Raw genomic sequence first — 141642 nt, forward strand, 5'->3', positions numbered from 1 at the left:
CCTGAGCGGTCTCACTGTGGGAAGCACACGGAGGGGCAGAGGATGCTGAATGCTCCGAGGTCAGACCCAGGAAGGTGGAAGCCGTGTGAGCTGTTTGCCCTGCGGACAGGCTGCTCACCGGAAGGCGACTGCCCCAGAGTCCTGACTGGCTTCATAGGGAGCAGTTCCAGAGCATCGCCCGGGCACTCCGTGACAACTGGTGGCAGCGGTGGGATCTACTGCACCCCGTGGATGGCGCTTCCTGCAGTAAGTGACTGGGGAGCAGTAAAACAAAGGGGGATTGATGGGGACTAGGCGTGCTGAAGATTCAGAGAGAGACGGTTTCAGGGGGCGGTTAACCCCTAGGATTGTGTGACCAGAGAAAAGGACTTTTGCAGTAACAGGGTCCCCCGGGGGACTGCAGCGAGCGGTCCCAGGGGCGGAGGAGTCTGCAGCTCGACCCTGGCAAAGAGGTGGTGACCTCGAGAAGGGCTGGCACACTAGGGGTTCTCCCTGGAAACCGTGGGGAGCTGCGAGCACACAGGCCTGTGAGTCCACAACAACTTGGGAAGAGTGGAGTGATGGCCTGTCACCGTCTTCTTAAGAAGGACATTGTAACCCTGTGCAAAAAGAGAGGGTTGAGCATTGGAAAGTTCACCAAAGCACAGTTAATCGTGCAGCTGGAGGAGGATGACCGCTCTAAGGGACAGATTCCTGACCCCAAATGGGGCTATAGCAGGATCTGGGAGCAGCTGGAGTAGTAGGCAGGCATCGCCAAGACTCCTGTCCCCGACCAGACGGGGGTCTTCACGATCGGGTTCCCCATCCGGGGATCGGAGATGGACGGGATTGGAGCTGAGTCCGAGAGAGCAAGAGGACTGTGAGAGACAGCGAGAGCCCGAGAAAGAGCTGCAGAAGCAGCAGCAGCATGAACTGGCGGTGGGGGAGCGGAGAGGCCTAGGCCTCCCAGGGGTGAGTGGGGATAGACCCCGGGGGGCCAGTTCCGCAGGGAACCTCGAGACTAAATTGCTGCCCCTGGTTAAGGAGGGGGGGGATGTGGATGCCCACCTCACTGCCTTTGAGCAGGCTGGAGATTTGAACCAGGGGGACCCTGCGGAAAAGCCCCGGTGTCTAGCTCCCTTGCTGGGTCCCAAGGCCATAGACTCTGTCGGCCAGATGGGTGGGGAGGTGGACAGGCTCCCACTCCTGACCCCAACCTATATGTCTGTGTGGAGTTTCCTGGGGCCAGGCCCCTCGGACCCCCAGTGGGAGCGGAAGGTGATGGTCAATGGGGAGACATTCCTGGGGTGGCGAGATCCTGGGACAGAGAGAACTGTTGTCAGGCCCTGGGTGGTGCAGCCTCAGAGGTTGAGGGGCTGTGTGAGCTGGGTGAGGGTCCCAGGGACGAAGCCCCTCGCCCTGCCTATGGCCCAGATCCCTGTGCAGACCCAGGAGGGGTGGGGCTGGCTGGTCTTTGGGGTGCTCCAGGACACCAGCTGCGAGACCCTGTTGTGGGGCAACTGTGTCTCTTTGGGACAGGATCCAGGCCCTGCTCCTGTAACGGCCAAGGGTTTGAATTTGAATCCAGGGAACCAATCGGTGGAGAGGGAAACGGTCAGTGAAAATGCAGATGACCTGGCTCGCAGCAGGGAGGAGCCGCTAGGCTCAGGCTACCTGCCTGCCTGTAAGCAGACCCCTGGGGCTGGGTGGGACAGAGAGATGCTCCCTACGCCCTTGCACTCCGGAGAGGGGGCTCACGCTGGCTCTGATGCAGTGAGGAAAGCAGCGAGCTCGCTGCCTACCCCCACTGGCACAGCAAGGGCAGCACTGAGCACAGGGGGAGCTGAGACCCCAGCTGAGTGGGGGGAGACACAGGCAGGGGAGGGGATCTGTGGGGAGTGGCAAGGTGCTTGGTAAGGAAAGTTTGGATGAGCCTAGGCAGCCTTGTGATCTGATGGCTTTGTCCAGTCAGCAGGGTGGGAAGGCGAGGAGAGTGGAAGATGAGTGTCCCTGGACCTTACCTGTTAGCTGGGTGGAGAATTGGGACAGTGAAGGAAACGTGCCTGTGCCTGTCAGAGGTATTGACTTGCCTGTGGAGGGAGCTACCCTGATCTCCAAGCAGGTGTCTGTGACCAGCCTTGTGTGCTGGGACAAGGGGAATGAGATCCCAAGCTGTGTGTCTGGTAAAGGAGAAAGTGTGTCCGGCTCTTCTTGGTCTGTGGAGCAGACAGAAGGGGCTTTGCAGCCTGTGATGGTTGAGCGTTGTGCAGTTGTCTCAGAGCTGGTTCTGGATTCAGCTAAAGCCCAGGAAGGGAATGGTCCTAAGTTTGTGTCTGCTCAGGAGAATGGCCCTGTAACTCGGTCGCATCCAGTTAGTGTCTATGTAAAATCCCAGAGACCAGACAATTCTGGTGCTTGTATTTTGCCTGTTGCTCGTGTGTGGTTGGGAAAGGGTGTCGCAACTCTGTCTAATCAGGGTGAGATCCTAGCCAGGGCACAAGGAGAGCGTGAAGGTGATGTGATTGTGTTACCTATGGAGGGTGTGGAAACCTGTAGCAAGAAGGAAAAGATTCCTGAACTTGTGTGTGGCAAAGGGAAGGAGAAGGCTTCTGACCATTTATCTAGGAAGTCTGTCAGTTTGCCTGAAAGGGGATTGTGTAGGAATCCACCGGACGGGCCATAGGTAATTCTGGATGTAAGGGAGACCCAGAAAGAGTCTGTTGTTGCTCAGGAACGTGTTCCTCTAGAGCAAGCCCTAGGTAAAGAGGGTAAGAGCAGAATTTCTGGGAGGGGTGAATTGTTGCATAGAAAAGCCCTAGGGAAAGGAATCCTCATGGAGTCTTTGCAAGCAGTTTACTGCAACTGAAGGGTGTGAAAGTGATTTAATCAAGAAAGTTTCAGTTCCTAACAGCCAGAAATTTTCTGTTGTGAATGGATCCACTGACTGTCCTGTTGAAAGACCCAGTGTGGATAGCTTTGAGAAGGTCTCAGATGGAGTGAAAGCTGTTAAGAAACTTAAACAGTCCTATAACCAAGTGGCTGTGTTTGGCCAGCTTGTTGGGGAGAAGACCCAATCCAAGTTTGACCCCCTGGGGTTTTGGGGTGGCCAAAGGGCGGGCCGCAGAAACCTTCCCACATGCGGCCTGCGAGTGCTATCGACCACCCCCGACCTAAGGGAGGGCGTGAAACTGGAAGGGCCTGGTGTAACTCCTACCAAGGAATGGCAGAGACGCTGGGGCATCCATGGGAACGTTGGTGGCTTCGAACTTCCCCAGGTCACCGCCTAAAGTGACCCCGCTCAGTTCGATCTCGAAGGGGGGAGAGATGTGACGAAGTGGGACTGTTCTTAATGGTTCCTCCGAATATTGTGGGGGTGCCTCAATTTCCCTTATGCAGTTCTTAAGTATCTAGGTGGTGGGGTAAGGGTGTATGATCACTGCAGAGCCCTAGAGGGCAGGTGTGTGCAGGGGTCTGGACACAGAGAATGGCCGACACCCTGTTTCCTGGCAACTGATGGCCTGGACCTTTCCCCCCTGCAAGGTGAGAGCTAAAGGGTTGGAGAACAAAGGAATCAGGTGACCTCCTGGCCTGGGAAAGGAACAAAGCCCAGAGGAGGAGGGGCTGGAGGGAGTTTCAGTTTGGAGGCTGGCTAGGACATGGAGTGAAGTGCAGACGTGGTTGTCTGGCTCACTGCCCTCCAAAATGGACCCAGCTGAGGGGTCCTGTTCTCTGCACCTGCAAGCTCTGTTTTAGACCATGTTCCTGTCGTCTAATAAACCTCTGTTTTACTGGCTGGCTGAGAGTCCCGTCTGACTGCGGAGTTGGGGTGCAGGACCCTCTGGCTTCCCCAGGAGCCCCGCCTGAGCGGTCTCACTGTGGGAAGCACACGGAGGGGCAGAGGATGCTGAATGCTCCGAGGTCAGACCCAGGAAGGTGGAAGCCGTGTGAGCTGTTTGCCCTGCGGACAGGCTGCTCACCGGAAGGCGACTGCCCCAGAGTCCTGACTGGCTTCATAGGGAGCAGTTCCAGAGCATCGCCCGGGCACTCCGTGACAGGGACTATGAGTGACCACAGGTGGATAATGGGACCCCAGACCAGTTCTCTCAGACTGAACCCAGCTGGAGGACAAGTCTCTCTCTGCCTCTGTTCTTCTCCACTCCACTGTGCAGCCACCAATGGGATTGGAAGGACACAGACACTGCAACCAGAATGAGAAAAGTCTCTCTCTCTCTCTCTCTCTCTCTCTCTTCCAGGCCTGACCATACATGACGCGGAAGATCTCTGGTGCTATGACTGGCACCAGGACAGAAGGCTCTTGGGCTACAAGAATACAGCCAGAGTTGGGGAGGTAAGGACACTGTGCCAGGGCATGAGACAGCTCAGGGAGTGTGGCTGGCTGGGTTCCCTGCAGCGGATGCCTCCTGGAGACAGGAAAAGAGCCCACTCCTTATTTCCAGCTCAGAGTTCCTCATCCAGCAACCAGTGGGACAGGCTGGTGCGAAAGGTCCCACATTGGAACCTCGCTAGTTGCCGTGATTTGAGTGTCTTACATGGCTGCATTGCTACGTGGCATAAGGAGGATCCCCGGGTGGGTGAGTTAATATAGGATTATAGCTCTGGGTGTCTCTGTACTCCTTGACCTCCTGGCTGATTGCCAAGTTTCTGAGAGGAGAGCCCTGAGTCAGTCAGTCACGATTGCTTGATCAGACCCTTGTTTAATTCCCTGCACCCTGTAGAAGCAGAGAAAGGAGGTGGGCTTTGCCCAATTCCATTGCCGGTCAGGAAGCAGAACGCCCCAACCTGGGAACTGGGTAGGGGACATAGGGAGCTCCAGAGCCAATATGGAACACATGCGCCCCCCTCATGTCTCCAGACCCGGCCAGGGAATGGCAGAGTATCTGGACCTCAGCCACTGTTCCAAAGAAGCACATTGTCACTGAGCCAAGTTGCGGCTACTTGCGGCACAAGTAGAAAATCAAGGAAACCCCCCCCACCCCCGTCTCACAACTGTGGTGAGAATATCCAAACCTTCGAACACACTGTAACACAGTGCCCCCAGCCTGGAGTCAAAGGTGAAATGGGTGATTTCCACAACATCACAGAGGAGGCCTTGGAGTGGCTCCTGGATCGAGAAGGGCATCTACAGAACGCTCCTCCACAGACGTCCCGTGAAAGAGATTGTGTGAGCTTGTCCCACCTCCCACAAGCTGAATTGCTGCAGCGGAAGAAAAGTCTCCGAGGAGCGTCTGGGATGGGGACTGGGCCATGAGTCTCCTTGTCCTTGTCAGGCTGCAGGTTGGATTCCCCTTGAAGAAACCAAGGAGCTGCAGAGGCCATAGCCAGCAACTAGAGAAATCACTTAGCTGGGGGAAGAGACCTTTGGTCTGTCATCTCCAACCCCCTCACCCCCCACAACACACGCACACTCCTCTAGCCGCTGAGGTGCAGGAGATCTCTCTGCTGGAAGCAACACAGGGTCCCCTGTGGTCTCTGTGCCCTGCACAGCAGAGTGGGCCTGCTCACACACATTAGAGATCCATTTCCAGCCCATCCTGGCCCCTGCCATAAATTGCCCTCCTGAAAGAGCCACTGGAGGCTTTGGTCCCTAAGCATCTGCGACCTTTTAATAAAGGGGCTTCCCTGAGCCCTGGGAGCCTGAAAGCCTCCTGGGGAATGAAGTGCCTTGGCCACAGCAGCTCTCTTCCCCGCCCTTTGGGGCACTAGAGGCCATTGTACCGCCGGGACTTGGAGCCTGGCTGTGGGCAATCTGCTCGAGCCTCGTGTCCTCTTGGTTTTAGGTCTTTGGAAAATTCTTCTCCATCGGGCAGAAAAGATCCTTCCTGCAGACAGCAGTGCTGGCCATCCACGACCCCCTACTGCGTGTCAGCCAGGCTGGGCTGGTGCTCGTCTACTCCCTCCTGGGGGAAGCCCAGCAACTGATGGGGGTCACGGTAAGCAGCTGCAATCGACTCAGGAGCTTGGGGTGGGGGCTGGGGCCTCATTCCCATCCAATCGCCATTCGCTGGCCTGGTGGCAAGGAGCCTAGTGGGGACTTCTGGACTTCATGGACTTCTCTTCTTAGGATGTGGTGCTCTGCTATCACTCCTGGGAAGGACAGAAGAGTCCCTTAAGTGCCCTCTGGGAACCTTTCCTGCCCCACAGAGCTGCACCCATTTCCCCATAGCCTAGTGTCCATGTCACCCGAGCCACCATCGAGAGTTACTCCCTTCCCTGGCATCCTGGGAGGCCAAGGACTGACTGGTGATGGCGACTGAGCAGGAAGGGCTGAGGCACATGGGCGTGGGAAGCTGGTCTTGCTGCTGGTAGGGCTGGACCTGCTCCCGAGAGATTGGGAGGATTCAGTCAGCCGGGGCTGCTGACCTGCCCCGTTCCCCAGGCCTGCCATCCTGTGTCTTCAGCTTTTGTCACTGGGGTGACTTGGGGAAAGGTCTCAAGCTCTCCCCATCCCACTTAACTGCTGCCAGAATCCCTCCTGCCCCCCGCTACCCTGCTAGAGCCCCCTCCCTGCCCTACCTGGGTGGGAATGGAGGTAGGGGTGGAGGAGAGAGTTCTACGAACTTGAGCGGTGTCCCCAGGTGGGTTGGAGGTGGAACAGCTGTCAGGGGCACGGATGGGGAGGTGGCAGAAGTTCAGCCAACAAGGAGGGGGGTTGGCACTGGAGGTCACTAGAGAGGACAACAAGCCTCCATCCTGGGGGTCGGGAGGGTGAATCCACCACTCAGACATGAGCAGCTGCTGGGTGGAAATGATGGTGCTGGTTCCAGGTGCCCTTAATCCTCCCTGATCCCTGGGGAGTGTCTCCGTCTCTGACATGTTCTCATTCCCCTGCAGCACGAGGATGTCACAGCCAAGGTCATGTGCCAGCTTCACATCATCAGGCACTTGCACCAGATGCCCGAGGCGCTGCAAGGGCTGTGGCTCGTCTGATGCTCTGAAAAGTTCCCCTCCCTGTTCAGCAAGTCCCGCTCCCTGCTGCAGGTACTGCTCTGTCTCACTGTAAATGGGGGGCTAGTGGAAGAGGAAATGGAGGCCCCTGGCACTCACAGAAATTCTCTCCCCTCTCTGTAGAGCCAGGTCCTTCCCTCGGCCCCCCAAATTCTTTCATCTGGGGCAGGAGCCCTTTCCCTCACACCCATACCCCTCCCCTCTTTCCTTGATCTCACCCCCATCCCATCCTCCGTGCTCCCAGGTAGAGATCTTCCTGCCCCATATGGCGCAGAAGGACCTTTGTGTCAGAGCTACAGACTGTCTGCCCAACTGAATATCAGGAAGCTCCACATTTGAGGAGGTGAGGATGGGACAGAGGCTCAGGGCTAGCTTCATCTCCTGCCCTTTATTCTTCCTTTGGCCCTTCTCTGGGCTCTCAGAGTCTGACATGAAGAGGAGCCTCCTCCCCCCATGTCTTCTAGGCCCTGGGGTGTGTGATAGCCTCCCAGATAGGTGCAGTCAGAAGCTGAACCACCTCAGGGAGCAGTGGGGGCAGGTCCCTGGTCCGAGGAAACCAAGCAGTGGTAGTTCTCAAAGAGGCTGAGAGGGAAGACCCCGCTCCCTCATGGAGATAAGAACCATTGACTTCTTTGGGCATATGGGTTTCTTGGGGGAGAAATGGGATCTCTGCTGCATAGCCTGGGTGGGAGCTTCCCCCATCCCTGGGACAGAGACATCTCCATCAATGTGCCACCCTTGTTCTTTTCCTAGCAAGAGACTCCCCAGAGAACGCCTCCTCAAACCTGTTCTCCTGGGAGCGTTTCTGGGAGGAGGCTCCCATCCCTCAGTCTCCAACTCCATCATGCAGTCTCTTTCACCTAACATCTCCGCTCTCCAGCTCCACTTCCCGCAGCAGGACAAACGGACCTTCAGCTCCTAGAGAACAGACTCTGACCTCCTTCTGATCAGCAATGGGGTTTCACCATCCCCTCAGCAAACCTGTCAGCTGGGCTGGACCGGATTTGAAGGAGGAGGGTATCTAAGAGGGTGGCTTGGCATATGGCTGCCTAGCCTGGGGCTAGGCCAAATTGATGACCAAGTGAGCCCCACCTGAGAGGAAACAAGGGGAAACAGCAGCAAAAGTACAGAAGCAGAGCGAGCTGTTCAGTCAACGGCCTTGGGCCAAAACCTGGAGTCCAGGGTAGGACTGGATTCTCTCATGGTCCCTAAGGAAGGGGACATAGAAGACCCTAGAAACCCAAGAAGGGCAGGGCGAGCCGAAATCAGGCTGAGAGAGAACTCCCCACGAGAGTGTAAGGCCTTGTTTCTGTTCAAGACATTTTTGGACTTTGGAAGGAGCACGACCCAGGAAGGAGTGGAGTAAAGGCCAGTCACCTGGTTGGAGGGCTGAGTTCCCAGCCAACAAACTGCAAGAGTGAGTATCAGCGGGGTTGCTAGCCCAGCTAGAAAGCGGTGACCCGAGGCCTGGACAGCATCTAGCGGTGAGTGAACTCTGGTACACACCTGCTTCCATTCTGGAAACAGCCTGGTATTGGAGAATGGGTGGGGAGAGCAGGGAGGTGGGAGGGGTTCCTGAGGCTGGGGTGGGGAGGAAGCTGTGGGGCTGGGAGCGGAAGGACATGGCCCAGCTTGTGGGAGGGATCCTGCTGGCTGTGTCTGGAGCCCTGTGTAGCCTCTTCTGTGGGAAGTTCCCATGGGTCAGTGGGGCCTGAAGCTCTCCTGCTCCTTTGGTCTCTTTGGGCTTCACAGGAGATGTCTGGTGAACTGCCCTTGGACTCTGGGCCCAGCACCGCTCAGAAATTATTCGCTACCTTCAGAGAGACAGGGCACAGCTCAGCCTGTTGGGTAGGCTGGAGACTCACACTTCACTCAAACACACAACCCTGAGGTGCTTTGGGAAGCACAGTAACAAAGAAGAGCTTTAAGTGAAACTAAGTAAGAGAAAGAGACAAATTTCAAACAGACAAACAAAACACAACACACTTTGTAGTGACTTAAACTGAATCTTAACAAGTCACAATCTTTGCCTTAGCAGTTTCCAGACTAACATCTCAGCTTTCCTAATAGACCTTCTTTGATGTCCCTGTAGGGTAGAAAACTTCTCTGTCGAATCCTCTGATTTGATTGCTTCGTCTTCTGGTTTCAGACCCTCTGTTCTCCTTCTGGGCTGCCTGGACCCTGACTGTAACATCTCTCTGGCCCAGCCTCTTTACACAGACGTGTGCTGCAGCCAGGCCAGCGCAGGGAGCAGTGGGGACAGATGATCTCATCCTGTCAGACCAAGAAACAAGGGTCCCATTGAGGCTTAGATGGAAGATCCCAGGCATCTCCTGGAGGTAAGAACCATCCACTCTTCCGGGCACTTGGGGCTGTTGCAAGAAAGAGGGGACTCCTGTTCCATAGCCTATTTGTCATCGTGACTGTGTTTTTTTATTCTCAGAGGATGCGGCCGGGACCCTGGAGACTGTTTTGTGCAGGAGGTTTGAGCGGGGAGAGATCACTCACTGTCATGACCCATGGGTCATTAACCCGGGTCTGCAGGGTTCCTGGGAGCAGCCACCCTCCAGCACGCCACCTGGAAGCCTACGAAAAACTGCTTACCTAGGACTGACGAAGTCCAGACCCAGTTTGAGGCTCCTATTGGCAGAGTCCCAGAGCAGCTAATCGGCCCCCAGGACATCCTTAAACCAGCAGCAGGAACAAGAAGCTGTCTGAACACCCGAGCTGCTCCCCGGCTCTGGACCGTGTGTTGCTGTTCCTGCTCCCACTCCCCAGGCTTGATTTCCTGGCATGCGGACTCGGGGTGACTCATCTGACTTGAGGTGCTGAACACAATTTGGTCTTTTGCTTCTGCTCTTCCAGTGTCCTGACCCAGCTCACTCTCGACTCCTGTCTCGTGAGTGTGGACTCTGCCTCTGACCACTAGGTCTGGCTGCCCATGACCCGGCCATGACACTGACTTTTCTGCATTTCCTCCAATGCCCTTTTCTGCTCTCCAGCTCTGCTCTCCCAGCAAGACACACCGATCCCTTGGCTCCCAGAGTCCTGCTTGCCTGCTAGTCAAGGGCTCAGGGGGAGAGCTTGTCTTGCCCCCTCCCCCACCACAGCTGCTTTTCCTCGGGGACTCTCCCTAGCGCAGAAGAGAATCCGTCCTGGCAGCAATTCAGGAAGTCACAGAAGGGACGGTCTGCTCAGCTCCCTCTGCAATGCCACTGCCCGATACCATTACGAGTGGGTGCCCAGTGACTGCGCCGGCAGCTCCTTGAGAGACTGCTGGGGGCAGGGTAGTCGTGTTTCCCGGTGACCGCGGGAAGCCATGCAAAGAGTGCGGCATTGAGGAGACTCTCCTGCTGTCCCAAAGGGTTTCTGTTCTCCTGCACGGTCAGACCGTGGGGCCAGCTGGCAGAATGGGGAAGAGCTGGTTGGTGATGAGTCGGAGGATTCACCATAGAGGTGGCAGCAGCTGCAGATCCTGGAGTCCCTGCGGTCGGGTTACCATGCGTCCGGATTTTCCCGGACATGTCCGGATTTTCCCGGCCATGTCCGGATTTTTGGGTTTTAAATCGCCCTCCGGGAGGAATTTGTAAAACTCTCCAAAGGGCCAGGATTTCCCTCCCAATGCAGCACTCTGGGGCTGGTGGGGGGGGAGCTGCGCGCTCTGCGGGGGAATGCGACACTGTGTCTGGCTCCGCACCCCAGACACACTGCTCTGAGCAGCAGGGTATGGGGGGCTGGAGAAGGGGCATGTGGTCCCAAGGGGCAGTCAGGGGACAGGGAGCAGGAGGGGTTGGATGGGTCAGGGGTTCTGGGGGGAGCCTGTCAGGGGGTGGGCATATGGAGAGGTGTCGGGGGAGACAAGGGACAGGGAGCAGGGGGGGTTGGATGGGGCAGAGGTTTGGGGGCAATGTCAGGGGCAGGGAGCAGGGGGGGTTAGATGGGTTGGGGGTTCTGTGAGGGCAGTCAGAGGAAAGGGAGTGGTTGGATAGGTGTGGGAGACCCGGGGGTCTGTCAGGGGGCGGGGGTGCGGATAGGGGGCGGGGCAGTCAGGGGACAGGTAGGGGGGAAGTTCTAGGGGGGCAGTTAGGTTGGGGGGGTCTAAGGAGACAGGGAGAAGGAAGGCTTAGATAGAGAGCAGGGTCCTGGGAGCGGGTGATCAGGGGACAAGGAGCAGCGGGGGTCGGATGGGTTGGCAGTTCTGGGGGCGGGGGGCAGTCAGGGGGCAGGAAGTGGGAGGGAGTAGATAGGGGGCAGGGCTACAACTCCTCCCCCCCCCCCCAGGAGCGTCCTCTTTTTTGAAAGTTCAAATATGGTAACCCTACCCTATGGGCCCAGCCTCCATTCCTGAGAGTTCAGGCGAACCTCCCCCTGTTCTCAGGGAGTCTTTGGCTTTCGCGGCTGGGCCTGCCTGCCGAGACAGAGGACTCAGTGTTTCCATCAGGCTGCTCAGTTGCAAATGCAGCCACCCAAAGACGTGAAGAATGGAAGCGAAAGAGCAAAGCTGGACCCTCCGCTGAGCTCCTGCAATCAAGTGAGCTCAGCCTGGGAGAGACGAGGGAAAGCTCCAAGGTGGCTGCAGGGAGCCAGGGGAGGAGAAATAAATAGTTCATGATGAATCCTACGGGCTTTGTCTTGTGTGGTGAAGGGTTTAAAATGGGTCTAGTTACTATCACATTCAACTTTACAATCGCTGTGTCTGATTGAAGGGCAGGTCTGGAAAGGTCAGAGGTCACTCTAGGAGCTTCAAGTCTCAGATTCTGTCCCTATTGCCTCCTTTGACCAGCTGATCTCATCCCAACACCTCCCTCAGGTGGTCGCAGTGGTGAGCTCTTTCCCTCTTTTTCTGGAGTAGCCGCCAGCATGGGGACAGGATACATGTGGCCAAGGAAATGGAGAGGCATGGGGGTCACTTGCAGAGGCATGCAGAGAACTTGCAGAGTTGCCTGTTAATACAGCTCCTATGGGGGAGCATGGTAGGGTACCGTGCACTCAGGGGCACCATTTCAAATTTTGGTGGTGACGGGGAGGATAATTTCACCATGATTCAAAGGGCTACTTCGGCACCTGAAAACTCTAGTGTTTTGGCAGATAACTTAGCAAAGAGCTGACAGGAACACTTGCCAGACTGCTTTCCGGGGAAGACAGCTATAAGAATGGATCCAGGGAATGGTTCTGTATCTCTGAGCTGTTTGGACACTTTCAGGGAACATTCCAGATGCAAGACAGAGATCCCCAAAGTTATCCTGGGTAACCCTGAGAGACTTCTGGAAAACTAGCAGATCCCACATCTCTGCTGTCACTTTGCACTGACAAACTTGGACTGTCCGAACCTGTTCATGTATTTTACCTGCTTTAACCTCTCAATAACTTTCATATATAAAAGAAAGAAAACGAAATAAATGACGTAGTTACACCGATATAGGGTCGTAATGTAAACCCAGCCTCAGAGTTGTCCCATTGAAATGGAATTATTCATAGCAGTCATTAAGGTGAAACATGCACGTAAGTGTTTCCAGGGCCGAGATTAAGGCCACAGCTTATGAGAGGTGCAGACGCAAGAAGAGAAGAGCTGTGCAAAAACTGAAATACCACTTGGAACTTGGCCCAAACAATGCAGCATGACAAATAAACTCATCTTGTTATACAGTAATAGAGCTGGTTCCAAATGGTTTTACACTCACAATGCAACCTTTGAACTGAAAATGCCACTTTGGATTACATTGATCATTTGAAAAAAGTTCCCTTTTAAAAAAAAACATTTTGGATTTCTCTGCCCACTTGAGAGAGAACGTGGAGTTTTTCCCACCAAAACTAAACAAAAATTTGATCATTAAAAACATTTGCAAATAAGTTTGAAGAATATGGGGGAGGGGGGGAAGTGGTTTCTTCTTCAATTTTCATGACCCTCCCCACGCCCGCTATTTTTGACCAGTTCTAATTTTGAATAAATGTCTGTCTGTCCATGAATGATTAATTAGTCTGCTACTGAAACATTTACAAACAACGGCTCTCATCAGGAGCCCTGAGGTCACATGACGCAGAGAAACACCCAGGCCTGCGGGGTTCACATTCTCAGAGACATAAACCGCCCCAGGACAGGAATGTCACACACAGCACAGCGGGACTGGCCCGGGTTGGTGAGGTGCATGTTTTGCTGTTGCTGGCAAATTGTGCTTTTTTGAGGTGTGTGGGGGGGGAGTTATATTTGAAAGGAGTTCTTCATCCTCTCCCACTCTCAGCCAGGGGTGCCGGAACAGGGGGGACCAGGGCCCACCACTTTTTACTGGCCATAACTGTGAGCGACTGGATGAAGAGGGAGAGAAGGGAGCGGGTGCGGGGGGGCGGGGTTTGGGGACAAGGGGGGGCATGAAGTGGGGGCTCAGGGAGAAAGGCGGCAAGAGGGGGGGCCTCGGAAAGGGGCGGTTTGAGGGGGCCAGGGGTCAAGGAGAAGGGATGGCACAGGGGCTAGGCCACAGTTTGGGTGCCAGCAGCCCCCCCCCCCACTTGTAGGAAGCTTTTGCCCATCCTGCCGTCGTCTCAAATAAATTTGTTACAATAAGAAAACTTTGAGCAACAAGGAGACTCAGAGACCCACAATAGAACCGCTAAAATCCTCACCCACCCCTGGAGCTGGGCAAACAGAATTTTCTGGTCACTGGCAATTCCAAAAAAAAAGATGGAAAAAAACTGGTTTCAGGTTGAACAAAACATTTTTCCAAATTTTTGATGAACCAAAAAGCTTTAAAAAAAAAAAAAAAAAAAAGACCCAGGAACATTTCAAGGGTTGTAACATTTTGAATTTTTAAAATAAAACTGAAGGACATTTTTAAACAAAAAATTGTTTCAAAGTGAAAAATCAAAATGGTTTGTTTGGAAAGTGTCTAAACGAAATGCTTCGACTTTTTAACAACTGAGGGGAGGGGCTGGACGTGAACAATTCAGCAGAATGGATATGAATTCGCAAACTGCTGAATCTAAAATAGGTTTAGATGAAAAGTTTCGCCCAGTCTAGTCCCCACCATTGAGGGGCATCGTAGGAGGGATCAGCTCTTCTAGCTAGTTCCCCAGCCCAAGTCTGTCTCCATTTAATGGGTCCCTCCCCCCACTCCGGTTTAGGGTTGCCAATTTTAATTGGACGTATTCCTGAAGATTTTATCACATGACATAATCTTTAATTAAAAATTAATCTTTAATTCCTGCAGACTCCCGGTCATCCTGGAGGATTGGCAATGCTACTCCAGTTTCCTGGGCCACACCCGTGTCCCCACCTAATGGATCCCTTCCTCTGGGTTCCTGGGTGCAGTGTCTGTCCTCCATGAGCAGGTCTCCTTCACCATTCTCCAGGGCTGGGTCTCGATTCCTGTTTCTAATTCCCTGGGCCCAGTCCCCATCCCTGTCACATACTGCGGTGAGCTCATATTCCTGTGAATCCTGCAGACTTCCAGGCTGCTGGGACGGATGAGTCAGCAGCTTCCTGAAGACGAGTCGAGAGTAGGCAAACACTTTCCCTCTACCTTTTCAAAACCCACATAGGTATAGTGAGACCAGGACCCCCACCACCCCCACCACTCTATGCACCATGAGATGATTCCAGGACGCTGGCTCTGAAACAAAAGAGAGAAAGACCCCATGACTAAGGGACTCAATTAAATTATCCCACTGCTTCCATGAGGATCCCAGAAGATGAAGACGTTCCTGGGATACAGGAAGAGCTGAGTTGGGTCCTGTGCACATGGGCAACACTCAGAGCAGCGGGAATGAGATCTCCAGGCTCATTATCCCCATCGGCCAACCTGACGGAGGGAGAAAGGTGAGCCCGGCAAAGCAGCCCCTGTTCCAGAGTCTGGGAACTGGGATTTTTAAGATGCTCCAGGATGGGGTCCCTCAGGTCTTAAGGTTAGAGGGGAAGGTTATGATCATCTACTCCAGTGTCTCCTGAAGCGTGGGGAAGGGCTAGCCATGGTGGGAAAGGTGGGGTTTGAAGACGAGTACATGAAAATGGGGGGGTGGGGTCGCTAACACATTGCTGACGGGTGAGGGGTACGATTGGTTTCTTTGCCTTGAGGAGGGGGCTCAGCTTTTAAAAGTTTTGGGAACAATAATTTAGCTCCCCCACCAGCATCACCCCAGAAGAGCTCTGATGGGATGGCAATGATGCACCCAGAGCCTTCTGCTGGGGTGGGTGCCCACAGGGTGGCAGATTTCAGGGTTAACACCCCACTGAGATGCCTGTTTACCCAGTTCAGGTAAATTGGCGTCACATTAGCTATCCTCTAGTCATTGGGTACAGAAGCGGATTTAAATGATAGGTTACAGACTACAGTTAGTAGTCCTGCAATTTCACATTTGAGTTCCTGGTCCTGGTGACTTGTTACTGTTTAGTTTCTCAATTTGTTCCAAAACCTACTCTAATGACACCTCCATCTGGGACAGTTCCTCAGATTTGTCACCTAAAAAGGACAGCTGAGGTTTGGGAATCTCCCTCACACGCTCAGCCATAAAGACTGCTGCAAAGAATTCATTTAGTTTCTCTGCAATGGCATAGTGCCAGCTGCGGTGTGGACAGACCCCAAACAGGCCTGCTAACAGATGGGCTCATGATGCAATCACAAAGACAGACTGCTGCCGACATCAGGGCATCCTTGCTGGAATATGTGAAAATATATGACTGGGATCAAACAACAGGTCATCAACTGACTTGTTTTCTAAGCCTCCTCTGGGCACATTTTCCAGCTTCCCATCAATCGCAAAGGGCTTTTTTAAAAATGCCATTCAGCTGTAAGTACCTAAGACTGGTCACACTGGGTCAGATCAATGGCCCATCTAGCCCAGTGTCCTTTCCTCCGATACTGGCCAGCGATAGGTGCTTCCCATCAATCGCAAAGGGCTTTTTTAAAAACACCATTCAGCTGTAAGTACATAAGACTGGCCACATGGGTCAGACCAATGGTCCATCTAGCCCAGTGTCCTGTCCTCCGATACTGGCCAGCGGTAGGTGCTTCCGAGGGAATGAACAGAACAGGGTCAGTATCGAGTGATCCATCCCATTCACTCCCAGCTTCTGGCAGTCAGATGTCTATGGACACTCAGAGCATGGGGTTGCATCCCTGACCATCCTGGCTGATAGGAACTGGTCGAGCTATCCTCTGTGAACTTGTCTACTTCTTGTTTGAACAGAGTTATACTCTTGGCCTTCACAACATCCCCTGGCAACAAGCTCCACAGGTTGACTGTGTTGTGTGAAGCAATACTTCCTTTTGTTTGTGTCAGACCTGCTGCCTATTCATTTAATTGTGTGACCGCTAGGTCTTGCGTTACGTGAAGGCATAAATAACATTTCCCTCTTCACTTTCTTGACCCCACTCATGATTTTATAGACCTCCTATATCCCCCCCTTAGTCGTCTCCCCTCATATGGAAGCTGTTCCATATCTCTAATCATATGGAGATAGTTGAAAACCCCCATTATTATTGGGTTTTCTGCTTTTGTAGCCTCTCTAATCTCGGTGAATTTCACAGTCACCATCCTGGTCAGTAGTATATTCCTGCTGCTAGATTCTTATTCTTCAAGTGTGGAATTCCTATTCTTAGAGATGCTAGGATACAGTTGGGTTCGTTTAAGATTTTTACTGTTCTTTACTCTATGCTTTCCTGGACACGTGGTGCCCCTCCCCCGCCAGCGTGACCTAATCTGCCGTTCTTTCAGTGCTGATGGTCCAGGGTCAAACCCTGCTAACGGCTCAACTGGGGTTTGGTTATTTGATCCCACCCAGATCCCACTGAAATCCCTCTTGGGATGTCGTCTGGGCCATCTCTACTGTACCCCACTTCTCATGGCAGCCCCAGGCACTCAGCATTTGTGACTATCAGATGTGCATCTTTAACGCAGATGGCCCCACTAAAGCCAGACAGATCTGAAAGCTTTGGCCAGTCTCCCAGCAGACAACACTTGCTTCCACCCATCACTAATACACAGAGTACATAGCACTGACTGGTGCGTCGGCCTGAACTCGCTATCTCAGACGCCAGGGACCCAAAGCCCTGGGAATTCACAGAGGACTTACAGGTTGTTGAATTTGGTGCCATTGGCCCATTTCCAGAGCTGCCCAGGGTCCCTCTGGAGGCCAATCCAGTAGTCAAATCTGCCTTTATAGCACAGCACGAAAGCCTCAAAACAGCAGAGGGAGAGGTGGGTTCAGAGCACAGGCTCTGTGCACCAGAGAATCACAGGGATACACTGAAGGGCTCTGTTTTCAGGGAAGGGCTGGGGATTTTCGCCTCCCTCTTGCCCAGCTCTTTGTAATTCAGTATTAACTTTCCTATCCCAAACCTCGCCTCGCCTTACAGAACAGCTGAGCTCCCCTCCCCATCACAGGGGAAGGGGAAGGAAAGAGCCCAGCTGATCTCAATAAGGGATGCTGGGAAGGGCCAGGGATGGGAGAAGAGCCACCAACTCCTCAGCCAGAAGGGGCCAGGGCTAAGAGGAGCCCCCCATCCTCATCTGGCTACCCAAGAGCACTGGCTCTTCAAGTCAATCTGGGATCTCAGTACCCCTTTGGCCCCATGCCACCCAGAAGACACTCAAGCCAGCCTAGCCTGAGAGAGGGGCGGTCTCCTTTTGAGAGGGCTGACAGCGAGTGATCCCCGCAGTCAGACACGGACACTAGAGGTGCCCCGAGCCAGCCAGCCAGGCCTGGCATTCAGCAACTGGAAGCTCATTTACTCAGAGCTGCTCCTCGAGCCCAGGTTCTCCTGCAGCAGCTGCTGAGCCAAGACCAGAACGTTGCAATTCGAGCATCTCTCACCATTTCCTGCTCACTGTTGATCTCAGCCAGGGAGGCGCTGAGCGCAGAGCAGTAGGTCAGGCTGTAGGTCCAGTTCCTTTCGGCCTCAGAGAAATAGTAGCATTTCCCTTGGTATGCGATACAGCAACGGGCCCCGGTTCAGCTGACGGAAGCTTAGGTCTCCACACTGAGAATGAGACAGCGACACATGGTGTGAGCGAGACCCGCCACCCGCCAACGAGGAGAACAGGGGGAGATCAGCCCCTGCGCCCCAGGCTTCTGAGATCCCTCGAACCAGGGTGGGTACTGAAAGGCTGTGAGGGAGCCAGGAGGACGCTGGGAATCCAACCCCAGAGGGGGGTTATCTGACTCTGCTCTCCCTCTCTTGGGTTCACATTCAACAGGAATGCAGCTGACAAGCAGCTCATGCCATGAAGCCCAGGACAGAGAGCTGGGCCCAAGCTCAGTGTTACAACACGGGGTGGGCAGAGAGCCACATAGGGAGGGGACAGTTACCAGGGGGCCAGCAGGGGGGCAATAATTAATGGGTAGGAGATTAACTTCAACATGATTTGCCAGGTCTAGTACCCCAAGGAGTTCTGCTAGCCTGGACTGCTGCCCCCTCCCCCTGCTCTGCGCTTTGCTTCCCTGGAGAGGCAGGTTGAGATGAAGACGGGAACAAATTCCCTTTCCTTCAGGAGACCGAACGCCCGCTGCCCGGCCTGTCCAGCGCAGCCAGCCAGGTTCACGGTCACCACAAACAGCTGCCATCTGCGCTCGCACACGCTGTCTGTGCAGGCGGGGACGTCAACAGCGAGACGAGACCCTGCCCTGCCGAGGTCACCAATGGGTGGGTTTCACACTGCGTTAAGGGAGGTGTCGGTACTGCGTTCCACGGCTCCTTTCAGTGACACGCCAGCAGCTGCCCAGCACTGGGCACCACCCGGGGATGCAGGAAGGCCAGGCTGGCACCTCAGGGCGACACGCTGCAGGCAGAGGGCCCAGCTCATTGCTGCCCTGCACCGTCAATCACCCCCACTCTGCATGGCTATCAGTGACCATGCCTGGGGCCCGGCAACAGTGACTTGGACCCAAAGTGCTCAGAGATGGGCCGGGGGGAGCTAATTTCAGTCCCGACACAGAGAGTGCCCAGGTGCAGGGGTCTGGGAGGGAGCAGGAGGAGGGTCTTGGAGGAACATCCCCCAGGAATCCTCTGTCTCAGGGGCAGAAGCCAGACAGGCCAGGAGGAGAGACTGACTGTGGTGGCTCCAGGGGGAATGGGATGTGCAGAGAGGGGGAAGGGAAGGGTGAGAACTCACCTGCCAGGACAATGATGAGAACTAAGAACATGGTTGCGAGGGCGACTGCGAGCACAATTGTACATTTCTTGTAGTTATATTTCCTGCAGTTAGGACAAGGATCTGAAACAGAAAGACCCGTCAGGCAGGGCCGCGAGGACACGTCTCCCCCACGGCACCAGGGCTGGAGCTGCCTTAGAACAGTGGTTCTCACCCACCGGTTCGTGTACCCTTGGGGGTAAGCAGAGGTCTTCCACGGGGCACATCAACTCATCGAGAGATTTGCCTCATGTTACGACAGGCAACATAAAAAGCACTAAGTCAGTACAAGCTAAAATTTCATACAGACAATGACTCGTTTATACTGCTCGATAGACTATACATGGAAAGGTACAGCGTTGATAGTCCAATTGATCTATTTCATAATTAAATACGCAACAATGAGAGAGTCAGCAATTTTTCCGGAATAGTGGCTGTGACACTTTTGTATTTTTATGTCCGATTTTGGAAGCAAGTAGTTTTTTTAAGTGAGATGAAACTTAGCAGAGTGCAAGACAAATCAGCCTCCTGACAGGGCGACAGTCGTCTGGAAAGGCTGAGAACCACTGAACTCAAACATGCACCGTTCTGTCGATTGCTCCTTCCATCAGATGCTCTGGGAGAGGAGCCCGGAGGGTCAGGCAGGCTGGGGCTGGCAGAACAGCCCCTCCTTCCCCTCAGCCCAGTGCCCTCCCCTGGGCACTCCCAGCCAGGCTGCCAGGAGGCCTGGTGAGCTCAGGGGCACAGAGATAAGGACCCGCATGTCCTGGTGGCAGTTGCTCCAACTGCCCCCCCACCATCCCCACCCCCATTCTGCCCCCTGCCGAGCGCTGGCTGGGCCCACACTGCCGAGTGCCCCTGTCCCCACACACTGGGGTCTCACACTGGCCATACACAGCAGAAGGGGGGAGAACGAACCAGGCCGAGATGGGCCAGGGCTGTCACAGGGGGTCTGACACACCCAGCCCAGGAGGGCCCTGAACAGCCCCACGGCCACCGCTGTGTCTGCCAGACAGCAGCTGTGAGCCAGGGATCAGTGCCCTGAGAGCCCCTGGGGGTGATCCAGTCCCTGCTGCCCACAGACGGGGGGTTGCTGGGCACTCGCTGCTGCCACTGAGAGCCTGGCCCCATGTGGGGCAGCCTCAGTGTCTCTCTCCAGCCTGTTCCCAGGCAGCGACACCCCATTACCTGGCTCCCCTCCAGTCTCCAGGTGTCCATTGCACTCAACAGGCCACTCCTGCAGCGGCTCTTCGCTCCCAGCAGGTCCAGCTGCTGGCCCCCCCATTGTCTCTCTCAGCCACACTCAGGCCGCACACTCTGCTGGAGACGCTGGGCTGGGGTCAGCTCCTCTCTGTGACTGGGTCCGATTCAGCAGCAGCGAAGCAGAGCTGGGGCCGGGGTCCTGGCCCTGGCTCCCCGCACATCCTGCTCCGGACTCTCCGGCCGATCTGAAAGTCGAGACGGACCCAGCAGGACAGGTCAGTGTGGGGGGAGGGGCACGATTTGTGGTTTCTCGTTCCCTGCCCAACAGCCCAACCCCCAGCCAGAGGCGGTGCCAGGATGATTGAACCCCCTTAAACGCCATCGGCCCCTCCATCCCCCAGGGCTTCAGAGACCTGATCTGCTAGGGACCCCACCCGCCGCGCACCACCCCCGCGTGACAGGCACCCAGCTGGGGTTGACAGGAGGAAAAAGCCCTCCCTCCCCACACATACCTCCTGCAATCGAGAGCAAGTCGAGAATCCTAGCAGGAGTGGGGAGTTGGTGGGCAGGGGGAGAGAACCAGGATGGATTGAGTAAAATCAAGGCAATTAAATCACCAAGTCCAACGCCTCAATTGAAATGATCAATTTTAATCAACTTATCAATTTACACTTCAGTAATTTTCTAAGGCCAAGTGCCCACCCAGTGGGCGACAGAACCATTAAAACTTCATGTTCAAAACTTCCCCCACAGGGGGGTGGGGAGGGGCGGGGAAATTGTGGGAGTGGCCCTTTCCTTCCCCCTTTTTCATTGGGAACGCAGGCAGGGGCAGGATGCCTGTGGGAAGCCCAGCCTGGGGCCTCCCAACATTGCGGGGGACAGGGGGCAACAGTGCGCTGATGCCCCGCCCCCCCCCCAGCTTGGGGCCATGGGAGGGGAAGGACCCAGGTAGCTCCATGCTGCACACAGGTGCCCCATCCCCAGCGAGCAGAGCAGAGGGGTGGGGAGAGCCACCAGACACCTAAGACAGGCCCTGCCCCCAGAGGAGAAGAAAGGGGGAAAAAGAGAGCCCCCCCAGTCCAGAGAGGAGAAAAAGGGAGGGGAGGCACCCCCCCCCTGCAGCCCGGAGAGTAGAGGAAGAGAGGACAGACGGCCCCCCCAGCCCAGAGAGGGAGAAAGGGGGGGGACAGAGGCGGGGGGGGTGAGACATGAGAGAGGACCCCCCCCACACTCAGAGAGAGGGAGGGGAAAGGGGGGAGTGGGGGAATAGAGAGCCCCCCCAGTCCGGAGAGGGGGAATGGAGACGATGCCCAGCCCACGAGTCGGGGTAAGGATGGAGGAGGGTTCGGGGGGGTTCCAGCCCCTGCCCCCCCCGTCCGGCGCTCCCCCCACGAGCCCAGCAGGGGTTGCACGTGTCTCACCGGCTCAGCAGCGACTGTCCGCGCCTGGAGCCTCCCCGTCCTCTGCGAGGCTCCACCCCTGCTCTCCGGGGCCCTTTAAAGCCTCGCGCAGACTCCACCCCCGCCCCGCCCATCCTGGCGCTTGTGGCCAATGGAGAGAGAGAGAGAGAGAGGGGCGGCCGGAGATGAGTTTGTCCCGCAACCCTGCAACCCGCCCAGCAGGGGGAGTTTAAACCTCGGTCACATTTTACTGGAATTCATTAGCCAGCTGCCGGCTTCCACTGAGAATTCCCTCCCCTCCCCCTCCCCCTCCCCCTCTCCGGGCTGGGGGGGGGAGGCCTCTGTCCCCTGCCCCTCCCCCTCTCCGGGCTGGCGGGGGGGAGGCCTCCATCCCCTCCCCCTCCCCCTCTCCGGGCTGGTGGGGGGGAGGCCTCCATCCCCTCTGCCTCCCGCTCCCTCTCCCTCTCTCCGGGCTGGGGGGGGAGGCCTCCATCCCCTCTCCCTCCCCTCCCCCTCTCCGGGCTGGGGGCGGGAGGCCTCCGTCCCCTCTCCCTCTCCCTGTCCCTTCCCCTTCCTGGCTGATGGGGGGAGGCCTCCGTCCCCTCTCCCTCTCTCTCCCCTCCCCCCTCCAGGCTGGGGGGTGGGGTCTCCGTCCCCTCTCCCTCCCTCTTCCCCTCTCCAGGCTCGGGGGGTGTCCTGGAGTCCCTGGGCGATGCTCTGGAGCTGCTCCCCATGAAGCCAGGCAGGACTCTGGGGCAGTCTCCTCTCTGGGAGCAGCCTGTCTGCAGGACACCCAGCTCACCCGGCTCCACCTTCCTGGGTCGGAGCATTCAGCATCCTCTGCCCCTCCGTGCGCTTCCCCCAGCGAGTCCGCTCAGGCGGGGTCTTGGGGAAGCCAGAGGGTCCTGCCCCCCAACTCCACAGTCAGATGGGACTCAGCCAGCCAGTAAAACAGAAGGTTTATTAGATGCAGGAACATGGTCTAACACAGAGCTTTCAGGTGCAGAGAACAGGACCCCTCAGCTGGGTCCATTTTGGGGGGCAGTGAGCCAGAGAACCCCGTCTGCACTTCACTCCATGTCCCCAGCCAGCCCCAAACTGACTCCCCCTCCAGCCCCTCCTCCTCTGGGCTTTGTCCCTTTCCCGGGCCAGGAGGTCACCCGATTCCTTTGTTCTTCAACCCTTTAGCTCTCATCTTGCAGGGGGGAAGGGCTCAGGCCATCAGTGGCCAGGAAACAGGGTGTTGGCCATTGTCTGCGTCCAGACCCCTGCCCACACCTGCCCTCTAGGGCTCTGCAAAGATCATACACCCTTCTCCCACCCTCTAGATACTTAAGAACTGCTTAGGGGAAACTGAGGCACCCCCACACTCTTCAGAGGAAACATTAAGAACAGTCCCACTTCGTCACATCTCTCCCCCCTTCGAGATCGAACTGAGCGGGGTCACTTTAGCTGGTGACCTGGGGAACTTCGAAGCCACCAATGTTCCCATGGATGCCCCAGCATCTCTCCCGTTCCTTGGTGGGATTTACCCCAGAGCCTTCCAGTTTCAGGCCCTCCCTTAGGTCGGGGGTGGTCGATAGCACTCGCAGGCCACATGTGGGAAGGTTTATGCGGCCTGTGCCCTTTGGCCACCCCAAAACCCCCGGGGGTCAAACTGGAATCGGGTCTTCTCCCAGCGCTCCAGTCTGGAGGCCTGCAATTCGGGCTCTCTTGGTTAAGAGCCCCCCTCTTGACCTGGGCCACATACCGTTCACTGACACAACTCGCATGGAGACATTCCTTTCTCAACAACCTTGTCTCCCCAACAAGCTGGCCAAACACAGCCACTTGGTTAGAGGACTGTTTAACTTTCTTAACAGCTTTCACTCCATCTGAGACCTTCTCAAAGCTCTCCACCCTGGATCTTTCAACAGGAAAGTCAGTGGCTTCATTCACAACAGAACATTTCTGGCTGTTAGGAACGGAGACTTTCTTGCTTAAATCACTTTCACACCCTTCAGTGGCAGTAAACTCCTTGCAAAGACTCCATGAGGATTCCTTTCCCTAGGGCTTGTCTCTGCGACAATTCACCCCTCACAGAAATTCTGCCTTTACCCTCTCCACCGAGGGCTTGCTCTAGAGGAACACTTTCCTGAGCAACAACAGACTCTTTCTGGGTCTCACTTACGTCCAGAATCACCTCTGGCCCATCAGGCGGATTCCTACCCAATCCCCTTTCAGGCAAACTGACAGGCTTCCTAGATAAAAGGTCAGAAGCATTCTCCTTCCCTTTGCCACACACTAGGAACAGGCAAAACACAAGCAGCAGACTTGTCTGGGCTCTGGGATTTTACAGAGACACTGACTGGATGCGACCTAGTTACAGGGCCATTCTCCCGAGCAGATCCAAACTTAGGACCCTTCCCTTCCTGGGCTTTAGCTGAATCCAGAACCAGCTCTGAGACGACTGCATGACCCTCAACCATCACAGGCTGAAAGGCCCCTTCTGTCTGCTCCACAGACAAAGAAGAGCCGGACACACTTTCTCCTTTCCCAGACCCACAGCTTGGGATCTCTTTCCCCTTGTCCCAGCACACAAGGCTGGTCACAGACAACTGCTTGGAGATCAGGGTAGCTCTCTCCCTAGGCAAGTCAATACCCCTGACAGACACAGGCATGTTTCCTTCACTGTCACAATTCTCCACCCAGCTAACAGGTAAGGTCCAGGGACACTCATCTTCCACTCTCCTCGTCTTCCCACCCTGATGACTAGACAAAGCCATCAGCTCACAAGGCTGCCTAGGCTCATCCAGACTTTCCTTACCAAGCACCTTGCCACTCCCAACAGATGCCCTGCCCTGCCTGTGTCTCCCCTCACTCAGCTGGGGTCTCAGCTTCCACTGTGCTCAGCACTGCCCTTACTGTCCCAGTGGGGATAGGCAGCAAGCTCGCTGCTTTCCTCACTGCATCAGAGCCAGTGTGAGCCCCCTCTCCGGTGTGCAAGGGGGTGGGGAGCATCTCTCTGTCCCACCCAGCCCCAGGGGGCTGGTTACAGGCAGGCAGGTAGCCTGAGCCTAGCAGCTCCTCCCTGCTGCCAGCCAGGTCATCTGCATTTTCACTGACCATTTCCCTCTCCGCCGATTGGTTCCCTGCATTCAAATTCAAACCCTTGGCAGTTACAGGAACAGGGCCTGGATCCTGTCCCAAAGAGACACAGTCACCCCATAACAGGGTCTCACAGCTGATATCCTGGAGAACGCCAACGGCCAGCCAGCCCGACCCCTCCTGGGTCTGCACAGGGATCTGGGCCATAGGCAGGGTGAGGGGCTTCATCCCTGGGACCCTCACCCAGCCCCTCAGCATCTGAGGCTGCACTACCCAGGGCCTGACAACAGTTCTCTCTGTCCCAGGACCTCGCCGTCCCAGGAATGTCTCCCCATTGACCGTCACCTTCCGCTCCCACTGGAGGTCTGAGGGGCCTGGCCCCAGGAAACTTCACAGAGACATATAGGTTGGGGTCAGGAGTGGGAGCCTGTCCACCTCCCCACCCATCTGGCTGACGGAGTCTACGGCCTTGGGACCCAGCAAGGGAGCTAGACACTGGGGCTTTTCCGCAGGGTCCCCCTGGTTCAAATCGCCAGCCTGCTCAAAGGCAGTGAGGTGGGCATCCACATCCCCCCCTCCTTAACCAGGGGCAGCAATTTAGTCTTGAGGCTCCCTGTGGAGCTGGCACCCCAGGGTCTATCCCCACTCACCCCTGGGAGGCCTAGGCCTCTCCGCTCCCCCACCGCCAGTTCATGCTGCTGCTGCTTCTGCAGCTCTTTCTCGGGCTCTCGCTGTCTCTCACGGTCCTCTTGCTCTCTCAGACTCAGCTCCAATCCCATCCTTCTCCGATCCCCTGATGGGGAACCCGATCGTGAAGAGCCTCGTCTGGTCGGGGACAGGAGTCTTGGCGATGCCTAGCTACCTCTCCAGCTGCTCCCAGATACTGCTTTAGCTCCATTTGGGGTCAGGAATCTGTCCCTTAGAGCGGTCATCCTCCTCCAGCTGCACGATTAACTGTGCTTTGGTGAACTTTCCAATGCTCAACCCCCTCTTTCTGCACAGGGTTACAATGTCCTTCTTAAGGAGACGGTGACAGGCCATCACTCCGCTCTTCCCAAGTTGTTGCGGACTCACAGGCCTGTGTGCTCTCAGCTCCCCACGGTTTCCAGGGAGAACCCCTGATGTGCCAGCCCTTCTCGAGGTCACCACCTCTTTGCCAGGGTCGAGCTGCAGACTCCTCCGCCCCTTGGACCGCTCGCTGCAATTCCCAGGGGAACCCTGTTACTGCAAAAGTCCTTCTCTCTCCCAGGGCCAAGCCACAGGCTCCTCCGCCACTGAGACTGCTCACCACAGTCCCCAGGGGGACCCCATTACTGCACAGACCTTCTCGCTGGTCACACACTCCCAGGGGTTAACCGCCCCCTGAAACCGCTCCTCTCTGAGCCTTCAGCACACCTGGTCCTCGTCAATCCCCCTTTGTGTTACTGCTCCTCAGTCACTTAGTGCAGGAAGTGCCATCCATGGGGTGCAGTACATCCCACTGCTGCCACCAGTTCTCACGGAGTCCCTGGGCGACGCTCTGGAACTGCTCCCTATGAAGCCAGTCAGGACTCTGGGGAAGTCTCCTTTCTGTGAGCAGACTGTCTGCAGGACACACAGCTCACACAGCTTCCACCTTCCTGGGACTGACCTCGGAGCATTTAGCATCCTCTCTGCCCCTCCCGGCGCTTCCCACAGCGAGTCCACCCAGGCGGGGTCCTGGGGAAGCCAAAAGGTCCTGCCCCCCAACTCCGCAGTCAGACATGACTCTCAGCCAACCAGTAAAACAGAGGTTTATTAGATGACAGGAACATGGTCTAAAACAGAGCTTGTAGGTGCAGAGAACGGGACCCCTCAGCTGGGTCCATTTTGGGGGGCAGTGAACCAGACAACCACGGCTGCCCTTCACTCCACTCCCCAGCAGCCCCAAACTGGAACTCCCTCCAGCCCCTCCTCCTCTGTCCCTTTCCCGGGCCAGGAGGTCACCTGATTCCTTTGTTCTCCCACCCTTTAGCTCTCATCTTGCAGGGGGGAAGGGCCCGGGCCATTAGTTGCCAGGAAACAGGGTGTCGGCCATTCTCTCTGTCCAGACCCCTGCACACACCTGCCCTCTAGGGCTCTGCACTGATCATACACCCTTATCCCACCACCTAGATACTTAAGAACTGCCCAGGGGAAACTGAGGCACCCCCACACTATTCAGAGGAAACATTAAGAACAGTCCCACTTCGTCACAGTTGCCTCACTCTGAATGTCACTGATCCCCCAGTTTAGAATGCGTCTCCCTGGCCGCTTCTCCTGCTAATTTGAACCTCAGGGAACACATCAAAGCTCTCTCCTGTCCCCCACAGCTGCTGGGTTTGGGCCACTGCCAGGGCCCTCTACACCGGGGTTAACATCTGGATCCTGGCCAAGCTGGTTCTAGCCCATGTGGCCAACCCCCAGTGACCAAAAATCACAAGTCAGAGCCCCCCAAAACCATCAGATTGGCTTAAACAAGATGAGATTTTGAAAACAACTTTGGGTTCTGTTCTTGATCTCCTGGTGGTGGAGCCTTTAGGGGTCACCTTTTCAAGCTTTTCTCCCCATCCAGGAGGGCTAGAACAAGAAAAACTTCTGACAAAAATGGCCAACCCCGCCAAAATCTTCTACCAGAATCAGAAAAAATTAGTCCAGAATGATTGAAAACAGAACAATTTTTGGTTTTTGAATTTTCCAGGAAGACAGTGAATGTTTTTTTATTAAAGCCGACACTTTCCAGAAAAAGTTGCCTTTAATCAAACACCCAATTTTTCCTAAAAAAAAAAAAAAAAAAGTCAATGGAACCATTTCAGTCCACTCGTTACAGCTGCTCTGAAATCCCCCATCTCACCCACCCCAGTTCCCACAACCTCCCCCCCCCGCCCAACTCCAGCCCCTGCACCCATTGCACACACAGCTGTGCCCCCTGCCTGGCCATAGGGCCCCTTCCCTGTCCCCCCCAAGAGCAGCTGCAGCAGATCCCAATCAGGGGATCCACACAGGGACCAGCCAGCTGCACCTGCTGCCACTCAGCCCTGCATGGTCTGTGTTTAGCCTCTCCCCGTCCCGGGCAGAGAAGTGCGGTACCTGGGGCTGTGTCAGGCCCATCCCTGCCATGAAGATGCCCTGTGGGCTGCGGTGCCCCGGCAGAGGGAGAAGCTGCTGGATCCACCTGGGCTCCAGGCAAGCGCTGGGTTGGGATCAGGCCCCTCTGGGGTGGCTGGGCAGCTGGTTTGCAGGGCTGGTCACCTCCTGGCCCCATGCAGATTGTCTGAACGTGGCAAGCTTCTCTCTAAGGGGAGCTCGGACAGTTCCTCCCAGACCTGTCAGTCAAGACATTGCCTTCTTTGTTTAGAACCAGTTGTGGGGTCCCCGTAACAGGATTCCCCCCTTATATCCCCTCACCAGGCCCTGGAGGGACCAGATAGAGGGATCTCACTTCAGTCCTTGGCCCTGGCCTGGTGAAATCCCTCAGGCACGTGGTGACATTCACTCGTGTTCATCCAGTCCCCACTTACAGGATTGTGACCAGTGGTGTCTCTCCCAAGCACCCCTGTCCCCATGCCACCCCAATGGGCTCCGGAGCTGTTGCCCCTCCATTCCCCACCCAGTTCTCTGGCTTCATACCCTCGCCCATGCTCCTGGTGTCACGCCCCACAATCTGATTGGCTGAGAATTCATTCCCAGTGCTTCCAGCCCAGGGTCCTTGTCCCTCCCTTCCCCCTACCCAGCCTGGGACAGGGGCAGCAGCTACCCCTGCAGCCCCACCAGCCGGAGCAAAAAGGAGAACAGGAGACGCAAAAGCGTGTGCGTCTCCTTTTAGGGTTGTGCCTCCAGCCCAAGAACCAAATGGATTATCCAGTGGTTCTCAAACTTTTGTCCTGGTGACCCCTTCCACACAGCAAGCCTCTGAGTGCAACTCCCCCACCCCCGTTATCAATTAAAAACCACTTTAATATATTTAACACTGTTATAATGGTTGGAGATGAAGCAGGGTTTGGGGGTGGAGGCTGACAGCTCATGACCCCCACATAATAACCTCACGACCCCCAGTTTGAGGACCCCGGACTACACTGAGCATGCACAGACAGAGAGCCAGAGGGTTGAAAGGCCGCTGGGATGGACAAGACTTGTGGGGCTCTGAGAGACTGTCCCCCCCGCCACCCCGCAGCAGTGTGAATTCAGCTCCAACCAGGGGCAGGAATCTGAAATCAGTTAAACAGCAGAGACTTCATGCAGGCAGAGGTCCGGCTTGCCGGGCAGGGACAGCTCCTTCCCTTCCAGAACGTGGGCATCAGCAAAACTCAAGCACCAGAAACCTGGGAATTAGAGGCGAGGGACAGAGGGCCCCCCGCCGCCCCAGCGCGGAGAGGGGGAGGGAGTCCCTTAGGGGGAGCGGCCAACGAGTCGGGTTCAGGCGGGGGGGGAGGGTTCAGGGGGGTTCCAGCCCCTGCCCCCCCGTGTCCCGGCGTTCCCCCCATGAGCCCAGCGCGGGTTGCACATTTCTCACCGGCTCAGCAGCGACCGTCCGCGCCCGGAGCCTGCCCAGCCTCAGCGGCCTCCGCCCGGCTGCGCTTTAAACCTCGCGGTGACTCCGCCCCACGACCCGCCCATTTTTGGCGCTCTTGGCCAATGGAGAGAGAGAGAGAGGAGCCTTATTAGCATAAATGCAAGGAGGCTCGTTGGTTGACATTTGGACATGATGTCAAGTGAACTGTGGTTAGCTTGGCACCTTTGGAAACCGCAGGCTGCAAAGACTCTTATCCAACTGGTGTTACATATGGTGTTTCCCAGAATCAGCCCGACCAATGGCACAAAAAACAAAAGCTTGAGACGAACCTCTGTCCCCTCCCCCTCCCCCTCCCCGGGCTGGGGGGGGGCCTCCATCCCCCCTCCCTCTCCCTCCTCCTCCCCCTCCCCGGGCTGGGGGGGGCCTCCGTCCCCCCTCCCTCTCCCTCTCCCTCTGCCTCCCCGGGCTGGGGGGGCCTCCTTCCCCCGTCCTCTCCCTCCCCCTCCTCCTCCCTGGGCTGGGGGGCCCTCCATCCCCTCTCCCTCTCCCTCCCCCTCCCCCTCTCCGGGCTTGGGTGGAGGCTCCGTCCCCCCTCCCTCTCCCTCCCCTTCCCCGGGCTGGGGGGGGGCCTCTGTCCCCCCTCCCTCTCCCTCCCCCTCCCCGGGCTGGGGGGGGGCCTCTGTCCCCTCTCCCTCTCCCTCCCCCTCCCCGGGCTGGGGGGAGCCTCCATCCCCCCTCCCCCTCCCCAGCTGGGGTCCTCCGTCCCCTCTCCCTCCCCCTTCCCCTCTCCGGTCTGGGGCGGGGGCTCCGTCCCCCCTCCCTCCCCCTCCCCGGGCTTGGGGGGGCCTCCGTCCCCTCTACCTCCCCCTCCCCCTCCCTGGGCTCAGGGGGGTCCTCCGTCCCCCCTTCCTCTCCCTCCCCCTCCCCGAGCTCGCGGGGGGGCCTCCGTCCCCTCTCCCTCCCCCTCCCCGGCTCCGGCCTGGGGTGGGGGCTCCGTTCCCTCTCCCTTCCCCTCCCCCTCCCCGGGCTTGGGGGGGCCTCCGTCCCCTCCCCCTCCCCCTCCCCGTCTCCAGGCTGGGGTGGGGGCTCCGTTCCCTCTCCCTTCCCCTCCCCCCCTCCGGGCTGGGGGGGGCCTCTGTTCCCTCTCCCTCCCCCTCCCCCTCCCTCTCCCCCTCTCTAGGCTGGGGGGGGCACCGTCTGTCACGGAGTGTGGGGGAGTCCAGGCCCTGCACCCCTCTTCCTGGGATTCACTGAGACTCTCAGCCAGCCAGTAAAACAGAAGGTTTATTGTACAACAGGAACACAGTCCAAAACAGAGCTTGTGGGGACACCCAGGACCCCTCAGTCAAGTCCTTCTGGGGGAGCAGAGTCCTGGGGTTCCCTGCGTTCCTCCACCCAGCCCCAACCTGAAACTAAACCCCCCCAGCAGGCTCCCTTCCGCAGCCTGTCTTCACATTCCTGGGCAGAGGTGTCACCTCCCCCTCCCCCTCCTGGCTCAGGTGACAGGCTCTCAGGTCTCCCACCCCCAGGGCACATTCCCAGGTCAACACTCTCCTCTCCCTGCTGCCTCACATTCTCACAGTAACACCCATTGTTTCATGTTCTCTGTGTATATAAAATCTCCCCACTGTATTTTCCACTGCATGCATCTGATGAATTGAGCTGTAGCTCACGAAAGCTTACGCTCAAATAAATTTGTTTGTCTCTAAGGTGCCACAAGTCCTCCTTTTCTTTTTGCGGATACAGACTAACACGGCTGCTATTCTGAAACCTGTCATTAATTTCATTTGGTGACCCTTAGTTCTTGTGTTATGAGATGGAGTAAATAACACTTCCTGATTTACTTTCTCCACACGTGTCATGATTTTATACACCTCTATCTTATCCCCCATTAGTTGTCTCTTTTCCAAGCTGAAAAGTCCCAGTCTTATTAATCTCTCCTCACATGGAAGCTGTTCCATACCCCTAATAATTTTTGTTGCCCTTTTCTGAACCTTTTCCAGTTCCAATATATCTTTTTGGAGATGGGGCGACCACATCTGCACGCAGTATTCAAGATGTGGGCGTACCATGGATTTCTATAGAGGCTGTGGTCTCAACACCCCAGTAACCTAACCAGTGTCAAGTTGGTTTTAGGTTTCCCAGCACAGGAGAGGTTTTGAGGGGCGATTTGAAAGAGGGCAATGCGAAGGCTTTGCAAATGTTGACGGGGAGCTCCTGCTAGGGGTGATAGCGAATGAGAGAGGCCAGGTAGGGTGTGGATTGTGAAGACAAGGTTATACATCGATCTACGGCACTTCGGTCCCCCGCACCCCATCACTGTAGTACGGGAGCATCTCACAATCTTTGGATGGATTTATCTTCCCAATGTCCCTGTGTATCTAACCTGAATTCTCCCCTTAGGAAAAACTCCACCTGATCCGGCTGGAGAACAGCCAGACGTTCCACCTCCAAACTGCACCATAGAACATCTGTACCCTCTCATGTTCACCCCACCCATGTCCTCGCCCTCGCGTCCTGCTTCAACAGCGGGTGGCAGGGCCTGCTGCCCCCTGAGAGCGTGAGGAACCCCGGGGGGGCCAGTACCGCTGTCCGGCCCCACGGCCAGCCGAGGATACTAGTTGGTGGCTCCTCCCTGGAGCCATAAGCAGGGGTGTGTACCTGGCACAGCTCCCCAGCTCCCCCGGTGCCTCTCCCTTTTGTGGAGACAGAGACCCAGGCACACGGCATTTTTGTTGCAGCCCCTCTTCCGGCTCCTCCAGAACCTCTCTGCATTTCTCCCTGTACCTCCTGAGCTGTACACATGCCCCGACCACCCCACAAAGCCATAAGATCCCCTCCTCAACCACCTCCTGGTGCTGGCCCGAAGGCCATCTGTCACTCCAGGAGCAGAAAGCTGGATGGGGTTTGCCCCGCGACTGTGGGGCCTATTTCTGGTCCCTTGTCTGCTCCTGTCTCCGGGCAGAGTTCCTCTGGGCAGTGCCCACTGACTCCTGGACGCCTTGGAGGAGCAGTGGGGGCTGTCGGGGGTTCTCTGCTCAGCGTCCCCCTCCGGATCCCTGATTTTCCACCTGAGACCAGTCTCCTGTTCCTGTTTTCTCCTTTGTTGTCCCCCACCATCAACTGGAGCCTGGACTTACTGGTTCCTCCCCCTTTGTCAAGGGACAGGGCCTTTAGTTTTGGGCAGGCCCAGCCCGGCCTGTACTAATACTTCCCATAGCACAAGAACCCACAGGGAGTGACTCACCCTGGCATCGGCTCCCTTTACCCTGCCCAGGAGAGCGAGGGGCAGCTCTTCTGTGCTGCCTTTTCTTGGCCCCCCTAAAAGGGGACGGACCCCATAGGGAAGGAGTTGAATTCCCCAGAGGTTTCATACTTTGATTCCCCCGGGGTGGCCATAGTTTTGTACCACCAGGCAGAAGCAAACCCCCATCGTTTGCTCCTCTCCCCCCTCCCTCATGGACTTGGAGTTGCCCCCTCCCCAAAATCTGAAATGGCGCCCCTGGATCCTCCCCACCACACCGAGCCTCTCCCTCACGGCCTTGAACATGCCCCTCCCCATTAGCCTCTCCCTCCTCCCCCCTCCATTCGGCCTTTCTGTTCATCATGCAGACCACCAGTTTCCCGCCTTTTCAGGCTGGCGATCCCCCCTGCACAATAAAAAATGCCCCAACCCCCTGAGGTTTCCTGTCCAAGTCAGAGTAAACCTTGTGTCAGTGCAAACGACGCCAGGAGCCTGCACCCCGGCTACAGCGACGACATCGGATCTCGCCAACGCCCCAGGGTTTGGCCACCCCAGTTTCACCCTGGAAATTGTCTTTTCTTCGCCTAAGATTGTAATAAAATTTGCAACACCTCACGCCCACACCCCCTCCCTCCCCTCTAGACTCCACCCATGCGGGGGGGGAGGGGGGGCAGGTGTCCTGTCAAAAAACTGCTCCCTGACAGAATTTGCTGCTTAGATTGTCCTGAGCATGCTCGGTAACATCTGCTGAAGCCGCAGTCCTCAGCCTGCCCTTACTTGGAATCAGATTCTGCTGCCTGCTTTTTACAGGGGCTACAAGGGGGCAAAGGGCAGCGGGGCTCGATCCGGTTTTATAGTGGGGGGTGCTGAAAGCCAGCTCATGCAACTGTGTGTTCAACAGCAATGTGGAAAGGTGCAATTCCCGTTCCCACCGCATGGGTGGAGCACAGCTCCGGGATTCGAAATAATGCCAGCTTCCTTCTCACAGCCCCAGCTTTCACAGAGAAAGCTGGGGGCAGGGATTTCCCTACACCCCCCCCCCCCCCCAGTTTTGTGAACTAATTACCTGCAGCGTTGCCACTTTAGTGATTGTTTGGAAATTTGAATTGAAATTGAAACATTAATACCCACTTTAAAAACATATAGAGTGTATGATAAAATATGTGTATCTGAAAAAATATAATAGATTTGGAAAGTATGAACATAGACTAGCTTCCTTATACAGCTGTTGTTTTTGGTGGCAATTTCAGCGCATTCATTTCAGTGATGTTGGCCAGCGTAGTAATTTCAAATGATGATTTGTAAGCAAAGTCTAAATGAGCTCTCCCTGAGAGCTAGTGATGAGCTGGGGACTGGGGGGAAAGGCTTCAGGACCAGATTGTATTTACATTCACACCTAATCTACCTCGGTATCCAGCAAACAGAGCTGTGTTGCCCAAGTGATAGATTTTGGCTGGGGCTGGGTTACAAATCACTTGACTGGGGGGGGGGGGGGGGCGGGGGGATGAAAGGTTGTTGTTCTTATTGCATGAGTAAAGGGCAGCAGAACTGTACTTAGCCTGCGCTGACTGAGGGCATCAAGAGAGAGGGTGGGGACCTGTCCCTCTCCACTGTTTAAAGACAGAGCTGATTAGGCTCCATAGAGAGTCTTTTGTTCTGTTCAGTGACCCCTGCAGCTGAAATGTCTGAGAATCCGGTCTAAGTGCTCAGACCTGCTGTGGGAAGACACGGCCCAGCCTGCACTAGCAGCGAGGTTCCCCCACTGAGAGCTGGGTGGAACCGCGAGAGACCAGCTCGCAGAGGTCACAGTGGCAGGTGGCAGCAGAAGGTGACAGCACAGGGCTATCAGGGCAGAGCAACAGAGTGAACGGTGGCCTGACAAACAACAGCAGCCAGAGCACTGGACTATGTTTTAGTGACTTTTCTCCAGAAGCTAGATTTGTGACTGGGAAACTTACATAAATATATGTTCCCTAGTAGGCCAAGATTTTTAAAATGCGTTATTTGCCAACGTCATTATCTCACATCATCGCTATCTCAAGAGGTCATTATCTTGGGGAGTTTCTGTACTAAACTTTTTTTTTTATTATAATTATTTTTTATGTAAGAATGGCTATATTGGGTCAGATCAGTGGTCCATCTATCCCAGTGTCCTGTCTTCTGACAATGACTATTCCAGGTGCTTCAGAGGGAATGAACAGAACAGGGAATCATTGATTGATCCGTCCCCTGTCATCCACTCCCAGCTTCTGGCGAACAAAGGCTAGGGACACTCAGATCATGATGTTGCATCGCTGCCCATCCTGGCTAATAGCCATTGATGGACCTATCCTCCATGAACTGATCAAATTCTTTTTTGAACCCTGTTATAATTTTGGCCTTCACAAGATCCCTGGCAAAAAAGTGACAGTGCGTTGTGTGATGAAATACTTCCTTTTGTTTGTTTTAAACGTACTGCCCGTTAATGTCATTGGGTGACCCTGGGTCTTGTGTTCAATGAAGGGGTAATAACACTTCTTTATTCATTTTCTCCACACCAATCCAGATTTTATAAGACTCTATCGTATCCATGCTTAGTCGTCTCTTTTCCAAGCTGAAAAGGCCCAGTCTTCTCTCCTCATATGGAATCTGTTCCATATCCCTAATCATTTTTGTTCCCCTTCTCTGTACCTTTTCCAATTCCAATATTTCTTTTTTTAGATGGGGTGACCAGAACTACATGCAGTATTTGAGATGTGGGCATGTCATGGATTTATATAGTAGAAGTGGAGGAGCTTGGTTTGCCGGACGGATCAGCTACGCCAATACTGACAACCGACATGAAAAGGCTGCCTCTGGACTGCGTCGACATGCAGAAAGCCTTCTAAGCCAGTCACTGTCAAAGCCAATTTTAGAAGAACTTAAGGAGGCTGTTAAGAATGCTGGAGACACAACTCAGTTTATGTGAACCAACATGGCTGTGGCATCATACTTCCTATTTAAGCACGAGATACCACATACTACAAACTAGAGGCCTATGTTAAGCGCATTGTCACTTGTTAATCTTGAAGTTGGACACTGGTTCTGAACAAGACTGGCAAATGCTCACTCTCTTTCTGCAAAAAGCTCAGCTGACTCTCTAGAAGCATGCGGTGCAACAGGAAAAGACTCAGGAGTTGAAAAAGTGAAGAATTCTCTCACCATATTCAAAATATGTGCATACATGGCCGGCGAATGCACCAATGCAAATAGGCATCAAGTATTAAGTCATTGCGTATGTTATCTTGATGTCTCTGGTAGGCCAGTAGATGCATTCTAGATGTTCAGGTTATAGAAGACACATCAGCTGCATCTGTGACATTTTAGAAGAGTTAAATGCTTGTCAATTGAACCCCAAAGAGATGGCTGCTTGTGCATTTGATGGAGCTACAAACTTCTCTGCAAGACATAGTGGAGTACAAGCTCTGCTCAGAGAAAAGTGTCACCCTCATCTCTCCTATACACACTGTAGAGGCCATCTACGCCAACTAGCGCTAGTACAAGCTGCAGAATCTCCAAGACATTAAAAAGCCACAAATTTCATGGCTTTTTTATACTCTTTTTTCAGCAAGAGTCCAAAAGGATTGAACATTTTGGAAACAAATAGAAGATACCCTGGGATTGAAGTTCAAATGAGTCCATCCTGGGAAAACCTGCTGGCTTTCTCATGAGTGATTCTTGGCAGTTGTCTTAAAATTACTGCAACCGTTATGACTGGCTTTGGAAAGTATCCACCAAGAGAGGACAGATCTAAGTAGTGAGGCTGGGGGACTACTTTTGTTACTGAGGGTATGTCTACACTATGAAATTAGGTCGCTTTTATAGAAGTCGATTTTTCAGAACCAACTTTATTTCGTCGATTGTGTGTCCCCCCCACTAAGCGCATTACATCGGGGAGTGCGTCCACAGAACAGTGGTGAGCATCAATTCTCGGAGCGGTGCACTGTGGGTAGCTATCCCACAGTCCCCGGAGTCTCCACTGCCCATTGGAATTCTGGGTTAAGCTCCCAATGCCTGATGGGGCAAAAACATTGTCACGGGTGGTTTTGGGTACATATCGTCAGTGTCCCCTCCCTTCCTCCCTCCCTCCCTCCATGAAAGCAACGGCAGACAATCGTTTCGTGCCTTTTTTCCTGGATGACCCGTGCAGACGCCACAGTACTGCAAGCGTGGAGCCCGTTCAGCTCACCGCTGCAGTTGTGAGCATTGTAAACACCTCACGCATTATCCTCCAGTATGTGCAGAACCTGCAAAAGCAGGCGAGGAGGCGACGGCAGCGCGGTGACGAGAGCGATGAGGACATGGACACGCACTTCTCTCAAAGCACGGACCCTGGCAATTTGGACATCATGGTGGCAATGGGACAGGTTCATTCCGTGGAATGCCGATTCTGGGATGATTCCCAGTGGCTGCGAAACTCTCTCATGCGTAAGGGCACTTTCATGGAACTTTGTGATTTGCTTTCCCCTGCCCTGAAGCACAAGAATACCGAGATGAGAGCAGCCCTCACAGTTGAGAAGCGAGTGGCGATAGCCCTCTGGAAGCTTGCAACGCCTGACTGCTACCTGTCAGTTGGGAATTAATTTGGATTGGGCAAATCAACTTTGGGGGCTGCTGGATCCAAGTAGCCAACGCAATCACTGAGCTGCTGCTATCAAGGGTAGTGACTCTGGGAAATGTGCAGGTCATAGTGGATGGTTTTGCTGCAATGGGGTTCCCCAACTGTGGTGGGGCGGGAGGACTGCATGAGCTCGGAAAACATGTCATCACGAGTGCGGATTTTTTGCCTTCTAATCTGGGATAGCCTCTGGGATGGAGATGATAGGGGGAGCGTAGAAACAGTTGCACCTGTGGGAGGAAAAAGAGGGAGAGCAGAATTAAAAAAGATACATTTTAGAGAACAAAGGGGAGACTCTTTCAGAGTGAATCAAGCGATTCAAACCACACAGCACATGTTCTTTCCATACAAGGTCGCGTTTTGCCTTTTATATTGAGTACCTGCTGGTTTGGTGTGAGACATCACACGCAGCTGGGCACCAGAATTTGGCTTGCAGGTAGCCATGGTAATCCCAAGGGGCACACGGAGTTCGGCTTCTTCCGCCTTCCTAACATGTGGGAATGCTTTCGAACTGCGGTGCCCTCCTGTCCCACACCAAGCAATGCCTGGTGGGTTGGCCATTTAAAAGGAGAGGCTGCAGTTTTCAGGTGGATGTGCACCACAACACACGCCCCCCCCAACCCAATTCTCTGGGATGATCGCTTCACCCCTCGCCCCACCACGTGGCTATCATCAGCCACACGCAAACAGCTCAGCAAGAACGGGCACCTCTGAATGTCCCCTTAAACAAATTCCCCTATTTCAACCAGGTGACCATGAATGATATCGCTCTCCTGAGGCTAACACAGAGAGATAAACGACGAATGTTGCTTGAATGCGCCCAAAACCCAGAAGCATTCGCTGCCATGCTCTGTGCTGCAATGATTCCAGACGACTTGCTACTGGCTTGGCGTGGTAAAGTGTCCTACCATGGAGGACGGAATAAGGCTGCCCCACCCAGAAAGCTTCTGCAAAGGCTTTCAAAGTAGCTCCAGCAGAGCTTCATTGAGATGTCCCTGGAGGATTCCCGCTCCATCCCCAGACACATGAACAGACTTTTCCAGTAGCTGTACTGGCCGTGAATCCATCCCAAGTCTTCAGGGCAAATGAATCACTAAACACACTTGCTTTTAAACCCTTACTGTATTTACAAAGGTACGCTCACCAGAAGTGCCTTCTCTGGCTTCATGGGTCAGGAGCCCGCCTTGGGAGGTTGTGGAGGGTATTGGCTCCAGAGTGATGAAGAGTTCCTGGCAGCCGGGGTGAACGGATTCACCACTTGCTTGCTGTGCACTCTCCTCCTCCTCCTCTCTTCCTCCTCCACAAAATCCTCCTCCCTGTTCTGTGAGACTCCCCCCTTGCAGGTATCCACAGACAGAGGTGGGGTAGTGGTAGGGTCCCCCCGTAGAAGTGCATGTAGCTCATCATAGTAGCGGCATGTCTGGGGCTCTGACCAGGAGCATCCGTTTGCCTCCTTTGTTTTTTGGCAGGCTTGCCTGAGCGCCTTAATTTTCACGTGGCACTGCTGTGCCTCCCTGGAGTAGCCTCTGTCCATCATGCCCCGGGAGATTTTCGCATGCATGTTGGTGATCCGTTTTTTTAAACTGAGTTCTGCCTGCACAGATTCTTCTCCCCATACAGCGATCAGATCCAGTACCTCCCGTTTGGTCCATGCTGGAGCTGTTTTTTGATTCTGGGACTGCATGGTCACCTGTGCTGATGAGCTCTGCATGGTCTGCTGTGCTGATGAACTCTGCATGGTCACCTGGGCTGATGAGCTCGCCATGCTGGCCAAACAGGAAATAAAATTCAGAAGTTCCCAGGGCTTTTCCTGTCTACCTGGCTAGTGCATCTGAGTTGAAAGTGCTGTCCAGAGCGGTCACAATGGAGCATTCTGGGATAGCTCCCAGAGGCCGATACCATCCAATTGCATCTACACTACCCCAAATTCGAACCAGTGAGGTCAATTTTACTGCTACTCCCTTCGCCGGGGAGGAGTACAGAAATTGATTTTAAGAGCCCTTTAAGTCAACAAAACGGGGTTGGTTGTGTGGACGGATTGAGTTTTAATGCTACCTAACACGGCTAAATTCGACCTAATTGCGTACGGTAGAGGAGGCCTAAGTTCAGAGAAGACTCTCGCCATTCTCTCTCTTGTAAGTCTACTGTTGAAACCACTTGGGTCATTAAACAATGTCATCCAGGCATCTGCTACAACAGGAGTAGATCTCTGATCCAAGGATAGCTTCTAGTGCTGGACAATCAATCAGAGAGATCCATTGAAAATCTGGAAGCAAAGACTTCAGTCCAGAAGTTGACTAATGAAGGTACTTATATTGACTCCATAAGTGAAGAGGACAAGAAGTGTTTGTTAAGCCAGGTGAAAAAGTACAGACTTGATTCTTACAAATCTGCAGTGGAGATTTCTGGATTCTACTCAACCTCCACGTAGCTTTTACAGATGCCTGTCTTATAAAAGATTGACAGTTGAGTGGAGTGAGGCACTCCCAGCAATGGGGCTGCCGTGTGCTCAGGACAGAAGAGAGAATTTTGAACACAGAGTGGAATATCATACCATGAACGAACGAAGATTTAACTTCAACTTCTTCATCATCACTAGTGGTTCGACCCGATCTTTGTGCTCTGTTTCCTAGGATGAAAGAAGCAGGAATTCATCTCTTGCTAATCTCAGTCACAACAGCTACAGCTGAGTGTTCTTTTTTCTCATTGAATAGAATTTTGTGTTCTGAAAGAAGTCACCTTCTGCCCGATCATGTCGCATATAATGAAGGACTGGAAGGAACGGACACACCAGAAGACACCAAAGAGTACCAAATTACCACAAGAAACTAAGACGGATGTAGATGTAGGCTTGAATAGCCAACTTTAATTTTTGTGATGATTTTAAAACATGAGTTAAATCTAATACAATAGTCATAAAACATTTTTCAGTTTTTATAATGGTGCCATACAGCCCACCTTTGCCCTCACTGTGTCAGCCCTCATCGGCCCTCATGCCCCACCCCCCCCAGAATATTCCAACACCCCCCATAATTTCAGTTCCTGGGAAAAAACACTGGCAAGTCCCTTTTTACCTGTGTGTTCCCAGGGCTGAGCGGATCTCACTGTCTGTGTTCTGCGGAGAGATGAGGCCCTGTCTCTGGTTCTGTGCTGGGGGAGACCTGGACAGTCTGGCTCAGCAGGAGGGAATTAAGGGGTGCCCTTGCTGCCAGAACACTAGGCTCAGTGGTATGTCAGCGTGTCAAGTGACCGTCCCCAGGGGGTCCCGAACAGAAAACCTCTTACACAGTCTGAACTGTTTATATTTTTAATGATTATTTCTGACGTTTGCCTTGAGTCTGGCACTGATAGCAAGGTTTTCAATGAGGACAGTTGATGTATCTTGGCTCTCTGCTCCGGTGGTTTTTGTTGGTTTTCTTCAGTCGTTTGGACAAGAGATTTGCATATTCTGCTGCTTCCTCCTCTTCCTTCTGAGTGAGTTGCTTTTCGAGAGCAAGAAGTCTGAGTGTCTCGGGCAGCCCTTGGGGAATTAGCAATGTTTGGTTCTTAGGAGCCTTGATCCAGAGTTTCTTGCCTTCCTTTCGCAGGGGTTTGCTCAGTATATATTGACCGACATCATCTGTTTTGGAATGGTAGAACAGCTGGCGGATTCTGCCAGCCCTCTTGGGACCAAGTCGAGGAGGCCCCAGGAATCCCCCACATCTGAATCTCCTCCTCCTCCTCCCATCCCCCCATCTCCTCGACCTCCATCTCCTCCTCCTCCCTTCCCCCCATCTCCTCCACATCGCTGCTGTTGGGGTCCTCCTGGAGCTGGGGCTTCGCTGGGGCACTGGCCCCTTGACCCCCAGCAGCACCTCCCTTAGCACCGCAGCAGGTGCAATCCAAAGGCAGAGCACGGCCAGGGGAGAAGGCAGAGCGCACAGAGACTTGTGCTGCTCGCACAGGCAGGAGCAAGGAGGCGAAAACCTCCCCCCAGTGACGCTGGGCCTGGCTCTGCTGCCATGAGGATGCCCCGTGGGCTGCGTTGCCTGGGCAAGGGGAGAAGCTGATGGCTCCATCTGCCGCCGGAGTGCCAAAGCAGCCCGAGCCTAGACCAACAGAGCCCGGCTCGCACAGGATCGGGGGCTCTTGAAGCGGGCTAAAAGCGAGTCCCGCCAGGAGCCCGGCTTTGGCTGAAGCCCGCTGGGCTGCTCTCGCAGCTGGCTCTGTCGGGTCAACGATCCCAGGGCGATCGGTGGGGTCCGTAACGTCGCCTCCAGCTCCCTAGGAGCCGCTCCCACGATCAAATCAGCCCCACTCGCTAAGAGCAATTTAAAATCAGCTTTTCCATTATACTTCAGTCACTTTCTAGGGGAAAGTGCGCGCTCCCTGGTTGACAGAACCCTTCAAACATCTTCACGTCCTACTAAAGCATTTACGACAAGCCGGGCCCGGCTCCCTAGCAGCGCCGAGCACCGCCCGCAGTCGCGGCCCTAGCCTCGTGGGCCGCTCCACCACTGTGACGAGGGGCTCAGTGCCAGCACGGGCCGCGGCCCCTTCTGCTAGGGAGGGACTAACTCCACCAGGAGCCAGGCCAGGCCAGAAGGTGAATGATGCCAGGCAGCTCTGCATCCCTAGGGGAGCGACAGGGTCCCATAATAACAATAGAGGTCAGGAGCCTAAATACCTTGTTGATCTGGGCCTGGGAGAGAGGAGACCAGGAGGAGCTTAGAGAGTGGAGTGTGTGAGGCTGATGAGAGATGGGGACAGGTGTGACACTTGTACCGGGACCCGGAGCTCAAAACGTTTGTAACTGGGGTGGAATGGAAGGGGTGGAGTTCCAGCAAACATGATGCACCCCAGATTTCTATAGACAGGCATGTAGAGTGCATGTGTGTCAGCAGAAGGCGAGGGGGTGGGAGGGATAGGTCAGTGGTTTGAGCATTGGCCTGCTAAACCCAGAGTTGTGAGTTCAATCCTTGAGGGGGCCATTTACAGATCTGGGGCAAAAACTGGGGATTGGTCCTGCTTTGAGCAGGGGGTTGGACTAGATGAGGTCCCTTCCAACCTTGATATTCTATGTGACCTGATTTCATATTCTTGCAACTGCATCCATGTTTTCTTTAACTGTGGCCTCATAGCAGGTAGGAATTTCCTCCCTACTGGGAGCGAGTGTAAGTTGGATCTTGCTGGGTAAAGCCAGTTTTTGGCCCCACCCTCCCACACTCCTGCTGCCTAAAGGAAGAACCAGTCTTGCTGCTCCCAGAGCATGAACAAATTCTGAAAAGTGCTCCCAAGGCAAGTTCCTTCCTGACCCTCGTTAGGTTGGATCGTGCCCTGAAGCATGAGGGTTTACAGTCCTTCCCAAATTTTTTAGTGATTACTAAAACAACCTTTAGTATCTAACTCTGGATACTCACCTCATCCAAATAAAATTATTCTGGGAATCTTGCCAAGTCCTTGGCCTCAACAACATCCTGGGGCAATGAGTTCTGCAGGCTAATTATGTATTATGTAGCAGAGCATTTCCTTTTATAGCATCATCTGCTTTTCATCTAATCCTTTATTCTACACTGATTTTTAAAACCCTGATCCACGGTTTGTTCCTTTCCTGCACAGCTGTGTTCATGGCACACGCTTATGGACCCAGCTACCTTCTTCCTCCAGTCTCACCCACCTCAAAGGGAATGATTCCTACCATCAATCCTGCATGGGGCTAACAGTGCCACTCTCGCATAAGGGGAAGGGACTGGCTTTGTATTCTGGGTTTGTACAGCACCTAGCACAACCCTGGTCCAGGCATGGGGCTCCTAAGAGCTGAAGTAATACAAAATCATAATAATAAATAATAATAATAATAAATAAGGGGTGTCAACGTTCCTCCCCCACTCTGAACTCTAGGGTACAGATGTGGGGACCTGCATGAAAACCTCCTAAGCTTACTTTTACCAGCTTAGGTTAAAACTTCCCCAAGGTACAAATTAATTTTATCCTTTGTCCTTGGAATATCCACTGCCACCACCAAACTCTAACTGGGTTTACTGGGAAACATAGTTTGGACACGTCTTTCCCCCCAAAATCCTCCCAACCCTTGCACCCCACTTCCTGGGAAAGGTTTGGTAAAAATCCTCACTAATTTGCATAGGTGACCACAGACCCAAACCCTTGGATCTGAGAACAATGAAAAAGCATTCAGTTTTCTTACAAGAAGACTTTTAATAGAAATACAAGTAAATAGAAGTAAAGGAATCACCTCTGTAAAATCAGGATGGTAGATACCTTACAGGGTAATTAGATTCAAAACATAGAGAATCCCTCTAGGCAAAACCTTAAGTTACAAAAAAGACACACAGACAGGAACAGTCATTCTATTCAGCACAGTTCTTTTCTCAGCCATTTAAAGAAATCATAATCTAACACGTACCTAGCTAGATTACTTACTAAAAGTTCTAAGACTCCATTCCTGGTCTATCCCCGGCAAAAGCAGCATACCAACAGACACAGACCCTTTGTTTCTCTCTCTCCTCCCAGCTTTTGAAAGTATCTTGTCTCCTCATTGGTCATTTTGGTCAGGTGCCAGCGAGGTTACCTTTAGCTTCTTAACCCTTTACAGGTGAGAGGATTTTTCCTCTGGCCAGGAGGGATTTTAAAGGGGTTTACCCTTCCCTTTATATTTATGACAAGGGGGCAGAAAAGTCTGATCGGATTCTCCCCTAAGCAGCTGGGAAATATCAGGCTTATTAATGTGCTAAAGAGACTGTGATGGCTACATTAAACAAATTTAAAAAAAAAAAACTTTCAGAGTGAACCTCTGTGTATTAAAAGGGAGGTGAATGACTTGGAAAAGTGCTGTGATTTTCACTCAGTGGCATGCAGTGGGCATGTGGTGCTGTGCCACAAGAACTGCATGCCCCAGGCTGTTAGACACTAACTCCAGACACTGCTAGAACATGATTCACCGTTTATTTAAAAGGGGGGACTTGTTTCTCGTGGGAGGAGATGGGTTAAACAAGAGAGAGACTCAAAATCAGTGTCTGAAATTTAACCCTTTCCGGGCCTTGAAGGAGACGCAGTTGGGTCACTTATAAATGACTGTGAGTGTTATGGTGGCACCTAGAGCTCAGCTCTTGAGGTCAGGGCTGCATTGTACTGAGCGCTGCACAGAGACACAGCGAGAGACAGTCCCATCCCCCGCTCGAGATCAGGGGCCCCTTATGCCAGGCTGGGGAGCAGGTCCCCTTGCCTTCAAACCCCTCTGCAAATGAGTAGGCAGCATGTGGAGCTGATTGATCTTTTTTGTTTTTTGTTTCAATTCAGTTCCTCCTGTGGGCGGGGGGAGGGAAATGGACAATTCATGAAATGGAGTCAGACTGATCTTTGAAAACAGCGTGAGAAAACTCAAACCCTGTAACTGCCATTTCTGGGTGGGATCTGGGGTCCCTCTGACCTCAGGGCCAGGGGGCACAGGAGGAGGAGGAGGGAAGGGTGGCGTGGCATTGATAGCCATGTAAACAGAGTATTAGGGAAGGTTTCTGGCTGTAAGAACCATAGCACAAAATGTCCACTGGAAACCAAAGGACAGCACTTTGCTCATCACAGAGAGCAGGGTTCCTCTTGAAAGCCTCCTATCTCCACACCCAGAGAATGGGCTGCATGCAGAGCAGACTCAGGAAAGGGGGTGGGGAGAACACGGGGGTGGGGGGGAGGAGAGAGATTGAAATTGAGGTGAGGAAAGGAAGGAGGGAGGACTGAGAAAAGGGGGAACAGGAGAAATACAGGAAGGGGACGGGGGAGAGAAAGAATTGGGATAGAAGCAGGAACTGGAGAAGGAAAGAGAGAGGAGAGGAGGGAGAAGAAGAAAAACCCGAAAGAATCAGGGAGAGAAAATAGGGAGCAGCCCCCAGCGACTGCGATAAAAAACCCCAGAGCTGGGAATGAACTCCGCATTCACGGCCCCTGGAATCAATGTGCACCTCTGAGAGGTGAAACACTGATGGGGGGTTGGGGGGTCAGATTGCACCCTTCAGCCTGGCCCCCCTCCATGCACCATGTAACCTAAACCAGCTCCCCACATCTGCCTGGAATCAGGGCCTGCAAACCCCAGCAGCCTCTCTCGCTCCCCCGTTCCCCGCACACTGCCCCCTAGGTCAAGTGGCTGCAACGCGGCTGTTAGCCCATCTTGGGTCTTTGTCCCAGCCCTGCAGCCAGCCAGCCACGGGCCCTACATAATCCAGCAGGTTTTGGTCATTGCCTGACTGCTGCATATGATCTGCATGCTCTGGTCCTCTTTGGCTCCTGGCAACCAGCAAGCAAGAAGTGGCCATGAGCCACAAGGCTCCTATCATGGCTTTAAATCATGGGCTTGACCCCCTGGGTCCTTTACTGCCGTGGCAGGTTGTTAGATACTGCAATGGCCCACGCTGTCTGTTCCCTGCTGCACACGTAGGAGGGGTGAACCAAAGGGCTCTGTCCCCTTGGCACACTTTGTGCTAATCTGATCAGTGTCGTGACAAATGTCCCGCCACGCTGGTAAAGTTTCATTCATTTCAACAGCGCATGTAGTTAAGGCTCTTGGTGCCTTGTCCAATCCCGGATCAGGATGCTAATAGAGTATATGGCCCCGCCCCTGTGTGTATTGCAGTCCCCTTGCGGCGGGCTTTTTGTGGGTTTTTCCTTGCACTAGCAATGGGGGAAGACATGATGTGTGTGAAGAGGGGAGTTCGGGCTCCCCCTCCTCAGCTAATGCACAGAGAGGGGGAGATGGAGCAGGGACCTGACCTGCAAGGAGTGCTGCAGCCATGAAGTCCCTGGACGAGGGAAGCTGTGATCTTCCTACGTAGCAGTGGCTTGTGAAACTGACTCCCAACCCCCTGCTCTGCAAAGGGGGACACAGGCTTGGGTGGAGATCAGAGGTTATTTGGGAGACCCTGATATGGCAGCAGCCCTATTGTTGTTTTTACAGCCCCCAAAGGTGGGCTAAAGGGCCTCCCAGGACACATGAATGATGTCCTATTATTTGCAGATTTAATAATTTTATTAAGATGATGTTGAAGTAAAAAGAAAACGGTACAGAATTTAAGCATAGAAGTTTCTGGTTATCAGGGAATAAGGTACAGATTATCAAGGGATGTGAAATTCAGTTTAGGAACAGATGGCATAAGGAATACATAATCTGCAATCTCCCCAATTGGGGGTAAAAGTTTAACGGGTCAAAATACAGACATTGAGATATGGGGTCATGTTGTTCATATAATGGCTATGTTCAGGTGTGGAGTATAATGAGTGGATACAATGATGAGAATGGATTTACCCTCATTTGGTGGGATTTATTCTTCAGTGATTTATGGTTCCCAGGAGAACAGAGTCCCATTGTGCTCGGTGCTGTGTCTGTATGTAGTAAGAGACTGTCTCTGCCCTGAAGAGCTGTGCTAGGTGCTGTAGAGACACTTAGTTAGAACTGCATGGTCTCTACCCTGAAGCTGGTATGATCCGGTTTCACATGTGTCACCAGGAAAGGGATGAACAAAATACCTGAAAGGAGGATAGGTGTGTTACTGCCTCAGTTTCCATAGACACAGTTTTTTTAGGTCTACTTCTGAGTCCTCAGCTTGCCTAATCCCTATGGTATATCACAGCCCCAGTGCATGAAATGCAGCCACCTCTGGGTTGGGGCAGCTGGCAATAGCCATGCAGCAGCGTTGCCCAGGGACTGCTTGCCAAGTACTGAAATATAACTGCCTCTGGGGTTGGGTGCAGCAGCTGGTTGACAGCCATATAGTAACAATGCGCAGCGATCGCTTGTCCAGTGCCGAAATGCAGCCATCTCTGGGGTGGGACTCATCAAATGTTTAAATGTATATCAACGTTTTTGCAAACATTTTTAGTTGCATTTTTTCACTTAGAACAAACTCAGGTTTTGGGTTAAAGGGGGTGGAGGCATGGAAGAGAGTATATAGTGAACAAAAGATTGATTTTAGAAGTGTCAGAACAATATTGTGAAACCAGGAAATTCCTATAGTCTTGATAATCTTTCACGAAAAACCCTTGCATTCCAAAAATAGTCACTTTTCTACAGACAATCTTTCCTTTGGAAAAGATTTTCAACCGTGTCTAGAAATCGCTCCCAGGTCAGTGTCTCTCTGAGTGTGGGGTGCACTCATTTGCCCTCCCCCTGGGCATGTGTATGAAGCACTCGTTAGAGGGGTACAGAAGAGGTATAAATAAAGATGATTAGGTCTTTAGGAATACACATGTGGACGTTGTGGGGGGAGAGAGACATGACTGATTGTATTGTCCTGAAGCAGTGCACAACTTCCAAAGATTTGGTGAATGCTTCTCTGGGGGAAGCAGTGAAACTGACGACACAGAGTGCTGTCAGTTGCACAAGGATAAAATGGGGAAACGTTGTGTGTGTTTAACCTCTTTCAATCAGTGGGCTCTTAAATGTTGCAAATAATCTCTAGCTCAACCAGAAGTTAGGGCCTTGAGGTGGGAGTCTCCCAAGTATGGTCTTCACTGCAAAAGTGTGTTTACACGGAGATAGCTAACTTGATGTAAAATCCTAGTGGAGACAAGGCACCAGTGGCTTTAACCTCAGTGTCACTTGTCCAGGTAAATTCCAGGCTGAGCGTATAGCATTCCTGGACTAGCTACATCAAGGTAAAAGACACCTCTCCCTCACCTCTACTAGTACTTTACATTGAGTTAGCCAGCTGAGTGTAAACACATACTTTTTGAGCTGGGAGGTTGATTTTTTTGTTTTTGTTTTGCTGCTTTTTGGTGGGGGGGGGGGGGGAGGGCACTGAAGCCATAATAGTGGCATTTTCTAGCCTGTGTTATTTGTATTACTGTAGCACATAGGAGCCCCAGTCATGGATCAGGACCCGATTGTGCTAGGTGCTGTACAAAACAGTACAAAAGACAGTCCCTGCCCCAAAGAGTTGACAATCTAAGTATAAGACAAGAGACAGATGCAGACAGACAGACAGGGGAGTGGAAGGAAATAATGAGACTGTATTGATCGGTATGATAGGCAGTGGTCTCAGCACCCCAGCAGACAGGCTGTTGAATTTTTGGTAGACACCAGGGCAAAGAAGAGCTTTGATTTGGGAATTGGAGATGGATAATGAGGTAGGTTTGCAAATGTTTAAGGGGCTCTCCTCCCCAGCATGAAGGGCATGTGGCAGAAAGCATGAAGGTGGTTGTCTGAAAATTTAACAAGTGGGTGTTGCTGGCAGCATGGACCCGATTGGAGGTGGGAGTCAACACCTTGGTACAGTGAATGAGAGATGTCCGGTTGGGAGAGGACAGTACGTGAAGGGCCTTGAAAGCGAAGACAAGCAGCTTCTGTTTGACGCAATAGAGAAGGATGAGCCAGTGGAGGGATGCAAAGAGGGGTGACATGGTGAAAGCAGCGGGCTAGGAGAATGATCTTTGCAGCTTGCAGCAATATTCTGAATGGATCTGAGCTGGGGAAGAGGGAGAAGAGAAGCATATGGCGGTAACTGAGATGTGATGTGATCAGAGCCTCGATGGGAATTTTAGCTGTGTGGATGGAGAGGAAAGGCTGTATCTTAGAGATGTTATGCAGGAAAACTCCACAAGACTTAAGCACAGCCCTGGACATGAGGACCTAGAGCAGAGGTGGGCAAAGTACGGCCCGCGGGCCACATCCAGCCTGCGGGACTGTCCTGCCTGGCCCCTGAGCTCCCGGCAGGGGAGGCTAGCCCCAGGTCCCTCCCTGCTGTCCCCCCGCCCCTGCAGCCTCACCTCACTGCGCCGTCGGCGCTCTGGCCTTCTGCTCCTACCGGGCAGCGTGGCTGCAAGCTCCTGCTGCTCTGAGCAGCGTGGTAAGCGGGTGGGGAGGTTGGATAAGGGGCAGTCAGGGGACAGGGGGCAGTTGGACGGGGTGGAGGTTCTGGGGGGGGCGGTCAGGGGATGGGGAACAGAGGGGGTTGGATAGGTGTGGGAATCCCGGGGGGGAGCTGTCAGGGAGCAGGGGTGTGGACAGGGGTCGGGGCACTCAGGGGACAGGGGTTGGTTAGGGGATGGGGTCCCAGAGGGGGCGGTTAGGGATGGGGGTCAATCAGGGGGCAGGAAGTGGGAGGGGGTGGATAGGGGGTGGGGGCCAGGCTACTTGGGGAATCACAGCCTTCCCTACTCGGCCCTCCATGCCATTTTGCAACCCCGATGTGGCCCTTGGGCCAAAAAGTTTGCCCACCCCTGACCTAGAGAGAGGTGTGAGTGGAAGATGACAGGTTATAGGCCTGAGTGACAGGCAGGATGCTGGCGTTGTCCACAGCGATGGAGAAAGGAGGTAACAGAGAGGGCTTGGACAGGAGGGGAGAGATAGAGAGCTCTGCTTTAGCCATGTTGGGCTTGAGCTGACAGGTAGGTAGGCACAAGGAGATGTCCCAGAGACAGGCTGAGGTGTTCATTTGGCCAGCAGGAGATGGGGCTGGTGCAGAGAGGCAAATGGGTGAGTTGTCAGCATCAAGAGGGGAGTTGAATTTGTGTTTACAGAGGAGACAACCCAGAGACGAGGGGCAGAGGGAGAAGAGAACAGAAGAGGGAGGCTGGCCATAAACCATGTCACATTTACTGGTGTTTTTTTTTTCTCAAGACCTCCCCCCTCCTTGTAACACACTGTTACACCGCAACAAACCAGTAAGGACCCTCCCCGCCCCATGTGTTTATATACTATTTGGTCAGCCCCAGGGGACCAAGGACAGAGCCCTTGGAAGGGCCCCGGAGAGCTGGCAGGAGGGGGAAGCAGCGATCAGAGGGGTCGGGGGTGGGGGGAGCAGGGGAGGGCAGAGGGAGGACAAGGTTTCAGGAGGAGCCCGGGCAGGGCGGGCAGGCCAGGGAGGGCGAGGACTGAGCCCCGATCGGAGCTTTGCCCGGGGCTGGGCAGGACGCCGCTGGGGCACCCGGCCAGCCCGGGAGAGGGGGGAAGGTTTGTGGGGAGCGGAGCGGCCGGGAGTCGCGGGGTTACATGGAGACGGGGCTGAGGGCGGGGATCGGCCGCTGTTGCGGTGACACCCGGGCACGGACGTTTCCGCTGCTCAGACCCACGTGGGAACGAAGTGGGCGCGGGGGTCACAGGGAAGCCGGTCGCTCTGCGGCTGCGAACTCACCCGGCGGGACCCGCTGCGAGCCCGCCTGGCTGCTGGGCCCTCAGCTCCTGCCCCGGCTGCGGCGCCGGGCGCTCTTCCCGCGGGTGAGACGCGCCGGGTCCCAGGGGTCCCTGCCCGGGGCGTGGGTGGGCGGGTGCTGCTGGCTGCTGGGCGGTGGCTCGCTCGCTGCGCGGCGGGGTTTGCGGGCCGGTTCCAGCCACGGCCGGGCTGGGGCGAGGGGGACCGCGGGCCCGAATGGGGTCGGGCGGGGGCCCGAATGGGGAGGGGGAGGGGCTGGGGACTGTAGGGGGGGAGCCGGGGCTGGAGGGGGAGGGGCCGTGGCCCCAATGGGGTGCGGGGCTCGGGCTCGGGGACCAAATGGGGAGGGGCCGGGGAGGGGGTCGGCTCGGGGCTGAGGACCGAATGGGGAGCGGGAGGGGCCGGGGACCGGAGGGGGAGGGGCCGGAGCCCGAATGGGTGGCGGGGCTCGGGCTCGGGGCTGGGGACCGCATAGGGGGCGGGGCTCCGAATGGGGGGCGGGGCTCCGAATGGGGGGCGGGGCTCGGGGACCAAATGGGGGCGGGGCTCCGAAGGGGGGCGGGGCTTGGGCGGGGGCTGGGGACCGCATGGGGAGGGCAGCGCGGCGGCGGGGGCCAGTCCTTGGCCGAAGGGCGGGGATTCTGAGCCAAAGGGGGGTGATTCGGGGGGCGGGCCCGGGCCGAAGGGCGGGGGGGGGTTCGGGAGAGCCCCCCCGGAAGGGAAAGAAGGGGCTGGGCAGAGGAGCGCCGGCCGCTGGTTCAAGTCCCGCCCTTCAAGGAGGGGGCTGGGACAGGGACAGGGCTGTTTCGAGCCCCATCCCCTCCCCTTCTGATATCCGACTCACACTTACTTCTAGGAGGATTGTGTGTGTGAGGAGGGTCTTCTCCCCCACCCGGGTGCCTGTCACGGGTGGGCGGGGCCTGTAGCAGATCAGGTCTCTGAGGCCCTGGGGGGCGGAGGGGCTGATGGGAGTTAAGGGGGTTTAAGCATCATGGCACCGCCTCTGGCAGGGGGTTGGACTGCTGGGCAGGGAACAAGAAACCACAGATGGCCTCCCCCACCCCTGACCTGTCCTGCTTGGTCCGTCTCAGTTTCACATCGGCTGGAGATTCTGGAGCAGGGACGGGGAGCCAGGGCCAGGACCTCTGCCTCGGCTTTGCTGCTGGCAAATCGGACCCACTCAGACAGAGAGGAGCCGACCCCAGCCCAGCACCTGCAGCAGTGTGTGTGGCCTGAGTGTCACTGAGAGAGACAATGGGGCCAGCAGCTGGGTTGCTGAGAGCGAAGAGCCGCTGCAGGAGTTGTGTGTTAATGGCAATGGACACCTGGAGACTGGAGGGAACCCAGGTAATGGGGCATCTCTGCCTGGGGGCAGGCTGGAGATAGACACTGAGACTGCCCGGGGTGCTGGAAGGGGGCATGGCCCTCCCACTTCTTGTCACTGGCCCCGCCCCTCCCCCTCCTCTTCCCCCTGAGGTCACCCCACCCCACCTCTGGGTGGCAGCTGGAGTCCAGGCAGTTGCAGGGGGCTGTGGATGAACCTCCAGTTGCCTGGGGTGGGGGGTGGAGAGCAGCCCCTGGTCCGTATCCCTCCCCCCAGGCTCCCTGCCCTGAGCCCTTTGCCTTCCCTGTGTTGCTCTGAGGTTACCAGCCTGGCCTTCCTGGATCTTCAGGTCACGCCTGTGGCCGGGCGGCAGGTGCTGCCATGTTATTGAAATGAGCCGTAGAACTCAGTCTAGACCCCTCCACCAGCGCAGTGTGGAAACCCCCCAATCGCTGAGCTTGGCCATGAAGGGTCCCTTAGCACCATTCACTCCCCCGAGCTGCACAGATGGCGTGTGCTCGTGCAGAGGGCGTCTGTTTGCGGTGAACACGAACCCTGCTGTATCCCCCAGTCATCTGGGGCAGGGGGTGCTGGAGACTGTCGGGGGTGGGATTTCTCTATTGCCCTGGGATCTGATCACTGGGCCCCAGGAGGGTTTAGCAGCTGGCAGAGGGGATTGAATCCAGGTCTGTCTGCATTAAGAATCCTCTGTGCCGATGTCATGACGTCCTTGCAGTTGAATTGGTGCAAACCGCTAAAGTAGACGCACTGCACTGGTGCACAAAGGAGCTTGCCTTGGTGCAGTTCGCTGGAGGAAGTTACCAGAGCGAGCCACACTGCTCCAGCGCATCTCCAGGAGGTGTTTGCCCGGATGTCACTGAGTCACTGTGATTATACTGGTGCAGATTGCTCTGATACAGATGGGCCCTGAATCCCAGCTCCCTGCTGTAATGGCAGGCTGTTGCAATGGGCAGCATTGGCTCTGACTGTGTAAGGTGGGAATCTGTGAACTTAGGGTTGGTTACACACCTGCAGGTGCAGGGAGCTCTGCAGAATATGTGGCATCTGACCTGGAGATGGATGGTGGAGACAGCCTGTGCCATCAACTGTTAGTCACTGACTTCTCTGCTCAGTTCAGTAGGGCAGGGGTGTGGGCTACCGTGCACTGGACAGTTAAATCTACAGGGTCAGACATGCCTTGTGCGTGAGGTGAACACATGCTCGTTTTCTGATCACCGCTGCCACGTTTCCTAACTCTTCCAGACTTAGAGTGTCTGTTCCTCGCTGAGCACCAGCCACATGGGAAGGCTTGAAAACCAGCTACTGAGTTACTGTGGTGCAAAAAAAAGTGATGTGCTCAAAAACATCTGAAGGGGTTTGAGTCCGACTCCTCTCAACTAGACAGGCCTTTCAGATCCTCTTTGGGGTCACTTATGGGTGACCCCACTGCTGCTCTTTCATGGCTCTGAAAGGGTTACACTGCGGTGAGGGCTTCCAGAAAGTGCCTTTCTTGCTGCTGTGTTTGGGGAAAGAAAAGTCTGCAGGTAGGAGGTGAATTAAGTTCCATCATTCCTGGCCCACAGTGCAACAGGTCACTTCTGGTTGCTGTGGTTTCTGGCGCCCCCTTGTGGCTTTCATGTCCCTGCGTGAAAGTTCCCACGTTCTTCTCAGTTGTTCACGGGCTGTTTGTTGCTAGGTTGAACGTCCAGCTGTTGATCTTGTGCCTGGGGTGAAATGCTCTGAGCTGTGTCAGTCCCTCCCAGGCTGGGAGTGTCCCTGGAATCCTTCTTGCCAGGCAAGTTTACTGTGACTAACGTCTCCGTCCCCCTGCGTCTGATTGCCGTGGACCAGCCCTAGCTGGGGGTCCCAGTAGGCTTGGCAAGCCGGTCAATTGACTGCCTGTTTGGCCGCAGTCAAATACTCCAGCGAGAGCCCTGGGGGTAGGAGGCAGCCTGCCTTTCGGATTGCGTCTTGGAGCCTCGCTGGTGTTTTTCAGAACTTGGTTTCATTGTTTTGCCTTTTTTTTCTGAGTTAAAATAACTCAGTGAAATACATTTTTAAAAAATTAGGTAGATCCATATCTATCTAAAGCTAAACCTACTGGAGACAGTAACGTCTTGCTCTTTTTTGTTCCTGGCGGGAGGTAACCAATTCTGATAAATTGGTATTTTAAAATATCTGACCACTCTTTGACAGATTTGACTGGTCAGTTGACCAATTTTTATACCAGTCAAATGCCCAATTCTAGATGCAACTCTTACCCTCCATGTGACTGTCTCATTCTCAGTGCTGACCTCTAAGCTTTCATCAGCTGATCGGTGCCCCTCGTGCCCAGACAGCTGGATGGGATACTGAGGGAAATGCTACTATTTCTCAGAGACGAAAGGGAGCTGGACTGACAGCCGGAGCCGCTGCTCTGCACCGGGTGCCTCCCTGGCTGGGATCGACAGTGAGCAGGAAATGGTGAGAGATTCTCGAATTGCCATACACTGATCTTGGCACAGCGGTGGCTGCTGCAGTAGGACCTGGGCTCTGCCCCGTGGGGTGAGGAGCAGCTCTGACCCCTCCCGTGCTGGGAGGCCAGAGTGAATGAACTTCCAGCAGCTGAACGCCAGCCCTGGCTGGGCCCAGGGCCCTACTGTCTGTGTGTGATCACAGGGATTGCCCATTCTCCGCTGCCCCCCTCCCCAAATAGGGAGACAGCTTCTGTCTAGGGCAGGGCTGGCTCAGGCATCTCCTGGCCTGCTGGCTGCTGGAGTGGGACTGAGAACCCAGCCAGTGCTCCTGTTGTGGGGATGGGAAAGGAGCAGCCAGCTGGGGAGGGGATCCTCTCACATTGACCCCTCCCACTTCAGCTTGACTCGCTCCCTCCTCCTGCCTTGCTGTGATGAGCGGGGGCTGATCTGTGAGAAGAGACGTCTCTGCAGAGAGCTCAGACCCAGCAGCTGCCCCCAGCCCAGGGGGACTTGGGGTGCGGGTGACTGGGAGCACCGGGGTGGGGCTGCTCTGTGCAGGGGGAGGGTTAATACTGCCTGGGTGATCTTGTACTTTGCAAAAGGCAGGGGAACACCCCCCCCCCCAAAATAAACTGAGCACTCTTCAATATGGGGGGAGGGGTAGCTCAGTGGTTTGAGCATTGGCCTGCTAAACCCCGGGTTGTGAGTTCAATTCTTGAGGGGGCCATTTAGGGATATGGGGCAAAAATCTGTTGGGTGATTTAATTGGGGATGGGGGTGGGACTAGAAGATCTCCTGAGGTCCCTTCCAACCCTGACACTCTATGAATATGCGGCTGGGATTCTCTGCGGCACAGAGCCCTGGAGGGGTGGGGGAAGCACCGGAGCTGGGGCTGATACCTGCTGTCCCTCGGCTTTCTTTAAGGCATTCCTGCTGCGCCATAAGGGTGTCCGGGACCACTGGATCGGCCTCCGGAGGGAGCAGGGTCAGGCCTGGAAATGGGCCAACGGCACCGAATTCAACCACCTGTGAGTCTCTCTCACCCTCTGGACTAATGCCCTGGGCCTGGGGATGCTGGTGTCTGAGCTGTTTGAGTTCAGGGAGATCCACCATTCAGTGCTGGTGAAACAACCAGACCCGGCCCTGGTCCGTTCGCGTCCTGCGTGTATCGGAGAGCGACGGGAGCCGGCGTGTCCCTGAGCTCTCGGCCCCTCCCCGCAGCACGGTGCTGGGCCGGAGACAGAGCCCGCCATAGCCAGAGGTGCCCTCGCAGCCCGCTGGGATTTCAGCGGGGACACTCGCTGTTCTCCCCCAGCCCTCTTCAGCAAGGTCCATGGGGTGTCTGACCCTCCCCCCCCCGGGGAAAGGAGGCAGCAGGGAGCTCAGGTTAACAGTGGCTGCTGGAGAGGGCAGCATGCCGAGCACTGCATGGCAGGTGCAGGTCCCGCTGGGGATTGCAGCCGGCAGGTTTGAGTGACTTGGCTGGTGAGGCCTCTGAATCCGCAGCAAGGCACGGATGTTAAAGGAGCCTGCGGTTCACAGGTGCTGCACGCCTGGGGCTCCCACTGGAACGGGGTACAGTAGTGATGGCTGCCCAGCCAACACCCCGCGATGGGTTTCAGTGGGCTCCAAGTGTGATCACAAAACCAGTGCTGCTTGAGCCCGGAGCAGGGTTTGAACCCTGGGACTTCAGGACTAGAAGCATGAGCCTCTGCCATAGGAGCGAAAGAATCCACTTCCTTAACTGAAAACCCCCCCGATTGATAAAGCTCTTTTGCAGGCCAGCCATTAGAGGGGGATGGAGACCCCCCCACTTCCCTGGTCTGGGTTACTTCAGTACTTTGAAAAATCAGGCTCTTATGGCGCTGGGTCAGGGCTCCCCAATGGACAGTCCCCATTCTGCTGTATTGGACCCAACCTTTGGATCCCACCTGCTTCCAGCCTCACTGGGTCTGAATAGCCACCAGACACTGTCCCGAGTTTGGGCCTCTGTGGTACTCTCCTGGGGTACAGATTCCCTGTCTGGTACGCTCCTTAGGATGTGGGACCCTGCAGATCAGCTGCTGTAGGACCCAAAACCAGGGCTGAACCCTCCCAAACCTCCCGAGAGGCATGTTGTCCCTAGAACTCCACCCTCCACTCCAGATGAACTCTGGGAGGGTCACGTGAGGGTTACAAACAAGGAACACATGCTTTCACAAAGGAACTTCTTCAACACTCTCTTTTTTCCCCCATCCCCAATGGAAAGCTCAAGAGTTATAGATCAATGGAAAAGGAAACCCCTGAATGCAATTTCCTCTTTCAGTGTCATCTTGGTTCTGCTTCGTGTGTTTCAAGGAGGCGAGATCCCTCCTGCCCCCGGCTTTTCCTGCTTGGTCGTCTGGTTCTGGTGATGGTCTGCCCCTCTTGTTAGAGGACCGGTCCCTTTTGACAGTCAGTCTAACAAATTCTCTCCGTCCTGCTGGGGACTTTCCATTCTCCAGCACCCCTGTGGGCTGCTCAGCATAGAGGGTCAGGAACAGTCAGTGGTTCTGCAAAGCCCCCGCTGTCCTGAGCTCTGCTCCTGAGGGGCTGGGAGAGTAGCTGCTCCGCACTCAGGCCTGCACTGTGGAGAACGGCTCCCCTGGCTAGGACTGGTATGAAATGCCCGGCCTCTGCCTGACTGCAGCTCCCTGGCTTCTGTGTTGCAGGTTTCAGATAAGAGGAGGAGGTGACTGCGCGTATCTGAAGGACGAGAAAGGGGTCAGCAGCTCACGGTGCTACATGGGAAGACGGTGGATCTGTAGCAAACCTGAGGTGTATGTGATGGGAAAAGAGACTGCACTGGAAGGGGGCTTGAAATGAGACTCTAGAAATTACACTGATCCAACTCACACCTACTTGAACGAGCCAAGTCCCCATTCGTCAGCCTGGCCAGGATCTCAAAATCAGGCAGCGGGGCCCTCAAGCAATAAGTGTGTCTCGTTTAAACTGTGGATTCTTCGTACCTGCCTTCTGCTTTTGAACCTTTAAACTCAGGGTCACCTTGCCAAGCTTTTCTCTGCAGCTGAGAGGGAGTGGTCTCCTGAGAAGGAGTCTCAGCCACACGCTGGGGAAATGAGAGAAGGGAAGGCCTTGTTCGTTTAGACTCCAGAACAGCATTTCTCAAATGCAGCCACCCGCTGAGTGTTTTGCAGCCACAAGAGCCTTCAAAGTGCCCCAACAATCGCTGAGATGTTAAGTATTAAAGGTGCCTTCTAAATGCCATAAATCCCAGTGCGCGCTCCCTTTTACATAGCACCATGCCGGCAGAGCTGAGCTACATCGGTGTGGTTTTCTTTCAAGTCACAAAGTGTATTCTTTGGCTAAGAACATAAGAACGGCCAGACTGGGTCAGAGCAAAGGTCCATCCAGCCCAGTATCCTGTCTGCTGACAGCGGCCAACGCCAGGCGCCCTAGAGGGAGTGAACCTAACAGGCAATGATCAAGTGATCTCTCTCCCGCCATCCATCTCCACCCTCTGACAAACAGAGGCTAGGGACACCATTCCTTACCCATCCTGGCTAATAGCCATTAATGGACTTAACCTCCATGAGTTTATCCAGTTCTCTTTTAAACCCTGTTATAGTCCTAGCCTTCACAACCTCCTCAGGCAAGGAGTTCCACAGGTTGACTGTGCGCTGTGTAAAGAAGAACTTCCTTTTATTTGTTTTAAGCCTGGTGCCCATTAATTTCATTTGGTGGCCCCTAGTTCTTGTGTTATGGGAACAAGTAAATAGCTTTTCCTTAGTCACTTTCTCCGCACCACTCATGATTTTATAGACCTCTAACCACTGTGTTTACATCTCATGTTACTGTAGGTCTGTAAGTGGCTATGGGCCATCTCACTGCGTGCTGTTTGGGTAGGTTGCGATTGTTCATGATTGTTCATGGGGGTGGGGTGGGGGAGGTGAAAGAGTTAAAAATGTGACTCGGTATCAGAAAGTATTTCAGATAATCTAGTGCCAGAAAATGACCTTGAATCTGACAGCAGGTGGCTCCTCTGGGACCTTCTGCTAAGAAAAGCAAAACATAGAAAGAAACATGAACACTTCAGCACCGGGGGGAAAGGCAGTTTCCTGTGTTTCCGAAGCCATCCGATTCCATTTCTGAGCAAGTTGCAGTGTGAGAGAAATTCATCAAATTGAAATGTATGTAGTGCAACGTCTCTACAGCACTCATACAAAGGAAGTTAAACAAAATTACCACGGTGAGCTTCAGAGGAGCAAGCTGTTAAATGATGCAAAAACCAAGCTGAAAAGACAACAGCAACGGCTCAGATTTTGTTGTTACTATTATCATTATTATTACTGGGAGAGGTTGATTGGGTTTTTTTGTCTGTAAAAGAAACTTTGGACATATTGGCAGATACATTCTTTCATTATTAGTCATTATCCTTTCTATTATGTAAAGCATTTTTACATTTAGTTCAGAATTGTTGTACAGCTCCACCTTTGACCAAAAAAGCAAAAGAAGAACAAAAAAGACAAGACTGTGCAAAGCACTGGTTTGTTTTGTGTTTAGGTCCAGTAAAGATAAGACACAACTGTACCTTATATTTATTATTGAGTCTGCAAAAAATCCCTATGTAAATATGCAAATGTAATTTATTTATTTGTTTTTCCTACAGTTAGTTAAGTATTGTCAGAGCCTCATTTTGAGGCTGCCAAAAATTTGTGAGAACCCCTGCTCTAGAAAGCGTTAGGATTTTGTTTTCTATGTAACCATTACTTTCCAGTATTTGCAAAAAGAAAAGGAGGACTTGTGGCACCTTAGACTAACCAATTTATTTGAGCATAAGCTTTCGTGAGTTACAGCTCACTTCATCGGATGCATTCAGTGGAAAATACAGTGGGGAGATGTATATACATAGAGAACATGAGACAATGGGTGTTACCAGTATTTATTCGCTCTCGCTTGCATCTCTGTTCTTTGATAGTAAACTCATTCCTGTTCTCTGTATATCTAAGTGCTGTGTTCTCAATAGAGTGGTTGGCCTGAATTGAATCTTACAAGCTGCTGTGGACCGCGCCTGTGGGATTAGAGTCACAGTTCTGCATGTGCTCCGTGGAACGGGCTGAGCACTCCAGAGGGACGCTCAGAGGCTTTGGGGGTGTCTATCGCTAACCTGTACACAGAGAGCGAGGCCTGCAGGGGGCTGGAAGGTCAGGCCTGCGCTGCCAGGGGTGGTGGTTCAAGAGAGCTGACCCATGGCAGGCCTGGACAAGACTCCCCCAAAGGTGCCTCGTATGCCTGCTATGAATCGCTCAAACGGGCACACGTCCCCGGCTCATTCCACCCCTGCACCCCCCAGGTACAACCTGCACAAGGCATTCGACCAGGATGAGGAGAACACCTGCAATGCCCTGTCACCTGACGTGCTGAATTTGCCTCTGAGTCCTTTCCCCTGGTACAGCCTTGTTCCAGCTCAGGTGGTAACTCGGGGATTTCTTATGACTGGCAGCCCCCTTTGTTCTGTTCCACCTCCTTTTATATCTTTGGCACAAGGCGGGAATCCTCTCGCGCTCTCTCTGGGTTTCCACCCCTCCTTCTAAATGGAAAAGCATCAGATTAAAGATGGATTCAAGTATCATGTGACATGTTCACATGTCCTGTGAGCCCCCCTCCATTCTTTCAGGACTGGCCCGTACGTATGCAGTGAAGGCTTGCAGGTGAACAGAGCCATCTACAGTCAGTTGTCCTAGCTAATGGGAGCCATCAAGATTCTAAACCACCATTAATGGCCCACACTTTGCATAACTACGGTAGGACCTCAGAGTGATATCTCATATTCCTAATTTCAGATACAAGAATGACACATTCATACAAAGAGGATGAACACACTCAGTAGATTTGTAAGGTCTCATTACAAAGCTTATAGAGACCTTTTGCATAAAGCATATTCCAGTTACGTCATATTCACACTTAAACATTTTTATAAAGCTTATGAAGTGCAATGTCACAGGGTCAATACCCTCAGAGGATACTTGCAGATAGAGGCTTCCCTGGCTGGTGGAAAGGCCTCAACTGCCCTGCTTCCCATGGCCAGAATGCATTGTAGTACAGCTATTCTCAGCTTACCCGGGCCTATGTGGAGCGGAATGTACATTAGAGCAGCCCCAAGGCTGCTCTGACTTAGACCTGGTCAGCACAAAGCCTGACGATCATTTGTCTACTCTCTGATCAGCACGGGCTGCCAGTGAGTTGGCCACCCAGGAAGCCTAGCCCCTGGCCCTTCCCCTTGTGCCTGAGGTTCCGCCACTCCCCTTCTGCCCCCCTCCCTCCCCTTCTACCTGCCTCTCCCCCGCAGGAACCCAAATCACCCTCAACACAGCCCACAGCCCCAGCACTGGACGGCAGAGGTCGGGGGGCGAGACCCCAGCCCCGGGGCACTGCAACCTCAGTGCCCACAGCCCCATGATACCTGCTGCCCATGCTGATCATGCTGTCTGGATTGAAGAGATTTGATGCACGTTACCCTACTGTACCCGTATCGTGTCCGAATCCCAGAGCTGTTGGCATGATGACACCACTGGAAATGGAACATTCATTCATCCCTAAATCTGCTCAAAGTTTGTAAGTGCAAAGAAGAAAGGAATAATAAAATATATGACTGACCCCTGCAGGTGACCAGCTGAAGCAAGAGACTTGGGACCATAAGGCATATACCAGAGAAGACCCTCAGGGTTTCCCAGTCCACGCCCATCCCACAAGCAACCCTCTCATACAGTCACACTCAAATGTGTCCAATGCTCTCTTAAAACTAATAAAGTTTGCCCCTATCGGGAGGCTGTTCCAGAACCTCTCTCCTCAGATGGTTAGAAACTTTCTAATCTCCAGCCTGAACTTGTTCTTGGCCAGTTGATCCGCCTTTGTTCTTGGGCCTACATTGTCCTTTAGCTAGAACAGCTCTCCACCCTCCCTGGTGTTTACCCCGATGTATTTATGGAGAGCCATCAGATCCCCTCTCAGCCTTTGTTTTGCTAGACTAAACCAGCCCAGCTCTCCCAGCCTTCTCTCATAAGACAGGCCCTCCATTCCCTGATCATCCTGAGAACTCTTCTCTGCACCTGTTTCACTCTGAATTCACCTTTCTTGAATGACCAGAATCGTACACAGGATTCTAGAGGAGGGCTCTCCAGTGCCATGTACTTTTGTACTTCTCTGTCTCAACTGGAAGTGCCTCAGCTGATGCATCCTAGCCTTTTTCATGGCCACATCACCTGGGTGGCTCAATCACCCTATAATCGACCAACACATCAAGGTCTCGCCCCTCCTCTGTCGCCTCCAACTGATGAGCCCCCAGCATCAAGAAGAAATTCTTCTTATTAGACCCTAAGTGAAGGATTTTGCACCTGGTACCATTAAATGTCATCCTTCTTCTGGTACTCCAGTCTTCAAGGTCATCCAGATCTTCCTGTATAATATTCTACCCCCTCTGTACAGACCATGTTTCCCAGCTTTTTAATCATCAGTAAGTTTTGTTATCACTCTCCTACTTTTTGGGCTAACACCATTAATAAAGAGATTAATGAAGATGGATCCCAAAACGGATCCTTGAAGAACTCAATTAGGAACCTCCCTCCGAGCCCATAGTTCAGCTTCTAGCCTTCTCCCCTTTAATTGGTTCCTTACCCATCTTACAGTTCTTGTACTGATCCCCGTCTTCTCTAATTTAGCTAATAATTTCCCACGTGATACCGTATCAAATGCTGTACTGAAGTCCAAGTATATTAAATCTGCTGCATTTCCCTTCTCTAAACAACCAGTTCTCATCTCAAAGAAAGAGCTCAGGTTAGTCTGGCCCCATCTACCTTTGGTTACATCCCCTTTTCCATTTACCTCCATGAATGGAATTCTCCTCCCCTCAAAGTGTGTTCTACAGCGCCTTGCCTGCTCCTGAGCTCACGGACAGAAAAGCAAGAGGGAGCGAAAAAGTGTGATGTGGCCACTAGATGGGGACAAAGATTCGGGGCATCCGCTGGCCAAGAGCAGCTGAGGGAAGCCTGGGAGCAACAGGTATCAGAATAAGCAAGTCAATCTCAGACCATGGCCTAGTTTCCAGACAACTCTGGGCCGATTCTTGGAGGACGCAGCTCCTGGCAAAGCCACCCCCCAGAGTCAGGCCCTCAGTGGTTCTCCCAGCGCAGTGGGCCCTGGGTGCAGCGATGGTGCAGAGATCAGTGTGAAATAGGAATCCCTGCGAGATGCTGGCTCTCCCTGCGGTTCCTGACCCCTCCAGGGGCTCCAGCGCAGCTCCCCCATATGCAGATAGAGCTCAGAGCAGAGTCAGCTGCAGCCCCACCCCAGCGAGAGCTCCCAGCGAAGGCAGAGGCCTGGCAGAGAGAGGAGAGGGGCACAGGCCGGTCAGCGGAGAGCGGGAAGGTGGCTTCCACCCCAGGAGGGTTAACAGAGAAAGAAGAGCGGAGCTGGGAGAGCGCAGAACAGAGACACCCCCCAGCAAATCCCCCCCGCCCCCAGACACTGAGATCCCGGCCTGGGAGAGCCCTAGCAGAGGGGTTCACTCCCCGATACTTACTCATGACAGTTGCAGCAAGGGGTCCTTGTGGGGTGGGAGGAGCTGCCACCCCGCTCTGGCTGGCTGGCTGGCTTTGGAGAGATACAACGGTGAAGAGTGCGCTGAGGAGTTGGTACCCTGGGAAAGAGGTAGAACAAGAGTGGGGGCTAAGGGCAGAACAGGGGTGGAGCATCTACGGGGAAAAATAAGTCAGTGCCCGTGGAGAGGAAGGCCGGGGGCTCTGTTCCACGAGGGCTGAGCGTGTCAGAGCAAAATTCCTGAGCAGCGTCATTGTGGCCTCCCCCTGAGCGTCCCTGATTCCCCAAGGTATACTGCATTTCCCCGACTCCTTCCCTTGCTAGGTGTAATTTCAGAAAATGCATTGAATCACCCTCCTGTCCCTAACCCCCACAGCCGCTGTGTATGAGCCACTGCCAGGCCTCTCTAGATGGGCTAACGTCTGGATCCTGACCAAGCTGGTCCTATCCCACGTGGCCAATTGCAAGTGACCAAAAAAAAAAAGAAAAAAAATCACAAGTCAGCGCCCCCCCGAAAAACTATTGCTTTTAAAGTCTCGTTGGTTTTAAGCCAGCAAGTTTGGGTTCAATTCTCCATCTCCTGGTGTTGGAGCCTTTTTTTTGGGGGGGGGGGGGCGGGTGTCACCTTTTCAAGCTTTTCTCCCCATCCAAGAGAACAAGATCAAGAAAAACTTCTTCCAAGAATGGCCAACCCTGCAAAAACTTCTACCAGCACCAGAAAACAGTTAGTCCCAAACTGGGGAAAAAACAAACAAAAAAAACCCACACCATCCAAACCATTTTTGGGTTTTGAATTTTCCAACAAAAAATTGATTTTTTTCTTGTTAAAGTGACACTTTCCACAAAAAATTCTCTTTAATCAAACACCCAATTTTCCCTAGCAAAAAATGTTGATGGAAACATTTCAGTGTATTGGTTAAAGTTGCTGTGAAATCCCCACCTCCCCATACATCCCTACCAGCACCAGCCCCAGCACCTATGGGGCATGCAGCTGTGCCCCTTGCCTGGCTGTAGGGCCCCTTCCCTGCCCCCCAAACAGCAGCTGGAGCCAGGGACCCATCGGGGATCCCCACAGGGACTGGCTGCACCTGCTGCTGCTCAGCTCAGCCCCACAGCGTCAGCATCAGCCTCTCCCCATCCCTCTCCTGGGCAGAGAAGCGGCAGTACCTGGAGCTCCGCTGCCCTGAAGATGCCCCATGGGCTGCGGTGCCTTGGCGCAGGGAGAAGCTGCTGGATGCGGCTGGGCTGGGGGTGAGCGCTGGGCTCGGGCCCCTCTGGGACAGCCGGGCTGTCGGTTTGCAGGGCTGCTCCTGCTCCCGTGAACACAGAGAGCTTCTCGCCAAGGGAAGCTTGAACAGGGAGGAAGGAAGGTTCCGCAATAGCCCCGGGGACCCAGCAAAGAGACACCCCCGACCCCAGTGAGCTCCCCTGGGGCAGCAGCAGCCTGGCCTGAGGGGAGAGAGAGAGAGAGAGACACAGCAGGGGAGAGTAATGGGATCGTTCTGGTTTTGCACCGTGCAGCTAGGGAGAGCTCAGCTGAGCACCCAGGGCAGGCCGGGTGTTAGGGCAAGGGGCTGACAAAGGAGGAACTAGAGAGTGCCTGAATCCTGTACAATCCTCTAGTAAAGCGAAAATCTTGACCGCCTCAGGAAGCAAACCATGGCTCAGAAACCTCTCCTCCCATTGCAAAGCGGTTCCAGAGTTGTGAAATTAATCTCTAGCCCGCTCTGTTGATCGTCTGGTGGAACTTCCCATGCACCGTTTACACCAGCAGCTTACTGCACTTTCGTAGAGTCAGGTGAGAGTGGGCTGGACTTAGCTTCTGGTGAAGTTGCCACCGATCTCGCCCGTTCCTTTTGCACCTCTGCCATGCGATGGGTCGGTGTGTTTCTGGGGCTCTTCCTTCTAGCCCTCCCGTCTGGGTTTTTGGATGGCACTTCAGGTAAGAGATTCCATCTCCCTTCTGGACTGTTCAGTGGGGCTGGAGTCCTAAGCAGAAAAGGGGAGGGGGAGGTGTGTTGTCTGGGGGTTAGAGAAGGTAGAGCTGGGGGGCGGGGTGCATGGCGGGGGGCAGCTGCAGGGCCCATGTGTTCCCAACACCTCCGCATGCCCCTTTCTTCAGGCCCTGTTCCGCCCAGGGGCACTGGAACAATTTGTACAGTGAGGAGGCAGAGAGCCACTGAGCCAAACTGTAAACCCTGGATAGGATGGAAACCACTTCAAGCCAGGGGGGGCGGCAGCCCCCCTAGGTCCAGCACTGGTGGTCCTGCCCATGTCGATTTTACAGAAAATAGTTGGGGGCTTTTTTGTCCATTTTTTTTATTTTTATTTATTTATTTGCAAATCCCCAGCTGCTGGCTGAGCAGGTGAAACTTAGAGACGCAGAGAATAGGGATAGAGGGAAGAAAGCATGGAAAGAACATACAGAGGAGGGGGGAGAGGGATTATTTTGTAAAGTTTCTTTGAATGCAGTTTAGCAGCTGGAGACAGAGAGGATTGGCCAGCATCTTGCATCCAGCCAGCCCCACTTGATCACAAGCAGGGAATCCCCTGGGAAGCCCCAGGTTAGGGAACTGGGGGTGGGGGGTGGGGCAGGTTTGAAGCATGTGTCTTCTCTAGCAGGGGGAGTCGACCTTGGGTTTTAAGGTCTTGGGGCGGGGGGGAGCATGTCCTCACTGCAGAGTTAACTTGAGTTATGGACACTGGGGGTTATAATCTGCTTGCAGAGATGTGCTGTGTAAATGCATGAGATGAAATCAGATCTGGTGCCGGCGTGAGAGGTGTGCATGGCGTGATGGGGGCTGTGTGTGAGTGTGAGAAGCAGCCCTTGTTAATTGCACGCTGCCCACTCATCGCAGGGAAACCCCAGCACCCACCTCTAGATCTTTCTGTGATCTACCTACAGGAAGGAGCAGGTGGATGGGACACCCCTTCATTCACTGTCTCAGGATCTTCCCAGGCCTTCCTCACCTCTGACTCCGCTCTCCCGGTTGATTGTTAGGGCTGAGCTCTGGCTCTTTGTCCAGACAAGCCCCAGCAGAAAATGCACAAGCCCCATGTCTGTAGAACGAATTGTAAGAAGTCTGGGGTCACATTCTTTTAGATCAAAACCCTCTTTGTTCTGCCACAGCAAATATCTCAAACTCTTTGGTAGCAAGTTGTTCATTTAAAATCATTTTGTTTAAGAAGAGTCCTACCTCTCTTCGAGCCAGCGTTGTTGATATTCCTGGAGATGTTTTGCTCAGTCATGGAATGTCGGGGGTTTAAAAAACGCCATGGTTTGCTACGAAAAAGCTCTAAAAGGCTTGAGCAGGTTTTGCAAAATAATGCCCAGAGTTCGGCTCCTAAATCCAGGCATAAATGGGCAGCGCCCTGCAAATCTGCAGAGATCCGCTTCGTAGCCGTGGATCGTGTGCAGAAACAAATGTTGTACCCGCACAGGGCTCTATAAACATGGCCTGATGCACAAGACTGCAAGACCCTCTAGCGCTAACTGCAGCTGCTGAAGGCCTGGCACTTCAGTGTCCTTACAGGACCAAGAATGGTCGGAAGGACACAAGAATGATTGCATTGCACGCTTCCCGTTGGGCTGCCCTACAGCAGAATCGCATGAAGTGCAATGGGTGAGGAGTGGAGGGTTGTCAAGGGGAGAGGTACCTTCAGGCACAAGACCACTGATGTTCCCAGGGTAGCCATGGCCTCTACCTCCACAGGGGGAAGAGCTAAAGAGCCTAACGATGCATTAATTAGAGGATTCCCTACAATTAGTTCCCTGTGACTTAGGCAAATATTCCTCATTTCCACTGTTGGCAACTCCCCTGATCTTTGTCTTGCATCTCACAGTATTTGGCGTTTGATTTTCTAAAAGCCCCAGAGCCTGGAGTCCTGTGATAAGCACAGCCATTTGTTTAAACCAAAATATGGGGTTCATGTAGGACGACTTGAAAAAAGTGACTTCCCCTGCTCCCTTCTCTCCCCCGCCCCTGCCCCCAGGCTCAAAACTCAAAAGATGAAAAAGCAGTCCCCACCACAAATGTATTATTTTTAAATATTTCATGATTTTTAAGGCAACCTGCTGAGATTTGAAGGCAGGCTGTGGGTTGGCAAAACGCTGCAAGATACAATAAAGTGGCATTCCAAGAGGACAGAGTTAAGGTTATATGGGGGAACCGGCAACTATAACTGAGCTCCTCCTGGTTAGCAGAGCTCTGTGGTTTGTTTTCCCCTGTAGTGCTAAGATTCTTTCCCAGTGTTACATGGGGAAGATCTCAGCTGAGCATTTCCTGGTTCTCCAACAGCTGAGTTTGGGGCAGTGACATCCCAGAAGGGCCTGGGGAGCAGAACTGCCTGTTGGTCAGCAAAAAAGGGTGGATTTGATTTAGATCAAATTGATTTAAATCATGAGTCAGGAAGACTCGATTTAATCATGGATTTCTTCATAAAAGTGTCTTCTTGTTGGTTGTTATAACCTTAATACATGTTCTTCACAACTCAGAGATAGATGTAGGTTTCATTTTTAGAAGGTACACACTATTCATTTTTAAAGGGTGATTTATTCTGAAAACTTTTCAGATGAGTTTTACAGCTACCTCAGAAAATGAATGATTGTTTGGTTCTTATGTTGGATCATATTAAAGAAGTTCTGTATTAAAATCACAACTGAGTTTATTCCCCATAGTTTAAATTCCAGGGTATTACTAATTAAGAGGTCTCTTGGTTTTTGGTACTGTTTCTCTCCCTCTAAGTGTGCAACTTGCAAGCTGCTAATTGTGTTAGTACATTCTAAGACAGAGTCTGTTCTCAGAGCAATTCTTTGTAACAACAACCACTCACACAGAGAGAGACTCAAAGCAAATTCTGTAGCAATAGAAACAGCACCCGGAGACCCTCCGCCCTTTTGTTTTATTCATCTCGCTTTGTTAACCATTGTGATTAAAATAGAGATAGAGGATGGATGTGGATGGATGCTTGGTGTGGATAATAACTGAATGATCAGGGAGGTGCCAGCCTAAGAATGCAGTGTCCATCGGCTGAAGAAGGCGTCAAGTGAAAATAACCAGAGGACCTCCGGAGGGCAGACTGGAATCCACCCAACAGCCTCAAGAATGGGAGAACCAAAGAACAAGATAACATCTGGCAGCACGGACCCTTCAGGAATGTGCCATCTGCTGATTGATTCAGCAACAGCATGATGAAGCAATTGCCATAGACCGGCCTAGGAAGAAATTCCTATCAAAATGGACTCTAGAAAGTGAGAACTTTGGGGTCTGATTCTGCAAACCAACTTCCAGGAGCATCAGATGTGCATCTGACAAGGCCCTGCTCCCTCTTCATGTCCAGGCCACCTGGCCAGTGGCTTGGCATGAGCAACTGTAAGGCTGGTAACTATGATAACAACCTTGCAGAACCTCTGTGTGTGTGTTTGTATGAATGAATGTGTGAATAAATATGAGATTGAATGGAATGTTATAGCGATAACTAACTGCTTACTAGGATTCTGTCTGTATTCACAATAAATGTGGTATTTTGCCTTTTCCCCTTCAATAAGATCCTGCTGGTTTTTATTTTATTGGTATAACAATTTCATTTACCAAAGGTAATTAAAGCAGATAGTTCACCTCCGAATGACTTCATAAATATCTCCAATTCAACTGGTTAATCGTTAATATCTGGAGGATTTTCTTGCCAGGCTGTAATAGGAGGAGAACATCACCAGACAGACATTTACATTGTTTTCTTTAACTAAAACAACAACGTTAAGTATTCTGGATTTTTTTCTTCAACAGCAAACAGATAATATTTCAACAAAACAAGCATATGTCCCTCCCTTCTCACATTTATCTCCAGACTTCTCCTTGTCCAGATCGATTCCGCCCCCAACAATCTTCTATTCATTGAACTTTTTGAAACTTTGCACTTTTAGAGAGAGGTAAGGGATTGACTCTGTGTACACAAATTTGCAGAGGGACAATAGAGTTGAGGTCTGTTATTTCTCACCTCTCTCTATTTATTTATTTGAAAACATTTTTGCTGTTAACAAGCATGTTACCTCTGGAGACACAAATCCACAGTTTGAGAACTGCAAAACTAAGCATCTCTGATGGTATCTTCCAGACTGAGCACTGAATCCCATTGGTAGGTAGGTAGATTAACCTACATAGTCTATACAGAAGCCTGTGGAACCCCATAAGATTGGGTCCTTACTACAGGAAGTATTGGAACTCATTTACAAACCTTTTCTGAAACATTACATGAATCTATTGTCTCATACTATAGAATTAGAATTTATAATCCTTATTCCATGATGAGAGATCTTTGAGCTATAATGTATCTTAATTAAAACTATCTTTAGATAGCTTTTTGAGGGGCAAAAAAACATTTTATCAAAAAAATCCAATTTTTTTGATTTTTTTTTTTTTAAATCATGGATTTTTATCCACCCTGGTTGCAAGTGAATAGCAAAGCTGGTCCCAGCAGGGAGCCAGAGTGTCAAAAATTCTTAGCTGGTGGGAGAGCCTCTCTGTGAGCATCTGCAAAGCATCTCACTTCAACAGTGACTGGTTGAACGATTTATTGTAAGGGACGCCCTTTCTCAGACCCTTTCCCTTTATTGTCTCCCACCCCCACGTCAGTCCCTGACCCAGGATTGCCAAGCCAAACTAAAATACCACTTGTTTGAAATCTCACAGCTAGCGAAGATTATCTAATTGTCCAGGTGGCTGAGCCGGAAGGCAGCTCTGTGAACACCTCCATACCGAATGCCACCTACGTTTCACAGACGTCTTTCTTCGTGCGGAAATATAACACCTCCACTTCGTTGTGGGAAGATGTCGTTTACTCCTCTGATGGGGGCTCCCAAACAGTCCTCAGTTCCTTCCAGGAGACACTCTCCTTTTTTGGTGGATACTTCAAGATGGAGAACGTGAGCAAAGGGACTGAAGGAGTTTACAGGATTCCAGGTGAAATGTACAGGAAGTGTGTGGCTGTCATAAACTTTACCGTGGTGGGTAAGTTGTGCAGTCAGTGACCCCAGAAAAAACTCTGCTCCCCTTGCACTTCTCAGGCTGTGTAAAGCCTGTGGAAACATCCTATAAACTCCCAGAATATGGAAGACCCCAGCAGACATTGAGATGGGAGAGACATCTCCTCTGCATCCGCAGCCCCAGCCCAAGGGGCGTGTCATGTGGGAATGCGTGAGGAGAGGAACTAGCCAGACCACAATGCACTCTGGCTCTTCTCAGTGGATGGGCGGTCCCTGAGGGCCCCCTGCCAGCCGGCACACATTAGAGCAGCCCCCAGGCTGCTATAACCAATGACGGGACTGGCATTAGAGCTAGGGCAGAGAACCAGGAAGGTGTAAATCCTGTTGTGCCAGAGCAGGCGCCTTGTCTACACTAGGCCCACTGATATTCCTACCACTGACTCTAGTAACAATGAACATTTTTTGCAAACATGGTCAGCTAGTGACCCGGCCTCCCCGGGGAGGCTAGTCCTTGGCCCCTTCCCTTGTGCCCAAGGCCCCACCCCTCTCCTTCTGCCCCCTTGCCCCTGCAGGAGCCCAAAGCACCCCCACCGTGGCCCCCGGCTCCAGTGCCAGGCAGCTGTGGGGGCGAGGCCCCAGGCCTGGCACTCCGGGCAGCGCAGTTGCTGCGTCCCCAGGCCTGGCACTCAGGGTGGCTGGTGCTGGGGGCGTGCCGCCCGGAGTCCCTGCGGGAGGCAGGCCAGCCAGGCCCAGCCAGTGCAGAGCACTGGGAACAGCAGGAGGGGGCCTGGCCGGGGGGCGGAGCGTGGGCAGGGCCATGGTAGGCTGTCTGGGGAGTCACAGGCTCCCCCTGCCTACGATACCTGCTGCCCATATTTGCAAAGTTGCTGCAGTGCAGGCAAGCTTTAAAGCACCCCAAGGGCTCGCAGGGAAAGTGGCATGTGTTGTATAGGCCACGGGGTGACTTTTACTTTTCTTGTGGCTAGCAAGCCTTTTGTTCATCGGGCTGCTCGTTAACATACGGCTGGCTCTGTCTGACTGCGGGATCAGGAGCAAACATTCATGAAGGGTCTGCGCTGAAATCCCTGGGAAATACGTGGTATGCCGTGATCTGTTTTCTCTCTGGCCACTGTCACCCTCGTCTCTGAGGCCCAGATCTTCAGAGATCAATGGGAATTGGATGCCTAAATACCTTGGAGGATCTGGGCCTAAGGGCCAGATTGTCAAAGGCATTTAGGCCCCCAAAGGTGCAAATAGGCATGTAGGGGAATTTTCAAAAGCACGCACCTGCCTAACTCTCATTGAAGAGGGTAGTTAGTCACTTTTGAAAATCCCATTAGTGACCTACCTGCATCTTCAGGGATGCAAATACCTTTGAGTGTCTGGCCCTAGATAGAATCATAGAATACCAGGGTTGGAAGGGACCTCAGGAAGTCATCTAGTCCAACCCCCTGCTCAAAGCAGGACCAATCCCCAATTTTTGCCCCAAATGGCCCCCTCAGGGATTGAACTCACAATCCTGGGTTTAGCAGGCCAATGCTCAAACCACTGAGCTATCCCTCCCCTGAAATAATCAAAGGGCTCCGGGGCAGAGGCTGAAATTGAACCAGGCACGTCTGGCTCCTGGATCAGCACCTCCCCCCTTAGGCCAACCTTCTGCAGTTCAGGCAAGGAGAGGAGAATCAGGCATGTGGTGTACGGAGCCCTCACCAGCCCTTCCCTCCTGAGTGTCTGGTTCCAGAGCCCGGCTCATTCCCACCGGCTGCGTCTGGGACCTCCGGGGCTGAGGAGGAAGCTCGTGATGAGAACAAAGGGGATGGGAAGTAGCTTGTGATGGGAGATTTCCTTCCCTAGTAGCCTCTCTCCTCCCTGCCTGTATTTCACATGCCCGTCCCAGCTCCCACTGAGGTCAGTGTGAGCTTGAGGGCAGCGTCCAGTTGCTCCGGATCTTCCCAGACGGCCTGATGGCTTGTGCCACAATTGGCCAGAAATGGACCACGGGGAGCTGGCACAGCAGAGTTGGCTACGGCCAAGGACAAGCCCTTGGCTGATTGAGGAGCCGTGTTTGGGGCCTCCCAACGCGAGTGCAGAGTGTCAATTAAGGGGATGAGTTCAGGGGCAGAAAACTGTGATCCCCAAAACCCAGCATGCTCTGGGGGGAGCCACCTATGCCAGCCAATGGGAGATGTCGATGAGAGGGGTGTGTCCTAAGCCCTGCCCCTCTCTGTGTTCCATGCGTGGTGTGGCTTGTGATCCAGGGAAACCCCTCTCTTGCAGCCAGGTGATTTAGATGCTGCTTAAGTCCTATCTTGCAGGAATAAGTTAGGTACCTGCCTTGCTCCATGCAAAATGGCAGAGGGGCCGTCCTAACCCAGCCCTGTGGTTAGAGCACTCAGCTGGGAGAGCCCCGTTCAATTCTCCATCATTAAAAAAAGAAGCCAGTCCATTCTTCTGAATGCTCTCAGACAGGCGACTCCTGTTTGTCCGGGTTCGGTGAGGGAGTTGCTTAGGCACTGTCAAATAATTACTGAACAGTCCAATTAATCTAAGGATTAGATTTAACGGGTTTCTGGAATTTGTAACCGGTTTAGCAAGGTCATTCCATGCCAGGCTGGTGCACCGTTAAAAGAAACAGGTGTTAGGCAGGTAAGCAGCAGCATCTTAAACCATTTGTCAACCATTCAGTTTTCTTCAAGTTGCAAGGAGAGAGGCTTGTAGACGGCCTAGAGAAGAAATCGCTTTGCATGAGGATTCTGTCGGTGTTTAAACCGAGGGGTGTTTTCTGCAAAGGGAGGAGGTGGGAAGGAAGCTGCTTTACGGCTCAGGCTCTGTCTGCACTTAAAACACTGCAGCTGCTGCAGCCCTTCAGTACAGACGCTTCCCACAGCAACGGGACTCCGAGTCCAGCGCTCTAGGCCTCGCTGCCTCCATTAGTCCAGAAAAGGATGACAAGTGATTAGGGACGTGGAACAGCTTCTGTGTGAGGAGAGATTAATAAGACTGGGACTTTTCACCTTGGAAAAGAGATGACTAATGGGGGATAAGATAGAGGTGTATAAAATCATGACTGATGTGGAGAAAGTAAATCAGGAAGTGTTGTTTACTCTTTCTCACAAGAACCAGGGGTTACCCAATGAAATTAATAGGCAGCAGGTTTAAAAGAAACAAAAGGAAGTATTTCTTCACACAATGGAGAGTCAACCTGTGGAACTCCTTGCCAGAGGATGTTGTGAAGGCCAAGACTATAACAGGGTTCAAAAAAGAACTAGATAACTTCATGGAGGACAGGTCCATCAACTGCTATTAGCTAGCATGCGCAGGGATGGTTTCCCTAGTCTATATTTTCAAGAAGCTGGGAATGTGTGACAGTGGATGGATCACTTGATTACCAGAGCTCCTGTGATTCTGGGTTGTTTTTTTTTTAAATCTCTCCACAATTTTGGTTGCAATTGAAACTTCTAGTTAAAGCGATCAGTGGAGGGGGGGAGGGGGGCTGGACGCTCTGTTGCCTTGCACTTTGTTTGTGTCACCTTTACACTGATGCAAAGTGAGCAAGAAATACCAAAAGAATTGCAGGCACTAGTGTAAATGACACACACTAGGATCAGGCTAAGGCTGGATTGGGGCCCAGAACTCTTCCCTCACCCACCCATCACGGCACAAGGACTTTGATCCTGGGCCTCATGCCAACTGCCCATAAGGGGCAGCTTAGAAATTCTTCGGTAGCACAAAGCTGGGTGTGTCTCCCTATGTCACCTGCCTCCTCCCAATCTTTAGTCTGGGGACATGGTGTGGTAGCAAAGAGAGTGTGGTGCATAATGCTGGCTGAGAACTGCTGCCACGACAGCCAGTGTAACTTAGAGCAGCCTCAACGGTGCTCTAAGTTTTATGTCAGGTGCTATTTCACGCACCAGCCAGCCGAAGCTTGGGGGAACAAAAGGGTGACTTCAAGCCCCCTTTTCCCATCCCTCTCTGCTGAGCCAAGTGAAAACTTGTCACTTCTGAGAATTAAGACCCAGTCATAAGGCAATGGAAAACCCCAATCTTTCTTCTGCTGTGAAGAGTTGGTAAAACTCAAAGCCCAGATGGCACCGTTATTAAGCACATTATTTTTTTCTCTTTGCTATTTAAAAATAATGAGATGCGAAAACAATATTAGTGCAGCAGTAATGTTGTATGGTTCGGACGCACAAGTTAAGTTTCCTATGACAACACTAACTTCATCAACTTGCATGTATGGAGCATATTTTTCCTCTTCCTGTTTTTCTTGTATTTTAAAATTTCCCACCCAGGGTTCTTTGTGGCATGTAATGCGGCTTGTATTTAAACGCCACAAATGCAAACTTACAGGAATGGGCCAGAACTTGACAGCTTACAGGAGTGGCCACTACAGGGATCGGGGCTGATTTTAGAGGGCACAATTTTCAAAAGCACCAAAGTGACTTAAGTACACTTGGAAATTTTACCTCTAGTCTTCCTTATGAATTAATTTTTTATTTTATTTTTTTTTAAAGGGAGCTGTAGCCTGTTTTCCACAGGGTCAGTCTGAGTTCAAGCCAATGCCGCAGGGCATTTCAGGCTGCTGTCCTGTCTGGTCCAGCCCAGGGGACAATATCTGATGCTTCCAGGAAAAGCAAGAACCCGCTGTAACATACATGGCTAGTTTTACCATGCTGTAAATGCAGGTGGGGAATTCATTACTGACCTCCGTGGCATTCAGACTATGTCCTGAAGCATGGGATTGGGCCAGAAGGACAGCTAGCGCTGGCCACAGTCTCCAGGGTCTCTTGGAGTGGGAAGTTCCTTGGAGAATTCCACTGGGTGGGAGACTCAGCTGTGAAGGGAGGGGGCGGGCAGGAGCATCTCATCAACCCAAGATTGGAATAACTGAAGTATTGTTCCTTTTACATGGAGCCTCAGCTCTCTGGAACCTCTGCAAACACTTTAGCCACGTGTTTAACTCCATCCGTAGGAGTAGCCTTGGATCGCAGTGGGAGGGCTCAGGTGCATACGTGTTTGCAGGATGGGCGCTCAGGGCAGTCCCTGAAGCCAGGGCAAAGTGGATGTGACGTGCCACTGTCTGGATTTGGGAGCCTGCCTGCACACCAAATTCACTAGGCGCTGGGTGCATGACTGCAAGGCGCTGGGCTGGGGAAAATCACCCCCCGGGTGGTTATTTTGAGTAGAAAACCAGAGCCACTTCTGGGGTCTTTCAGCTTCTAATGCCCTTTCCCTTCTGCAGCTGGATTTCAGTGTATGATAAAATCCTTCTCAATGCCAAGTCAGTGCCATAAATCACTGGACTGGGTGCAGGAATCAGTAGGTGACGTTCTCTGGCCTGGGTTATGCCAGGGCTCAGACTAAATTATTCTTCCCAAAACTTTTAAAAGCTGAGCTCCCTCCTCAAGGCAAAGAAACCAATCGTGCCCCTCACCCGTCAGCAATGTGTTAGCGACCCCACCCGCCATTTTCATGGATACATCTTCAAACCCCACCCTTCCCACCATGGCTAGCCCTTCCCCACGCTTCAGGAGATGCTGGAGGAGATGATCCTAACCGTCCCCTCTAACCTTAAGACCTGAGGGACCCCATCCTGGAGCATCTTAAAAATCACGGTTCCCAGACTCTGTAACGGGCTGCTTTGCCGGGCTTACCTTTCTGCCTCCGTCAGGTTGGCCGATGGGGATAATGAGCCTGGAGATCTCATTCCCGCTGCTCTGAGTGGTGCCCATGTGCACATGACCCAACTCAGCTCTTACTGTATCCCAGGAATGTCTTCATCTTCTGGGATCCTCATGGCAGCAGTGGGATCATTTAACTGAGTCCCTTAGTAATGGGGCCTTTCTCTCTCTTTTGTTTCAGAGCCAGCGTCCTGGTATCGTCTCATGGTGCGTGGAGTGGTGGCAGTGGTGGGGGTGCTAGTCTTACTATACCTATGTGGGTTTTGGAAAGGTAGAGGAAAAGTGTTTGCCTACCCGCGACTCGTCTTCAGGAAGCTGCTGACTCATCCCTCCCAGCAGCCTGGAAGTCGGCAGGATTCACAGGAATCTGAGCTCCCCGCAGTGTGTGACAGGGACGGGGACCAGGCCCAGGGAACCAGAAACAGGAATTGCGACCCAGCCCTGGAGAATGGTGAAGGAGACCTGTTTGCGAATTCGTATCCAGTCTGCTGAATTGTTCACGTCCAGACCCTCCCCCCAGTTCATAGAATCATAGAATATCAGGGTTGGAAGGGACCTCAGGAGGTCATCTAGTCCAACCCCCTGCTCAAAGCAGGACCAATCCCCAGTTAAATCATCCCAGCCAGGGCTTTGTCAAGCCTGACCTTAAAAACTTCTAAGGAAGGAGATTCTACCACCTCCCTAGGTAACACATTCCAGTGTTTCACCACCCTCTTGGTGAAAAAGTTTTTCCTAATATCCAACCTAAACCTCCCCCACTGCAACTTGAGACCATTACTCCTTGTCCTGTCCTCTTCTACCACTGAGAATAGTCTAGAACCATCCTCTCTGGAACCACCTCTCAGGTAGTTGAAAGCAGCTATCAAATCCCCCCTCATTCTTCTCTTCTGCAGACTAAACAATCCCAGTTCCCTCAGCCTCTCCTCATAAGTCATGTGTTCCAGACCCCTAATCATTTTTGTTGCCCTTCGCTGGACTCTCTCCAATTTTTCCACATCCTTCTTGTAGTGTGGGGCCCAAAACTGGACACAGTACTCCAGATGAGGCCTCACCAATGTCGAATAGAGGGGAACGATCACGTCCCTCGATCTGCTCGCTATGCCCCTACTTATACATCCCAAAATGCCATTGGCCTTCTTGGCAACAAGGGCACACTGCTGACTCAAAAGTTCTTAAAAAGTCGAAGCATTTCGTTTAGACACTTTCCAAACAAACCATTTTGATTTTTCAGCTTGAAACACTTTTTTATTTAAAAATGTCCTTCACTTTTATTTTAAAAATTCAAAAAGTTACAACCCTTGAAATGTTCCTGGGTCTTTTTTTTTTTAAAGCTTTTTGGTTCATCAAAAATTTGGAAAAATGTTAGTTTTGTTCAACCTGAAACCGTTTTTTTTCCATCTCTTTTTTGGAATTGCCAGCGACCAAAAAATTCTGTTTGCCCAGCTTCAGGGGTGTGTGAGGATTTTGGCGGTTATATTGTGGGTCTCTGAGTCTCCTTGTTGCTCAAAGTGGCATTTTTAGTTAAAAGGTTGAATTGTGAGTGTAAAACCATTTTGAACCAGCTCTATTATTGTATAACAAGATGAGTTTATTTTTCATGCTGCATTGTTTGGGCCAAGTTCCAAGTGGCATTTCAGTTTTTGCACAGCTCTTCTCTTCTTGCGTCTACACCTATCATAAGCTGTGGCCTTAATCTTGGGCCTGGAAACACTTACATGCATGTTTAACTTTAATTACTGCTGTGAATAATTCCATTTCAATGGGACAACTCTGAGGTCGGGTTTACGCTACGGCCCTATATCAGTGTAACTATGTCATTTATTTAATTTTCTTTCTTTTATATGTGAAAGTTCTTGAGAGGTTAAAGCAGGTAAAATACATGAACAGGTTCGGACAGTCCGAGTTTGTCAGTGCAAAGTGACAGCAGAGATGTGGGATTTTCTAGTTTTCCATAAGTCTCTCAGGGTTACCCAGGATAACTTTGGGGATCTCTGTCTTGCATCGGGAATGTTCCCTGAAAGTGTCCAAACAGCTCAGAGATACAGAACCATTCCCTGGATCCATTCTTATAGCTGTCTTCCCCGGAAAGCAGTCTGGCAAGTGTTCCTGTCAGCTCATTGCTAAGTTATCTGTCAAAACACTAGAGTTTTCAGGTGCCTAAGTAGCCCCTGGAATCAGGGTGAAATTATCCTCCGCGCCACCACCAAAATTGGAAATGGTGCCCCGGAGTGCACGGTACCCTACCGTGCTTCCCCCGTAGGAGCTGCATGAACAGGAAACTCTGCAAGTTCTCTGCATGCCTCTGCAAGTGACCCCCATGCCTCTCCATTTCCTTGGCCACATGTATCCTGTCCCCATGCTGGCGGCTAATCCAGAAAAAGAGGGAAAGAGCTCACCACTGCGACCACCTGAGGGAGGTGTTGGGGTGAGATCAGCTGGTCAAAGCAGGCAATAGGGACAGAATCGGAGACTTGAAGCTCCTTGAGTGACCTCTGACCTTTCCAGACCTGCCCTTCAATCAGACACAGCGATTGTAAAGTTGAATGTGATAGTAACTAGACCCATTTGAAACCCTTCACCACACAAGACAAAGCCCGTAGGATTCCTCATGAACTATTTATTTCTCCTCCCCTGGCTCCCTGCAGCCACCTTGGAGCTTTCCCTCATCTCTCCCAGGCTGGGCTCACTTGATTGCAGGAGCTCAGCGGAGGGTCCAGCTTTGCTCTTCGCTTCCATTTTTCACGTCTTTGAGTGGCTGCATTTGCAATTGAGTAGCCTGATGGAAACACTGAGTCCTCTGTCTCGGCAGGCAGGCCCAGCCGCGAAAGCCAAAGACTCCCTGAGAACAGGGGGAGGTTCGCCTGAACTCTCAGGAATGGAGGCTGGGCCCATAGGGTAGGGTTACCATATTTGAACTTTCAAAAAAGAGGACACTCCGAGGGTGGGGGGGGGGAGTGGTAGCCCTGCCCCCTATCTACTCCCTCCCACTTCCTGCCCCCTGACTGCCCCCCACAGAACCGCCAACCCATCCAACCCCCGCTGCTCCTTGTCCCCTGATCGCCCCCTCCCAGGACCCTGCCCTCTATCTAAGCCTTCCTTCTTCCTGTCTCCAACTGCCCCCTTCTTAGACCCCTCCACCCTAACTGCCTCCCTAGAACTCCACCCCCTACCTGTCCCCTGACTGCCCCACCCCCTATCCGCACCCCCGCCCCCTGACAGACCCCCGGCTCTCCCACACCCATCCAACCACTCCCTGTCCCCTGACTGCCCCCGCAGAACCCCCAACCCATCTAATCCCCCCTGCTCCCTGCCCCTGACTCCCCCCCCGAACCTCCGCCCCATCCAACCTCCCCCCGCTCCCTGTCCCTTGACTCCCCCGACCCCTCTTCATATGCCCACCCCCTGACAGGCTCCCCCCAGAACCCCTCACCCATCCAACCCCTCCTGCTCCCTGTCCCCTGACTGCCCCTTGGGACCCCATGCCCCTTCTCCAGCCCCCCCGGCCCCCGTACCCTGCTGCTCAGAGCAGTGTGTCTGGGGTGCGGAGCCAGACACAGTGCCGCGCTCCCCCGCAGAGCACGCACCTCCCACCACCACCACCCCCAGAGTGCTGCATTGGGAGGGAAATCCCGGCCCTTTGGAGAGTTTTACAAATCCCTCCCGGAGGGTGATTTAAAACCCAAAAAGCCGGACATGTCCGGGAAAATCCAGACGCATGGTAACCCGACCACAGGGACTCCAGGATCTGCAGCTGCTGCCACCTCTATGGTGATTCCTCCAACTCATCACCAACCAGCTCTTCCCCATTCTGCCAGCCGGCCCCACGGTCTGACCGTGCAGGAGAACAGAAACCCTTTGGGACAGCAGGAGAGTCTCCTCAATGCCACACTCTTTGCATGGCTTCCCGCGGTCACCGTGAAACACGACTACCCTGCCCCCAGGAGTCTCTCAAGGAGCTGCCGGCGCAGTCACTGGGCACCCACTCGTAATGGTATCGGGCAGTGGCATTGCAGAGGGAGCTGAGCAGACCGTCCCTTCTGTGACTTCCTGAACTGCTGCCAGGACGGATTCTCCTCTGCGCTAGGGAGAGTCCCCGAGGACAAGCAGCTGTGGTGGGGGAGGGGGCAAGACAAACACTCCCCCTGAGCCCTTGACTAGCAGGCAAGCAGGACTCTGGGAGCCAAGGGATCGGTGTGTCTTGCTGGGAGAGCAGAACTGGAGAGCAGAAAAAGGATATTGGAGGAATTGTAGAAAAGTCAGTGTCACGGCCGGGTCATGGGCAGCCAGACCTAGTGGTCAGAGGCAGAGTCCACACTCTCAAGACAGGAGTCGCGAGTCAGCTGGGTCAGGGCACTGGAAGAGCAGAATCAAAAGACCAAATTGTGTTCAGGACCTCAAGTCAGATGAGTCACCCCGAGTCCGGATGCCAGGAAATCAAGCCTGGGGAGCGGGAGCAGGAACAGCCAACACACGGTCCAGAACCAGGGAGCAGCTCGGGTGTTCAGACAGCTTCTTCTTCCTGCTGCTGGTTTAAGGAGGTCCCGGGGGCCGATTAGCTGCTCTGGGACTCTGCCAATAGGAGCCTCAAACTGGGTCTGGACTTCGTCAGTCCTAGCTAAGCAGTTTTTTGTAGGCTTCCAGGTGGCGTGCTGGAGGGTGGCTGCTCCCAGGAACCCGCAGACTCGGGTTAATGACCCAGGGGTCATGACAGTGAGTGATCTCTCCCTGCTCAAACCTCCTGCACGAAACAGTCTCTAGGGTCCCAGGCGCATCCTCTGAGAAGAAAAAAACACAGTCATGAGGACAAATAGGCTATGGAACAGGAGCCCCTTCTTTGTTGCAACACCCCAAGTGCCCAGAAGAGTGGACGGTTCTTACCTCCAGGAGATGCCTGGGATCTTCCATCTAAGCCTCAATGGGACCCCTATTGCTTGGTCTGACATGAGGAGATCATCTGTCCCCACTGCTCCCTGCGCTGGGCTGGCTGCAGCACACATCTGTGTAAGAGGCTGGGCCAGAGAGATGTTACAATCAGGGTCCAGGCACCCCAGAAGGAGAACAGAGGGTCTGAAACCAGAAGACGAAGCAATCAAATCAGCAGATTCGACAGAGAAGTTTTCTACCCTACAGGGACATCAAAGAAGGTCTGTTAGGAAAGCTGAGATGTTAGTCTGGAAACTGCTAAGGCAAAGATTGTGACTTGTTAAGATTCAGTTTTAGTCACTACAAAGTGTGTTTTGTTTGTCTGTTTGAAATGTGTCTCTTTCTCTTGCTTAGTATCACTTAAATCTCTTCTTTGTTACTATGCTTCCCAAACCACCTCAGGGTTGTGTGTTTGAGTGAAGTGTGAGTCTCCAGCCTACCCAACAGGCTGAGCTGTGCCCTGTCTCTCTGAAGGTAGCGAATAATTTCTGAGCGGTGCTGGGCCCAGCGTCCAAGGGCAGTTCACCAGACATCTCGTGGGAAGCCCAAAGAGACCAAAGGAGCAGGAGAGATTCCGGCCCCACTGACCCATGGGAACTTCCCACAGAAGAGCCTACACAGGGCTCTAGACACAGCCACTTTGGGTGTGTACCAGAGTTTACTCACCGCTAGATGCTGGCCAGGCCTCGTGTCACCGCTTTCTCGCTGAGCTAGCAACCCCGCTGAGACTCACTCTTGCAGTTTGTTGGCTGGGAACTCAGCCCTCCAACCAGGTGACTGTCCTTTACTCCACTCCTTCCTGGGTCGTGCTCCTTGCAAACAAAGTCCAAAAATGTCTTGAACAGAAACAAGCCCTTCCACCCTCATGGGGAGTTCTGCCTCAGCCTGATTTCGGTTCGGGCTGCCTTTCTTGGGTTTCTATGGTCTTCTATGTCCCCTTCCTTAGGGACGGTGAGAGAAGCCGGTCCTACCCTGGACTCCAGGGTTTGGCCCAAGGCCGTCTACTGAACAGCTCACTCTGCTTCCGGACTTTTGCTGCTGTTTTCCCTTGTTTCCTCTCAGGTGGGGCTCACTTGATCATCAATTTGGCCTAGCCCCAGGCTAGGCAGCCATAGGCCAGGCCACCCTGTTAGATACCCTCCTCCTTCAAATCTGGTCCAGCCCGGCTGACAGGTTTGCTGAGGGGATGGTGAAACCCCATTGCTGATCAGAAGAAGGTCAGAGTCTGTTCTCTAGGAGCTGAAGGTCCGTTTGTCCTGCTGCGGGAAGTGGAGCTGGAGAGCGGAGATGTTAGGTGAAAGAGACTGCATGATGGAGTTGGAGACTGAGGGATGGGAGCCTCCTCCCAGAAACGCTCCCAGGAGAACAGGTTTGAGGAGGAGTTCTCTGGGGAGCCTCTTGCTTGGAAAAAAACAAGGGTGGCACATTGATGGAGATGTCTCTGTCCCAGGGATGGGGGAAGCTCCCACCCAGGCTATGCAGCAGGGATCCCATTTCTCCCCCAAGAAACCCAGATGCCCAAAGAAGTCAATGGCTCTGACCTCCAAGAGGGAGCGGGGTCTTCCCTCTCAGCCTCTTTGAGAACTACCACTGCTTGGCTTCCTAGGACAAGGGACTGGTCCCCACTGCTCCCTGAGGTGGTTCAGCTTCTGACTGCACCCATCTGGGAGGCTGTCACACACCCCAAGGCCTAGAAGACACGGGGGGAGGAGGCTCCTCTTCATGTCAGACTCTGAGAGCCCAGAGAAGGGCCAAAGGAAGAATAAAGGGCAGGAGATGAAGCTAGCCCTGAGCCTCTGTCACATCCTCACCTCTTCAAATGTGGAGCTTCCTGAGCTTCAGTTGGGCAGACAGTCTGTAGCCCTGACCCAAAGGTCCTTCTGCGCCATATGGGGCAGGAAGATCTCTGCCTGGGAGCACGGGGAATGGGATGGGGGTGAGATCAAGGAAAGAGGGGAGGGATATGGGTGTGAGGGAAAGAGCTCCTGCCCCAGATGAAGGAATTTGGGGGGCCGAGGGAAGGACACAGCTCCACAGAGAGCGGAGAGAGTTTCTGTGAATGCCAGGGGCCTCCATTTCCGCTTCCACTAGCCCGGCACTTACAGTGAGACAGAGCAGTACCTGCAGCAGGGAGCGGGACTTGCTGAACAGGGAGGGGAACCTTGAAGAGCATCAGATGAGCCACAGCCCTTGCAGCACCTCGGGCATCTGGTGCAAGTGCCGGATGATGTGAAGCTGGCACATGACCTTGGCTGTGACATCCTCGTGCTGCAGGGGAACGAGAACATGTCAGAGACTGAGACACTCCCCAGGAATCAGGGAGGATGAAGGCGACCTGGAATCAGCACCATCATTTCCACCCAGCAGCTGCTCATGTCTGAGTGGTAGATTCACCCTCCTGACCCCCAGGATGGAGGCTTGCTGTCCTCTCTAGTGACCTCCAGTGCCAACCCCGCTCCTTGAGTGGGGGGTGAGCTCCTGCCACTTCCCCATCAGTGCCCCTGACAACTGTTCCACCTCCAACCCACCTGGGGACACCGCTCAAGTTTGGAGAACCCTCTCCTCCACCCCTACCTCCATCCCCACCCAGGTGGGGAAGGGAGGGGGCTCTAGCAGGGTGGCAGGGGGCGGGAGGGATTCTGGCAGCAGTGAAGTGGGATGGGGAGAGCTTGAGACCTTTCCCCAAGTCACCCCAGTGACAAAAGCTGAAACCACAGGATGGCAGCCCTGGTGAATGGGGCAGGTCAGCAGCCCCTGCTGACTGAATCCTCCCAATCTCTCGAGAGCGGGTCCAGCCCTACCAGCAGCAAGACCAGCTTCCCACGCCCATGTGCCTCAGCCCTTCCTGCTCAGTTGCCATCACCAGTCAGTCCTTGGCCTCCCAGGCTGCCAGGGAAGGGAGCAACTCTCAATGGTGGCTCGGGTGACATGGACACTAGGCTATGGGGAAATGGGTGCAGCTCTGTGGGGCAGGAAAGGTTCCCAGAGGGCACTTAGGGGACTCTCCTGTCCTTCCCAGGAGTGATAGCAGAGCACCACATCCTAAGAAGAGAAGTCCATGAAGTCCAGAAGTCCCCACTAGGCTCCTTGCTACCAGGCCAGCGAATGGCGAGAGGATGGGAAGGAGGCCCTGGGCCCCACCCCAAGCTTCTGAGTCGATTACAGATGCTTACCGCGTCCCGCATCAGTTGCTGGGCTTCCCCCAGGAGGGAGTAGACGAGCACCAGCCCAGCCTGGCTGACACGCAGCAGGGGGTCGTGGATGGCCAGCAATGCTGTCTGCACGAAGGATCTTCTCTGCCCGACGGAGAAGAATTTTCCAAAGACCTAAAACCAAGAGGACATGAGGCTCGAGCACATTGTCCAGAGCCAGCCTCCAAGTCCTGGCGGTACAATGGCGTCTCGTGCCCCAAAGAGTGGGGAAGAGAGCTGCTGTGGCCAAGGCACTTCATTCCCCAGGAGGCTTTCAGGCTCCCAGAGCTTAGGGAAGCCCCTTTATTAAAAGGTCGCAGATGCTGAGGGACCAAAGCCTCCAGTGGCTCTTTCGGGAAGGCAATTTATGGCAGGGGCCAGGATGGGCTGGAAATGTATCCAGCAGAAATGGATCCAGCAGAGAGATCTCCTGCACCACAGTGGCTAGAGGAGTTTGTGTGTGTTGTTCGGGGGGGCGGGAGGAGGTTGGAGCTGACAGACCAAAGGTCTCTTCCCCGAGCTAAGTGATTTCTCTAGTTGCTGGCTATGGCCTCTGCAGCTCCTTGGTTTCTTCAAGGGGAATCCAACCTGCAGCCTGACAAGAACAAGGAGACTCATGGCCCAGTCCCAGTGTGGGACCTTTAGCACCAGCCACTGGTGCTGGATGAGGAACTCTGAACTGGAAATAAGGAGCGGGCTCTTTTCCTGTCTCCAAGAGGCATCCACTGCAGGGAACCCAGCCAGCTAGACTCCCTGAGCTGTGTCATGCCCTGGCACAGTGCCCTTACCTCCCCCACTCTGGCTGTATTCTTGTAGCCCAAGAGCCTGCTGTCCTGGTGCCAGTCATAGCACCAGAGATCTTCCGCCTCATGTATGGTCAGGCCTGGAAGAAAGAGAGAGAGAGAGACTTTTCTCCTCATTCTGGTTGCAGTTTCTGTGTCCTTCCAATCCCATTGGTGGCTGCACAGTGGAGTGGAGAAGAACAGAGGCAGAGAGAGACTTGTCCTCCAGCTGGGGTCAGTCTGAGAGAAATGGTCTGGGGTCCCATTATCAACCTGTGGTCACTCTCAGTCCCCTACTGTGTTCCGTGTCCCAGCTGGGTTCCTTACCCCTCTGTTGGAGCAGCAGTTGGTAGAGCCGGTAAGTCCCCTCCCTGGCCTGCCGGCTGATGTCCTTGTCTGGGTCGCTGACAAATAGAGCCAGCTGGGCCACATGGTGACCCATCCGAGGGAACTCGGCTGAGATCTAATGGAAGGGAGAGCAGAGGGGACTCCATCAGCATTTTCCTGTCAGCTCCCTGTCCCCCCTGGGCCAGAGGGCTCCTTCCCCTTAGTCCCTCTGCAGAAGATGCTGGGGGAGAGGAGCTTGAGATCGACCCTTCATTTGCTCTGCTGCCAAGGGAGCCCGGAGCTGCTTTGGGATGCCAAGCAGGGGCTGGAGCATGGGCCCCTTAAAGGCCCAGGGACAACACTGAACCAGGACAAGAAGAACTTGACTCAAGCCTAGCTCAGTCCTACTCTGACTCTGCCTCCCCATGAAGAACCCTCCTAAGCCACAGCCCCGGCAGCAGCAGATCCTGCAGCCCACTGGAGCCAGCCCGCCTCCGCCTGGAGCCAGCAAGCTGGGCTCGGAGCTCACTTACGTCAAACTCAGGGAGGGTGACTGTGTATCTCAGCAGGGCTGTGCTGCTCCTGATAGCCCTGGCTCGCTCCTGCGACACCCTGGACACGACCCAGAGGTTGACATGCTGTGGGGAAAGGAGGCAGGTCAGACTCAGTGGCCAGGTGCACCTGCTTTGCAAATGAGCCCCACGCCCCCAGCCCCAGGGGCCTGAGACATTCTGTGCAGGGGGGAATAGCTGAGTCATTGATGGCAGAGCTTTAGAAGGGGATTCTTTCCCCCAGGACGCAGCTTGTACCCTGCAGGTCACAACTTCTCAGCGTCTCTCTAGATTGGGACAATGTTCGGGGTCGGGGCTGGTCCCATCCTCCCAGAACTCCTGATTCCTGAACAGTTCACCAGAAAGGAGACTGAACCCTCAGCCCTTCCCTGCTACGCAAATCCTTGGGGGGATGTAGGGAGTGACTGAGAACACAATCCCCCCAGGAATTTCAGAGCAGATAAGAGGGAAGGGCTGATTCCCTGGGATCCTCCTGTTTCTCTAGGAAGGAGCGTGTGCCTCTTCTCTGAGAACCGTCTCCCAAATCTCATGCGGTGTGTGTGTTGGAGGGGTGGGGGAAGGGTGGGTTTTCAGACTCTCACTCCCCAAGACAGCCAGGAGCCCTGTGGTTAGTGCTCAGCAGAACCAGGCAGAGCTCTGGCTTGGAGTCCCAGCTCCTTCCTCTGTCCCTCAAGAAGGAAGGACCTGACACTGCATTGCACTGAGCTCCCCAACCAAGGACGGCCCACTGGGGACCCAGCTAGGAGGACAGAGTAGAAAATGGATCTTCCAGTCTCTCCTTACCAGTCCCCCAAAGAGTTACGGTCAAATGGGGCTCACCTCCAAGATGAAGTGGAGCCTGTCTGTGTCTGGGGACTCTGCCAGCAGGTTCCCCAGCATGGCATCCAGGACCTCTGGGATGACTTTGTGCAGAGTCTGCAAAGCATGGGTCAGAGTTAGGGAACCTGGGCCTACACTGCCACAGGATGGGAAGAGGGGTCTCTGGGAAGCACTGGGGAGACTCCCAAACACATCTCCCAGCCTCTCTCCTTCACATCGCACTGCAGGCAATTCGCAAGAATTGATGACCCCTGGACCTTTGATCCATGAGCTTAGCAGGTCTCTGCAGAGGGCCTTGTAGGCAGAAGAGTAGGAAACAGCCAAGTTGCTATGGATGGAAGCTGGGCTTCTGGGCAAAACACGGCTTATGAAAGAAAGAAAGAAAGAAAGAAAGAAAGAAAGAAAGAAAGAAAGAAAGAAAGAAAGAAAGAAAGAAAGAAAGAAATCCCCCAGGGAGGGGTAACTTCTTCCCTGCTGGAGGGAAGGATCCAAGCCTGCAGCTTGTCCCATCTCCACTACCCCACCCCTAAAGCTGGAGCTCCAGCAAATCAAGAGAGCAGGGATCAAGAAGACGAGGAGGATGGAAGAGGAGGAGCTACCTGGATGCCGGTGGTGTCCTTCTCCGTGCCCAGGGTGAAGACGGAGTGAAGGGCAGCTCGCAAGAGGTGGGTCTCTAGGGCTGGCTCCAGGGCAGGTTTCATGGTGCTGGCAAGAGAGAGGAGCTGCTATTAGATTGTGCAGTACGGGGGTGGGTCTGTCGCCAACAGGGACACCAAGCCACAGGGATAGAGGCACAGGCTGGCGAGAATGGAAACTGAGGCACTTAGCTAGGGAATGACAAGGCCAAGGCGTCCCAGACAGACAGTGGCAGGACAGGAATAGCTCCTGTTCCCTGGAGCCTGCTGCCCCTCCTGTATCTGAGCCCGGGAGTGAGCCCCTCCCCAAGGCCCCTGTCATGTTATGGGAGTGAAAAGAACAGCCCTGCCAGGAGAGAGTGACCCTTCCCACCCCACCATCTCTGCCAGAGGCGCCACTCTTGGGAGATTACCTGGGCGGGACAGTGACGGTGACTCCCAGCCTTGGGCCTGAGCAGCACTGGAGTGAGGGGAGCCGGCGGGGTGTGGGGGTGGGGCTGTCTCAGTACCACAGGTTGCCCACTGCAGCCAGGGAGTGGGCGAGGACGGCGCTGGGTGACGAGTCATCGGGAAGCTCCTCGATGAGCTCCTGTGAGACGCGAAGGAGACAAAGGAGCGTGTGAGATTCAGGCCCGACTCACACCTCCCAATGACGAGATGACACAGCCAGTGCCCCACATGGCCAGCAGGATCCCCCACCACCTCCCGCTCCTCCGATTCCTTCCTGCCCATCAAACTTGTCCCCCTTCCCGGATTCCTGCAAAGCTCACTCCCAATCCCCTTCTCTCCTCCTCCCTGTCAAAAATGCCCCCATTCAGCCCCATCCCAATGACCGAGCTGGGACCATGTGATTCCTTGTCCCCCACTCTCAGCTGCCCTCCAGCCCCTCAATTCCCCCCCTGCCCACTACTGACCAATCTCAGAATTTCTCCCTTCTCTTCTCCCAAGTCTTCAGCCCCAGGAATCCTTGTCCTCTGATGCCCCCTCCAACACCACCCAGTCCCCACCCATGAGCCCGGCCATACCCCTGCCAATCCCGTGTCTCTCTCCTCCCTCCAGCTGCCGTATGGCGTGTCTCATTCACCACGATCATCTTCACCACAGCCGCCTTGCAGCAGCGCGGCTCCAGCGTGTCCTCCCCTCTCTCCCGTGCAGCCAGACATGCGGGGTAGATGGCCTGAAGGAACAGGAGCTGCTGCCCCTCATCCTGGACCCACCGGGAGTGGGGTATAACGAGAGAGAACCTGTTAGCTAGGGACCTTCCTACCCCTCCAAACCAGCTCCAGGGCTCAGGCCTCAATGGGGGGTTGTGGGGACCCGCCTATTGTCCAAATCCCCCACGACTCCTACACAAGCAGGATCAGGAAGTGGGACAGTTCCTGTGGGGGGAGACGACCTCGGCTGTTGTGGGACAAACACCCCCATCTTGGGGGTCCCACATCATGGATGTAAAAGGGCCCCATTAGGGGTGGTGGATCAGGAGGGACAAGACCCTCGGCAGTGGGTGGAGATGCTGGGAAGGGACAGGGCAATCTTGCTTCCAGCCCAGGTGGGGAACATTTGTACCTTATCTCTGCACTGGAGCTGCTCTCGGATGACCTTGAGAGCAGCTTCATCTTTGGCCATGTCCACCCCTTCCTCCTGCTCCGAATCCAGGGGCGTCCCTGCACCAGGGAGGGAAGGACAGGGGTGTGGTGGGCAGAGCAGGATTCAAGATCCCCCTTCCCATCTCAGGCACCCAGGGCAGATCGGGCCCCAAACCTCCCTCTCAGGGATGCCTTCAGCCCCCAACAGCTGCAGAAGCCCAGAGCAGAGCCCCCCCTCCACTGCCCAGGACTCCAGGGGAGGTGCCGATTCCCCCAGCCCCGGAGCAGCAAGGACCAAAGTGGCAGCAGCTCTTCACGCCCCCACCCCCAGGTCCCCGTGCGGAAGGGGCAGCTGTGTGACGGCTGCTGCTGTCAGTGGGGTTCGCGTGGCTCAGGCCAGACACCTGGGCTGGGGACCCCCCCTCATATCACTGGGAGAGCGTCTGGGCCCAGGGTGTTCACATCCCGTCCTCAGCCCTCCCTCAGCCCAGCCTGGCTCCTCACCTGGAACAAAGCAGTGGCCTCCATCGGCCTGGCTGCTGCCAGAGGCCCAGGTGCTGCCGCTGTCCCAGGCTGAGCTGCCGGTGCTGGGACAGGGACCTTCCCCCTCCTGGCCGGCGGGGGCTGGAAGGGCCTCAGAGACCGGGCAGGGCGATGCCTCCTGATGGGAAGGAGGGCTGGGCTCCTGGGGCCGCTGCTGCCCACACAACAAGCCCCAGAGCCACCCTGCCCGGCGCCCCTCCTGGGCTGGGTCCTGTCTGCGAAACCGCAGCCTGGGCCAGCTCCACTGGGGCCTGGTCGGGGCCTCTCCCAGCTCGGCGCCTGCGCCGGGAGCCGGGTTCCTTTTCCAGAAGGCCGGGCACTTCCGCCGTCTGCCCTGGACGGGAGCTGCTTCCCCGCCAGCGGGGACGCAGGGCTTGCTCTGCCCCTTGGGAAGGTGGCAGCTGCTTCCCTCAGGCTCTGGGGCCACCTACAGAGCCTTCCTCCGGAACATCCACAGGAGCCTGGCCATCCTGGAACCGAGCGGGGAGCAGGGGTGAGTCTGGGCTCAAGGCAGCCTTTCACTCATGGGCCTTTTCTCTCCCTCCTCCTCCTTGCTCCAACCACAGCAGCCCCCTCTGCCCCCACGGGAGTGCAGGGAGTGCCATCTCCACACACGGGCAGGAGTTCATTGCATGATCTGCTCCCAACGTTCCCCCTCGTAATCCCTGCTGCTGCAATAGCCAGGAAGTCTCATCCTTTTCCAGCAAGGGGGTCAGTCCCAAAGACCATCGGTTACTCTGGACAAGCAGCCCCCTCCTGTTGTCCCAGGCCACTCTCCTGCCCAGACTAGAGAAGGAACAGAACCGAGGAGCCCGGACTTCTCCTGCGAAAGCATTCCCCACGTCAAAATCACAAAGACCCTAAGCACAGGAAGACCAGGGCCCTCCTCGTTCCCCATTGATTTCCAGGCTCCTGTTCTAACTAACAGACAACAACCCCCCGGAGGCAGGGATAAAGCCCAGGAAATAAGGTGTGAACATTTTCATGGAAACCGTTTTCTGTCAGAAAATCCATTCAGATGAAACCACTTTGTTTCTTGAAATCATAAGAAGTAGCATGAAAATTCTTTGCAAAAATATTTGTTTGCAAAACAAGAGCATCTCCTGTTTGTCACAGTGCATTCAACTGTCTCGTCGTACACAAAGGGGAGACACTAGGATCTAGCAAAAAGGAAAAGGAGGACTTGTGGCACCTTAGAGACTAACGAATTTATCTGAGCATAAGCTTTCGTGAGCTCCAGCTCACTTCATCGGATGCATCTGTAGCTCATGACAGCTGTAGCTCACGAAAGCTTATGCTCAAATAAATTTGTTAGTCTCTAAGGTGCCACAAGTCCTCCTGTTCTTTTTGCAAATACAGACTAACACGGCTGCTACTCTGAAACCAACTATGATCTAGAAAATTAGATGAGATGCTTCAGTCTGAGCTAAGTCGTTGCTGCTCTTCACAATTTCAAAAGAATAAAATACAAATAAAAGAGAATATTAGGTCATAATCTGATATGGCTCAGTGTGATAGGACACCTCCTAGTCTGCACTGCTCCAAGTAACACTCTTCAGTGGATCCCCAGCATCCACCCATGGCGAGGTAGGTGGGAGAGGATTGTTATTCATACTTGACAGAAGGAGAAACGAAGGCTGAGAAAGAAGCAGGGACTTGTCTTAGCTGATGCAGCCAGTCAGTAGCAGAATTGCTCTCAAATGAGCTACAGCCCAGCAATTGTTCCTAGTAATTATGCAGCAAGTATTTGAGAAAAATTGGATTGTTCGAGAGGATCATGAACTGCTCCTAGACAATGAATGGAGAGCAGCATCCACATTGGTCAGACATATAACTGGTTGTGACTTATTTGCTTGGTCATAAAAGAGAACAACAAAGACCAGAGTTTCCTCCCTGTCAATAGCCCCCTCCTCAGCCAATCAAGGTTGAGACTTTGAGGGGTGGGAGGCTAAGGGTTCTCATCAAATAGCCCAAAGAATGGCCCTGGTCACCACCGAGGTGATCATTCTCGGGGTCCTATTCCAGTCTCACCTCTCTGTGAGGGCCTCCCACAACCCCCCCGGCCCCCACTCCACACACAGAGCTCCTGGTGGTGGGAGGAGAGCAGAGGAAAAGGACAAAGGAAGCAAGAAGAGAAAGGTAGGAGGGACAGAGGAAAAGGGAAAACAAAAAGGAGAAAAACCAACGTCCCCAGTGATTCTAAGGGACAAAGTCCTAGGTCGGAAATAAAATGCTGCCCCCACAATCTAATGTTTTCCTTTCCTAAAAATCAGCCAGCACCTGATGGATCAGACTGAACAGGTTCCAAACCTCTCCGAGGCTCTTACCTTCTCTACAGGGACGTCTGTTTTCCAGCAAAACCACTGAAAGAAAAGGAGAAAACTCCAAAGAGGGTCCTCCTTGCGCTCACGAATGTGAAAGTGAATGCTCTCTCAGTCCTCCAGGAGAGACCTCGAGAAGGAGACGTGCTGAAGCAAAGCACAGGGATCTCCGAGGTTGCCCCTGTCCTGCACCCCTGTCCTGCCTGGCTGATGTCAAGATCTCTCTGTGAGATCATCGCCTCCCCGCCACCTTTGTCCAATAAGCTGAGGTCCTGCCAAAGGCCCTTGTGATGTTACTGCCCCACCCACCCCTCCCTTGCAGTGCTGATGTCCTGCCCCTGTCCAGCTACATTGGATGTTTCAGCCGCTTCCCCTGGATCACCCCACTCAATGACTCTTCCTTGTGGGGTGACACCGACTACACAGTAGAACACAGAGGTTCCTCCCCAGGCCGCAATTAGGTTTTCACAAGTTAGTTGACTTTATGGCCAGAAGCAACCGTTAGAGCATTTAATCTGATCCCCTGCGTATCCTAAGGACTCCTGTATATCAGAAGAGCTGGGTTTTCCTTTTTCTCAAATGTTTTCCAGAAAGGCATCTAGTCTCTATTCGAAGAGATCAAGAGATGGAGAAGCCATCATTTCTCTTGGTAGTTTGTGCCAATGACGAATCACCCTCTTACAAATCCGGGTCTTATTGTCATTACACTTTTTCTGATTTCTGCTTCCATCCATGGGGTCTTGTCATGCCTTTCTCTGCTACATAAAAGAGCCCTTTTACACTCAACATTTTCTCTCCAGGAAGTCAAGCAACTCACCTCTCATTTGTCTTCTGTGTATACTAAACAGATTGAGCTTTTTCAATGTCTCATTAGAAGGCATCATCCCCATCACTCAATTACGAATCTTTTCTGTACCCTCTCCAATTGTTTTAACATAATATTCAAAATGTGGACACAAGAACTGGATTCAACATTCCAGCATCAGTCTCACCAATGCTCTTTCACTTCCCTTTCCATTCTCACTACTCTATCCATCCAAGAATGGCTTTAACCTTTTTTAACACAGTTTCACATTGACAGACCGTGCTGAGCAGCTCATCCACTATGGCCCCGAAATCCTTTTCAGGGTCGCTGCTTTCCAGCGGATTGTCCCCCATTCTGTAGGGTGCCACCTGACTCCTTTGTTACTGAAGCTATGGGGTTGCATTTGGCTTTATTAAAAACTAATTATTTCATAAGTATTTTAGAAGAACTAGCCGATTAGAGAGAGAATCATGAATTACTCCAAGACAATGAATGGAGAAAAGCGGCAAGAGCAATCAAATACATGTTTGGTTATGGCTTATTTCCTTGGTCTTAAAAGAGAGTAACGAGGACCTGAGTCTCCTCCCTCACAATAGCCCCAAGCTCCCCCAATCAGCACTGAGACTCTGAGAAGCAGAAAGCTGAGAGTCCTCACCAGATGTCCCAGGCCACCACCGGAGGGAGTCACTCTTAGAGCACCATTCCAGCCACATGTCTTTGGGAGGGCCTCCCGCAATGAGAGTTGGAGTGCAACCCCCCATCCCCAACTGCACATGCACAGACAGGTCCTGGTGGTGAAAGGAAAGCAGGGGAAAAGGACAAAGATGCAAGAGAAGACGAGAAAGGAGGGAGAGATAGGAAAAGGGAAAACAAAAAGGAGAAACTCCAATGTCCCCAGTAATTCTAAGGGACAAAGTCCTAGGTCGGAAATAAAATGCTGCCCCCACAATCTAGTGTTTTCCATTCCTAAAAATCAGCTGGCACCTGATGGATCAGACTGGTCAGGTTCCAAACCTCTCCGAGGCTCTTACCTTCTATACAGGGACGTCTGGTTTCAAGCAAAACCACTATAAGAAAAGGAGAAAACTCTGAAGAGGGTCCTCCTTGCGCTCACGAATGTGAAAGTGAATGCTCTCTCAGTCCTCCAGGAGAGACCTCGAGAAGGAGACGTGCTGAAGCAAAGCCACAGGGATCTCCGAGGTTCCCCTGTCCTGCACCCCTGTCCTGACTGGCTGATGTCAAGATCTCTCTGTGAGATCATCGCATCCCCGCCACCTTTGTCCAATAAGCTGAGGTCCTGCCAAAGGCCCTTGTGATCTTACTGCCACACCCACCCCTCCCTGGCAGTGCTGATGTCCTGCCCCTGTCCAGACACATTGGATGTTTCAGCCGCTTCCCCTGGATCACCCCACGCAATGAGCGTTCATTGTGGGCTCAAGTCGAACAAAGTAAAACATCAGAGGCTTCTCACCGTGCTACGCTCAGTTTTTCATAAATTAGCAGACTTTATGGACAGAAGAGACAATTAGAGCATGTCATCTGACCCCCTGCATATCACATGCTTTCTGTAGAGCATAGTAGCTAGTTTTTGACTACACACGTTCCAGAAAGGCATCTAGTCTTCATTAGAAGACATCAAGAGGTGGGGAATTCCCACCACTTCCCTTTCTACTTTGTTCCTTTGGTGATTCATCCTCACGGTTGAATATGTGTGCCCTCTTTCGAATACGAATTGATCTCTTTTGAGTTTCCAGCCACTGGGTCTTGTTATTCTTTTCTCTGCTAGATTAATGAGCCCTTTCCTACCCGATATTTTCTCTCCATGAAGTCACTTCAACACTTCAATGACCTTGTGACGATGTGACGCAGCAGGGAGGGGGGAGTGTTGACCTGGGAATGTGCCCTGGGGGTGGGAGACCTGAGACCCTGTCACCTGAGCCAGGAGGGGGAGGGGGAGGTGACACCTCTGCCCAGGAATGTGAACAGAGGCTGCAGCAGGGAACCTGCTGGGGGGTTTAGTTTCAGTTTGGGGCTGGGTGGAGGAACGCAGGGAACCCCAGGGCTGGGGTCTAAGCTCCCTGCTCCCCCAGAAGGACTTGACTGAGGGGTCCTGGGTGTCCCCACAAGCTCTGTTTTGGACTGTGTTCCTGTTGTCCAATAAACCTTCTGTTTTACTGGCTGGCTGAGAGTCTCAGTGAATCCCAGGAAGAGGGGTGCAGGGCCTGGACTCCCCCACACAATGTGACACCCCCCTTTCCCTTTCTCCCCTTTCCTGGGCTGGGGGGGGCCTGTGTCAGCCCTGTCCCTTTCCCCCGCTTTCCAAGGCTGGGGGGGCCCTGTGTCCCCCCTCTCCCTTCCCCCCCTTTCCCATCCTGGGGGGGCCCTCTGTCCCCCTTCCCCCCTTTCCCGGACGGGGGGGGCCCTCTGTCCCCCCTCTCCCTTCCCCCCTTTCCCGGGCTGAGGGGGGCCCTGTGTCACCCTTCCCCCCCTTTCAAGGCCTGGGGGGGCCCTGTGTCCCACTTCCCCCCTTTCCCGGGCTGGGGGGGGCCCTCTGTCCCCCCTCTCCCTTCCCCACTTTCCCGGGCTGGGGGGGTCCCTGTGTCCCCCTTCCCCCCCTTTCCCGGGCTGGGGGGGGCCTGTGTCCCCCCTTTCCCTTTGCCCCCTTTCCCAGGCTGGGGGGGACCCTGTGTCCCCCCCTCTCCCTTCCAACCCTTTCCTGGGCTGGGGGGGCCCTGTGTCCTCCTTCACCCCCTTTTCCGGACTGGGGGGGCCCTCTTTCCCCCTTTCCCGTGCTGGGGGGGCCCTGTGACCCCCTTCCCCCCCTTTCCCAAGCTGGGGGGGGCCTGTGTCCCCTTCCCCCCCTTTCCCGGGATGGGGGACACCCTCTGTCCCCCTTCCCCCCCTTTCCCGGGCTGGGTGTTGCCCTCTGTCCCCCCTTTCCCTTCCCACCCTTTTCTGGGCTGGGGGGGCCCCTCTGTCCCCCATCTCCCTTCCCCCCCTTTCCCGGGCTGGCGGTGGCCCTGTGTCCCCCCTTTCCCTTTCCCCCCTTTCCTGAGCTGCGGGGGCCCTGTGTCCCCCTGTCACGGAGTGTGGGGGAGTCCAGGCCCTGCACCCCTCTTCCTGGGATTCACTGAGACTCTCAGCCAGCCAGTAAAACCGAAGGTTTATTGGACAACAGGAACACAGTCCAAAACAGAGCTTGTGGGGACACCCAGGACCCCTCAGTGAAGTCCTTCTGGGGGAGCAGGGAGCTTAGACCCCAGCCCTGGGGTTCCCTGTGTTCCTCCACCCAGCCCCAAACTGAAACTAAACCCACCCAGCAGGTTCCCTGCTGCAGCCTCCATCCACATTCCTGGGCAGAGGTGTCACCTCCCCCTCCCCCTCCTGGCTCAGGTGACAGGCTCTCAGGTCTCCCGTCCCCAGGGCACATTCCCAGGTCAACACTCCCCCCTCCCTGATGCGTCACATCGTCACATCTCTCCCCCCTTCGAGACTGAACTGAGCGGGGTCACTGTGACCAGTGACCTGGGGAAGTTCGGGGCCCCCTCTCCGGGACAGCGCATCCGCTATCAGGTTGGCACTTCCCTTCACATGGACCACGTCCATGTCGTAATCCTGCAGGAGCAGGCTCCACCTCAGGAGCTTGGCGTTGGCTCCTTTCATCTGGTGCAGCCAGGTCAGGGGAGAGTGGTCGGTGTAGACGGTGAAGTGTCGCCCGAAGAGATAGGGCTCTAGTTTCTTGAGGGCCCACACCATGGCCAGGCACTCCTTCTCGATGGCCGCGTAGTGTTGCTCCCGGGGTAGCAACTTCTTGCTCAGGTACACGATGGGGTGTCTCTCCCCCTTTTCATCCTCCTGCATTAACACCGCCCCCAGTCCCGTGTCGGAGGCGTCGGTGAACACCACAAAGGGCTTGTCAAAGTCTGGGTTTGCTAGAACTGGGCCACTGACCAGAGCCTCCTTCAGCGCCCGGAAAGCCTCCTGGCACTGCTCGGTCCAGACCACCTTGTCTGGCTTCCCCTTCTTGCATAGCTCAGTGATGGGGGTGGCTATGGCGCTAAAGTGGGGCACAAATCTTCGGTAGTAGCCTGCCATCCCAATAAAGGCTTGGACCTGCTTTTTGGTGTGGGGAGCGGGCCAGTCTCTGATCACCTCCACCTTGGCCGGTTCCGGCTTTAGGCGGCCGCTCCCCACCCGATGGCCCAGGTAAGATACTTCAGCCATCCCCACCTTGCACTTCTCCGCTTTGACAGTCAGCCCAGCCCCCTGGAGTCGGTCCAGCACTTGTCTAACCTGGGACACGTGGTCCTCCCAGGTCTGGCTAAAGACACAGATGTCGTCAATATACGCCACGGCAAAACTCTCCATCCCCCTCAGGAGCTGGTCCACCAGGCGCTGGAAGGTGGCCGGCGCTCCCTTGAGGCCGAAAGGCAGGGTCAGAAACTCATAGAGCCCCAGAGGGGTGATAAAGGCCGATTTCAGCCGGGCATCTGCATCCAGCGGCACTTGCCAGTAGCCCTTTGTAAGGTCCATGGTGGTAAGGTACCGAGCTCCTCCCAGCTTGTCTAGGAGCTCGTCCGGCCTGGGAATGGGGTAGGCATCCGATACAGTGATGGCATTGAGCTTCCGATAGTCCACACAGAACCGGACTGACCCATCCTTTTTGGGGACCAGCACCACCGGCGAGGCCCAAGGGCTGGCCGATGGCTGGATCACCCCCAAAGCCAGCATGTCCCGGACCTCTCTTTCCAGGTCCTGAGCAGTTTTCCCTGTGACTCGGAAGGGGGAGCATCTTATCGGCGGGTGCGACCCTGTCTGCACCCGGTGGACAGTCAGATTAGTGCGTCCAGGCTGGTTGGAAAACAGCTGTCGGTACGGATGCAGCACCCCCCTGACCTCAGCTTGCTGGGCAGGGGTGAGCTGATCCGAGAGGGGGATTGTTTCCAGGGGGGAACCAGCTCTGGTCCCAGGGAATAGATCTACTAAAGGGTCATCTCCCTGCTCCTCCCACTGACCACACACAGCTAACACCACATTCCCCCTGGCATAATATGGCTTCATCATATTCACATGGTACACCCGGCGGTGGTGGGCCCGGTTCGACAGCTCCACCACATAGTTTACCTCATTGAGCTGCTTGACGACCTTGAACGGGCCCTCCCAGGCGGCCTGTAGTTTGTTCTTTCTCACGGGGATGAGAACCATCACCTGATCCCCGGTGGCGTAGGCACGGGCCCGCGCCGTGCGGTCATACCAGACCTTCTGCTTCCTCTGGGCTCTGGCCAGATTCTCCCTGGCCAGGCCCATGAGTTCAGCCAGTCTCTCTCGGAAGGTCAGGACATACTCCACCACTGACTCTCCATCGGGAGTGGCCTTCCCCTCCCACTCGTCTCTCATCAGGTCCAGGGGGCCCCTCACCCTCCTTCCATATAACAGTTCGAAAGGCGAAAATCCGGTAGACTCCTGGGGCACCTCCCTGTACGCGAACAGCAGGTGAGGTAAGTACTTGTCCCAATCCTGCGGGTGCTGGTTCATAAAGGTTTTCAGCATCATCTTTAGCGTCCCGTTAAACCTCTCCACCAGCCCATTGGACTGGGGGTGATACGCTGAGGCCCAGTCATGCCGGACCCCACATTTCTCCCACAAGCACCGGAGCAGGGCCGACATGAAGTTGGAGCCTTGGTCTGTCAAGACTTCCCTGGGGGACCCCACTCGGCTGAAAATGGTCAGGAGCGCATCTGCCACGGTGTCTGCTTCAATGGAAGCTAAGGGCACTGCCTCGGGGTAGCGGGTGGCGAAATCTACCACCACCAGAATGTATTTCTTCCCCGACCGGGTCGTCTTGCTGAGAGGCCCCACGATGTCCATGGCCACCTTCTGGAAAGGCTCCTCTATGATGGGCAAAGGTCTCAACGCCGCTTTCCCCTTGTCCCGGGCCTTCCCCACCCTCTGACAGGGGTCACAGGATCGGCAATACTGCCGGACGGTGGTAAAGACCCCGGGCCAGTAAAAGTTCTGTAGCAACCTCTGCCGGGTGCGCCGGATTCCCTGGTGCCCTGCGAGGGGGATGTCATGGGCCAGGGACAGGAGCTTGCGGCGGTACTTCTGGGGGACCACCAGCTGCCTCCTGATCCCACAGGACTCCCCTTCCCCTGGGGGAGCCCATTCTCGGTACAGGAACCCCTTCTCCCACAGGAACCTCTCCTGGCAGCCTCTCCTCATGGTCCGTCCCCCACTGAGGTCGGCCAGGTCCCTGAGCTTCTGCAAGGAGGGATCTTTCCTCAACTCGGCCTGGAACTCAGCGGCTGGGGAAGGGATGGGGCCCGGTTCCCCCTCCGTGGCCAGGTCTGAGGCCGCAGCCTCTCTGAGCCGTGCCCCTCGGCGCTCCCTCCCCACCCGAGTAGGGTCTCGCGCCTCCAGTGTGGTACCCTCCCCAGGGTCAGGTCGCAGTGCCCCTCGCCGGCTCTGGCTACGGGTCACAACCAGGGCGGTCTGGGGGTCGCTTGGCCAGTCCTGTAGGTCTCCCCCCATCAAAACTTCAGTGGGCAAATGGTGGTGTACCCCCACATCCTTGGGGCCCTCCTTGGTCCCCCATTTCAGGTGTACCCTTGCCACGGGCACCTTAAATGGGGTCCCGCCCACCCCCGTCAGGGTCAGGTAGGTGTTGGGCACCACCCGATCTGGGGCCACCACCTCGGGCCGGGCCAGCGTCACCTCCGCGCCCGTATCCCAGTATCCATTGACCTTCCTCCCATCCACCTCCAGGGGAACAAGGCACTCTCTCCGGAGGGACAGCCCCGCACCCACCCTGTAAACCGAGCACCCTGAGTCCAGAGCCTCCAGCCCTCTGGCGGGGCTGGCTGGGGGTACTCTTCCCTCCTGAGCAGGTGGCAAACTGGTAGCCCCCCTTTCCTGGGTCGCCTGCCCCTCGTCCAGCTGAGTCCCTACCCAGTTAACCCTGGGTAGGTTGGGTCTGCTCAGTTTGTCCCTGAGCCCGGGGCACTGGGCCCGTACGTGGCCTCTCTGGCCACAGTGATAGCAGCTCAGGTCACATTGGTCCCCTCGAACGGGTCGGAGGGGCCCGACACCAGGCGTTCCCCTTTGGAGGGGGTTCTCCCTATTTCCCCGCTGGGAGGCCCCATGGTGACTCTCTCTCTGCATCGGGGGGGGCCTGTTCTTTTGGGACTCCTCCCGGCTACCCCCTGACCGACTGTTCACAAACTCGTCGGCCAGCTGCCCTGCATTCTGGGGGTTCGCGAGCTTTTTGTCCACCAGCCACAGCCTCAGGTCGGAAGGGCACTGTTCATACAGGTGCTCCAGTACAAACAGGTCAAGCAGGTCCTCTTTAGTTTGGGCCCCCGCTGTCCACTTGCGGGCATATCCCTGCATCCTGTTGACCAGTTGTAGGTAGGTGACCTCAGGCGTTTTACGCTGACTCCGGAACCTTCTCCGGTACATCTCGGGGGTCAGCCCAAACTCACGGAGCAGGGCCTGTTTGAACAGTTCATAGTCCCCTGCCTCTGCCCCTGTCATCCGGCTGTAGACCTCCACGGCTTTGGGGTCCAGTAAGGGGGTGAGGAACTGGAGCCTGTCTGCAGGGTCAACCCTGTGCAGCTCGCAGGCATTCTCAAAGGCCGTCAGGAAGCTATCTATGTCCTCCCGCTCCTTCCGCTGGGCCAGGAAGCACTTATCAAAGCTCCTTGCAGTCTTGGGTCCCCCCTCACTCACCGCAGCCGGGGCCCCACTGCTCCTCAGCCTGGCCAGCTCCAGTTCATGCTGTCTTTGTTTCTCCTTCTCCTGCTGCTCATGTTGACGTTCCCTCTCCTTCTCCTGACGCTCCCTCTCCTTCTCCTGCTGCTCATGTTGACGTTCCCTCTCCTTCTCCTGACGCTCCCTCTCCTTCTCCTCCTGCTCATGTTGACGTTGTTTCTCCTCATGTTGACGTTGTTTTTCATGATCCTCCAGCTCCCTCATTTTCCTCTCCCTCTCCCATTCCAGCCGCATCCGCTCCAGGGATGGGGAGCTCCGCTGGGAGGATCCCCTGCTGGCTGCTGGGGTCAGGGGGCCCTCGGTATTCGCTGGGCTTCCCACAACCCCTCCCCCAGGCATAGGTAGGAAGGGTCTCGGGGTGTCCTGGGCAGCAGTCTGACCCCTCCCAGCCTGGTCAGGCCCCAGGGCCCACGCTGCGTCCGCCGGGCGGCTTCCCTCAGGGACAGGGATCGGGTCATCCAAGCGATCCCTCTCCTCCAGCTGGGCAATCAGCTGTTCCTTGGTGGACCTCCCGACGCGCAGCCCCCTCTGCCTGCACAGCTCCACCAGGTCGCTCTTAAGGCGTTTAGCGTACATCTCCCGGCTGGCCACTTGCAGGCCGGGCAGCTGTCCACGGTTTCCAGGAAAAGCCCCTAGTGTGCCAGTCCTCCTTGAGGTCACCACCTCTTTGCCAGGGTCGAGCTGCAGACTCCTCCGCCCCTGGGACCGCTCGCTGCAATCCCCCGGGGGACCCTGTTACTGCAAAAGTCCTTCTCTCTGGTCACACACTCCCAGGGGTTAACCGCCCCCTGAAACCGTCTCTCTCTGAATCTTCAGCACGCCTGGTCCCCGTCAATCCCCCTTCGTTTTACTGTTCCCCAGTCACTTACTGCAGGAAGCGCCGTTCACGGGGTGCAGTAGATCCCACCGCTGCCACCAGTTGTCACGGAGTGTGGGGGAGTCCAGGCCCTGCACCCCTCTTCCTGGGATTCACTGAGACTCTCAGCCAGCCAGTAAAACTGAAGGTTTATTGGACAACAGGAACACAGTCCAAAACAGAGCTTGTGGGGACACCCAGGACCCCTCAGTGAAGTCCTTCTGGGGGAGCAGGGAGCTTAGACCCCAGCCCTGGGGTTCCCTGTGTTCCTCCACCCAGCCCCAAACTGAAACTAAACCCACCCAGCAGGTTCCCTGCTGCAGCCTCCATCCACATTCCTGGGCAGAGGTGTCACCTCCCCCTCCCCCTCCTGGCTCAGGTGACAGGCTCTCAGGTCTCCGGTCCCCAGGGCACATTCCCAGGTCAACACTCCCCCCTCCCTGCTGCGTCACATCGTCACACCCCCCTCTCCCTGCGCCACGTTTCCCAGGCTGGGGTGGGCCCTGTGTCTCCTCTCTACCTTCCCCCCCTTTCCCGGGATGGGGGGGCCCTGTGTCCCCCTTCCCCCCCTTTCCCAGGCTGGGGGGGGGACCCGGTGTCCCCCCTCTCCCTTCCCCCCCTTTCCCGGGCTGGCGGTGGCCCTGTGTCCCCCTTTCCCTTTCCCCCCTTTCCCGAGCTGGGGGGGGGCCTGTGTCCCCCCTCTCCCTTCGCCGCCTTTCCCAGGCTGGGGCGGGCCCTGTGTCTCCTCTCTACCTTCCCCCCCTTTCCCGGGCTGGGGGAGCCCTCTGTCCCCCATCTCCCTTCCACCCCTTTCCCTGGCTGGGGGGGGCCCTGTGTCCCCCCTCTCCCTTCCCCCCGTTTCCCAGGCTGGGGGGGGGCCCTGTGTCCCCCTTCCACAGCTTTCAAGGCCTGGGGGGGGCCTCTGTCCACCATCTCCCTTCCCCCCGTTTCCCGGGCTGGGGGGGCCCTCTGTCCCCCCTTTCCCTTCCCCACTTTCCTGGCCTCGGGGGGGCCCTCTTTCCCCCCTCTCCCTTCCCCCCATTCCCGGGCTGGGGGGGGCCCTGTGTCTCTTTTCCCCCTCTTTCCCGGGCTGGGGGGGCCCTGTGTCCCTCTTCCCCCCCTTTTCGGGCTGGGGGGGCCCTCTGTCCCCCCTTTCCCTTCCCCCCTTTCCTGCTCTGGGGGGGCCCTGTCCATCTTACCCCCTTTCCCAGGCTGGGGGGGCCCTCTGTCCCCCTTCCCCCTCTTTCTCTGGCTGGGGGGGCCCTCTGTCCCCCCTTTCCCTTCCCCCCCTTTCCCGGGCCGCTGGGGGCGCCCTGTGTCCCCCCTCTCCCTTTCCCGGCTTTCCTGGGCTGGGGGGGGGGCCTGTGTCTCAATTCTGCCCCTTTCCCGGGCTGGGGAGGGGCCCTGTGTCCCCCTTCCCCCCCTTTCCCAGGCAGGGGGGGCCCTGTGTCCTCCCCTCTCCCTTCCCCCCTTTATCAGGCTGGGGGGGCCCCTCTGTCCCCCTTCCCTCTTTCCCGGGCTGGGGGGGCCCTCTGTCCCCCCTCTCCCTTCCCCCCTTTCCCGGGCTGGGGGGGCCCTCTGTCCCCCCTCTCCCTTCCCTCCCTTTCCTGGGCTGGGGGGGCCCTCTGTCCCCCCTCTCCCTTCCCCCACTTTCCCCGGCTGGGGGGGGCCCTGTATCCCCCTTCATCCCCTTTCCCGTTCTGGGGGTCCCTGTCCCCCCCCTCTACCTTCCCCCCCTTTCCCGGGCTGGGGGGGCCCTGTGTTTCCCCTCTCCCTTCCCTCCCTTTCCCTTGCTGGGCGGGGCCCTGTGTCCCCTTCCCCTCCTTTCCCGGGCTGGGGCGGGCCCTCTGTCCCCCTTCTCCCCTCCCCTCGGACTGAGGCAGGCGGGGGGCCCCTCCATCCGCCTTCCCCCTCCTCCCCTCGGGCTGGGGAGCCCCTCCGTCCCCTTTCCCCCCCTCCCCTCCCCTCCCCTCCCTCCTCGGGCTGGGGGGCCCCTCCGTCCCCCCTCGTCCCTTCCCCCTTCCCCCCCTCCTCGGGCTGGGGGGGCGCCCCCCCGTCCCCCTCCTCGGGCTGGGCCTGTCTGGTGGCTCCCCCCGCCCGACCCCCGGTCTGCGTGCTAGGGATGGGGCACCTGTGTGGAGCATGGAGCTACCTGGGCCCTTCCCCTCCCATGGCCCCAAGCCAGCTGGGGGGGAGGTCATCAGCACACTGTTGCTCCCTGTACCCCCAACCTTGTACCCCTGGACCCCCAACCGTGGTTTTCCACGGGCATCCTCCCCCTGCCTGCGTTCCCAGTGAACAAGGGGGAAGGAAAGGGCCACTCCCACATTTTCCCCGCCCCTCCCCACCCCCCTGTGGGGGAAGTTTTGGACATGAAGTTTTAATGGTTCTGTCGCCCACTGGGTGGGCACTTGGCCTTAGAAAATTACTGAAGTGTAAATGGAAAAGTTGATTAAAATTGATCATTTCAATTGAGGCGTTGGACTTGGTGATTTAATTGCCTTGATGTTACTCAATCCATCCTGGTTCTCTCCCCCGCCCACCAGCTCCCCGCTCCTGTTAGGATTCTCGACTTGCTCTCGATTGCAGGAGGTATGTGTGGGGAGGGAGGGTTTTTTGCTCCTGTCAACCCCAGCTGGGTGCCTGTCACGCGGGGGTGGTGCGCGGCGGGTGGGGCCTGTGGCAGATCAGGTCTCTGAAGCCCTGGGGGGTGGAGGAGCCGATGGCGTTTAAGGGGGTTCAATCATCCTGGCACCGCCTCTGGCTGGGGGTTGGGCTGCTGGGCAGGGAACGAGAAACCACAAATCGCACCCCCACCCCCCCACAGACCTGTCCTGCTGGGTCCGTCTCGACTTTCAGATCGGCTGGAGAGTCCAGAGCAGGGTGTGCGGGGAGCCAGGGCCAGGACCCCGGCCCCAGCTCTGCTTCGCTGCTGCTGAATCGGACCCAGTGACAGAGAGGAGCCGACCCCAGCCCAGCGTCTCCAGCAGCGTGTGCGGCCCGAGTGTCGCTGAGAGAGACGATGGGGCCAGCAGCTGGACCTGCTGGGAGCGAAGAGCCGCTGTAGGAGTGGCCTGTTGAGGGCCAGGGACACCTGGAGACTGGAGGGGAGCCAGGTAATGGGGTGTCACTGCCTGGGAACAGGCTGGAGAGAGACACTGAGGCTGTCCCACATGGGGCCAGGCTCTCAGTGGCAGCAGCGAGTGCCCAGCAACCCCCCGTCTGTGGGCAGCAGGGACTGGATCACCCCCAGGGGCTCTCAGGGCACTGATCCCTGGCTCACAGCTGCTGTCTGGCGCACACAGCGGTGGCCGTGGGGCTGTGCAGGGCCCTCCTGGGCTGGGTGTGTCAGACCCCCTGTGACAGCCCTAGCCCATCTCTGCCTGGTTCGTTCTCCCCCCTTCTGCTGTGTATGGCCAGTGTGAGACCCCAGTGTGCGGGGACAGGGGCACTCGGCAGTGTGGGCCCAGCCAGCGCTCGGCAGGGGGCAGAATGGGGGTGGCGATGGTGGGGGGACAGTTGGAGCAACTGCCACCAGGACATGCGGGTCCTTATCTCTGTGCCCCTGAGCTCACCAGGCCTCCTGGCAGCCTGGCTGGGAGTGCCCAGGGGAGGGCACTGGGCTGAGGGGAAGGAGGGGCTGTTCTGCCAGCCCCAGCCTGCCTGACCCTCCGGGCTCCTCTCCCAGAGTGTCTGACGGAAGGAGCAATCGGCAGAACGGTGCATGTTCGAGTCCAGTGGTTCTCAGCCTTTCCAGACGACTGTCGCCCTGTCAGGAGGCTGATTTGTCTTGCACTCTGCTAAGTTTCATCTCACTTAAAAACCACTTGCTTCCAAAATCGGACATAAAAATACAAAAGTGTCACAGCCACTATTCCGGAAAAATTGCTGAGTCTCTCTGATTGTTGCGTATTTAATTATGAAATAGATCAATTGGACTATAAACGCTGTACCTTTCCGTGTATAGTCTATCGAGCAGTATAAACAAGCCATTGTCTGTATGAAATTTTAGCTTGTACTGACTTAGTGCTTTTTATGTGGCCTGTCGTAACACGAGGCAAATCTCTAGATGAGTTGATGTGCCCCGTGGAAGACCTCTGCTTACCCCCAGGGGTACACGAACTGGTGGGTGAGAACCACTGTTCTAAGGCAGCTCCAGCCCTGGTGCCGTGGGGGAGACATGTCCTCGCGGCCCTGCCTGACAGGTCTTTCTGTTTCAGATCCTTGTCCTAACAGCAGGAAATGTAACTACAAGAAATGTACAATTGTGCTCACAGTGGCCCTCGCAACCATGTTCTTAGTTCTCATCATTGTCCTGGCAGGTGAGTTCTCACCCGTCCCTTCCCCCTCTCTGCACATCCCATTCCCCCTGGAGCCACCACAGTCAGTCTCTCCTCCTGGCCTGTCTGGCTTCTGCCCCTGAGACAGAGGATTCCTGGGGGATGTTCCTCCAAGACCCTCCTCCTGCTCCCTCTCAGACCCCGACCCCCCTCCTGCTCCCTCCCAGACCCCTGTACCTGGGCACTCTGTGTGTCGGGACTGACATTAGCTCCCCCCAGCCCATCTCTGAGCACTCTGGGTCCAAGTCACTGTTGCCGGGCCCCAGGCACGGTCACTGATAGCCGTGCAGAGTGGGGGTGATTGACGGTGCAGGGCAGCAATGAGCTGGGCCCTCTGCCTGCAGTGTGTCGCCCTGAGGTGCCAGCCTGGCCTTCCTGCATCCCCGGGTGGTGCCCAGTGCTGGGCAGGTGCTGGCGTGTCACTGAAATGAGCCGTGGAACGCAGTACCGACACCTCCCTTAACGCAGTGTGAAACCCACCCATTGGTGACCTCGGCAGGGCAGGGTCTCGTCGCGCTGTTGACATCCCCGCCTGCACAGACAGCGTGTGCGAGCGCAGATGGCAGCTGTTTGTGGTGACCGTGAACCTGGCTGGCTGCGCTGGACAGGCCGGGCAGCGGGCGTTCGGTCTCCTGAAGGGAAGGGAGTTTGTTCCCGTCTTCATCTCAACCTGCCTCTCCAGGGAAGCAAAGCGCAGAGCAGGGGGAGGGGGCAGCAGTCCAGGCTAGCAGAACTCCTTGGGGTACTAGACCTGGCAAATCATGTTGAAGTTAATCTCCTACCCATTAATTATTGCCCCCCTGCTGGCCCCCTGGTAACTGTCCCCTCCCTCTGCGGCTCTCTGCCCACCCCGTGTTGTAACCCTGAGCTTGGCCCCAGCTCTCTGTCCTGGGCTTCATGGCATGAGCTGCTTGTCAGCTGCATCCCTGTTCAATGTAAACCCAAGAGAGTGAGAGCAGAGTCAGATAACCCCCCTCTGGGGCTGGATTCCCACCGTCCTCCTGGCTCCCTCATGGCCTTTCAGTACCCACCCTGGTTCGAGGGGTCTCAGAAGCCTGGGGCGCAGGAGCTGATCTCCCCCGTTCTCCTCGTTGGCGGGTGGCGGGTCTCCCTCACACCACGTGTCGCTGTCTCATTCTCAGTGTGGAGACCTAAGCTTCCGTCAGCTGAACCGGGGCCCGTTGCTGGATCGGATACCTAGGGAAATGCTACTATTTCTCTGAGGCCGAAAGGAACTGGACCTACAGCCTGACCCACTGCTCTGCGCTCAGCGCCTCCCTGGCTGAGATCAACAGTGAGCAGGAAATGGTGAGAGATGCTCGAATTGCAACGTTCTGGTCTTGGCTCAGCAGCTGCTGCGGGAGAACCTGGGCTCGAGGAGCAGCTCTGAGTAAATGAGCTTCCAGTTGCTGAATGCCAGGCCTGGCTGGCTGGCCCGGGGCACCTCTAGTGTCCGTGTCTGACTGCGGGGATCACTCGCTGTCAGCCCTCTCAAAAGGAGACCGCCCCTCTCGAGGGCAAGGCTGGCTTGAGTGTCTTCTGGGTGGCATGGGGCCAAAGGGGTACTGAGATCCCAGATTGACTTGAAGAGCCCGTGCTCTTGGGTAGCCAGATGAGGATGGGGGGGCTCCTCTTAGCCCTGGCCCCTTCTGGCTGAGGAGTTGGTGGCTCTTCTCTCATCCCTGGCCCTTCCCAGCATCCCTTATTGAGATCAGCTGGGCTCTTTCCTTCCCCTTCCCCTGTGATGGGGAGGGGAGCTCAGCTGTTCTGTAAGGCGAGGTGAGGTTTGGGATAGGAAAGTTAATACTGAATTACCCAGAGCTGGGCAAGAGGGAGGCGAAAATCCCCAGCCGTTCCCTGAAAACAGAGCCCTTCAGTGTATCCCTGTGATTCTCTGGTGCACAGAGCCTGTGCTCTGAACCCACCTCTCCCTCTGCTGTTTTGAGGCTTTCGTGCTGTGCTATAAAGGCAGATTTAACCACTGGATTGGCCTCCAGAGGGACCCTGGGCAGCTCTGGAAATGGGCCAATGGCACCAAATTCAACAACCTGTAAGTCCTCTGTGAATTCCCAGGGCTTTGGGTCCCTGGTGTCTGAGATACCGAGTTCAGGCCGACGCACCAGTCAGTGCTATGTACTCCGTGTATTAGTGATGGGCGGAAACAAGTGTTGTCTGCTGGGAGACTGGCCAAAGCTTTCAGATCTGTCTGGCTTTAGTGGGGCCATCTGCGTTAAAGATGCCTGATAGTCACAAATGCTGAGTGCCTGGGGCTGCCATGAGAAGTGGGGTACAGTAGAGATGGCCCAGACGACATCCCAAGAGGGATTTCAGTGGGATCTGGGTGGGATCAAATAACCAAACCCCAGTTGAGCCGATAGCAGGGTTTGACCCTGGACCATCAGCACTGAAAGAACGGCAGATTAGGTCACGCTGGCGGGGGAGGGGCACCACGTGTCCAGGAAAGCATAGAGTAAAGAACAGTAAAAATCTTAAACGAACCCAACTGTATCCTGGCATCTCTAAGAACAGGAATTCCACACTTGAAGAATAAGAATCTAGCAGCAGGAATATACTACTGACCAGGATGGTGACTGTGAAATTCACCGAGATTAGAGAGGCTACAAAAGCAGAAAACCCAATAATAATGGGGGTTTTCAACTATCTCCATATGATTAGAGATATGGAACAGCTTCCATATGAGGGGAGACGACTAAGGGGGGGATATAGGAGGTCTATAAAATCATGAATGGGGTCGAGAAAGTGAAGAGGGAAGTGTTATTTATGCCTTCACGTAACGCAAGACCTAGCGGTCACACAATTAAATGAATAGGCAGCAGGTCTGACACAAACAAAAGGAAGTATTTCTTCACACAACACAGTCAACCTGTGGAGCTTGTTGCCAGGGGATGTTGTGAAGGCCAATAGTATAACTCTGTTTAAACAAGAAGTAGACAAGTTCACAGAGGATAGCTCGACCAGTTCCTATCAGCCAGGATGGTCAGGGATGCAACCCCATGCTCTGAGTGTCCATATACATCTGACTGCCAGAAGCTGGGAGTGAATGGGATGGATCACTCGATACTGACCCTGTTCTGTTCATTCCCTCGGAAGCACCTACCGCTGGCCAGTATCGGAGGACAGGACACTGGGCTAGATGGACCATTGGTCTGACCCATGTGGCCAGTCTTATGTACTTACAGCTGAATGGTGTTTTTAAAAAAGCCCTTTGCGATTGATGGGAAGCTCGAAAATGTGCCCAGAGGAGGCTTAGGAAACAAGTCAGTTGGTGACCTGTTATTTGATCCCAGTCAGATATTTTCACATATTCCAGCAAGGATGCCCTGATGTCGGCAGCAGTCTGTCTTTGTGATTGCATCACGGGCCCATCTGTTAGCAGGCCTGTTTGGGGTCTGTCCACACCGCAGCTGGCACCATGCCATTGCAGAGAAACTAAATGAATTCTTTGCAGCAGTCTTCATGGCTGAGCATGTGAGGGAGATTCCCAAACCTGAGCCGTCCTTTTTAGGTGACAAGTCTGAGGGACTGTCCCAGATGGAGGTGTCATTAGAGTAGGTTTTGGAACAAATTGAGAAACTAAACAGTAACAAGTCACCAGGACCAGGAACTCAAAGGTGAAATTGCAGGACTACTAACTGTAGTCTGTAACCTATCATTGAAATCCGCTTCTGTGCCCGATGACTGGAGGATAGCTAATGTGATGCCAATTTACCGGAACTGGGTAAACAGGCATCTCAGTGGGGTGTTAACCCTGAAATCTGCCACCCTGCGGGTGCCCACCCCAGCAGAAGGCTCTGGGTGCATCATTGCCATCCCATCAGAGCTCTTCTGGGGTGATGCTGGTGGGGGAGCCACCCACAGCCATCTGCTCAGGTGGCTTTGGGCTGGGCTCTCCCTTCTCTGGGACAGGTCTCACCCCGAGCCAGAGGCTGGTGGCCTGAGGGCAGGGAGATCCCGGCCTGCCCAAAGAGTAGTGCTGGGCCTCCTCCCAGCCCAGCACATGACTACTGTGAGTAGCCAGGATGGGACCATGGGGGAGGATTTGCCTGTGAGCCTGGATCCCACCCTGTTCCCAGGTGGGAAGCGCTGGCCTCCAGCTCTCACGGGAAGCTCTGTGTGAGTGGCTGGGGTCACACCATGGCCGCCGGGTTTGTGCTGCTGGCATTTCACTCCAGCCGCCCCCTGCAATGCAGCCTGTCCTGACAGGCCTCTGGCCTGAGAGCTGATGTAAACTGTCCAGGGAGCCCTGGACCCAGCTCCTCTTTGCGGCGTTACTGCTGCTCCTCGCCACACTGAGAGTCACCTGGAACCTGTGCCCGGGGCAGTTTGGGTGGGTTGGGCCTGCAGGGGCCCATCCAGACCCAGCTGGGTGTGTGTGGGGCGGAGAGTAGGATCTGGGTTAATACCCACCTGGCATAAATGCTCCATGGAGGTCAGTTGATCTTCGAACCTTTCCTGGCCTTGCTGCCCCACTGCCCCCTTTTTAGCTGGGGCCTGTGGCAGGTGCAGGAAGGGGAATCGTGAGGGGCTGTGAGTGCAGCAGCTCCCTGCACTGTGCGAGAGCATCTCTCCCTGCCTGTGACTGATGGGAAATGTCCAACTCCTGCCTGACACCAGCTCCCTGGCTTCTCTCTTGCAGGTTTCCAATAGGAGAAGGAGGAGACTGCGCGTATCTGACCGGTGTGAGTGCGGTCAGCAGCTTGCAATGCACCAGTGAGAGACACTGGATCTGCACCAAACCCGATGCATTTACACAGGCACAGGAGGCTGCCGTGGAAGGGGGCTGGTAACAAGAGTATTATAGAATCTAGCCCTGGGAAAGCCTGACTGTGATTTCTTGTGACCATCACATCTGAGCAATTCCAGAATATTGGGGAATGCTCTGCGCATCACTGGGTTACTTCCCTGTCTGGCCATCTGTGTATTGTGTGCCTGATGTTGGATGTCTCTTTGCACACTGAGCCAGGTGCAAAATTAGATTGCAAAATCCACAAAAAAGGAAATCTACAGGAAGAAACTTACAGCAGGGGGCTGTGTGTGTGTCCATCTGTGGTGTTTAAGCATAAAGACAAAGGATCGGTCTGATCTCTCTCGGTGTGCAGAGACCTACTGGATCCTTCCCCTCGGAGACAAACTGACCGTATGCATGTCTCATGAAAGAAGGGTCCGAGCCTGCCTGGCTGTAAAGTGCTGCAAGGATTTCGGGTGAGCTGTACTTGGTTAGACAGGAGAATACCTTGTTAGTTCAGTCTAGGCTCTAGAACGCATGTTATGACTTTGTTATATGTAACCATTTGTTTCCAACACTTCCACTCGACTCTTGGCTTTGTTGAACTGAGGCGTGATTTCGCTGTGAGCCTATGGCAGCGCTGTGTGTTAAGTGGAGCAGTGATCTGAGCTGGAGCTGGTAAGCTGGGGCAGAGGATGTTACTGTTCCTTTGGAAATAGTGAATCTGTGAATCCTGCCAGTGCCCAGGGGACTAGGGCCTGGACGCTCCAGACAGATGCTCAGAGGGCTGGAGGGCAGAGTGGACCTATTGCTACCCTGCCGTGACGGCAGGCCCAGCAGTGAGTGCGTGTGGCCAGTGGAGTTGGGGAGCTGACCCCTGGCAGGCACAGACAAGGCTCCCTCAGGCAAAGGGCAGGTGGTGGCGAGGTGCCTCCCAGCCCCGGGTACCCGGGTACATTGCAGGGTATTAACTTACTGCAGGTTTGGGGCAGTTAAAAATTACACCCCAAGGCCCCAGCCCAGTGAGGCGGACCGAGGAGAGGAACTGTGACTGCGAGGGGCACCTGAGTCCCAGCACCGCCCAGAGTTCTGCTCTGCCTAAAGCCCCAGTCCCGCCCCGTGAGTAGGGCTTTACCAAATTCATGACCATGAAAAATGCATCACAGACTGTGAAATCTGGTCTCCCCTGTGAAATCTGGCTCGGCGGGGGGATATGTCACAGAACTGCCACCCTTACGTCTACGCTGCGGGGGGTACTTCACATTACAGCTACACAAATGTGAATCCTCAGTTGCACTGTTTATATCACGGCCGCTTCTTTCTGGCAGATCCATTTGAGCTCCACGGCACACGTCTCAGACAGAACCTGGCTGCCTTTTATCCACCCGCAGCTGTTCCCATCAGCAGAGCCTGAGAAGCTGCAGAGTGAGAGAGAGTTCGTGTCACTGTGGGTCCCTGTAACAAGGAAAGGCCGAGGGGTGAGTCTTTCCTCCCCCTCCCCCTAATGTGAAGCTGGGCTCTGGTGTTGTCCTTCATCTCTAACTTTCCTGCAGAGCATCAGTCGAGAAGATGTCCCAGGCTGTGAGATGAGTTAGGGCAGTGGCTCTCAACCTTTCCAGACCACTGCTCCCCTTTCAGGAGTCTGATTTGTCTTGAGTACCCCAAGTTTCACCTGACTTAAAAACGACTTGCTTAGAAAATCAGACCTAAAAATACAAATGTTGCCACAGCCACTATTACTGAAAAATGGCTGACTCTCATTTGTACCATACAATTATAAAATAAATCCATTGGAAATAAGTATTGTACTTACATATCCGTGTATAGCGTATAGAACAGTGTAAACAAGTCAGTGTCTGTCTGAAATTTTAGTTTGCACTGACTTCGCTAGTGCTTTTTATGTAGCTCATTGTAAAACTAGACCAATATCTAGATGAGTTGACCTACTCCTCGGAAGACCTCTGCGTACCCCAGGGATACATGTAGCCCTGCTTGAGACCCACAGAGTTAGGGGGTCTGGTGCAAGGACCATACGAGGCTGAATCTCATGGGGTTGGTGACCTGGTACTTGTTCATTGGAAGCGCCACCTTGATCTCCTACATCTCAGCTGATGGGATGAGAGGAAAGTCTGATGGGTGAGAGGAAACCTGCACCGTGCGACCTGGGTAACGGGACAGCTGCAGGGAGCTGAGGACTTGTCCCAATGAACGGTTAGGGCTGGATTCACAAAGAGACTTAAGAGGCTAATGGCCACTTCAGACACCTCCATCCCAGAACCGCATCCCCCTGGGATTCACCAAACCCCAGCTCAGTTGCCACCAAACCCTGGAAGTGACTGAACTTGCTCGGTGCCTCAATTTTCTGAGTCAAAGTTTACGAGGTGTCTGTGTGCACCCTGAGCACCTGTGCTGCTCCCTCCCTCTAGGCTGCTGGCTGCCTAAGCCCCAGTACGATCCAGGAGCCAGTCTCCGCCTGACTTGCCTTGGGGCCCCAAGCCAGTGGGCATGTTCAAAGGACCCGTACCAGCTTGGGCCTCACAGGTGAGCATCCACAGACTGGCAGCGAGGAGCATGCAGCCGATGAATGCATCCGATGAAGTGAGCTGTAGCTCACGAAAGCTTATGCTCAAATAAATTGGTTAGTCTCTAAGGTGCCACAAGTCCTCCTTTTCTTTTTGCGCATACAGACTAACACGGCTGCTACTCTGAAACCAGAGAGGAGCAAGCGCTTCCTGGTAACATTTAGCCCAGGGGTTCTGGCACTCACCTGGAAAGTAGGAGACCCCAACTCAAGTCCCCCTTGTAGCTGGGTAGGAGAAGGGATTTGAACAGGCGTCTCTCACCTCTTAGGAGTAGGCTCACGCCACTGAGCTAGTGGACAGTCTGAGGTGGTGGTGGTGGTGGGGGGGTCCCTTATTCTCTCCTGTTAACCCTGTTCCAGACTCGGGATGAAGAGTGATTGGAGCAGACAGACTAACTGTCACCTCGGGGCATGATGCAGAGAGATGATTTCTAGCCCCCACATTTCACTTCTAAAAGGGGAACCACAAAACCATGTGGATGCTTGTTGGATGGAAATTGCACAGAGCTGTCACCAGGGTCAAATGTCTCCTAGTATCACAGACACGACTTAAAAACAGCATGAGAGGCTCAGACGAGGGGCTTGTCTACACTCACAGCGCTGCAGTGAAGACGCTACCTACGCTGACCAGAGAGCTTCTCCCATCAGCAGAGCCAATCCCCCTCCCCAAGGGCCATAGCTATGGTGACAGGAGAAGCGCTCCCCTCAACGTAGCGCTGTCTACACTGGGGGTGAGGTCAGGATACCTGCATCGCTTGGGGGGTGGATTTTTCACACCCTTGAGCAGCATAGTTATACCGTCATAAGTCTGTAATGTAGACCGGGTCTAAGGGCAGGTCTACACTACCCGCCGGAAATGCAGGTAGTGATCTATCTATTGGGGGTCAATTTATCACGTCTAGTCTAGACGCGATAAATCGAACCCTGAGCGCTCTCCCGTCGACTCCGGCACTCCAGCGCCGCGAGAGGTGCAGGCGGAGTGGAGGGGGGAGTGCCGTGAAGATGCCAAGGTTAGTCGAGCTAGATACGTCCACTTCAGCTATGCTAGTCTCCTAGCTGAAGTTGCATATCTTAGGTCGATCCCCCCGCACACACACACACCCAGTGTAGACCAGGGCTAAGTGTGTACCCCAAATAAAAAAAGACAGGAGGAGGAGCAAAAAAATGCTATCCTGGCTAAACAGCAGAGTAATGGAGGCCATTAGAGGCAAAAAGCATCCTTGAAAAACTGGAAGTCTAAACCTAATGAGGAAACTAGGACGGAGCACAAACTCCAGCAAGTAAATTGTAAAGTATAAGGAGGCAGGCCAAGGAAGAGTTTGAGAAGCAACTTCCTAAAGATGCAAAACCTAAAAAAATTAAGTACATTAGAAGTAGGAAAATATAAGGTCCCTCACCAAAGGCTTTTAAGCAAAGGAAGCTGTCATGGGATAAGGGGGAAGGTCCTCTCATGGATCAGTAACTGGTTAAAAGATAGGAAACAACAGGAATAAATGCTCAGTTTTCACCATGGAAAGAGGAAAATAGCTGGGTCCCCTCAGGATAAGTACAGTTATATCCATATACAACTGCTTCTACCGCTATCGCTTATGCCAGCTCCCCGATCCCCCTAAGCTACACTGCTCTACACACAGAGCTATTGGTAGAACTGCCGTTACACCAGGGCCTTTGCTGGCACCCCTCTGTTAGGAAAATACCCTTAGCCCACGTAGTTACGCTGGGAAGACTTTTCAGTGTAGACCAGGCCTCAGACAGACGCTGGACATTTAACACGAGCAAGTTATACAATGGGAGCTTTCCCCAAACATCTCAAAGAGTAAACGTCAAGCAGCACTCACCGCACTGGATCTAATGGGGAACCGTCCACCCAGGTCCACTTCCCCCCTGGGGGTGTCACTTTAAGGCCAATCCAGATGTGGTTTGCATCTTGTACAACATCTTGTATGAAATCCTGTGATGGGCAAAGCAGAGGGGGTGGGGATGAGTATCCTGTAACATGCTAGAATTCCCTTAGTGATCCCATGAAGTGCCTGCTCTCTCCTTCAGTAGCTCTGCCCATAATGCCAGCAGGAGACCCCACCAGCCCCTGAGTTAGTTCACCCTCTCCCCTGGGTGGGCAGGGTCCCAGTGCAGGTAAACGTGGCTCTCTCTATGCAGACATGGTAACATCAGCACCAGTCCTTGGTGGCACAGGGTGAGCTGGCCCTTTAAGGGAGTCCTGGGTTGAGCCTCACCTGTGACTAGGTGCCCCTGGACTCAGAGGCAAAGGTGATGGAAGCAGGTGACCAGGAGCCAGGCCTGGTGGGGCTACAAGGGCAGCCAGTCTGGGCAGGGAGAGATTTGATGGGGTAGGAGGTTTGTGTGAGTAGCTCTATGCAGAAGGGCTCCGCTGAGCTCTCAGACAGAGGGCCTGGGAGTGAAACGCCTACAGGAGCCAGCTGGGCAGTCTGGGGTGGGAAAGCTGTAGGGTTCTTGTTCTGAACTGTATGTTAATAAGCCAGAGCCCCAGAAGGGGAGAAAACACCCCAGTGTGCAGTTTGATTGGGGTGGGGGTGGGGGGTAGAGTCAGGCTACACTGGGATTGTAACTAGTGACACACGTCTTTCTCCAGCTGGAGTTGGATGAGCCTGTATTTGATGTTACCTTCTCCTCCCGGTTCTGGGTCACGAGCATGCGAGAGCTCTTCCCCGAGCAGTCGTCACGGCTCCCAGTCCAGTCTTTACGCTCCTTAGACAGCCAGTAGCACTTGTCCCCGTGCAGCAGCCAGTCCCTGGAGCAGAGTTTGCACCCGGATCCCTCTGGAGGGAGAGATGAGAACTGAGGTGTCATTAATTCTGAACCTTCAAACTACAGCTGGATGAAAACTCTTGTTCAAAGTTGTTTTTTAATGGAAAATGCCATTTGGACCCAAATGAAAGTTTTTATTCTGATTGCCATTTTTCACTTTTTGATGGGGGAGTGGACTTAAAATGGAAATACTGGTTTTGAGGGTGGGAGGGAGGATTTCATTCATTTTTGGAGGGGAAATAAACATTTACTCTTAACAGTTCCCTCCATTTGAAAAGTGGGGGAGGACTTTCACTTTTCTGCTTCCTTCAAAGGACATCAAAGTGTCATTTCTTTTCACGTTTTTCATGAACTAGGCTTACACTGTATCCGCTCTAGTTCTAGACATTGCTGAAGTGTCCCCTACAGTTGTGTAAAAAGCAGGGCTGTCAATTAATCGCCGTTAACTCACGTGATTAACTCAAAAAATCAACTGTGATTAAAAAAATTAATCGTGATTAATCTCACTGTTAAACAATAGAATACCAATTGAAATTGATTAAATATTTTTGGATGTTTTTCTACATTTGCAAATATATTGATTGCTATTACAACACCGAACACAAAGGGCACAGTGCTCACTTTACATGATTATTTTTGATTCCAAATATTTGCACTGTAAAAATGATAAAAGAAATAGTATTTTTCAATTCACCTCATACAAGTCCTGTCGTGCAATCTCTTTATCATGAAAGTGTAACTTACAGATGTGGATTTTTTTCTTACATAACTGCACTCAAAAACGAAACAATGTAAAACTTTAGAGCCTACAAGTCCAGTCAGTCCTACTTCTTGTTCAGCCAATCGCTAAGACAACCAAGTTTTGTTTACATTGACAGGAGATACTGCTGCCCCCTTCTTATTTACAACGTCACCTGAAAGTGAGAACAGGCATTCGCATGGCACTTTTGTAGCCGGCATTGCAAGGTATTTATGTGCCAGATATGCTAAACATTCATCTCTCCCTTCATGCTTCGGCCACCATTCCAGAGGACATGCTTCCATGCTGATAATGCTCGTTAAAAAAAATAAATGCGTTAATTAAATTTGTGATTGAACTCCTTGGGGGAGAATTGTAGGTCTCCTGTTCTGTTTTACCCACATTCTGCCCTATAGTTCATGCTATAGCAGTCTCGGCTGATGACCCAACACATGTTCATTTAAAGAACACTTTCACAGCAGATTTGACAAAATGCAAAGAAGGTACCAGTGTGAGATTTCTAAAGATAGATTCAGCACTCAAGCCAAGGTTTAAGAATCTGAAGTCCCTTCCAAAATCTGATCGGGACGGGGTGTGGAGCATGCTGTCAGATGTCTTCAAAGAGCAACACTCTGATACGGAAACTACAGAACCCAAACCACCAAAAAAGAAAATCAACCCTCTGCTGGTGGCATCTGACTCAGATGATGAAAATGAACATGCCTCGGTCTGCTCTGCCATGGATCGTTATTGAGCAGAACCCCTCATCAGCATGGACGCATGGCCTCCGGAATGGTGGTTTAAGCATGGAGGGACATATGAATCTTTAGCGCATCTGGCACATAAATATCTTGTGATGCCGGCTACAACAGAGCCAGGCGAACGTCTGTTCCCACTTTCAGGTCATATTGTAAATAAGAAGTGGGCAACATTATCTCCTGCAAATTGTAAGCAAACTTGTTTGTCTGAGCGATTGGCTGAAGTAGGACTGAGTGGACTTGTAGGCTTGAAAGTTTTACATTGTTTTATTTTTGAATGCAGTTATTTTTTGCACATAATGCTACATTTGTAAGTTCAACTTTCATGATAAAGAGATTGCACTCCAGTACTTGTATTAGGTGAATTGAAATATTCTCTTTCTTTTGTTTTTTACAGTGCAAATATTGGTAACCAAAAATATAAAGTGAGCACCGTACACTTTGTATTCCGTTGGAATTGAAATCAATATATTTGAAAATGTAGAAACCATCCAAAAATATTTAAAGAAATGATATTCTCTTATGGTTTAACAGTGCGATTAAGCGCGATTATTTTTTTTAATCGCTTGCCAGCCCTAGTAAAAAGCCTTCAGGCTCAATGTAGTAGTGAGGGCTTTTCTCAGGGTCAGCACTCAAACAGCCGGGCACGCTGTAGGTCAGGAAAGCAAGGTGCTGGGAGGCCAGAGAGGAGAGAATTCACTCCAAGTCTTTACACGGAGTTGCTCTCTTACGAATGATCTGCTCTAACTCAGTCACAAGTTCTGGGCTCGATGTAGGAATTACTGGCTGGGAGATTGGGGGTTGGACTAGATGACCTTCTGGGGTCCCTTCCAACCCTGATATTCTATGATTCTATGATTCTATGAAATCTCTGGCTTGGTGCATTCAAATGTAATTCCTTGAGGTTTGACCGTGTGAGCTTATAAAAGCTGAACAGAGTCAGACCCAGGCTGTTTCCCAATGGGAAACCTCAAGGGAAACTCAGTGTTGTAACAAAGAAGACGGATGACACCCCTGACTAAGGCAGTACTGAACCCAGAGACTCAACCTGGCAGCTGCGGGCGCTGTACCTCTGCTGGTGTCAGGATTCAGCTGGGAGTTAAAAGCAAGGTCCCATTATGGTCATTACAAATCCTATGGCTCTTCTTTAATGGGGGAGATCTGAGTCGATTCAAATGACAGTTCGGGGGACTACAATTTGCCTCCCTCAAATGCCCTGTGAAATTCCAATAGGTGAGTGGATTCTGCTTCAACCATTCCCCTAAGACATCGTCTGCCCGTGTTGTGTGCTGCTGAACAGTTGTGGAGTTTCACTCCAGAGGTGGCTGCATGTCAGTAGTGGGGGGAAAGGATTCCCATGAGTACGACCTGGTTGGTAAAGCACTTTGGGATCCAACCTCTAGAGCAGTTGTATTCTTTATTACACTATTGTTATGATTGTCTGTGCTCCAGCAATGGGAATTCCTCTTCCCACTAGAGGTCACTGCTGCTCCTCTGCACAAACGGCTGAGAATTACTTATTGTGCTTCGCCTGCACGCTCCCTGGGGAAAGGATTGTCTTTCTGTGATGTGTTTTTGATGGCATCTGGCACAATGGGGCCTCCATCCCTGAGGCAGGACTGCAGTGGAAAGAAATAGGGTGGAGCTGAGAGGTTCCTGTCCTGGATCGGGTTAGGGGTTGGTCTAGGGATGCTGCGCACAGATAGTAAGACAATCTCTGCCACAAAGAGCTCCCAGCCTGAACATCTGATGTGAAACGGGTGGAGAGAAAGAGGAGGACGGCAACAAGGCAAGAGAGAGACCAGCTGGGTAATTCCTGTTCCTGGACTAACTTCCACTGGTGGAAGATACAAACTCGGAGCTCCACAGAGCTCGTCTTCAGGGCTGGGGGAGGCCATCAGAGGAAACCCGAAGAAGAGCTCTGTGGAGCTCCAGAGTTTGTACCTTTCACCGCCAGAAGTTGGTCCAAGAAAAGCTGTCAGCTCCCCGCCTTGTCTCTCTCACATTCCGGGCCCAGCCCGGCCACAACGCCGCTGCCCCCGAGAAGGGAGAGGAACCCGGCCATCGGGGCACAGACAAAGGCAGCCACAGCCTGGGTCTTGCACCCACCGCCTGGGAGAGACGAAGTGAAAGAAGACAGGGGTGCTGGGGGTGACAGCGCATCACAACGGCACCCAGAGCGTTCAAGCAGATTTAAAGGTGTCTCTCCCCCCGCCCCCCCCCCCTCAACTTAAACATCACCCTGGCGGCGGACCATTGTTCTCCTGCTGGAGTTACGAGCAGAGCGAGCCCGCCCGCCCCAGCCAGGCCAATGCAGGGTCAGACACCGTCTGCCCTTCCCCCGGAGAGCTCCCCGGCCACGCGGCCTGTTCGCAGCTCCTGCTCGCAGCCCCCGAGGGGCGAGCGCAGCTGTCGGGTTGCTCAGGGGTGAGCTTCTCTCGCCAAGGCTCCTGCAAAGACCCCGGCTCCCCTGTCCCCCAGGAGCCTGCCCCCCGCCAGCTGCCGTAACACCCCCGCCCCCGGCCAGGAGCATGGGACCCCAGAGGTTGGAGGGAGCGGGGCAGGAGGCCAAGCGATGCGCGCCGCACTCTGGGCCAGGCTCCTCGGGAAGGGAGAAGTGGCGTCTGCACACGGGGTCGGTTTGTCCCCCGAAGGGAGGATTTGCCGGAGAACAGGAGCCCTTTCTGACAGGCAGGACGTCTCGCCGACTTGGGAGCAATTCTGGGTGTTTTACTGGGTTTTCTGGCACGTCGAAAAGCTCCTGTTCATTTCCTGGAACCCCCCCCCCCCAGTCTCCCCTTAACCCAACACCTCACTTTGGGGGAAACGAAAATCTTCAAGCTCAGTTTGTGGCCGAAGAATGGACACACAATTCAACAGCGGCTGCAGTACAAATCGTACGTCATTCACAGACACTGCGGGGCCCTGCAGCCTGCCTGTGGGGGCTGTAACAATAATCACAGGGCTGCGATGACACCGGGATCTTCAGAATAACCCCCCGTCTCCACCCCAACCCCAGTCCCCCATTGCAGAGCCGGGGTGGGAGTCAGGTTCCCAGGGCACTGCTCTGGAGGAAGATCACAGCTTACCTCCTCCAGGGACTCCATGGCTGCAGCATCCTTTGCAAGGCAGGTCCCTGCTCCATCTCCCCCTCTCTGCGCATTAGCTGAGCGGGGAGCCCCAACTCCCCCCTTCACACACATCATGTCTTCCCCCATGGCTCGGGCAAGGGAAAGCGCCCGAAAAAGCCAGCTGCGAGGAGAATGAAACTACACAGCGCGGGGGAGATCCTACGCCTTATTAGCATATTGCTTCTGATTGGACAAGGGGCGGGCGCCCCGCAGGGGGAGGAGGGTCCACTTGCTCTGGCCCAGGGCCCCAGGAAACCCTCCTCCGCCTCTGCTCATCTCGCTAATGGCCTAGTTTTACAAGGGGCTGCCTAAAAGCACCGGTGACATCAGTGCAAACCAACATTCCGGACAGTGACGTCTTCACCTTGCTCTATGGAGTGTACACCGACATGTACATTTCCAGCTGATTTATTTTATAATTATATGGTAACGACGAGAGAGTCAGCAATTTTTCCGTAATAGTGGCTGTGTGACACTTTTGTAAGCGAATGTTTTTTAAGTGAGGTGTAACTTGGGGTCTGTAAATCAGAGTCCTGAAAGGGGTACAGTAGTATGGAAAAGTTGAGAGCCACTGCAATCCTTGGGCGAGCAGGGGCAGAGACTGGTGGGACGGGGGAGAAGGGGCAAAGAAGGGCCTCTCTGCCCCGGGCACAGACTGGGGGAGGGTTGGAACTGTGACAGAGTGGGAATTTTCTGTACTATTTTGTATGAATACTATGTGCCTCAGTTTCCCCTATGTGCTGCATGGTTAAGTAGGTGGTGGGAAAAGGTTGTTTATCCTTTGTAGAGACCCAGAGATACAGACGTGGCCGACGCCTAGATGCCTGGGCCCTGGGGCCCCATGCCCATGGAGACCCCCAGAAGACAATGGCCACTCCAATTGCCCAGACATTTGGCACCCAGAAACTAACGACCATGGATGGCCCACCCTCTGCAGGAAACCAGTGGGATGGGACCAGCTGGAGAACAAAGGGCTGAGGAGGAAGGCCAGGGGACAAGGTTTGCCCAGGAACAAAAACAAAGGGCTGAAGAGGAGCCACGTTGGGGGTTGTTCAGTGTGGGGTCGCTGGAATCGGGGACGCTCTCCTGAACTGGGACAACAAAGGGGTCAAAGGGCTCTCAGTTGACGCGGATGGACCATGCCGGAACTCTCTGTTCTAACCAAGGACTCTCTATGCTGGGTTCCAGACAGCTAATAAACCCTCCTGCTTTTACAACAGTGGCTGAGAGCCACATCAGTTTAAGGAAGTTGGGGGTACATTGCTCCCTTTGGGGGTACAAGTCTCCCTGATGTAAGGTGACTGTTGCCACTTACTAAAACTCAGTGGGGGTGTTTGGGTTAGCTAGCTGCCAGTACCAAAAGGAAGGGGAAGGGTCAATGGGAAATCAGGACCCTGAGACTGCCGGTCCCCAGGAAAAATGGGGAGAGGCCAATGCGCCAGGTCAGCCTGATTGACAGGGCGGGCAGGTTAATCAGGGAGTCAGGAGGCCAGGGGGGTCCCATTGTCTGTGTGAGCCAGAATTGCCTGGGTCAGAGAGAGAGGGGCCGAGCTAAGGAGAAAGCAGGGGTCCAAGCTGAGCTGGGGAACAGGGTCATGCCAGCCAGGGGGGCCAGAAAAGCAGCCCAGGGAGCACGTCAGTGCTGGGAACAGAGCCAAGAAGCAGCCAGCCACAAACCCAAGGGAACAAAGTTTCCCTGGAAAATTGTGGAATGTAACTATCACTTGCCATTCATTCTCAACTCTGCCACACGCTTCTCTCCGGAATGGGGCCTCGGAGAGACAGCCCCATAGGGGGCAGGGAGAGACCCAGGGGTGCAGGGAAAATGGGGGTAGGATGGAGGGAGCTGGAGAAAAGTAGAGATACATGGGGGGGATGTTATGTGTTGGGACAGGGACTGACCAACTCTCAGTACATGCTGGGGGGGGGGTGCTGGGGTGCCATTTCAGGTGGGGGGGCAACTTTAACAGGTACTACTTAGGCATCTGAAAAATCTAGGGTTTTTTTTGCAGATAACTTGGAAATTAGCTGACAGGAGCACTGTATCTAATTCCTATGTAACTGTAACCCTTCTGCACGTCAGAGTTAGCAGCAACAAGGGCCAGGTTGAGTATCTAGGGGTTTCAATAACGCAATACAAAACCAGCTCGAGCCCCCACCCAGAGACCTGGGACAATTACAAACCACCCCCGGGTGCCTCCAAGAGGCAATACTTCCCCTCTCGCAAGCACAGAGTCTGAGTGTAGCAAAAGCCTTTTAATAAAGGAGGGAAACAATGCGGCATTATGCTGGGGAAACACCACCCACGGGATTCATAACACAACCCATGAGCAAAAGACCCACCCCCAAGTAAATCTGGCAGGGTCCTTTTCCCCTCAGGGTCTTGAGCCGGTGAGAAACGTGCAACCCACGCCGGGCTCGCTGGGGGAGCTCCGGGACACTGGGGGGCAGGGGCTGGAACCCCCCCTCCAGAGCCCCCCCCCGCCGGAACCCCAACTCATGGGCTGGGCATCGCCGTTTGGCGACCGCTCCCCCTAAGGGGTCCCCTCCCCCTCTTCGAGCTGGGGGGGGCCTCTGTCCCCCCTCTCCCCTCCCCTTCCCCCTCTCCGGGCTGGGGGGCGGGGGGGCCCTCTGTCCCTCGCCTCTAATTCCCAGGTTTCTGATGCTTGAGTTTTGCTGATGCCCACGTTCTAAAAGGGAAGGAGCTGTCCCTGCCTGGCAAGCCGGACCTCTGCCTGCATGAAGTCTCTGCTGTTTAACTGATTTCAGATTCCTGCCCCTGGTTGGAGCTGAATTCACACTGCTGCGGGGTGGCGGGGGGGGACAGTCTCTCAGAGCCCCACAAGTCTTGTCCATCCCAGCGGCCTTTCAACCCTCTGGCTCTCTTTCTGGGCATGCTCAGTGTAGTCCAGGGGTCCTCAAACTGGGGGTCGTGAGGTTATTATGTGGGGGTCATGAGCTGTCAGCCTCCACCCCCAAACCCTGCTTCATCCCCAGCCATTATAACAGTGTTAAATATATTAAAGTGGTTTAATAATTTATAACGGGGGGTTGCACTCAGAGGCTTGATGTGTGGAAGGGGTCACCAGGACAAAAGTTTGAGAACCACTGAAATGGTTCAATTAATTTTTTTTTTTTTTTCAGAAAAATTGGGTGTTTGATTCAAGGCAACCTTTTGTGGAAAGTGTCGTCTTTAATAAAAAACATTCACTGTCTTCTTGGAAAATTCAAAAACCAAAAATTGTTCTGTTTTCAATCATTCTGGACTAATTTTTTCTGATTCTGGTAGAAGATTTTGGCGGGGTTGGCCATTTTTGTCAGAAGTTTTTCTTGTTCTAGCCCTCCTGGATGGGGAGAAAAGCTTGAAAAGGTGACCCCTAAAGGCTCCACCACCAGGAGATCAAGAACAGAACCCACAGTTGTTTTCAAAATCTCATCTTGTTTAAGCCAATCTGATGGTTTTGGGGGGCTCTGACTTGTGATTTTTGGTCACTGGGGGTTGGCCACATGGGCTAGAACCAGCTTGGCCAGGATCCAGATGTTAACCCCGGTGTAGAGGGCCCTGGCAGTGGCCCAAACCCAGCAGCTGTGGGGGACAGGAGAGAGCTTTGATGTGTTCCCTGAGGTTCAAATTAGCAAGAGAAGCGGCCGGGGAGACGCATTCTAAACTGGGGGATCAGTGACATTCAGGGTGAGGCAACATTGAAAATACTCAGCAGTGTTACAGTTACTTTGCTCTGACACTCTCAGGCCTGATGGAGCAGAGCCCCCGGCCCTTCCCTGAACACACCCACAGATACCCCTGCAATGGGGGTCCAGAGCTAGGAGCGGGGGAGGGGGACCCCTGGGCACCAACTCCTCACCGCACTCTCCTCTCCCTGTTCTCTCTCTCTCTTTCCAGATCCAGCCAGCCGGAGCGGGGTGGAAGCTCCTCCCGCCCCACAGGGACCCCTTGCTGCAGCTGTCGTGAGTAAGTGTTGGGGAGCGAACCCCAGTCCCAGGCCGGGATCTCGATGTCTGGGGTGGGGGGATTTGCTGGGGGGGTATCTCTGTTCTGCGCTCTCACAGCCCCGCTTTCCTCTCTCTGTTAAATCTCCTGGGGTGGGATCCACCTTCCACCCCTCCGCTGACCTGCCTGTGCCCCTCTGCTCTCTCTGCCAGGCCCCTGCCTTCGCTTGGAGCTCTCGCCGGGGAGGGGCTGCTGCTGCTGACTCTGCTCTGAGCTCTGCCTGAGGATGGGGGAGATGCACTCGGCCCCTGGAGGGGTCAGGAACTGAAGGTAGAGAGCATCTTGCAGGGGTTCCTGTTTCAAACCGATCGCTGCACCCAGGGCCTGCTGCACTGGGAGAGCCATCGAGGGCCTGATTCTGGGAGCTGCCTCCTCTGAGAATCGGCCCAGAGACACCTGGGAACTAGTTCATGGTTTGAGATTGTCTAGCTCGGCATTTGTCCAACTGGGAGTCCTGACCCAAAAGGGGGTTGCAAGGCTATGGCGGGGGGAGGGGGGGGTCAAGAGATCACAAAAATATTCTCAGGGGAGGGGGGCAGGAGGGGAAGAGGGCTACAACAGCTGCCCCTCTCCAGCTGCCCAGCTCTGAGGGCAGTGCCCCGCCCGTAGCAGCCCAGAAGTAAGGGTGGCAATACCATGCGTATGTTTCTATGAGTCCGTACAGTAACTTGCTATGACTGTTTGGGGGTCGGGGGTTGTCATAGCCTGAAATACTTTCAAAGTGGGGCCAGCAAAAACAAAAGTTTGAGAAGCCCGGGTCTAGCTTATTCTGATACCTGTTGCTCCCAGCCTTCCCCCAGCTGGTTTTATACAGCTGGTGAGGCTCTTCCTCCCCATCTAGTATCCGATGATAGTAAAGCAAGAGGGGAAAAAGTGATCCAGGCAACTACAGACCCATTCATCTAAGCAAAAAGAAAAGGAGGACTTGTGGCACCTTAGAGACTAACCAATTTAGTTGAGCATAAGCTTTCGTGAGCTACAGCTCACTTCATCGGATGCATTCAGTGGAAAATACAGTGAGGAGATTTATATACACACAGAACGTGAAAAAATGGGTGTTATCATACACACTCACTTCAGATGAGCTATTACCAGCAGGAGAGTGGGGGGGGGGGGGGAAGAAAACCTTTTGTAGTGATAATCAAGGTGGGCCATTTCACTCTCACAAATCTTGGGAGACAGGCCAGTCCTTGACTACAGACAGCCCCCCAACCTGAAGCAAATACTCACCAGCAACCACACACCACACAACAGAACCACTAACCCAGGAACCTATCCTTGCAACAAAGCCCGTTGCCAACTGTGTCCACATATCTATTCAGCGAACACCATCATAGGGCCTAATCACATCAGCCACACTATCAGAGGCTCGTTCACCTGCACATCTACCAATGTGATCTATGCCATCATGTGCCAGCAATGCCCCCTGCCATGTACATTGGCCAAACTGGACAGTCTCTACGTAAAAGAATAAATGGACACAAATCAGATGACAAGAATTATAATGTTCATAAACCAGTCGGAGAACACTTCAATCTCTCTGGTCACTCGATCTCTGACCTAAAAGTTGCTATATTACAACAAAAAGACTTCAAAAACAGACTCCAAGGAGAGACTGCTGAATTGGAGTTAATTTGCAAACTGGATACAATTAATTTAGGCTTGAATAAAGACTGGGAATGGATGAGTCATTACACAAAGTAAAACTATTTCCCCATGTTTATTCCCCCACCCCCACCCCCCACTGCTCCTCAGACATTCTTGTTAACTGCTGGAAATGGCCCACCTTGATTATCACTACAAAAGGTTTTCTTCCCCCCCCCCACTGCTGGTAATAGCTCATCTGAAGTGAGTGTGTATGATAACACCCATTTTTTCACGTTCTGTGTGTATATAAATCTCCTCACTGTATTTTCCACTGAATGCATCCGATGAAGTGAAGTGAAGTGAAGTGCATCCAACTATACTCTTAGCCCAGCAGAAGAATCTGTCCTATCTCGGGGCCTCTCCTTCTGCCCCTGCACTTATTCCCTTCACCTGGGGATAGGTTCAGTTGAGCTACTACCCCTTTCATGGCCATCTCCCCCTGGGACAGCCTGAAACTGGAAACCTGTGCTCAAACAGGAACTGTTTGCTAGGAAAGGTGCTGAAGACACAATGGAAGAGGAAATCCTTTGGACTGGATTGAAATTATTCCAAAGGAAAGTGAATGAGAGAAAATGTCCAGCGTTACCCTCCTAGCGAAAGAAAAGAATTAAGGTCAGAAAGGACCATTCTGTCCATCTTCTGTGTAACACAGGCCCTAGAACGTCACCGAGCGCTTCCTCCAGAAAACCTACGACATGGGACTGAGCCAGAGCACGTCTTCTGGAAAGACATCTCCATGCATTAGAGCCAGCTGGTCAGAAACAATCTTTCTTCTGCAGTGACGTGAAGTTAAAAGGACATGGAGACGAAGAAAACCTCGACTCGGGTTGTTGCTGGAGCTGAAGCAGAGAGGCCAGGACAAACACGGCTAGGGCCCAGGACTGACTATCAGCAGATCTGCCGTTTTCTATTTCTGGCTTTTTGACCATGAGCGAATCTCTTTGCTTCTCTGTGCCTCAGTTTCCACGACTATAAAATAAAGCTAATCAAGGTTCTGTTTTTTTCTCTCCTCTTTTTCAAGGCGGGACACTTAGATACATTTGGGGCCTGTCTACGTTACCGGTCTAGAATGTATTTGTAAGCTGATGACCCCCACATGTTGTTCAGAAGCTATGGATGACACAAGCTCCTAAGGTTGTTCTGTGCTTAGTCCCTATGGCACAGCTGGGCTGGGCGGCCTTTTCTCGCTGTGCTGTGTGGAGCAGGTTCTAGGCACTAGGGATATGAAGAGGCTGTCGGGGACTAATTCTTGAAAATAAATATCAATGAACTGCAACCCAAATAAAAAATCACTGCTGCTAACATTGGTGGGTGATAAAATAGTAGTAGAGTGGTAACTAATGACGAGGACAGGGCAGTGACACAGAGAAATCGGATCCCTTGAGAAGCTGGACCCATTCAAAGAAAACAAGTTTGAAAATAACCAAAGGAAGGGTCCTATAGCTAGCGACAAAGCATTCAGGCCACACCTACAGAGTGGGGAAGTGTATCCAGGAAAGCACTGACTGTGAAGAGGATTTCGGGGCCATGCTGGGCAAGCCATTCAACATGAGCACCCAGGGTGATGCTGTGGTGAACGGGGCTAAAGCCATCATTAGATGTTTGAAAAGAGCAGTGAGGCGCAGAGGGAGGTGACACACCATGAGGAAGACTGATCATGGAATACTGCATCCAGTTTTGGCATCCACTTTTGAAAAAAGATTTTGAAATATTGGAGATGGGGCAGCAAAAAGCAACGAAACGTTTTGAGGGCTGGAGAAAAATGCCTGCTCGTGGGCTATTGAAAGAGCTCAGCCTGTTTAGATGATAAAAAAGATCGGGAGGTGATGTCATTGAAGTGTTGAAGTGACTTCATGGAGAGAAAATATCGGGTATTAAAGGGCTCATTAATCTAGCAGAGAAAAGCATAACAAGACCCCAGTGGCTGGAAACTCAAAAGAGACCAATTCATATTCGAAAGAGGGCACACATATTCAACCATGAGGATGAATCACCAAAGGAACAAACTAGAAAGGGAAGTGGTGGGAATTCCACACCTCTTGATGTCTTCTAATGAAGACTAGATGCCTTTCTGGAATGTGTGTAGTCAAAAACTAGCTCCTATGCTCTACAGAAAGCATGTGATATGCAGGGGGTCAGATGACATGCTCTAATTGTCTCTTCTGTCCATAAAGTCTGCTAATTGATGAAAAACTGAGCGTAGCATGGGGAGAAGCCTCTGATGTTTTATTGTGTTCAGCTTGAGCCCACAATGAACGCTCATTGAGAGGGGTGATCCAGGGGAAGTGGCTGAAACATCCAATGTGGCTGGACGGGGCAGGACATAAGCACTGCAGGGGAGGGGTGGGTGTGGCAGTGACATCACAAGGGCCTTTGGCAGGACCTCAGCCTATTGGACAAAGGTGGTGGGGAGGCGGTGACCTCACAGAGAGATCTTGACATCAGCCAGGCAGGACAGGGGTGCAGGACAGGGGCAAGCTCGGAGATCCCTGTGGCTTTGCTTCAGCACGTCTCCTTCTCGAGGTCTCTCCTGGAGGACTGAGAGAGCATTCACTTTCACATTCGTGAGCGCAAGGAGGACCCTCTTCGGAGTTTTCTCCTTTTCTTGTAGTGGTTTTGCTTGAAAACAGACGTCCCTGTATAGAAGGTAAGAGCCTCGGAGAGGTTTGGAACCTGTTCAGTCTGATCCATCAGGTGCCGGCTGATTTTTAGGAATGCAAAACACTAGATTGTGGGGGCAGCATTTTATTTCCGACCTAGGACTTTGTCCCTTAGAATTACTGGGGACATTGGGGTTTCTCCTTTTTGTTTTCCCTTTTCCTGTCTCTCCCTCCTTTCTCGTCTTCTCTTGCATCTTTGTCCTTTTCCCCTGCTTTCCTTTCACCACCAGGACCTGTCTGTGGGTGTGGAGTTGGGGACGGAGCGGGGGCAGGAGGGGTTGCACTCCAACTCTCATTGCGGGAGGCCCTCCCAAAGACATGTGGCTGGAATGGTGCTCTAAGAGTGACTCCCTCCGGTGGTGACCCGGGACATCTGGTGAGAACTCTCAGCTTTCTGCTTCTCAGAATCTCAATGCTGATTGGGGGAGCTTGGGGCTATTGTGAGGAAGGAGGCTCAGGTCCTTGTTACCCTCTTTTAAGACCAAGGAAATAGGCCGTAACCAAATATGTATTTGATTGCTCTTGCCGCTTTTCTCCATTCATTGTCTTTGAGTAATTCACGATTCTCTCTCTAATGGGCTAGTTCTTCTCAAATACTTACTAAATAATTAGGTTTTAATCAAGCCAAATGCAACCCCATACCTCCAGTAACAAAGGAGTCAGGCGGCACCCTAGAGAATTGGGGACAATCCGCTGGAAAGCAGTGACCCTGAAAAGGATTTTGGGGCCATAGTGGACGAGCTGCTCAACATGAGCTGTCAATGTGAAACTGTGTTAAAAAAGGTTAAAGCCATTCTTGGCTGGATAGAGTAGTGAGGATGGAAATGGAAGTGAAAGAGCATTGGTGAGACTGATGTTGGAATGTTGAATCCAGTTCTTGTGTGCACATTTTGAATATTACGTTAAAACAATTGGAGAGGGTGCAGAAAAGATTCATAACTGAGTGATGGGGATGATGCCCTATAATGAGACATTGAAAAACCTCAATCAGTTTAGTATCTACAAGAGAAGAATGAGAAGTGAGTTGCTTGACTTCATGGAGAGAAAATGTTGAGTATAAAAGGGCTCTTTTATGTCGCAGAGAAAGGCATGACAAGACCCCATGGATGGAAGCAGAAATCAGAAAAAGTATAATGACAATAAGACCCAGATTTGTAAGAGGGTGGTTCGTCATTGGCACAAAGAACCAAGAGAAACGATGGCTTCTCCATCTCTTGATCTCTTCGAATAAAGACTAGATGCCTTTCTGGAAAATGTTTGAGTAAAAGAAAAGCCCAGCTCTTCTGACATACAGGAGGCCTCAGGATACGCAGGGGATGAGATTAAATGCTCGAACGGTTCCTTCTGACCATAAAGTCGACTAACTTGTGAAACCTAATTGTGGCCTGGGGAAGAACCTCTGTGTTCTACTGTGTAGTCGGTGTCACCCCACAAGGAAGTGTCATTGAGTGGGGTGATCCAGGGGAAGCAGCTGAAACATCCAATGTAGCTGGACAGGGGCAGGACATCAGCACTGCAGGGGAGGGGTGGGTGTGGCAGTGACATCACAAGGGCCTTTGGCAGGACCTCAGCCTATTGGACAAAGGTGGTGGGGAGGCGATGACCTCACAGAGAGATCTTGACATCAGCCAGGCAGGACAGGGGTGCAGGACAGGGGCAACCTGGGAGATCCCTGTGGCTTTGCTTCAGCACGTCTCCTTCTCGAGGTCTCTCCTGGAGGACTGAGAGAGCATTCACTTTCACATTCGTGAGCGCAAGGAGGACCCTCTTTGGAGTTTTCTCCTTTTCTTTCAGTGGTTTTGCTCGAAAACAGACGTCCCTGTAGAGAAGGTAAGAGCCTCGGAGAGGTTTGGAACCTGTTCAGTCTGATCCATCAGGTGCTGGCTGATTTTTAGGAAAGAAAAACATTAGATTGTGGAGGCAGCATTTTATTTCCGACCTAGGACTTTGTCCCTTAGAATTACTGGGGACACTGGGGTTTCTCCTTTTTGTTTTCCCTTTTCCTCTGTCCCTCCTACCTTTCTCTTCTTGCTTCCTTTGTCCTTTTCCTCTGCTCTCCTCCCACCACCAGGAGCCCTGGATTTGGAGCAGGAGGAAGGGGTGGACATGGCCAAAGATGAAGCTGCTCTCAAGGTCATCCGAGAGCAGCTCCAGTGCAGAGATAAGGTACAAATGTTCCCCACCTGGGCTGGAAGCAAGATTGCCCTGTCCCTTCCCAGCATCCCCACCCCCTGCCGAGGGTCTTGTCCCTCCTGATCCACCACCCCTAATGGGGCCCTTTTACATCCATGATGTGGGACCCCCAAGATGGGGGTGTTTGTCCCACAAAAGCCGAGGTCATCTCCCCCCACAGGCACTGTCCCAGTTCCTGATCCTGCTTGTGTAGGAGTGGTGGGGAATTTGGACAATAGGCGGGTCCCCACAATTCCCCATTGAGGCCTGAGCCCTGGAGCTGGTGTGGGTGGGGCAGGAAGTTCCCTAGCTAACAGGTTCCCTCTCGCTATACCCCACTCCTGGTGGGTCCAGGATGAGGGGCAGCAGCTCCTGTTCCTTCAGGCCATCTACCCCGCATGTCTGGCTGCACGGGAGAGAGGGGAGGACACGCTGGAGCCGCGCTGCTGCAAGGCGGCTGTGGTGAAGAGGATCGTGGTGAGTGAGACACGCCATATGGCAGCTGGAGGGAGGAGAGAGACACGGGATTGGCAGGGGTATGGCCGGGCTAATGGGTGGGGGCTGAGTGGTGTTGGAGGGGGCAGCAGAGGACAAGGGTTGCTGGGGCTCAAGACTTGGGATAAGAGAAGGGAGAAATTGTGAGATTGGTCAGTAGTGGGCAGGGGGGGACTTGTGGGGCTGGAGGGCAGCTGAGAGTGGGGGCCAAGGAATCACATGGTCCCAGCTCGGTCGTCGGGATGGGGCTGAATGGGGGCAGTTTTGAGAGGGAGGAGGAGAGAAGGGGATTGGGAGTGAGCTGGGCAGGAATCCGGGAAGGGGGACAAGTCTGATGGGCAGGAAGGAATGGGAGGAGCGGGAGGTGGTGGGGGATCCTGCTGGCCATGTGGGGCACTGGCTGTGTCATCTCCTCACTGGGAGGTGTGAGTCGGGCCTGAATCTCACATGCTCCTTTGTCTCCTTCGCATCTCACAGGAGCTCATCGAGGAGCTTCCTGATGACTCGTCACCCAGCGCCATCCTCGCCCACTCCCTGGCTGCAGTGGGCAACCTCTGGTACTGAGACAGCCCCACCCCCAACCCCGCCGGCTCCCCTCACCCCAGTGCTGCTCAGGCCCAAGGCTGGGAGTCACCGTCACTGTCGCTCCCAGGTCACCTCTCAAGAGTGGCGCCTCTGGCAGAGATGGTGGGGTGGGAAGGGTCACTCTCTCCTGGCAGGGCTGTTCTTTTCACTCCCATAACATGACAGGGGCCTTGGGGAGGGGCTCACTCCCCGGCTCAGATACAGGAGGGGCAGCAGGCTCCAGGGTACAGGAGCTATTCCTGTCCTGCCACTGTCTGTCTGGGAAGCCTTGGCCTTGTCATTCCCTAGCTAAGTGCCTCAGTTTCCATTCTCGCCAGCCTGTGCCTCTATCCCTGTGGCTTGGTGTCCATGTTGGCGACAGTCCCACGCCCGTACTGCACAGTCTAATACCAGCTCCTCTCTCTTGCCAGCACCATGAAACCTGCGCTGGAGCCAGCCCTAGAGACACACCTCTTGCGAGCTGCCCTTCACTCCGTCTTCACCCTGGGCACGGAGAAGGACACCACCGACATCCAGGTACCTCCTCCTCCTCCGTCCTCTTACTTTTCCAGAGTAGTCCTTGGTCCCTGCTCCCTTGATTCGCTGGAGCTCCAGATTTAGGGGTGGGGTAGCGGAGATGGAACAAGCTGCAGGGTTGGATCCTTCCCTCCACAGGGAAGAGATTACCCCTCCCTGGGGGATTTCTTTCTTTCTTTCTTTCTTTCTTTCTTTCTTTCTTTCTTTCTTTCTTTCTTTCTTTCTTTCTTTCTTTCTTTCTTTCATAAGCCGTGTTTTGCCCAGAAGCCCAGCTTCCATGCATGGCAACTTGGCTGTTTCATACTCTTCTGCCTACAAGGTCCTCTGCAGAGACCTGCTAAGCTCATGGATCAAAGGTCCAGGGGTCATCAATTCTTGGGAATTGTCTGCAGTGGGATGTGAAGGAGAGAGGCCAGGAGATGTGTTTGGGAGTCTCCCCAGTGCTTCCCAGAGACCCCTCTTCCCATCCTGTGGCAGGTGTAGGCCCAGGTTCCCTAACTCTGACCCATGCTTTGCAGGCTCTGCACAAAGTCATCCCAGAGGTCCTGGATGCCATGCTGGGGAACCTGCTGGCAGAGTCCCCAGACACAGACAGGCTCCACTTCATCTTGGAGGTGAGCCCCATTTGACCGTAACTCTTTGGAGGACTGGTAAGGAGAGACTGGAAGATGCATTTTCTACTCTGTCCTCCTAGCTGGGTCCCCAGTGGGCCGTCCTTGGTTCGGGAGGTCAGTGCAATGCAGTGTGAGGTCCTTCCTTCTTGAGGGACAGAGGAAGGAGCTGGGACTTCAAGCCAGAGCTCTGCCTGGTTCTGCTGAGCACTAAGCACAGGGCTCCTGGCTGTCTTGGGGAGTGAGAGTCTGAAAACCCAGTTCTCAGTCACTCCCTACATCCCCGCAAGGATTTTCGTAGCAGGGAAAGGCCGAGGGTTCAGTCTCCTTTCTGGTGAACTGTTCAGGAATCAGGAGTTCTGGAAGGATGGGACCAGCCCCGACCCCAAACATTGTCCCAATCTAGAGAGACGCTGAGAAGTTGTGACCTGCAGGGTACAAGCTGCGTCCTGGGGGAAAGAATCCCCTTCTAAAGCTCTGCCATCAAGGACTCACATATTCCCCCCTGCACAGATTGTCTCAGGCCCCTGGGGCTGGGGGCGTGGGGCTCATTTGCAAAGCAGGTGCACCTGGCCACTGAGTCTGACCTGCCTCCTTTCCCCACAGCATGTCAACTTGTGGGTCGTGTCCAGGGTGTCGCAGGAGCGAGCCAGGGCTATCAGGAGCAGCACAGCCCTGCTGAGATACACAGTCACCCTCCCTGAGTTTGACGTAAGTGAGCTCCGCGACCAGCTTGCTGGCTCCAGGTGGAGGTGGGCTGGCTCCAGCGGGCTGCAGGATCTGCTGCTGCCGGGGCTGTGGCTTAGGAGGTTACTTCATGGGGAGGCAGAGTGAGAGCAGGGACTGAGCTAAGCTTGAGTCAAGTTCTTCTTGTCCTGGTTCAGTGTTGTCCCTGGGCCTTTAAGGGGCCCATGCTCCAGCCCCTGCTTGGCATCCCAAAGCAGCTCCAGGCTCCCTTGGCAGCAGAGCAAATGAAGGGTCGATCTCAAGCTCCTCTCCCCCAGCATCTCCTGCAGAGGGGCTAAGGGGAAGGAGCCCTCTGGCCCAGGGGAGTTGAGAGGAAAATGCTGATGGAGTCCCCTCTCCTCTCCCTTCCATTAGATCTCAGCTGAGTTCCCTAGGATGGGTCACCATGTGGCCCAGCTGGCTCTATTTGTCAGCGATCCAGACAAGGACATCAGCCGGCAGGCCAGGGAGGGGACTTACCGGCTCTACCAACTGCTGCTCCAACAGAGGGGTAAGGAATCCAGCTGGGACACGGAACCCAATAGGGGACTATGAGTGACCACAGGTGGATAATGGGACCCCAGACCATTTCTTTCAGACTGACCCCAGCTGGAGGACAAGTCTCTCTCTGCCTCTGTTCTTCTCCACTCCACTGTGCAGCCACCAATGGGATTGGAAGGACACAGACACTGCAACCAGAATGAGAAAAGTCTCTCTCTCTCTCTCTCTCTCTCTCTCTCTCTTCCAGGCCTGACCATACATGACGCGGAAGATCTCTGGTGCTATGACTGGCACCAGGACAGAAGGCTCTTGGGCTACAAGAATACAGCCAGAGTGGGGGAGGTAAGGGCACTGTGCCAGGGCATGAGACAGCTCAGGGAGTGTGGCTGGCTGGGTTCCCTGCAGCGGATGCCTCCTGGAGACAGGAAAAGAGCCCACTCCTTATTTCCAGCTCAGAGTTCCTCATCCAGCAACCAGTGGGACAGGCTCGTTCTAAAGGTCCCACATTGGAACCTCGCTAGTTGCCGTGATTTGAGTGTCTTACATGGCTGCATTGCTACGTGGCATAAGGAGGATCCCCGGGTGGGTGAGTTAATATAGGATTATGGCTCTGGGTGTCTCTGTACTCCTTGACCTCCTGGCTGATCGCCAAGTGTCTGAGAGGAGAGCCCTGAGTCAGTCAGTCACGATTGCTTGATCAGACCCTTGTTTAATTCCCTGCACCCTGTAGAAGCAGAGAAAGGAGGTGGGCTTTGCCCAATTCCATTGCCGGTCAGGAAGCAGAACGCCCCAACCTGGGAACTGGGTAGGGGACACAGTGAGCTCCAGAGCCAGTATGGACTTGGGGAAAGGTCTCAAGCTCTCCCCATCCCACTTCACTGCTGCCAGAATCCCTCCTGCCCCCCGCCACCCTGCTAGAGTCCCCTCCCTTCCCTAGCTGGGTGGGGATGGAGGTAGGGGTGGAGGAGAGAGTTCTACGAACTTGAGCAGTGTCCCCAGGTGGGTTGGAGGTGGAACAGCTGTCAGGGGCATGGACGGGGAGGTGGCAGAAGTTCAGCCGACAAGGAGGGGGGTTGGCACTGGAGGTCACTAGAGAGGACAGCAAGCCTCCATCCTGGGGGTCGGGAGGGTGAATCCACCACTCAGACATGAACAGCTGCTGGGTGGAAATGATGGTGCTGATTCCAGGTGCCCTTCATCCTCCCTGATCCCTGGGGAGTGTCTCCGTCTCTGACATGTTCTCGTTCCCCTGCAGCACGAGGATGTCACAGCCAAGGTCATGTGCCAGCTTCACATCATCAGGCACTTGCACCAGATGCCCGAGGCGCTGCAAGGGCTGTGGCTCATCTGATGCTCTTAAAGGTTCCCCTCCCTGTTCAGCAAGTCCCGCTCCCTGCTGCAGGTACTGCTCTGTCTCACTGTAAATGGGGGGCTAGTGGAAGCGGAAATGGAGGCCCCTGGCACTCACAGAAATTCTCTCCCCTCTCTGTGGAGCCGGGTCCTTCCCTCGGCCCCCCAAATTCCTTCATCTGGGGCAGGAGCTCTTTCCCTCACACCCATATCCCTCCCCTCTTTCCTTGATCTCACCCCCATCCCATTCTCCGTGCTCCCAGGTAGAGATCTTCCTGCCCCATGTGGCGCAGAAGGACCTTTGTGTCAGAGCTACAGACTGTCTGCCCAACTGAAGCTCAGGAAGCTCCACATTTGAGGAGGTGAGGATGGGACAGAGGTTCAGGGCTAGCTTCATCTCCTGCCCTTTATTCTTCCTTTGGCCCTTCTCTGGACTCTGCGAGTCTGAGATGAAGAGGAGCCTCCTCCCCCCGTGTCTTGTAGGCCGTGGGGTGTGTGACAGCCTCCCAGATGGGTGCAGTCAGAAGCTGAACCACCTCAGGGAGCAGTGGGGGCAGGTCCCTGGTCCGAGGAAACCAAGCAGTGGTAGGTCTCAAAGAGGCTGAGAGGGAAGACCCCGCTCCCTCATGGAGGTAAGAGTCATTGACTTCTTTGGGCATATGGGTTTCTTGGGGGAGAAATGGGATCTCTGCTGCATAGCCTGGCTGGGAGCTTCCCCCATCCCTGGGACAGAGACATCTCCATCAATGTGCCACCCTTGTTCTTTTCCTAGCAAGAGACTCCCCAGAGAACTCCTCAAACCTGTTCTCCTGGAAGCGTTTGTGGGAGGAGGCTCCCATCCCTCAGTCTCCAACTCCATCATGCAGTCTCTTTCACCTAACATCTCCGCTCTCCAGCTCCACTTCCCGCAGCAGGACAAACGGACCTTCAGCTCCTAGAGAACAGACTCTGACCTCCTTCTGATCAGCAATGGGGTTTCACCATCCCCTCAGCAAACCTGTCAGCTGGGCTGGACCGGATTTGAAGGAGGAGGGTATCTAAGAGGGTGGCTTGGCCTATGGCTGCCTAGCCTGGGGCTAGGCCAAATTGATGACCAAGTGAGCCCCACCTGAGAGGAAACAAGAGGAAACAGCCGCAAAAGTACAGAAGCAGAGCGAGCTGTTCAGTCAACGGCCTTGGGCCAAACCCTGGAGTCCAGGGTAGGACCGGCTTCTCTCACTGTCCCTAAGGAAGGGGACATAGAAGACCCTAGAAACCCAAGAAGGGCAGGCCGAGCCGAAATCAGGCTGAGACAGAACTCCCCTCGAGGGTGGAAGGCCTTGTTTCTGTTCAAGACATTTTTGGACTTTGTTTGGAAGGAGCACGACCCAGGAAGGAGTGGAGTAAAGGCCAGTCACCTGGTTGGAGGGCTGAGTTCCCAGCCAACAAACTGCAAGAGTGAGTATCAGCGGGGTTGCTAGCCCAGCTAGAAAGCAATGACACGAGGCCTGGCCAGCATCTAGCGGTGAGTGAACTCTGGTACACACCTGCTTCCATTCTGGAAACAGCCTGGTATTGGAGAGTGGGTGGGGAGAGCAGGGAGGTGGGAGGGGTTCCTGAGGCTGGGGTGGGGAGGAAGCTGTGGGGCTGGGAGGGGAAGGACATGGCCCAGCTTGTGGGAGGGATCCTGCTGGCTGTGTCTGGATCCCTGTGTAGCCTCTTCTGTGGGAAGTTCCCATGGGTCAGTGGGGCCTGAATCTCTCCTGCTCCTTTGGTCTCTTTGGGCTTCACAGGAGGTGTCTGGTGAACTGCCCTTGGACTCTGGGCCCAGCACCGCTCAGAAATTATTCGCTACCTTCAGAGAGACAGGGCACAGCTCAGCCTGTTGGGTAGGCTGGAGACTCACACTTCACTCAAACACACAACCCAGAGGTGCTTTGGGAAGCACAGTAACAAAGAAGAGATTGAAGTGAAACTAAGCAAGAGAAAGAGACAAATTTCAAACAGAGAAACAAAACACAACACACTTTGTAGTGACTTAAACTGAATCTTAACAAGTCACAATATTTGCCTTAGCAGTTTCCAGACTAACATCTCACCTTTCCTAACAGACCTTCTTTGATGTCCCTGTAGGGTACAAAACTTCTCTGTCGAATCCGCTGATTTGATTGCTTCGTCTTGTGGTTTCAGACCCTCTGTTCTCCTTCTGGGCTGCCTGGACCCTGACTGTAACATCTCTCTGGCCCAGCCTCTTACACAAATGTGTGCTGCAGCCAGCCCAGCGCAGGGAGCAGTGGGGACAGATGATCTCATCCTGTCAGACCAAGAAACAAGGGTCCCATTGAGGCTTAGATGGAAGATCCCAGGCATCTCCTGGAGGTAAGAACCATCCACTCTTCCGGGCACTTGGGGCTGTTGCAAGAAAGAGGGGACTCCTGTTCCATAGCCTATTTGTCATTGTGACTGTGTTTTTTTATTCTCAGAGGATGCGGCCGGGACCCTGCAGACTGTTTTGTGCAGGAGGTTTGAGCCGGGAGAGATCACTCCCTGTCATGACCCATGGGTCATTAACCCGGGTCTGCAGGGTTCCTGGGAACAGCCACCCTCCAGCACGCCACCTGGAAGCCTACGAAAAACTGCTTACCTAGGACTGACGAAGTCCAGACCCAGTTTGAGGCTCCTATTGGCAGAGTCCCAGAGCAGCTAATCGGCCCCCAGGACCTCCTTAAACCAGCAGCAGGAAGAAGAAGCTGTCTGAACACCCGAGCTGCTCCCCGGCTCTGGACCGTGTGTTGGCTGTTCCTGCTCCCACTCCCCAGGCTTGATTTCCTGGCATGCGGACTCGGGGTGACTCATCTGACTTGAGGTGCTGAACACAATTTGGTCTTTTGCTTCTGCTCTTCCAGTGTCCTGACCCAGCTCACTCTCGACTCCTGTCTCGTGAGTGTGGACTCTGCCTCTGACCACTAGGTCTGGCTGCCCATGACCCGGCCGTGACACTAACTTTTCTACATTCCTCCAGTGCCCTTTTCTGCTCTCCAGCTCTGCTCTCCCAGCAAGACACACCGATGCCTTTGCTCCCAGAGTCCTGCTTGCCTGCTAGTCAAGGGCACAGGGGGAGTGCTTTTCTTGCCCCCTCCCCTACCACAGCTGCTTTTCGTCGGGGACTCTCCCTAGCGCAGAAGAGAATCCGTCCTGGCAGCAATTCAGGAAGTCACGGAAGGGATGGTCTGCTCAGCTCCCTCTGCAATGCCACTGCCCGAGACCATTACGAGTGGGTGCCCAGTGACTGCGCCGGCAGCTCCTTGAGAGACTGCTGGGGGCTGGGTAGTCGTGTTTCCCGGTGACCGCGGGAAGCCATGCAAAGAGTGCGGCATTAAGGAGACTCTCCTGCTGTCCCAAAGGGTTTCTGTTCTCCTGCACGGTCAGACCGTGGGGCCGGCTGGCAGAATGGGGAAGAGCTGGTTGGTGATGAGTCGGAGGAATCACCATAGAGGTGGCAGCAGCTGCAGATCCTGGAGTCGCTGTGGTCGGGTTACCATGCGTCCGGATTTTCCCGGCCATGTTAGGCTTTTGGGGATTTAAATCACCCTCCGTGAGGAATTTGTAAAACTCTCCAAAGGGCCGGGATTTCCCTCCCAATGCAGCACTCTGGGGGCTGGGGCGGGGGGAGCCGCGCGCTCTGCGGGGGAGTGCGGCACTGTGTCTGGCTCCGCACCCCAGACACACTGCTCTGAGTATGGGGGCATGGGGTCCCAAGGGGCAGTCAGGGGACAGGGAGCAGGAGGGGTTGGATGGGTCAGGGGTTCTGGGGGGAGCCTGTCAGGAGGTGGGCATATGGAGAGGGGTCGGGGGAGACAAGGGACAGGGAGCAGGGGGGGTTGGATGGGGCAGAGGTTTGGGGGCAATGTCAGGGGCAGGGATCGGGGGGGTTAGATGGGTCGGGGGTTCTGCGAGGGCAGTCAGAGGACAGGGAGTGGTTGGATAGGTGTGGGAGACCCGGGGGTCTGTCAGGGGGCGGGGGTGCGGATAGGGGGCGGGGCAGTCAGGGGACAGGTAGGGGGAAAGTTCGAGGGGGGCAGTTAGGTTGGGGGGGTCAAAGGAGGGGGCAGTTGGAGACAGGGAGAAGGAAGGCTTAGATAGAGAGCAGGGTCCTGGGAGGGGGTGATCAGGGGACAAAGAGCAGCGGGGGTTGTATGGGTTGGCAGTTCTGGGGCGGGGGCAGTCAGGGGGCAGGAAGTGGGAGGGAGTAGATAGGGGGCAGGGCTACAGCTCCCCCCCTCACTCCGGAGTGTCCTCTTTTTTGAAAGTTCAAATATGGTAACCCTACCCTATGGGCCCAGCCTCCATTCCTGAGAGTTCAGGCGAACCTCCCCCTGTTCTCAGGGAGTCTTTGGCTTTCGCGGCTGGGCCTGCCTGCCGAGACAGAGGACTCAGTGTTTCCATCAGGCTGCTCAGTTGCAAATGCAGCCACCCAAAGATGTGAAGAATGGAAGCGAAAGAGCAAAGCTGGACCCTCCTCTGAGCTCCTGCAATCAAGTGAGCCCAGCCTGGGAGAGACGAGGGAAAGCTCCAAGGTGGCTGCAGGGAGCCAGGGGAGGAGAAATAAATAATTAATGATGAATCCTACGGGCTTTGTCTTGTGTGGTGAAGGGTTTAAAATGGGTCTAGTTACGATCACATTCAACTTTACAATCGCTGTGTCTGATTGAAGGGCAGGTCTGGAAAGGTCAGAGGTCACTCTAGGAGCTTCAAGTCTCAGATTCTGTCCCTATTGCCTCCTTTGACCAGCTGATCTCACCCCAACACATCCCTCAGGTGGTCGCAGTGGTGAGCTCTTTCCCTCTTTTTCTGGATTAGCCGCCAGCATGGGGACAGGATACATGTGGCCAAGGAAATGGAGAGGCATGGTGGTCACTTGCAGAGGCATGCAGAGAACTTGCAGAGTTGCCTGTTAATGCAGCTCCTATGGGGGAAGCACAGTAGGGTACCGTGCACTCCGGGGCACCATTTCAAATTTTGGTGGTGACGGGGAGGATAATTTCACCATGATTCAAAGGGCTACTTTGGCACCTGAAAACTCTAGTGTTTTGGCAGATAACTTAGCAAAGAGCTGACAGGACCACTTGCCAGACTGCTTTCCGGGGAAGACAGGTATAAGAATGGATCCAGGGAATGGTTCTGTATCTCTGAGCTGTTTGGACACTTTCAGGGAACATTTCAGATGCAAGACAGAGATCCCCAAAGTTATCCTGGGTAACCCTGAGAGACTTATGGAAAACTAGCAGATCCCACATCTCTGCTGTCACTTTGCACTGACAAACTTGGACTGTCCCAACCTGTTCATGTATTTTACCTGCTTTAACCTCTCAATAACTTTCACATATAAAAGAAAGAAAACTAAATAAATGATGTAGTTACACCGATATAGGGCCGTAATGTAAACCCGACCTCACAGTTGTCCCATTGAAATGGAATTATTCACAGCAGTCATTAAAGTTAAACATGCACGTAAGGGTTTCCAGGGCCAAGATTAAGGCCACAGTTTATGAGAGGTGCAGAAGCAAGAAGAGAAGAGCTGTGCAAAAACTGAAATACCACTTGGAACTTGGCCCAAACAATGCAGCATGACAAATAAACTCATCTTGTTATACAGTAATAGAGCTGGTTCCAAATGGTTTTACACTCACAATGAAACCTTTGAACTAGAAATGCCACTTTGGATTACATTGATCATTTGAAAAAAGTTCCCTTTTTAAAAAAAACATTTTGGATTTCTCTGCCCACTTGAGAGAGAACGTGGAGTTTTTCCCACCAAAACTAAACACAAATTTGATCATTAAAAACATTTGCAAATAAGTTTGAAGAATATGTGGAGGGGGGGAAGTGGTTTCTTCTTCAATTTTCATGACCCTCCCCACCCCCGCTATTTTTGACCAGTTCTAATTATGAATAAATGTCTGTCTGTCCATGAATGATAAATATGTCTGCTACTGAAACATTTACAAACAACTGCTCTCATCAGGAGCCCTGAGGTCACATGACGCAGAGAAACACCCAGGCCTGCGGGGTTCACATTCTCAGAGACATAAACCGCCCCAGGACGGGAATGTCACACACAGCACAGCGGGACTGGCCCGGGTTGGTGAGGTGCATGTTTTGCTGTTGCTGGCAAATTGTGCTTTTTTGAGGTCGGGGGGGGAGTTATATTTGAAAGGAGTTCTTCCTCCTCTCCCACTCTCAGCCCGGGGTGCCAGAACAGGGGGGACCAGGGCCCACCACTTTTTACTGGCCATAACTGTGAGCGACTGGATGAAGAGGGAGAGAAGGGAGCGGGGAGGGGGGGTTTGGGGCAAGGGGGGACATGAAGTGGGGGCTCAGGGAGAAATGCGGCAAGAGGGGGGGGCCTCAGAAAGGGGCGGTTTGAGGGGGCCAGACGTCAAGGAGAAGGGATGGCACAGGGGCTAGGCCACAGTTTGGGTGCCCGCAGGCCCCCCCCCTCCACTTGTAGGAAGCTTTTGCCCATTCTGCCGTCGTCTCAAATAAATTTGTTACAGTAAGAAAACTTTGAGCAACAAGAAGACTCAGAGACCCACAATATAACCGCTAAAATCCTCACCCGCCCCTGGAGCTGGGAAAAAACAGAATTTTCTGGTCACTGGCAATTCCAAAAAAAAAGATGGAAAAAAACTGGTTTCAGGTTGAACAAAACATTTTCCAAATTTTTGATGAACCAAAAAGCTTTTTTTAAAAAAAAACAAAAAGACCCAGGAACATTTCAAGGGTTGTAACGTTTTGAATTTTTAAAATAAAACTGAAGGACATTTTTAAACAAAAAATTGTTTCAAAGTGAAAAATCAAAATGGTTTGTTTGGAAAGTGTC

At 54.0% G+C, this 141642-nt stretch overlaps 1 protein-coding gene and 1 long non-coding RNA gene across 2 annotated transcripts; one reads left to right on the forward strand and one right to left on the reverse strand.

Annotated features, from left to right (window-relative positions):
• Positions 1 to 17755: 17755 nt before the first annotated feature.
• LOC141998185 (uncharacterized) lies at positions 17756 to 20416 on the reverse strand. Its single transcript, XR_012641804.1, has 3 exons — positions 20254 to 20416; positions 19048 to 19149; positions 17756 to 17915 (listed from the first exon to the last, which is right to left on the reverse strand). It is a non-coding gene; the product is annotated as an uncharacterized LOC141998185 (long non-coding RNA).
• Positions 20417 to 50118: 29702 nt separating this feature from the next.
• LOC141998842 (C-type lectin domain family 2 member D6-like) lies at positions 50119 to 109610 on the forward strand. The gene is given in 7 exon segments (XM_074971818.1): positions 50119 to 50343; positions 51463 to 51625; positions 53851 to 54065; positions 54983 to 55086; positions 56749 to 56814; positions 109483 to 109561; positions 109563 to 109610. Coding segments are annotated over 7 exon segments (900 nt in total).
• The last annotated feature ends 32032 nt before the right edge of the window (positions 109611 to 141642 follow it).

This window comes from Natator depressus, chromosome 14 (assembly GCF_965152275.1).
Source record: "Natator depressus isolate rNatDep1 chromosome 14, rNatDep2.hap1, whole genome shotgun sequence".
Taxonomy (NCBI): Eukaryota; Metazoa; Chordata; order Testudines; family Cheloniidae; genus Natator; species Natator depressus.